Source organism: Medicago sativa, chromosome 3 (genome assembly GCF_051527215.1).
Source record: "Medicago sativa cultivar Bolivia chromosome 3, Bolivia_mono, whole genome shotgun sequence".
Taxonomy (NCBI): domain Eukaryota; kingdom Viridiplantae; phylum Streptophyta; class Magnoliopsida; order Fabales; family Fabaceae; genus Medicago; species Medicago sativa.
In genome coordinates this window covers 4,828,169-4,936,858 of record NC_140751.1, presented here as the reverse complement: position 1 = coordinate 4,936,858, position 108,690 = coordinate 4,828,169, and the positions used below count along the sequence as shown (strand labels likewise).

The 108,690-nt window shown below is 33.9% G+C and overlaps 7 protein-coding genes, 2 long non-coding RNA genes and 2 pseudogenes across 20 annotated transcripts; 2 read left to right on the top strand and 9 right to left on the bottom strand.

The window, feature by feature from the left end:
* Window positions 1–2,418: 2,418 nt before the first annotated feature.
* On the bottom strand, window positions 2,419–8,086 carry LOC146935104 (uncharacterized). Of its 6 annotated transcripts, none has more exons than XR_015030121.1 (12): window positions 7,657–8,086; window positions 7,419–7,555; window positions 7,159–7,253; window positions 6,960–7,060; window positions 6,687–6,772; window positions 5,467–5,920; window positions 5,314–5,363; window positions 5,121–5,204; window positions 4,863–5,015; window positions 4,659–4,775; window positions 3,517–4,507; window positions 2,419–2,817 (listed from the first exon to the last, which is right to left on the bottom strand). It is a non-coding gene; the product is annotated as an uncharacterized LOC146935104 (long non-coding RNA). The 6 variants fall into 6 exon arrangements; XR_015030123.1 differs by having other exon boundaries at window positions 4,700–4,775; XR_015030120.1 differs by having other exon boundaries at window positions 3,517–4,775; window positions 5,467–5,524; window positions 5,738–5,920.
* A 4,568-nt stretch (window positions 8,087–12,654) lies between these two features.
* On the bottom strand, window positions 12,655–76,981 carry PDF2 (prefoldin 2). 3 transcript variants are annotated; one of them, XM_085750278.1, is made up of 3 exons: window positions 17,347–17,448; window positions 15,115–15,200; window positions 12,655–13,424 (listed from the first exon to the last, which is right to left on the bottom strand). In XM_085750278.1, the coding sequence occupies exons 2-3, from the start codon at window positions 15,135–15,137 to the stop codon at window positions 12,977–12,979; spliced, it is 471 nt and encodes a 156-aa protein (XP_085606404.1). In that variant the 5' UTR covers window positions 15,138–15,200; window positions 17,347–17,448; the 3' UTR covers window positions 12,655–12,976. The 3 variants fall into 3 exon arrangements, with proteins under 3 accessions (XP_085606404.1, XP_085606406.1, XP_085606405.1); XM_085750280.1 differs by lacking the exons at window positions 15,115–15,200; window positions 17,347–17,448 and adding an exon at window positions 76,878–76,981; XM_085750279.1 differs by lacking the exon at window positions 15,115–15,200.
* LOC146935103 (phospholipid-transporting ATPase 1-like) lies at window positions 20,401–27,458 on the bottom strand. The gene is made up of 7 exons (XM_085750270.1): window positions 25,399–27,458; window positions 24,654–24,960; window positions 23,759–24,425; window positions 23,521–23,644; window positions 23,171–23,390; window positions 21,506–21,964; window positions 20,401–20,854 (listed from the first exon to the last, which is right to left on the bottom strand). Exons 1-7 carry the CDS (start codon window positions 27,038–27,040, stop codon window positions 20,632–20,634), a joined length of 3,642 nt encoding a protein of 1,213 aa, XP_085606396.1. The 5' UTR covers window positions 27,041–27,458; the 3' UTR covers window positions 20,401–20,631.
* On the top strand, window positions 63,187–64,330 carry LOC146935102 (putative disease resistance RPP13-like protein 1). Its single transcript, XM_085750277.1, has one exon. The coding sequence runs from the start codon at window positions 63,209–63,211 to the stop codon at window positions 64,328–64,330; it is 1,122 nt and encodes a 373-aa protein (XP_085606403.1). The 5' UTR covers window positions 63,187–63,208.
* Window positions 63,187–68,270, top strand: LOC146935101 (putative disease resistance RPP13-like protein 1). The gene is made up of 2 exons (XM_085750271.1): window positions 63,187–66,980; window positions 67,073–68,270. The coding sequence occupies exon 1, from the start codon at window positions 64,735–64,737 to the stop codon at window positions 66,970–66,972; it is 2,238 nt and encodes a 745-aa protein (XP_085606397.1). The 5' UTR covers window positions 63,187–64,734; the 3' UTR covers window positions 66,973–66,980; window positions 67,073–68,270.
* Window positions 67,474–76,981, bottom strand: LOC146935099 (mitochondrial metalloendopeptidase OMA1-like). 4 transcript variants are annotated; one of them, XM_085750272.1, is made up of 6 exons: window positions 76,878–76,981; window positions 73,682–73,846; window positions 72,925–73,055; window positions 71,209–72,830; window positions 70,713–70,861; window positions 67,474–68,107 (listed from the first exon to the last, which is right to left on the bottom strand). In XM_085750272.1, the coding sequence occupies exons 4-6, from the start codon at window positions 72,385–72,387 to the stop codon at window positions 67,858–67,860; spliced, it is 1,578 nt and encodes a 525-aa protein (XP_085606398.1). In that variant the 5' UTR covers window positions 72,388–72,830; window positions 72,925–73,055; window positions 73,682–73,846; window positions 76,878–76,981; the 3' UTR covers window positions 67,474–67,857. The 4 variants fall into 4 exon arrangements, with proteins under 4 accessions (XP_085606398.1, XP_085606401.1, XP_085606399.1 ...); XM_085750275.1 differs by having other exon boundaries at window positions 73,682–73,757; XM_085750273.1 differs by lacking the exon at window positions 72,925–73,055.
* Window positions 76,982–80,061: 3,080 nt separating this feature from the next.
* Window positions 80,062–80,820, bottom strand: LOC146935098 (uncharacterized). Its single transcript, XR_015033071.1, has 2 exons — window positions 80,685–80,820; window positions 80,062–80,597 (listed from the first exon to the last, which is right to left on the bottom strand). It is a non-coding gene; the product is annotated as an uncharacterized LOC146935098 (long non-coding RNA).
* A 1,250-nt stretch (window positions 80,821–82,070) lies between these two features.
* Window positions 82,071–83,722, bottom strand: LOC146935097 (inactive poly [ADP-ribose] polymerase RCD1-like). Its single transcript, XM_085757591.1, has 4 exons — window positions 83,661–83,722; window positions 82,716–82,969; window positions 82,542–82,637; window positions 82,071–82,339 (listed from the first exon to the last, which is right to left on the bottom strand). The coding sequence occupies exons 2-4, from the start codon at window positions 82,950–82,952 to the stop codon at window positions 82,229–82,231; spliced, it is 444 nt and encodes a 147-aa protein (XP_085613717.1). The 5' UTR covers window positions 82,953–82,969; window positions 83,661–83,722; the 3' UTR covers window positions 82,071–82,228.
* A 3,108-nt stretch (window positions 83,723–86,830) lies between these two features.
* On the bottom strand, window positions 86,831–87,616 carry LOC146935096 (uncharacterized). The gene has a single exon (XM_085757813.1). The coding sequence runs from the start codon at window positions 87,614–87,616 to the stop codon at window positions 86,831–86,833; it is 786 nt and encodes a 261-aa protein (XP_085613939.1).
* Window positions 87,617–88,225: 609 nt separating this feature from the next.
* On the bottom strand, window positions 88,226–90,087 carry LOC146935095 (uncharacterized; annotated as a pseudogene).
* A 13,303-nt stretch (window positions 90,088–103,390) lies between these two features.
* Window positions 103,391–105,585, bottom strand: LOC146935094 (F-box protein PP2-B11-like; annotated as a pseudogene). The gene is made up of 3 exons (XR_015033070.1): window positions 105,267–105,585; window positions 104,941–105,083; window positions 103,391–103,928 (listed from the first exon to the last, which is right to left on the bottom strand). The product of XR_015033070.1 is annotated as an F-box protein PP2-B11-like (transcript).
* Between the last annotated feature and the right edge of the window lie 3,105 nt (window positions 105,586–108,690).

The following is a 108,690-nucleotide window of genomic DNA, read 5'->3' as shown; positions in this document are numbered from 1 at the left end:
AGTGACCTATCCATATATAGTATACATTCTTAATGCCAAAATGCTCATATTTCATGGCATATTTTCAATTGACATCTTCTCCATACTCACTGCATGTCAGAAAATAACTTTAGTTTTTTTTTTTTTTTGCTAAACAAACATTTAATTGATGATTAAAGGTGATTTATAATGTAAATAATGTTCAAATACTAATCTAAGTATACTGGTGAGTATAATATAGATATCCTGTTAGTTCCCGAAGTTAAGAGTTTCATTGTTGGCATTCCTCTCAAGCTTGGCAAATGAAAAAACTCATCAATTTGCTCAATCTGATAAATCAACATTTTTGGGTTTTGTTGTCAATAAAATCATACCTAATGTGAATGAATAAAAAAATTATCTTCTATTGCTTGATAAATAACTGAACAGGGGACATCCTTGAATGAAATGTATGGTGGTGAGACTGGAGTATACCCTATGAAAGCCAAGACTTCTACAACAAATGCAGTGGAGATTTACAATGATATTGAGACATATGAAAGTAAAGTAGAGCTAGCATAGCCAACGTAGCTAAACTTTTTCAAATTAGCATTGTATTTTATTTTATTATAAGTTATTTAAATAGAAAATTCTACTGATTAGTCTCCAAATGAAATTGATCAATATTCAATTTTAAAATTACCTTGTAGAACTTGAGAAGCATTTAGGGAGACTAAGAAGCAGTTGAGAAAATTACTACAACATAGGAGGTGAAATCGAACCAAAATGAGATAAATGGAAAGCTTTCATAATGTTTCAACAGAAGCCCTTAAATTACAAAATTTGAACAGAAATAACAGCAGCATGAAGAGAAGACGTCCATGTGTTTATATTTTCAACGTAAACATAAATAACACCTATAACTCCAACATGAATGAAAGGAAAACAAAATAGAGAGAACAGTTACATGGGAAAGAGAGGAGATTTACCTTTAACATGTGGCAGTTTTCCTTTCAATATTAACACATGGCTTGTCCCTGCCAAACAAAAAAAAAACATAAGCGTAATAGAAATCATGGACCGTCGAAGAGGGGAAAATTTGTTGATTTATAGAGAAGCATGAAGAAATGTAGAAGGGAAACCATTATTAGTGCATGTTAAGGGAAAAAACCATAAAAAGAAAACCAATAGTTTATTTTTAACGTGTGGATCAATTTGAATGGAATGGAAGTTTTTTTTACCTTCTTTTTTTGAGGGGACAAATGAATGAATGAAAGGGTTATGGGTAACTTTTAGTGGGATAGTGGGATAAGAGAGTCACATTTTTTTATTAGAGTAGTTGGTTAAGAGTTTTTTATAAAAATAACTGATCCAATCCAGTAGTGGTCGTGGCATGTACGTGCATAAGTTTTTTACCTGCGAACATGTACTTCATGCTTAGTGACAAAGATTACCGATGGGGTGAAATTAATTCACCAAAAACTTGCGTGGCTTAGTGGTAAATACTCTAAAACTCTAAAGGGCGATCATTTGCAACCTGGTTCAACTCCTTGCAAGTAATTTTTTTCATAAAGATTTTTAAAGCTAATCAAAAATGGCGGGATTAGGGTTAATCAAAGATGGGATTAGGGTTAATCAGCACTGTTTAACATTTATATATACTAGACCATCGACCCGTGCTAACGCACGGGTCATATCGAAGGTAATATTTGACGGTAATAGGTAACAAAATATATAGTTTAGAGGAATGTCATGATTGTCATATAGTATGAAGGTAATATTTGACGGTAATAGGTAACAAAATATATAGTTTAGAGGAATGTCATGATTGTCATATAGTATTTCACAATATTAAGAAGCATAGACGTTAATACTGTACCATAACATAATATTTCCATGACATCATCCTTGGTACCGTAACGTAACATAATATTTCCTAGACTTTCCACCTGTGCTGCCGCACGGGTCATATAAATTGTAAATGTAGTAGGTCAAAGCAAAAGTTTAATAGCTCAATTACAACTTTTAAATTTAATATCATCAATTTTTTGTACAAATAGTCAATATTATGTGAATATGCTTTCAACGTTGTTTATTATAAATTATGAAAAACATCTCTATAAATCTCATTAAGTTACATATCTTCTTATTGGTAGAATTCACACCTCAATTTTCCACTGACCATTAATTAGCACCAATTGAATTAAAATAAGCTATATTTTGACTTTTTGATGCAATCATCAGATCGTGGAGGACATGTAAGAGCTATGACAATTAAAATTTTAAATTTGTACCAAAACAAAGTAGATTGTTTGCAAGTAGATATGTAAAGATAATGGATAGAAAACTTCAAACATGTTGCTCTTCTGTACATATATACATCACTTTTGGAAGAAACTATAATCTCAAGTTGAGATACTCAACTGTGTCATAAAAAAGTCGAGGAAGACAATAATCAAGTTTGTAGTACCATGTGACATATCAATAAGATACATAACCTTCATAAAAAGAATATATGTCACTAAATTAGTGATTAATGATGAGTGTATCTCTAAAATATCCTAAATTAGTCGACAGAGCCATATATAAAAAACAGCACCATACAATTGCAACAACCCCTAAAAACTGGAAAAGCAGGACAGAAAATCAGTAAAACTGAACACCTTAGCAGTATCCAAAACCGCACCAAAACATCACAGCCGCACAATGCTGTCATAACAGATCTAAACAGCTGCACAGAAGGCCCAAAAGCAGTCCCACCACCAAGCTAATCATTATATAATAAGGATATTTTAGAAGGATGGCTCACTTGGATCAAAATTTGAGTTAAATAGTTCAACTTCAGTCCATTATGTTGTCCTGAAATTCCAAATAAAGATTAGTATGTATCCCATCAGTTGTATGACAAATGGACACGACAAATCAATGATTAGACAATAGAAATGACCATTTACTTGTTGACTTTGGGGTAAATCAACATTTAGAATAAGTATGTTTTATTTTAACATTGTGGTTGGAATATTCAGTGATCACCTGAACAAAAAATTTTAAATCCAAAAGCAAGAGGAGGCAGTAAGTAAATAACTTGTATCTTTCTTACAAACATGAGCAATTGTATATGAAAATAACAATGGCTAGACATGAAGAGCATTAAGGAAAAAAGGTTCATGCATTTTAGTGATTGACCATTTTAAGTAGGAACATTTTAGTGATTGAACATTTTAAGAATAAAGGTTCATGCATGCTAGACATGAAGAGCATTAAAGAAAAAAGGTTCATGTAATCAAAATATATATGCATATCAGACATGACATGATGCGGTGATGAAGTCTGTATACACTAAGATTAAGAACTAAAATACTTGGCTTCATTGCAGTGTGTTTGTCTTTTATGACCAAAATCTTCGATGAACTGAGAATTTAAAAATTCATTCTTCTTATTAGGTATGAAGCCATATGACTCTTGTTAAAAATTCTATAAATGAATAAATATCAATATTAAGAGACGGGTTACAATTAATAATATTGGACTAAGGTAACAAATAAGGTTCAGTTTTACCTTTTAATGTCAACAATTGCTTGTAGATGAGTAGTCTTTCTCATTATTCGATTCATCCTCATCTGCAGAATGTACATACTTATCTTGTACACTAAAAGCAAGATTAGCACCAATTCTGTAGTTAAAACCTACTTAACTTATCTCCATTAATCTATCATAAATTTAAGCAGTAGCTACATTTTACTCATTCCTCACATTCTTATCACTAAAGTTTGAGTGTGTTGATACTAAGGACAACATCAACTCTAAACACAAAACACCAATCTATCAGAAAGTTAATAACAGTTATATATAATATTATAAGATGCTCATGTCAAACTATAGAATAGAACTGTATGACACTACTATTGATCTAGGAAAGAAGGCATGTGAAGTAGGGTATGGAAAATCATAATAGAGTTTGTATGGGTGGAGGAGTGAACATACCCTGAACTAAGCAAACAAACAGATCAATGAACAAACAAATTGAAGAAATTTCATAAGCATCTTTGTTAAACCTAAAAAAAGTAATAAATTTCCTTTTCTTTTTAAATCAATAAGGATCAATTTCATAAAATCTATTGTATATTGAATTTATTGTTAAAGAATGGTAGAACTCATTAGCTTCAGCGAAATATATATCAATTCCAATGAGATGAGATTCTTCAAATTATTGGATCATAAACACCATAAAGAAATTAGTGTCATAATCTGTAGTGTAAAAAACCAAATATATTGTATAGCAAAATGATTTCACCAACTCAGTACCAACAACACATAAACTTAAATGAATTTACCACACAAACTGGACTCACACAAACTACTTGAAGTTAAACCAAGTATCAATTCTGCACTCCATATTGAGTTTACTCCATTGCTCATGTTATCTAAATACAAAAGTAGGTTAAAATGAAAGGAATAAAATTAGCGCATGTTTGATCCTGCATCTGTGTTAACTTCAACTTACTATTTTGGGTAGTCCGAAAACATTATCATTGTGGAAACAAAGAACCTACAATAAGTAGCTTGCACATCAGCGTGGATTTCCACCACAATTTTACAAAACACACCACAATATCAATTGAAGGCTTAGTAAAAAAAGAAACTAAGCTCAAATTACCAAACTAAAACACGGTTTCACAAACATAAATAAATGTTCCCACCTGCAACAAAGTAAATTGTGCAGAAAGTGTAGTGGCTAAACCTTGTGTTCTAGCTCCGAAATGTATCGCATCTTGTGCTCATTGGAACGCGCAGCAGATTGTCTGTTAGCCAAAATCCTGAAATAACCCAAAAAATATCCAAGTCAAATTAACCATCCATATTGACATTACTAACTAAAACGTTGAATAATTCAATTACAGCACCTCTTGGCCCGCTTCGGATCAGCCATAACAATCTCAGAAACTTTCTCATTAGCCATAATTTTCTTCAACTCTGAAGCATTCTTCTCAGTCTAAGACATCAAATTCAGACTTAAACTTATCAGATCCTTCTTCCTCCGAAGCATTCTTCTCAGTCTATGACATCAAAATTAGATCAAATCAGTAAAAAGTTAATATAAATCCAAGTAAAATAAGAGCAGTAAAAATTCACAGTAACAGAAAAGTTATAGAAGTAATTACAATTCCCATATTGTATGTAAGCACGCATTGTCTTCTCATACTCCTCCTTCAATTTCTCAGCCTTAGCAATGAATGGAGCCTTATCTTAAAATACACATAAATCACAAAAATGAATTTAAAATCAAAACACGAATTAAGATTTATATTAATTTTATTCAGTGAAACAGAGGTGAAATTATCACAACATCCTAACCTAATTCAACCTTTATATCCATTCCATTTCTTTCTACCAGCTTTCCCAACCTAATTCAAATTCACCGTAAATCACGTTAGAAAACTCAATAACATTCAAAATTTCCTAAAAATCAAATTCAACGGTAAAACTATATCGCTTCACAAAACTCACCACAACAGCAGATTTGTTGCTTGGATTCTCTATCTTAAACCTCTCTCTGAATTCAGACCTAAAAATCACAAAACAAAAATCATCAGAATCAAATCGAACTTCAACGGAACAAATTCATAACGTAAACATTTACCATCGACTCAAACTTTACCGAAGCTAAAAAAAACGTAAAGAAAAAAAATGAAACTCGTCAGAATTAAATTAATCTTCAACCGAACAAATTCGTGAACAGTTAGCACCGATTCGAACAATTTTTAGCACCGAATCTTACATGAAAACGAAGAAAGCACCTTCAGTTCATTCAATTTTGAAGATGAACAATTTTTATGGTCACTCTTCCCTCAGTTCTTGATGGCTAGTGCTGCTGCAAGTTGTTCTCTCACCCATTGTTTGCAGTTAAACTTTGGGGTACTGAGAGAAGGAGGGATCTATTATAATTGCCGTTGATAATTATCTACCAAATTCAATTAGTGAAATTCTTATTATGCATAGAAGTAAACATGATGTTTTGGAATCATCAAAAACAGATTGCAGATTTAACTATAAAAAATATAAGGAAATAATTAATCATAGAATATGATAAAGTAATCTAACATAACAATAAATGCAGTGGCATCAAGTAAGACGTCTTCGATTACAAAGATATCTTCATGTCAAACAACACTTGATTCTAAAACTCTTGCTTCATCATATGGTAGTGGTTTTAAATTTTTTTAACATAGAACACCAAACTCTAGGAAAATTCAAAAAGCAAGTGAGTTGTATTGCTCTCATAGCCTCTTTCTATAGAATTTCAATTTCACTTTGAAACACTGAACTCAAATTATTTGCCATGATTAGAACAAAAACCTTAACAACCACCATAAGTAACAAAAAAAAAAGGGAAATACAGAGTTAAACATATGAACAAACACACCCAAAAAATACATTATCTCATGCTAGAAATTATGATGTTAGAAATTATACATCATCTCAGCTATTAAATCAATCTGCATAATTATTAGTAATCTGAAATATTAATTACTTGTCTCTATTTCAAAGCTTAAGATGCCCATATTACTTGTTATCATTTTTAGCATAAGAAACTATATATAGTTGTTGGTTGGACATGAAATCCCTAGACACGTAAATGTATATATGAGTCTGTAATACAACAAAACTTAAAAATGAATTCCACATTAGTTTCAAGAAACTAAAGGATAGACAAATAAAAAACTTACTTGATAATAGATAAGGAAAGACCCCAAATAAGGAGTGAAAGAACACAACCATTCAAGCATCAACAGAGGACTCGCCGATTGAAGAACTACCAAAAGCAAAACCAACATATTATTAAAATAAAATTAATTGATATTTGAAACGTAAAACTAAAACTAAAACTAAAACTATTCCCCTTTGATCAGCAACAACAAAACTGCTACATTATTTAAAGAACAAAAACTAAAACTGCTTGTTATAACACAATTTAAAGAAGGAAAAGGACCAAAAGAAACCATCAACATATGGGTACAGGACTTTCAGCGCAACTGAAACATCTTGGCCATCTTTAGCTCCTTAATTAAGAATCCTTATTTGGCATAATGCTTTTCCAGAGCTGCAACCAAATGAATGTATGATCATTACAAACCCAATGATACCAGAAAATTGACACACACACACACATGCAAATAAACTATAGGGATTGGAAATTACGATTGTAATTCAGTAGCTTATCAATAAGTTCAACATGGGTCATAAGCATGCGCCTGCAGCAATATCGAACCAGCCCTAGAGAATCCAGTGCATCTCTGCAATCCATCCACCTCATTAGGTTAGTACTACAGTGCTTAAACTAACATTTGCCATGAAATTAACACTAAATTATGACCGAAAACAGGAATTCAAGATTCAATTGAGAGAAAGAGAACATGTTTAAAAAAGATAAGGTGGTAGAATAAATTTTCAAACCGTACTAAATTGAGTGAAAGAAAGATAGAGCTCTAATTCTCACACTCAAATAATTCCAATTTCGCCGAATTCCAATTTCCCCAAAAAAAATCCTTCCGCAACCGTGTTTCACTAAGAATTCTAGCTTCTTCAAGCTCCTTTCCTGTCAAATCGAAAAAATCAATGAAAACAACACCGGCGGTACAAAAACCCTAATCGCGATATCAAAATCGATCAAAACGTAACGAAACTAAAAACGCATACCGAGGGATCGAAGGTCTTGATAAATGAATCGGCCGTCGAGTTCAGCGACTTGGAGGCACGGATCGGCCGTCGTTGAAAAAGGGAGAAGGTTATAAATTTGTGGATGATGATGGCGGAGGAGAAAAGCAAGAAATAAAGGTGTGAAAATAGGAGATTAGGTGTGAGGAGATTAGGGTTGGCGGTGGTGATGATGATAAGAGGAAGAAGAAGAAACCGTGTTTGTTTTGGGAAAGAGAAAACGCGTATGTTGTGGTGTTTTGTTATCAGCTTCTGTTATGAGCAACAAAATAGTAATATGTTTTAATTGTTTATCGGTTTTATTGTTATTATGTTTTTTGGTTAGGGTAAAACGGGAATTTTAGTCATTAGGGTTTAGGAAAAATTAGGGCTTCAAAATTGGCATGGGTTAACTTTTATATATAGATAGATAAAGATTACACGATTTGTCTTTTAACTTAATTTTCATTAATATTTTTCGTCTTTTGTCCTTTTTTCAGTGTAAATATTTTATAAAATGTCAACACTGTTATCTTTTTTTATTAAAAAAATAAAAACCATATAGGTCATCAATAACCCCAAAAATATTATCACAAAACACATAATTTCATAAATAAAAACTTGGAATTTCATCAAAACTTCATCTTTTTCATTTATCTCTCCTGAATCAACCTACCACTCCACTACAGCTTAAAAGAATTTTCACAATTTCTTCAATTTTTCTTATGTTTCGTTTGTTTGGTTACCAATTTGGTTATGGTGTTTTTTTTTTTTTTTGGTTGTGGCTGATTTTGTTGATGAGCAAGAAAATGATGATTAAGGCTACACGGAAAAATCAATTTTTGAGTCTTTGACTTTATGGGATGTTTTCAATGAAATATGAGGTTTTAGGTTTGTCGGATGAAGATTTGTATTTGTTTATGAGTTTGATGTGTTTTTTTTTTTGTGTTTTTGACTTTTTTTAATAAAATAGAAAACAGTGTTGAAATTTTATATCCTCTAAAAAAAGACGTTGACATTTATAAATGATTAAATCAAAAAAAAAATTATAAAGAACCAAAAAAAAATGAACTAGGCAAAATGGAATATATTAATCACACAAGGGTTATACCCAACTTAAGTATTGTGCGGATAAAACACGAGAGTACAAAAAGTTACAAACAGTACCACATCAAACAAAAAAAACCTTCAAAGCACACATGCTAAGTGGCTAAACCAAATACATTATAGGATTAACACATCAATGATTAAGACAAAAGCTAAACTTTGATTTTTAGTTTTCAACCACCAAAAAGATAACATCTTTACTCTATCAAACATTACTCCTCCTTGTGTTGAAAATAACGGCGGTTCTTTTCCTTCCAACTAACTCATACACAAGGAAGCCAAATAATATGAAGTGAAGAAGAGATTTTTTTTTTCCTTCTAAATCCTCCTAGCGTACTAAAATGCAAAATATGGTTAGACAGATGTAGCATTCACCGAATGAATACTCGGCCATTGCCTAACTAAGAACCAAATGCTCTCAAAAAAGTCGCATCTCAAAAACAGATGATCAATGTTTTTCTCTAGACCGTAGCTAGTAACACAAACATTCAAATGTGATTGAATAATTCCTTGTCTTACCATATTGTCTTTTGTAGGAGTCTGATTATGTAGCAAGAATCAAGCGAAAATAGATACTTTCAGCGGAACTACATTGATTGAATAATGTCGTTAAATTCAGCGGGAACTACTTCGTTGATAATATATTTTTTACATTGTAACATTGAATCAAAATATGTTTTATGATAGAACACTATGTCGGAAAAAAAAAAACTAACAACTCAAATTTGGGTGAAGTTTATTGAATATCAAATGTGTACATCAAATATTATTATTTTTAGAGATTATTTCAAGTAGTCGGTCCTAGTTTTCTAGTGAGAGAAACTCCACATTCTCTTTAAGTTTTCTTTCTCCTTCATTCGTAGAGGAGGAGTGGTTTTAGGTCATTTTTTCCTACCTAGAAACATCCTTCTACATCGTTTCCCTTTTCTTTCAATATAAATATATGGTTTTCACATATATCAAGTTTTTTCTTTTGTGTTTTTTGTGATTTCACCGTCTAAGCGTGGTGTTGTGTTGTTCCTCGTCTCGTGTGGCGTTTGATTTGTGTCTTGTTGCGGTGTTCGTTTAGTTCTTATTGAAAGATCGACTTCAGTCAATTACAAATTCAATCAAAGATTTGGGCGTCAAAGTTGCAGATCCGAAAACATGGATATTTCGATGACTTATATTTTCATATTATTTGTAGGCATTTTGTCGTTGTATGCTATTAACTTGGATGATGTACGTTTGTTCGCAATTCACCTTTTACATTTTTAGCGATGTTCGTATTTGATTTACTCGATCAATTTGAATGAATGAATATCGTTTTGTTTTTCTAAAAAAAAAAAACTAATTCAAGTATTAGTTTAATCTCAAATACTCTTTGTAAAAGAAAATAAGATTTAAACGAATGAAATTTTTTTTTTAAAATTTAATGGGTTTTGATATTGACAACAAAACTATCAATGGTTTGGAATGACTAGAAACATAAACGAATTCCCAGTGCGACCATTTGAAGATATGATTGACTCCATTTATACCAAACCTTTTAAGTAAGATGAATTTGGAGCAAGCATAAATTCAGTTGTTCTTATGGCATGGTTAGTTATAGTTTTTTTTCTTAGTTAGATTTTAATAATGTAATATCATTTTTCTATAACTCTTTAACAAACATTTCATTTAAAGAAAGTTTCGAATGAAAAACTCAATTGAATTCTCTTAAAATATCATTCTAAATATTTCGTCATTTTATTATAATATTTTTTTTTTTGCATAATAAATTTTAAAAAAATCTCTAAAATAAGAAGCTATTTAGCTTCTCACAAAAATCATTTTTAAAAGATGTCTTTTCGGAAAGAAAAAAAAAAGTGATTTTTATTACATAAAATCTTTAAAAATGAATACTCCTTCTGTCCCAAATTATATGTCATTTTAGCAAAATGCACATGAATTAAGAAATTCAATTAAAGTGTCAAAGTTTATTTTTTACATTCCAAAAGTACCCTCATTGATATATTCATTGGTTTAACAAAATGAATAAAGTGTCACATACATAGTCCAATGTATTATCCCTCAAAAAAAAAATAGTCCAATGTATTAATGAGTTATAAGTAGTTTCCAAAGTGGTTATCATTGATTTAACAAAATGAATAAATATCCATTAAGTACACCGTATGTGAGCAAATAAACTGAATGAGTTAAATAATTGCTTAATAACAATAGTAAAACAAAGGAATATAAAGGAATAATTAAAAGGACAAAATTGGTAAAATTGTGTAAAATTTTATCGAGCTCATAAAATGACATATAATTTAGAACAAATTTTTTTTGCCAAAATGACATATAAGTTGGAACGGAGAAAGTATTTAAGTTGGTGAATGTCAAAATCTCTTTTTGGTCTTGGAAGAAATTATTTTTGAGTAAATTTAAAAAAAAAAAAAAAAAGGAATGCTATGGACACTCTCTTTAACACTCATTCTCTTATTAGATAAAACTAATGTATGACCCACCACTTTAAGTGGAACCCATTTCCAAAGTGTGAGACCCACCATGATTTAAGCCAATTAGAAAGTGAGTGTTGAAAAGAGAGTTTGCTAGCACTCCTCAAAAAAAAATTAGAAATACAAAGGAAAGATCATTTATTTTAAGCTAAAGTGCACTTTTCACCCCTTAAGTTTCAAAAAGTTGCGATTTTGACCCCCTATAAAAAAATGACAGAAGTGACCCCATGTTTAGGGAAATAAGCTCTTTTAACCCCCTAACATAAGGGAAATATGATATTTTGACCCCTTAACTTTTTAAAATGTTGCGATTATGGCCCCTTTTTTGGGACACGTGGCGTCTTCTCAGCAATTTTGGAACGAAGGGGGCCAAAATTGTAATTTTTTTTAATAGGGGGCTAAAATCGCAACTTTTTGATACTTAAGGGGGGAAAAGTGCGCTTAAGCCTTTATTTTAAATCGAATCTGCTCTTTACCCAAACGGTTTTGCTCATTCCCAAAGTAAATGTCCAAAATACCCCTACATATGTTAACTCACGCTAGTGTAAATGGAAACGTGAGTTAACACACGTTGTGTGAGTACGCCGAAAAAAAACATTGAAACTCAGCGTGAGTTAACTCACGCTGGTTTCCTTTCCCTTAAAATTCACACTGAACCTTATAGTTTGCTGAGAACATATGTCATATGCCATAGGAAAACGGTGCCAACTATTCAAACAAATGTGCTGGCAACATTTTGTGAGTGTTATTCCAACAGCTACACATATTCCTAGCCACACACATGTTTGAATAGTTGAAACATACATGTTTTCCTAGCTACACATATTCATAGCCACACACATATTCCAACAGCTACACAATGGATAAAACAATAACCATCACACATTTTCCTAGCCACACACATGTTTGAATAGTTGAAACATATCCCACCACTACTTTTTAGTGGAATCAATAACCATCACACATTTCCCTAGCCACACAACATGTGAAAAAGTTGAAAGATGGATGAAACAAAACCAGCGTGAGTTAACTCACGCTGAGTTTTAGTGTGTGTTTTTTTTACGTGTCTTAAGTCACGCAGCGTAAGTTAACTCACGCAAATTTAACACTAGCGTGAGTTAACTCATGCAACGTGAGTTAACATGTGTATGGGTATTTTGGACATTTACTTTGGGAATGAGCAAAACCGATTGGGTAAAGAGCAGAATTCTTTTAAATCTATAACAAATATCTTATCATTATCCTTTGTAGATACAATCCTGGAAATTGCTAGTAATAATATCTATCAAGGGTCGAACAAAATAGGGTTGAAATGCATACGTTTGCAAGTAACTCCCACTGTTTAAGCAATAAATATAAGCATTGCAACTTATGGATATACACCCCTGCACAACACACTAAATTTTTCCAACTATTTTTAACATGAAACTCTTAATGTCATAATATTCTTCTAAATTTAGCATTTTGTTTCAAAATATGCTTCAACAACACAATTTAATATCGATAATATCACTCTATGATCTAGTGCATACAAAAATCTACACCAGCATATTTGCATCTTGAACCATTGAAGATAAGTTTACTTCAGCTGAAATCAATTAAAATGAAGATCATATCAAGTTTTAGACTAATACCTCTACAAAAACCATCCATCATACAGCCACAACCAATTACTGTAAAAGAGGGCAGAAAATTTCATGCCATTCGTTTGAGGAAACATAATACGATTAGAAATGTCATTCGCTACCACCCGCAGGGCCCACAAGTACTCCTTGAGCAGAACCTTCCTTCTTACCAGATTCATCGCTCACCTCGGCGTCTGCCTTCCTCATCCGGATTTTATATTTAGTCTCAAACTCAGCAATTTCCCTTTTCTTCTTTTCCAATGTCTCGTTAAGCCTCGCAACAACCTCTTCAAGTCCTTCTTTATTTCGCTGCACAGCAGGCAAGACCTCTTTGATGGTTCTTTCCACAAGCACCCCTCCGATCATTCGATAGCATCGTCTAGATTGGTCCAGCGGCTGAATGGCATTAAGAACCAACGAGTGCTCGCTGACTTCCATTTCAAGTTCCGTTATTTTGGTGTAAATTTGGTTGAGGTCTGACCTCATAGCTGCATACATATTTGCAACTGCTTGTTCATTTACTGGCTCCTTGCGATCTTCGGCCTTACTAGCCATGATTCTACACAAATTTACACCAAGGTAAAGAAAGAAAAGTGAGTAATAAAAAGAATAAACAAAAGTATGCTAGGATAATACTTAAGATTTTCGGACTTTTCTTTCATTTATATCAAGATAAAATTATCTATTCTACGAAGAGATGTATAGAGAAAGATGCAATGACATATACATTTATAATCAGACAAATAACATTAAACGAAGTCTAAAAAGATTGTAAAACTTCACACTTTATACATTCCATATAAAACTCTATACAAGAACCTCAGACCGAAAGAGTTCTTCAAAATATACTTTAGAATGAAAATTGTCTGCTGTTTATAGATTCAGCAATTGCATTTCAATCATAATCAGATTACCATCAAGGACAAAAAATTGAAAGGTAAATGCATCATTCTCCAACAGACCAACACAAACAACAAATAAAGCCATGAAGCAAATACAATTTTAATACCTAGCATACAGAGACACAAGTAAATGACACATAAGAGCTGAACAGATTTTAGACTAAATTAACATTAGCTCCTATATTGATGAAAAAAGGGAGCCAAGGAAATTATGAAATCAAAAACTTTCATGTTATAATCAATATGATCATTTAGTAATCTCAAAATTACTTTCAAGTTAATATCATCATCATAGTTTAGTGATCTCAAAAGAACTATCATCCTGATTTTGGACATGGACGCTAACATTAACATTACAGGTGTAAAAGTAGATTTTACAAATTTAATATGGTACTCGTTACTTCAAAGATCAAAAAAAGGTATTGTAAGTTCTCGATGACCCAATCAGACACCGAACACCAAAGATTTATATAAAACATAATAGTTAATAGCGAAGTGCAGTGCAAGTGGCCAGACACCTTGAAAGCAGGTATACAACATGTGACATGGGTGCAAAAGGACACGGACACATTGATAAACTAAAAAAGGGGCAACCCGGTGCACTAAAGGTCCCGCATACGCAGGGTTCGGGAAGGGGTCCCACCATCTTTGGTGTATTGTACGCAGCCTTACCCTGTTTTTGACACTAGAGGCTGTTTCCAGGACTTGAACCCGTGACCTTCCAGTCAGATGACAACAACTTTACCAGTTGCGCCAAGGTTACCCCTCGGACACATTGATAAACTAAATTCAAAAAATATTGAGGACATGACACAGCTATAATATGGCATTTTAAAAGTTAGCATCAGTTATTTTAGACATGATAAAATGTTATTGTGTATCTAATATTTCGGGATTCTCATCTGTACTAGTATAAAAATTCAAAAAAGTTTAATAAAAAAATCATAAATTACGACTAGATGTATGTGTACTTTCAAACACAACAGGATTCAATAAGATGCGGCTACTGTTTCAAAGTTTAATAGAAGTTTGAGTGAAGAAGTTAGAAGTTACAATTCTACTGGGAGTTTGTCACAGAATTGATGCATTAGAATTCTATAATAAGGGAATGATGTACTCACTTCGGAACCTACTTATGAATAGTCATCTCTTTATAACATTAAGGAATTTATTTAAGGGTATTTTTGAAATAATAGCATTAAATGGATAGATCAATTGACATTTGTCTATATTGAGTCCAACAAATTCATGCATTTTGTTGCTTATATGTGAGTAGGAGTGTATAATTTCATATCTTTTAATCAATACAAAATACTACATCATGCTATGATCTCTAATTGCCCTTACCCTATGACCTCTATCCCACACATCCTTTGATTACTAACATTTGGGCTTCCTTTCTGCTAAGCGAATGCAATGAAAATCTTCATAACCTTGTAAAACTCATACATTAGATAATTCTATGAATATTAAAACAATCAGATCAATATGAACTATATTATGCTGACCACAGGATGGAACAAATTAGAAAAGTGATTTTTCATTCCTAAACTGAGTCCATTTGTTTAAGATAACAAAAAGAAATTTTTTCATATAGCTTACCATTTTGAGCTTTTTTTTTTGTGAACCTGTTATATTTAGCTTATGAGAAAAGCACTAAAACAACAACATTCGAATTTTTGCCATTTTGTTAGAAGAAAACCTACATTTTTATTATAATAATATTTAACATTATTTTTTAATAACACAAGCAATCGGGCCCTTATTTCGTGGCTGAATACGGGTAATAAAGAGGTTACAACAGAGAACATGACATCTTATACAATAGTAGTTGGTAGCTTCTACGGTTAATATTTCATCCCGCTAGACGAATTCATTAAGGAGCATTGTATAGCTACTTTGCTATGCAGCTAAAGAAGTTGGTAATTATAAGCACAACCCTAGCCTTTAAAAATCCAGCTAGACATGGATATATGACACACATGTAAACTTAAAGCCCTCTGTTATGATATCACTTAAAAAAACCCAAGTCAGCAAGTTGGTACTACTGCTCTAGACACAGAAAAACATTTATTTTCATTTTACATATACAATAAAACTATTTTACAATACACACAAGCGCAGTGAGGAGAGGTGCACGTCAACAAATGAGTTTGAGACTATATAGCGGAATGTGTGTACGGAAGAAGTGTGTCAAATATGTGTGAGGTAAACCTCCTCCCTCTGGATCGGGATTCTTCTTTCCCCTGCTTATTCTTCTACCTAGCATCTTATCTCCCACTTCTTCTATAGTCCCTGCGTTGTATTTGGTTTCTATTCTTCCTAATACACTGGGAATTGGTCATTCATCATTGTTGATGTTCCAATAAAACAGTAACACAATTCTCTTATCATTTTAGCGTCATTACACTTTCCAGCTACAGCAGGTGCCAGGGAACATATCCAAAACATAAAACAATTTTATCTTGAACCCACTTTTAACTAAAATCAATTATAACACGAAATCATTTCAATCAAAATCAATTTTTGCCACTGTATAACCAAACAATCACATAACAGGCAACCACAACTTTTCACCAAGAAACTGTGATCAATTAGAACGCCAACAACCAGATAGTTACTCTCGTAATAGTTTTTTTTTTTTTTTTTTCAAAAACCTTTCTAAAGAAGCTCCTAAAAATAAACAGAGAATGTTAACAACACATTCTCGATTACTTTTTCTTACTGCTTATCAACTAAAACTCACCTTAGGTCCAACGAACCATCGAGTTTCGCTCTATTTGGTGGGACCCTGTGAATTTGATCTATAGTCTGTCTATATTGGCTTATTTGAGCTTATCTACTGCATAAGTTTTGTGTGACTATTTGGGAAAACTAATGAAAACAGCTTATGACAATTTCCATAAGCTTTTTTCAACTTACTTTCATAAGTTCTCCAATTTAGGTTATAAAAACAACATATAACATAAATCAAAATAATTTAATGTTATTTCATCTTTTACTAGAAAAATAGCTTATCCAAGTTTATACATAAGCGCTTATCATGATAAGCACTTGTGTTATAAGCTGCAAATAAGATTTTTTATCCAAACAGGCCCCTAGTAACAAACAAAAATAAGGGTTTTACTAGCTACCATTTCAGAAACAAACAAGCACCAATTCAACTTCAAACATACAACACCTTCTATAGTATAGTTCAATCTTAAACTAATCTTCAAATTTTCAAATATATAACATCTTCTATAGAATAGTTCAATCTTAAACTAATCTTCAAAAATCACACAAATAAATAACTCCACAACAAAAAATTGCATTTTTATGAAAATAAATCTAAAAACAACAAAACCTAACATTAAGTTCAATCAACTCAAAATCATATCCAACATTCTAAGATCACTTTTCAAAAGCATAGTTCAATTTAAAGCTGAGCTAAAAAAATCACACAAATCAATAAACCCAACAACAAAAAATCAAAACCTAACAATTAGTTCAATAAACTCAAATTCAAAATCAAACAAAACACAATGAACTAAACCCTAAAATTATTTCAACAACAAATCAGTGTTATAGAAAACTTACAGGTTTGAATAGTGAAGAAGTTCCGAAACGAAGAACAAAACGAAGAAGGGTTTGTCGTTTTACTTCACTGTGTTTTCTGAAAGGAACGATTTTATGAGGTACACTGTTAGCAGCCATTTTACCTTAGATTTATGCGATAAGCAAATTGGGCTTTTACAATTGAATACAAGAAAATTGCTATATGCACTCTCACAATTTACTACCTACACTCGTATAAGTCCTTTTTTGATTTTTTTTTTTTTTAAAGGAAAGAAAATACTATTTTCTTTCAAAATCTGACGGTAATGTTTTAAAAAACGGAAAGAACTTGAATTAGCTGATTGGTTTGATTTTGATTACATTGCAGTAAGATTGAATCAAAATTGAACCTATTGAATTACGGGTCATCTACTATTGATTTAATTGATTTTCACTTTTTACATTTTGTAGTTTAATTGTGGTTGAATCAATTGAACTATGATAAGGAGGTCCTGATTCAAAAATCTTGAAAAGAAAGTGTAGATAAAATTTGAGAGGCGTTTTTGGGATAAAACTAAATTGTAGGGTTCACTAAAAAATATTAGGGTATACTTAAGACTTTTCCCTATATCTGTATTCTTTATGCAATAAATATTAGGGTATACTTGAGACTTTTCCCTATATCTATATCCTTTATGCAATAATTTCATATATTACTATATTATATATAATATATAAAATTATAATATCCCTTTAAAATATATGTTATATATTATCATTTTACATTCTTATTTTTGTGTTGTTTGGTGTTTATCAAATGAGGTACGAGGTACGATCTTTAAAAAAAAAATGAGGTATGTTATTTAAACAACTGTTTTCGGAATGAATTATAAGACAACAAAAATTAAAAAATAAAATAGATATTGACATGAAAATCAAAACTATAATATATTTTTTTTAAGGTCGCAACTATCTTATTTGAAAAAGAAATGTCCAATATGGTCGCAACTATCTTATTTGAAAAAGAAATGTCCAATACCTTAAATGATTGTCATGTACCATACTTATTTTTTCAAATCAAACATGCCAACACCAGTAAACTCAGAAATCAAATTCAAAGTAGGGTTCTATTTTATCTCTTATTGTTTTTAATGTAATAATTGAAAAATAAAGTTAGCCTTTACCAAACTCATGCACCCACATCCATGCCACCCATATGGGTGTTATAAATAAGTCTCACATAATATTATATATTATACTTCACACTTTTTAATTATGTAAATCACTCAACTACATTTTTTAAATATCCATACCATTCTTCCAAAATTCTAAAATGGGTCTCACTAATCTTACAATATACTCTAATTTTTATTTTAAACTAATAAAATATTGATAAAAGCTGAAAAAGGAAGAGAATGGCAACGTTGCCATTCTTGGCATCGTAGTAAACAACTGCCATCACCACAATATCAATTAGTCCAAGCAGGGGCAGGGATCCTCTCCAGTGAGAAGTCCACTGCAGGCTGTCCAGTGCTGATCCACACCGTTCACCTTTTTTTGATAATTGGACCTGCATTTAATAAACATAACATGAGTGGAGGAGATTTCACTGGATGGAAATCTCACAGGAGACAATCTCCTCTCCCTCCAAGCAGTATCCAAACTGACACAAGGTGTACATGCTGGCAAAGACACCACCAATAAGAGAAAATCTTGTGTGGTCCTGGTCCACACAAGTGGTCTTTGGTCACACAAAGAGAAAAAAAAGAAGAGAGAGAAGAGAGAGAAAATGGAGAAGAGAGAAGAGAAGAGAGAGAAGGAAAAAACTTGTGTGTGTGACCAAAACCATAATTCTTGGTCCTGATCCACACAAGTGTTTCTCCCATCAATAATTGGTGTCTATTGCAAAACTAAAGAGCTGTTTGTGAAAGTGAAGTGCTCCATTGTTATCTCTATGTGGCACTTGTAAAATGAAATATAAATTGGCAAATGATGACACTTAGTTAAGGAGTTAAAAATTTAAAGTTCAAATCTCGATAAGAAAGAAAATATTAACATATGAATAATATTAAAAAAATATATTGGAACCATCCTTGTCACTATGGGAAATACTTGTGTGACATTAATGTCACGGTGACATTAAATCTGGGCCACACATTGGATGACATTAGATGTGTTGTGTGGCCCAGATACAATGACAATGACAATGTATGGCCCAGATGCAATGGCACGCCCAGATACAATGACAATGACAATGTATGGCCCAGATGCAATGGCACGGTGACATTAATGTCACCAAAGTGCCACCCTTGTCACTATATACAAGAGTTTATTTGCAATGGGATATATGAAGTCTATGTGTTTATGACATTGTCAATTATGATATTGACATGCTGTTCTAGTCTTCTAGATGTTCAATGTGCATTTGGTCTTCATTGACCATTGAAAATTAGGTACACAGACGGTCTAATCTTTTAATCGATCTTCGTTGACATGCTGTTCTACTATTTACATTTTACCAATATCTACTACTAATCTAGGAAAGTTAATCACCACCAAAATTATTTAATTACCCTCACTAAACTTGGTTTTTTTTTTTAGCAAACACTAAACTTGGTTAGATAACTTAAGTTTATTGGCTTAATAAAGGTCTTTTTTTAATTTAAATTATTCAATACTAATTTTATATTAGTAATTTATTGTTAGATTAATTTTTTGTCTTTCATATCTCGATTTGAACGCAGGATCTTTAACTCCTTATTCTTTAGCCGAAATATATTATGATCTAGCTTGATTAAAGTCGTAAGAGTAAGTATACACATTTTGTCAAAAAAAAATCACTTAATTTTTTTTATCACTTTGGATTACATATTTCTTATAATTTGATATATATGTTCCTGATTTTTTTTTTTAAGGAAAAATATGTTCTTAATTTCGTAGCATTGCCTCTCATGCAAACATAACCTACAGTCTTATAGTTGGAAGAAACTTTCTCCACCCAACGTAACTTTGATTGAGTTTACACATCAAAAAAATACATATATAAATTTTGTGACAAACAAAAGGGTACATCTATCAATGAAATCGACACTTATATTATGCAATGTAATCAACTATTTCCTTTCATTCTATAATCAATGGTAATTTACAACATAACAAACTATGGACACAAAAGAATGAAAACATAAACAAAACTCTAAAGTGTAACAAAAAAACTCTATCCTTCGGATAGTTAACAATGAAATCCGCAACATAGAGAAATACTCTGAATTGTATCCTAAAGTATATGCAACTTTACAAAATTAACAAAATAATAGATTACTTCTCTTATCTTGGTTGATGATATGAGATAGGAAGCATTTCTATTTGTCCATTTTCAGCAACTCTTTGATATTCTCTCATCTTTTCAGCTTCTCTAGAAATTTGAATATCACTAGGAAAATAATATTGATAAATATATTTTACAACCAAACGTGGAAGCAATGCAGTGATCACAATTCCTAGCAACAATGCCCAGAACAGTCCAGTACTTGAAACATGAAAGAAGGCCCTGCAATGTCAAAGTTAGGAAAATGCAAAGATTAGTGTCTATATATAAATTAAAAAAGCAATGTATAATTGCAAAGGTTTTAAATGCATATAAAGTATGGTAGCAAAGGTTATCAAAAAAATTTATTTGAGGGAAAAGGTTATCAAATTTAAGATGCATAGAATGGTAACAATTTATTTATTTATATGTTGACATGGTTTTTCTATGATTTGTATTAAAACAATGATACCAACCACCAAATATTATCTTATAGTTGAGGCTGGTTACATGGATCAAACTGTGTCATTAAAAATAAAAAATGTGGAAAAATCACTTAGAATAGGTTTTTCTAAAAAGGTTTCTTATAAATATTTCTCAAGGACTTGTTTGATTCTGAAAATATTTTCTATTTTTCATTTTCTAAAATGTTTTTTTCTGATTTCAATTTTCTATCTTCAAGGTTAATCTTGTAATCTGGACCGTAGTATTTAAATGAAACTTTTTCTTTGAAATTCTAACTATTTTATAGTAAAAAACATCAATGGTCACATCACTTCGAAGATATACACACAATTGGTCGAACTATGTGATATCTGTTTACTTTAAAGTTGAATTTTCTAGTCTAGCAAATTAAGATAGAAATAGAATAGGGAAAATACAGTGAATACATACCAGTAGCCAGGAAGTTGAGGTATAGCATCAATGATCATGACAGAAATGAATGTAGCAAGAATAGATCCCCAAATGACAGCATGAGTCACCCAATACCATCTAACAACATCCATAGCCAAATGTAAATTGACCAAAATAACCACTGCAAGAGTCCAAAGGTCTCCTATGCTTGCTATATCAATAGTGCTTTTCCAATATGCAAAGAGTGGAGGCCAAAATACAACCATGCTTTGCCACAAAGTATCAGCCATTGTTAACAAAAACAATTTCTTGTTGTAGGCTTCATCTCTTTGTCCAGCACTATAAAGTTGAGGATACTTTAGGAGAGTGCTTCTACTAAGATCTTTGTCAAGAATTCCAACAATAATAGTTGGAAGTGCACTGTAGATTATTGAGTACAATGTGGAGCTCCATTCATTTATTGCAGTTGTTGAAGTGAAGGCAGTGTAGAGAACATACCTAAAAAACAAAGGCACGGAACAAATTATTATTATTCATATGTTAAAATCTTGAGGAGAAGATGAAATAGAAAGATATATCAAAAGACAATTATTATTGTACTTGCAGTGAGTACAATATCTGAAACTAGGGTTTAGTCTCTTTTGGTCATGCCTTGAGTAGGGGTGTAACGGTTCGGTTTGGACTGGTTTTTAGTCAAAAAAATGTCCGAACCAATGAAACCTTCATCGGTTCGGTTTGGTTCGGTTTTCACTGTTTTTCAAAAAAGAAACCGAACCAAACTAATCGGTTTGGTTCGGTTTGGATTGGTTCGGTTGATCGGTTTGATAAAAAATACAATTAAAAAAATTCATATTCTCATAAAATATTTCATAGAACTCTGTATAATTGTATTTCATATTTTGTTTTTTCATGTGCTCTATTTTTCAAACAACTTTTTATAAATAACCTTACTCAATATTTCATGCATATGATCCAAAATTCATTCATCCATCATTCTTTAAAAACAATTCATCAAACTCAAATATTTGAATCATCCATGATCCATACATGCATCATTCATCAACAAACACAAAAATTCAAAAAAGAACATCCCAAAATTAAAACATAGTCAAAATAAAGATGAGAGAAAGTGAATTAGTTTTGGACTTTAAATTTTGGGCCTAGCCATATGTTTGTGTGAAGTAGGATAATATTAGTAAAATAAGGAGCGTGGTTATCATCGGATTGGTTCATCGGTTTCACGGATCTCAAAATGAAAAACCATGAACCAAACCAAACTAGATCGGTTTCAATTGGTTCGGATCGGTTTCAAACCGAACCAAACAAGGTCGGATATTTTTTTGGTTTGGTTTGGTTTGGACTATCGGTTTCGTTGGTTTAGTCTGAACCACTTACACCCCTAGCCTTGAGAATGATCTCAAGGGGGTATATAGCTTGTTTTTCCGTGACTTAGCCCCCAAGCAACTTGGGCCCTAAGTCATGTTTAGAGCGTCGATGCTTCTAGAAGCCTTCTGAGGCGGCGCCCTTCGGAGGACGCGCCCAGGGCCATTTGGGCCCTTCTGGAGGGCGGTGTGCCCTTAATTATATATTGACAGTCCAATTATCTATAAAACCCTGATACTGGCACAAACATCAAACACGATATTGACACGTAGACACACAACATATATGATATGATAAACCATTTGTTGGATTGTGACTTACCAAAATAGGACAAGAACAAGGATTGCATTTCTGTAGAAATTGTATAGTATCATGTAACCAAGCCTTTGATAATTCCAGTGACCATGTATCAATAAGAGAGGAACTAAAAACCTAAACTGTCCCATTGCAAAATCTGATGCCATTACAGCTTGCCTACCCTCTTGTCCACTTATACCAACTCCAACATCAGCCATTTGAATCATTGATACATCATTGGCACCTGTAATGTAACACATGGATGTACATCAGTTTTTTCTCTCTAATATACAGTTCAAATCATAAACCTTACTAGTAAAAAATGTATTGGAAGGAATTGACAAGTTTAAACAAATCAAAAGAAGAACTCGTACCATCTCCGATGGCTAGTGTCATGTCAGATGTCCGCTTCTTCACAAGGGAAACAATACCAGCCTTTTGCAGTGGAGCCACTCGACAACAAAGAACGACAGAACATAAACTCGCAAGTTGAAACAACTGAATCAAACAGAAGTAGCCATGATCAGCAAATAAAACATCATCAAGAAATTCAATGTAAATTGTAAATGGTATGTTTAATATTACTCTCTAACAAGATATAATGAAACTAACCTCTTCTTCATGTTCACTGTCGAGTATGTGTACAAGGCTTCCACCATCAATAATCAAAGCTATTTGTGTTGCAACTGCATCAAGTTTTCTAGATCTTTCAAGAGCATCTTTGAGACTTTTTCTACATGACACTTTACTATTACTATTAATAATAATTTGAGTCATGTTTCTTGTCAAAAGTTTTGATGAGAATCCAATAGATATAGCAGTTTCTTGCTTGTCACCAGTCAAAACCCAAACTTTAATCCCTGCTGCTCTCAGCGACTCAATTGCTTCTGGCACACCTTGTTGAAGTTTATCTTCGATAGCAGATGCTCCTAATATGGAAACATTGCTTTCAACATGGTTTGAAATTTTTTTAAGCATTGCAGCCCGACCAAATACCGCAGTGCTTGCTGCTTCATAGGCTGCATGCCATTCTTCAAACTCTGAAGTGCTTAGTTCTTTCATTCCAATAACAAGTGTTCTTAAACCTAGGGAAGAGTAAGAGTGAAGATGAGTTTCTGTGGCTTTTATTACGTCCATGTTGTGTGATTTGTCTATTACACTAAACATGGTTGTGTCTGCTCCTTTGACAAAGAGTTTTACTGAACTGTCAGGGTAGCCTAGTATAACCGACATTCTTTTTCTATCACTGTCAAATTCATGTAAACCCAACACATTGAACCTGCAATGTTCATAATGAGAAAGATTCATTAAAATGTGGATAATCATTGTTTGCACCACATTAAAGATGATTTCATTATCATTATCATGGCTAGACAGACACTACCCTAGACACCCGCGTTACAAATTTTTTTGTGATTATTTCATTATCATTATCAAAGACTAGACCCTAAAAATGCAAACGCTACAATTGCGATTATAGATAGAAAGGTTTTCATAACAAACTTACTTGAGTCTTTGTCCATGAATATCAATGACTATGTGGCCGGAAGTTCGTTCGATAAGCATAAAACCATAGGCAGCAGCGGCATACGCCAATGCTTGTTCATCAGGCGATTCACCTTGGTAATCTAACAGCTTGACATCAGGATCGGGCGTGTCAACAACAATAGGCACAATAGTATTGCAGGTTGCAAGTGCTAGAAAGAAATCATAAATCCTTTTCCCTTCCACATTTTCAACTCCATTTCTTGCCAGTTGCAAAAGCTCTGGATTAACTTTCACCTTCATCTTTGGTTTCAAGATCTTTCCATCAACTGAGAGTAGAAATTAACAGAAAATGAACATGTTATTTCAATTATAGAAAATACAAGCTCCGTTATTTCAACAAATAAAATTTGAAAACTTTTGCAACAATAATCTAAGTGGTTAATCCAGCTTAAATAGGTGCGTAATTACGTACAGTATATCGTTAATGAATATATGAGGTGGAAAAACTTATTAACTACTAATGAAACTTATTAACCATGCGTTATATCCATTAATAGTCTACTAAACGTAATTAACCACCTATTTGAACTGATTTAACCGTTTGAAAATTTTTTGCGAAAGTTGTTTAAATTTTGTTGACGAATAATCCTTTATCTGGTTTGAATTATAAACAATACCAGATGCATTAAAGGCAATGTTAAAAAAAATCTACTAGAACATAATAACACAAATATCAGTAAAAAAGTAGAAGAAATCAATCTCACCTTGCACTGAGTAGTCACCTAGTTCATTCTCCATGCTGGTTTTTGTGGAACTGTAATCGACTCCTCGTATGCTTGCACATTGAAACTCCATCTTATTTTCAGTAAGTGTACCAGTTTTATCTGAGAACACATACTTAATTTGCCCCAAATCTTCATTAATATTCAAAGCTCTGCACTGAAACTTTGTATTGGTAGCCTCATCATACAATCGATCGTCTTCGATCATGAAATAGGCCTGGCCAACACGAACAAGCTCCATAGAAATGTACAAAGCAATAGGAATCATGACTTGATAAACTATAACTGACATAAGGAATGTGAAAAAGATTTCCAATCCCCATCCATAGTACTTATAGTCTTCAACTTCCGGCTTTGAAAAATCAAGTTTCCTATAATAAGGCAACAGATTCAACTCGTCCTTATGGCGCTTCAACCAAACCGCAGCACAAACAGACGTGATTGTACACAATGCAACAAGAAAGAAAGACAGCATAATGATTTCGTAATTCATCCGTGTCTCTAGCCTACTTCTTTTCGATGGAGCTCCTGAATTGTTGAGCATAGCTTTAGTCTCGCGGCCACAATAGACCGCGACACCAAGCGCCCAACTAGTATTCTTAAGCTCACATCCTCTAAGCACAATGTTGGTTGATCCAAGTGATAACTTCTTACCATCGATTTCCATATTCGCCATAAATCCATATATATTCCTATTCGGTTTCTCACACTTAATCAAACCAGTATACCTCGGTTGAACCTTTGAACCTGTCTCCTGTTTCGCATACCTAGTCTTCAAATTACTCTCACCATCAAGATTAATAGTTTGTACATATGCAACACCAGTTGGATCACTAGTTGATAACAAAACAATATCACAAGGAATTGTTTCGTTTGTTTTGATTTTTACAATCTCGCCAACCCGAATATCCTTCCATTTCTTCTCAATGAAACTACCGTCATTCAACAAAATTGTTGCTAACCTGTTATTCTCAACTTTATCTGAATTGTGTCTCCTCCAATCCTCAAAAGCATCTTTCACACCAGTAACAAACAGAACAAAAGTCAACGGTAGAATCGAAACATATCTTCCAAATACCGCAAGTTGAGGAAGCTGATTGAGAATAGCAATGATGAGAAAATATATATAAGCAACTCTATGAAACTGTTCAAACAAATTCCTTGGAATGAAAGTGAGGATTGAGTATTTAGCAGTTCGAATTGAATTTCCGAAAAACTCAAAATTCTCATTGGTTTTCTCAGGATCATTGATATATACCAATCTTGCATCTTCATCTCTAAGTTCTCTTTGTGACATGGTTAACCCTTCAGAATCACCACCACCTTTTGAACCATACCTCACAGTACTTTTTGATCCTGAATGGTTTAAACTACTCATTTCCCTCACAGAATTGTTCCTCTTGCTAGAACCCATTGAATGAATGGACATAGAACTTTTGCTTGATGATGATGAGTTTGAAGGGTTTTTATTCTCAACTTGACCGAATTCAACACCGGAAAATGTTACTGTGTTGCTTGAACTTGACTTTGATTTTGGTAGCTCAGGAAAAACTGGTATTGTAGGAATATATTGATCATTTGGTGTTCGTGGAGATTGTAACAAAAGTGGCCTCTTAGAATCCATATGAAGTTTTATCTGCTCCGACCTCTGCTCCGACCTCAAGTCTGCTACACTGCTTTTCTGAGGTATTGTCTGCTTTGAATGTCTTGTCCTTAGTTATAACGCGTCTGAATTCGAAGATTCTTCAGACATGTTTAGAACATTTTAGGCTTTCTTTTAGCTAAAAAAAACACTTGAAAGAAACAAAAATAATTAAGCAAGAACTAGAAAGTGTTTACAATGAATGAAATGAATGATATGTGAAACAAAGGAACTTGGTTTTGAGCAACAAAGAAAAAAGTTTTATAGAAATTTTTGGAATGATTATTATTAACAAGTTTAAGGTGTGTTAATGATATTGAAGAAGGATTTAAGAAGAAGAAGAACAAAAAACGTGTTGAAGAGAGAGAGTTTTAAAGGTCAAAGGTGGTAAGTCTATGGCGGGCTTTGCAAGAAAACGAAGAATAAGTCTTAACGGGTGGCGACAAATATGTGTGTATGTCTCTAGAAAAGAAAATATTAGTATATATTTTTGGACAAACAACCTTATTTATTTATTCTTCAAAACAAAAAAAATTAATTAATTAATCTTACTATAATGTTTGGGAGTTCAGAGTAGATTCAAAAGATCAAAATGTGGATACACCATAGAAAGCAACTAGGAGTTTAAAATCTTAGCTATGATGTTTTAGCTAAAAAAAAAAGATTAAAGTAAATAAAATAAAATAAAGAGTAAATACTCCCTCCGTCCCTTAATGTAACCTCCCTTTACTTTTTTCACATTTCTTAAGAAAAGCTGTCAGAGTAATTATTATGTCTGTTTTGTGTGTTAATATTACCATATTGTCATTTGTTTGTATATGTATTAAATTTGACTTTTTAAATTTCAAGATAAGTTAGTAGTATTAATTAAGGGTATGTTTAGGAAAAAAAATAATAAATGCATCTAGTAATTTGAAAAGTGGTTTAGATTTAGGGACAAAAATAAAGTCAAATGGGTGGTTAGATATAGAGACGAAGGGAGTATTTAATTTGGTCAATGAAAAAGAAAACGAATTTTATTTTTTTTGGTGGTGGCCGGGGTTTAAATCTCGGACCTTGCATATATTATGCAAAATGTCCATACCAACTGATCTAAACTTACGAGGACAATAAAAAAAATGAATTAATTCAAGTGGTAAGACACTAAACAGAGGTTTGATATCTACTTTTTCTTATAAAGAAAATTTGGATGTGCGGAAAAAAAATGTATCAACTTATTTCTTTGCAAAATATTGATGAGGTTCGTCAAAATTTGGATGTGCGGAAAAAAAATGTATCAACTTATTTCTTTGCAAAATATGCAAAATATTGATGAGGTTCGTCTCTCATGTAGATCTTTTTTTGGTAGTGGCCGGGGTTTGAACCCCGAACCTTGCATATTTTTATGCATTGTCCAACCAACTGAGCTAAGCTCACAAGGACTCTCTCATGTAGATCTATTATCAAATACTCCTCCGATCATATTTATAAAAACAATAAAAAAATAAAATTTAGATCAATTGAATAACTAATGTATTTAGTCACATTTATAGACAAATACATTAATTATTCAATGATTTTAAAAAGTTATTTTTTGTTTATACTCCCTCTGTCTCTATATGTAAGCACCTTTTACAATTTTCACATTTCTTAAGAAAAAATAATAGTGTAATTAATGTTTCTATTTTATGTGTTAATATTACTAAATTGTCCTTTAATTGTGTGTGATGTAAATTTTACTTTTCAGATTTCAAGACAAGTTAGTAGTATTAATTAAGGGTATATTTATGAAAAAATAATAAATGCATCTAGTAATTTGGAAAAGAGTTTACATTTAGAGACAAAAATAAAGTTAAATGGATGTTTAGATATAAAGACAGATAGAGTAAATATGTCCTGAGAGAGTACATTATTTATTTAGTTTCAAATGCATCATCAATGTCACCAACTTAAATTATTACACGGAAATATTATACTAAGAGACAAATTCAGCTAACATTTTTTTTTAAAGAAAACTCGGCTAACATTTTTTAATATTATAAATCATGCATCTTTTATATAGTAAAATATTTTAAAATTTAGATAATAAAAATGTGTTAGAAAATTAAAATCACGAAACTTTTATTTTTGGTTTAATTTTAAACACCTGTCTATTAATTTATTTGTGGAATGGAACAAAAAGTCTTTCCCTCTAGAGGGGGATTCATTCATTATTCAATGTCGATCTCGACTAGAATAAATAAATCATGTTTGTCCCGTTGTTTTGTTCTAGAATGTCTGCTGGGAGCTTTTATTATTCAATTCTTAGATAGGTGTCTGAATTTGACTTGGGAGGTTTCACATATGGAATTATCGATTGACTTAACTAATTAATTTAATTTAATTGAACTGGACCTGCAGGGAATTACATTCATATAAGTAGATAGTTACCCTTTAATGACTTGATGTATAACTAACTAACTAAAATAAATAAATTCTCTAAAAAAAAAAACTAACTAAATTTTTTTACTAGAGATGTAAAAATAACTAACTTGATACTTAGGAACAAATTAATTATTAGTAATGTATTATAACATCAATTTTAAACTTATGGAGATGGGGATTTTGTTAGAGAAAGTTGTTAGGATGACTATACAGGTAAATTTTTAACTTATATTTAAATTTTTCTTAATTTTTTGTTAATTAGTTATATAATCTCATTTTGAATTGATGTTTATCACTCTATGCTAGCTACAGTGTTGAGAACGTAAAAAAAAAAAAAAAACTACAGTATTGAGGGGAAAGAAAACAAAAGCAAACTGACAAACATCATTTGTATTAGTAGGTTGTAGTGGATTAGTTGTTCAAATTAAAGTTATTTAATGGAGTTCGTTTGAGTATAAAGAAGGTAGAATATGTCTAGTTATGATTTTTTGATTTTTTTAATGGGGCACTAATTTCTTTTTATTATATTATGGGATGAAGTTTTCAGTTGTGTTTGACGGTCATTGATATTTTTACTCAAAAAAATAGTGATTAATAATTTTTGAGTAAACTTTGGTACAAAAGGTAGATTATTTCTTGACAGATAAATTATCTTCACAGGCAAAGGGTCATAAATTGAACTCCTAATATCTTGTTTAAATGGCTCAAATTCATTACTATTTGTACCAATCGATGAATTATATTGATAGCTTACAAAAAAAAAAATTTAAAAAAAAACTTAGGAAGCGAAAACTTATTATTCCCTCCTTTCTAAAATGACCGACGGAGTTTGGTCAAAAAAAAAAAATGACCGACGGAGCTAACTAATTTTTTATATTGAAAAATATATAAATTACAACGAGAGAATAATACTTTTACTAATAATCTTTAACATTATTGGTGTATTCATGATTACCATAAATCTAAAATTAAGGATGTTTTTTTTTTTGTGAAACCTAAAATTACAAATGTTGAATCGAAAATATTGAAAGTTGTATTAATGTTATATTGAAAATTAAAAAAAGATTCAGTATTAACTTAGTGGGGTGTGTTAGAAGGTTTGAAGTTCACAAAGAATATAGGTTTCTCTAGAATGGAGCTCCATGTTGATTCTGATATGATAGGTAAGAGTTGAGGGAGGGATGATGGCGTTCACTTCATTGGAGGAATAATCATTTGGCATAATGGGAGGTTATTATTGTTACCAAAAGAAATTACTTAAAAATTATTATTGCCTCATTCTTTTAACTAAAAAAACAAAACTTAATTAGGAAAAAATATTATTGTACCGAAAATTGAAAAAATAATATTACATTCATATCATGACAAATCTTGCTTGTGAAGGAGGTGATAGTTGGACAGTGTATGAGAATTGGACACAAATACCCCTTTAATTAAATGAGATATATTGTTCATGTTATTATTAAGGTTAAATATGTTTTTGGTCCCTATAAATATGTCAACTTTTCGTTTTAGTCCCTCTAAAATTTTCCTTCAACTTTTAGTCCCTATAAAATTTTCAATGTTCATTTTTGGTCCCTCTTTTAAAGTAAACTCATATGTAGAATTCATATTTTTTAATAAAATTTTCTAGAACAATTCAAAGTAATATAAGAATCACTCCCAAAAAATTTAGAATTTTTTAACAAAACATGAATTTAATATGAATTTTTATATTTTTTACGGTTAAAAATTCATATTTAATTTGTGTTTTGTTGAAAAATTCTAATTTCTTTTAGGAATTTTTTTTAGAATATTTTACACATTTGTGCACAATTTCATTAAAAAATACAAAATTAAAAATAGGGACCAAAAGTAGTGATTGAAAATTTTATAGGGACTAAAAGTTGAAGAAATTTTTTAAAGGGACTAAAACGAAAAGTTGCCATATTTATAGGGACCGAAAAAATATTTAACCTTATTATTAATTATCATATATATAATTATAGGTATTGATATATTTGTATTGCACACAGATAATATACTATTATATATGCATATTTTTATAGGGTCATGTTAACTTGTGCCCTTAAATGAGATATATATGCATATTTTTAGGGCACATGTTAAGGAGCTTAAAATGGAAATTAAAAATAAATTTTATATTGAAAGTATAACTTTTACAACTTTTAAGACATTGAATGCACAAGTTTCTAAAAAAATATTCTATATTTGTCTTCTTAAATTATGTCCTAAGGGCAGTAGTTAACATTTCCCATTTTTATATAAATATATATATATATGTATAAAAATTAACAAATGTGACATAAAGATGAAAAACAAGGCTAGTGCATGAGCGAGAAAAGTGCATGTGAAACTCAAAATCAGGGGTAAGATGGTCCTTTTGCTGAATTGCATCAAGCTTGAAAAAATTCTTCGCATTTTTGTGCGGAATGCCTTTTGGACGTGGGGTCCACCCAAATAAGTCTATAATGAAACTTTATCTCCTCTCTGACAGTGAACCAAACAATGGAAGCACAATTTTCCATAAACTTTATTTCCTTGCTGCTTTGTTGGAACATTAGTGTGATGTTGAAAAATAAATTGGAAGATTAAACACCAAGTAATTATACTTTGATCTAATGTTGTGTGAATTGAAAAAATAGAGTGTGTGGGTCCCACATAAAATAGAACTCACACATTAGTAGTGTTTAAACTGCGGTATTTAATTTTAAATACTTGATATTGATAAAAATAATAGTAATTATTATTTTTATTCGTGAATATCACTTCCCATAAATTTAGCTTATGGTGGTTGTGATAAGAATAAGAATTTAATTATATTTCTTATATTTCTTTTATTCAAATCCAATAGTTTGTTTCCTCCACTTTCGTGGATTTGTTTCTTTTGATCCTATCCACAAGTGTTGTTGAACTGATTAATGGATAAACTCCATTTTAATCTTATCCATTAGAGTAACTGTTGTCGTAATTTTTGCTAAAACAGTTACAGAATCTCTATATAAATAGAGGACTTCACTCAGTTCAAAAAACACATCAAAGAGTTTCATTGAGTTGTCTGGAACTCTTTCTCTCTTCTCCCCTTTCTTGACTTGTGTTGACGAGTCTTTCTTCTCTTCATCTCCTTTTTCTGTCCCTTCGGAATTAAGAGTGTTCTTAAGACCATAGTCCTTTTTTCGGTTTAATGTCCCTTCGGAATTAAGAATGGTCTTCAAACCATAGTCCCTTCGAGAATATATGTCCCTTCGGAATAAAGAATACTTTTAAGATCATAGTCCCTATTTAGAATAACAATGTCCCATCGGAATTAAGAATGATCTTAACGGTATATAAAAATTATTTCAATATTTTTCTATTTGAGGAGAAATGGTGGTATTACCATATTTGAGTGGTCGTAGTATCATATTGATAGTTTGGAGAACTTAAAGGTTAGAATGGTGGTAACACCATATTTGAGTGGTCTCAACACCATAATAGAGTGGTAACAGTACCATATTAAAGTGGTTTCAGTATTAAAAGAATGGTTTTGGTATCATATTGGAGGTGTAATTCTCGAACGGTTTTCTACAAGTGCAGTAGTTAACCGCACAGTTGTAGTTGGGATTGTTTTATCCTGGAGGCGGCGTGGTTGATAGTCTGTCTTGCACAATTTTGGGTAGTGCCACGAAACGTCTTAAAGAGAGCGACCTGGTCGTGACTCAACCTAGTAACAACTTCCTTAGATAATAAAATTTGGAAATTCAAATACAACAGTTTGGAAATCCAAATACAACAGTTTGAAAAACAAGGCTGAGGCATGAGCGAGAAAAGTGCATGTGAAACTCAAAATCAGGGGTAAGATGGTCCTTTTGCTGAATTGCATCAAGCTTGAAAAATTTCTTCGCAGTTTTGTGTGGAATGCCTTTTGGACGTGGGGTCCACCCAAATAAGTCTATAATGATACTTTATCTCCTCTCTGACAGTGAACCAAACAATGGAAGCACAATTTTCCATAAACTTTATTTCCTTGCTGCTTTCTATCCACTCTCTTTCCTTGGAACGAAATATTACCTTAATATCGATGTAGTTGTTTTCTCTTGAGCTTACCCTTGTTTTCTACCAAAAGAAAATTGAAAGGGATAATTCATTTTGGGATAAACTTTTTTCTTACAAATTAATCAAGTTATTTTGAAATGGAATAAGTATTAATTAAAATGATATTAATGATAATTTTACTATTATCCTAAGGAATTAAATTATATATGACAATGTTAAATTAACTATTACTACTAATCTAGCATACATGTGAACTACCGGTTGTTAACTCTCCCTCCTGATTGTAGGTTTGGAGTAGTCATTTTACTCTTGTATAAGTCAGTATTGTTTTTTAAAAAAAAACTTTATAATAACATGTTCACATTTAGTTAAAATTGCGGTTCCCTAGACTCTTCCAAATATCTAACCAAAAAAATGAGGTTGTGGGCAATATGGGTGCTTGTAAGATTGGGGCTTCGAAGTGGGATCTTGACTAGAGTAGAGTTTTTTTTTTTTTTTGGGAGGATAGTTTGGTGGAGGACTTGAATGTTGTTTTAGATGAGGTTGTTTAGTCGATTGGAGAGGACGCGTGGAAATGAAAGCATTGTTCAGATGGGGACTATTCAGTTCATGCTGCTTATGTGACATTGTCGTGTCCAAATATAGTTGTGGTTGACATGTATCATGAGGTTGCTTATGTCCTTCACATATTTTGAAAGAGTTGGGCTTCTACCTAAGTTCATGGCTTTTCCTGGCAACTTCTTCTCGATATGATCCCTATTAGGAAAAATCTTTTCAAGCGGAGGGTCATAACCGACACAATTGGTATACATGGTGCCTTTGTGGGGATCTTGCTGAGTCAGTCGGTCATTTGTTTGTCACTTGTGGGTTTACTTCTAGGGTGCGAAATAGATTAGTTAGATGATTAGGGAATAAGTGGGTTTTACCTCAGAATGTGACCCAATTATTTCATGTTTTTGTGTCTTTAGGAGTTGGGAGGAAGTGTAACTAGGTTTATTATTGGTTTGGCATACGACTGTGTGGTCTATCTAAAAAACCTGTAATGAATTTATTTTTTCCAGTAGAGTTTTTCAGGTTGAGTATTTTATGGATATGATTATTTTCCTTGCTTGGAAGTGGTTCTTTGGTAAATTCCCTACGCATCGCTACTCTCTCTATGAATGGGAGGTGGATTCAAATATTTGTTGGACCCATTAGTGTACACCCTCTAGTCACTATTATAAGCAAAAATCATTATTTTAGATTCATTCATTAAATGATGTATGTGGTTTATACCAAAGACCATATACATCATTAACTGAATGAATCTAAAATGTTGATTTTTGTTTATAATAACAACTGTAGGGCGTACAGTGTTGTTAGCAGAGATGGATCTGATTTGTATCTTTGGGGGTTTGGGCGGTTCCCAGGTTTCCAAGTCTCTATTGTGGTGTGCGGTACTTTTGGCTTTTGCTTTCTTTTAGAGTTATTCTGTTTATGTGTTGTTTCCTTGTTTTGTGTGTGTTTTGGGTTTTTTGTTGTGTTTGGGGGCGTTATTGTTATTATTGTTCTTGGTGTTTATTGGGGGTATTGTTTTAATTTAGAATTTTCAACCTAAAGACGGGCTTCCTTTGTAATCTTTTATTTCACATATGTTAATATAATATTTGCCACAAAATCCAACCACACCTTTTCCAGATGTAGATGCCTTTGATGGTGGTGCGACAAGGAGCATCCCTTCACATCATTTCACTTGCAGCTTTCCAGTGGCACTGGTTTTAGGAGGGTGCATCAGCTTGCGGTGGTGGCTCACAGTGGTCCATTGCAGTTTGTTGTGATTTATTGTGGTGTCGTAGATCTAGTTCTGTTCATCTTTGGTGTAGATTCAGTGTTTTTGTCCAAATAGTAGTGGTGTTTTTTGTGTTTAAGGTGTTATTGGGTGGTGCCTCTTGGAGGGGCTTCTGTATAGTGCTTGTAGTTAGTTTTTCGTAGTGTTTTTTTTTCTCTGTTTTGGATCACAAGGACGATGGGTTTTTTTTGTTTTTTTTTGTTGTGTTCTTGTCGTGTGGTTCTTTTTTATTTTTGATGTGTGGCGTGTTTCTGCTACTGGTAGTAGGTAGCATGCATGGTTTTCTTGTTCTATTGGATTTCATTGGCGTGATCTCTTGGTTTTATATCTTGCTTGGTATTTTTCTAGTGGTGGTTGATGTGGGGGTTGTTGGTGTTGGTATTAATAAGTGGGGGTTGACGACCCTGATTTGGGAGTTGAAATGTTAAAGGTGATGTTTTATGTGGTGGTGAGTTTGTTTTTATGGTGATGATGATGACTTCCTTGTGTGTTGTTTTGTTTTTAGGGGTTTTTTGTTTTATGTCTTAATAGTGTTTTGGGGGTGGTGGTGAGCTCCTGGTGTTTTTGTTGTTGGCTAGCTTTTGTTGCGGTTGGGTTGCTTTTGTGTTTGGGTGCCTCGAGTGTGGATGGTCTTTGTGTTGAGCCTTTTCCTTTCTGACATGTTTTTGGTTTGCATCACCGTTCATCATGTCAAATGCCTTACAAATTTGTGTTATTGATTCTGGTGAGCCGATTACTTTTGCTTCAAGATCAGGAGTTTGTGTCTAGTTGCAAATTTGTTTAGCTGGTTATGGTGTCTTCTCAGGTGGATCGGGGTTGAGGGGTACCTTTCTAATTTGTTTCTGGAGGCTAGTGGGTTGATGGTCAGATTAGGCAAGTGTACCAAATCTTTTACCAAGTAATAAAGTGATATGTAAAGTATCGTATCCACAGGGATTTTCGATTGGTCCAAACAATTCGCATTACTTATTTCAAGTTGACGGTATAAAATAAAAAAGATAAGGGTTAGAAATTGCAATTTTTATATGTTTGCAACAGAGCATGTTACCTATTTTGTGTTGTAGAAAAGTAAGCAGTGATTAGGACTATTTGAATCCCTCTATTTACTTTGTTGGATAATAAATAACATTCATGTCGCGTTTAGTTATCATAAGTAGACTATACAAGTGGTGATGTCATTGGGACGTTCTAACCTAGTCGGTTGTCAAGCTGCATCTGTTGATCGCACAGTGATCCTTATGTGCGGGGTCTATACTATCTCGGTTGATCTAGGTTTATCCCTTCAATGGCTAATTGCACCTGTTGATCGCACAGTGATCGTTACGTACATTAACTTTCTAATTTAAAGGTAATTGAAACATAGACATAAATTGGCGTTCCAAGATTTCCAAAGGCAACGAATGCCAATCTTCCTGTAGGTCGGTCCATCTATGAATCTTTGGACACTCATAGCACACAATATTTCCCCCTAAGTGGTTCTATAAACGGGCAACCCTTTCAATGATACTGGTTTTACTAGGTTTATTCCCCTCGGTGCTTGTCTCCCTAATTACTAAACTAGTTACATCCTAGGTTCATCATATTTTACTCAGTATTAGTAATGTCACCTCTTAAGTACTTACTACTAGAGTCAACTCGCTTTCGGTATCTTTCGTCTAGTTTACTAATCACTTACTTCCTAGACAGACAATTATTACTATAAGGATATAAATACCAAGATATAACAATCCAGATAGTAATAACAATGTTAAGCCCTGTAACGACCTAAGTATCTAATCTAGGGTTGTACCTCGCAAAAAATAAATTAATCATAAATAAAACTTAATAGCGAAGAGAAAATGAACTAAAGTAAAATGACATTAAATTAAATAATTATCCAACAAAACTAAACAAAGGTTCATCTTAGAACCCTAACCTATAAACAACTAGTTACACATGATAACTAAGACAAAAATTCATAAAGATATAAATATACCTTAGAAAAGATAAGAGAAGATAAAACTCCTCCTTGGCTCATAGAATAGCCTTCCTCTTAACTGCTCTAGTTTTGAATGAGAAATTGTGAATGAGGAAGGTTGGTATTTAAAGTGAAAGTTTGGGCTAAAATAATGGGCTTTCAGGGGCGAAAAAGTCACGAAAAGTGACTTTTTAGCAAGTTTTTGTGCACCCCGTGCCTAGGGTTGTGCGCATGGTGCATGTGCATAAGGCATTCATGCGCCTTGCACCTACATGCATGCCCCCAACACTTTAGTTGTTAAGTTTGAGGCGGCTCGCGCCTCCTTTTGTGCGTCAGGAGCTTTAGTGCATTACTTTCCTGTTTTCTTGTATTTTAGGCTTGTTGAGGTGTTTTCTTCATAGTTAAGAAGTCTTGGAGATTCAAAACAGAATATATCCCTTTATAAATTCTTCCGAGGCCTCTTGAATCTCCATTCTTCATCTTTCCAAGATCCAATAATCATTGTAGCTCTTGATTTGCCTGATTTCTTCGTGAATTACTTCAAGAACCCCCTAAAATTGATAGGTTTCGGGAAGAATAGAATTACACTCTCAAATACAGAAAACATTACAAATGTCCTAAAATCATAAGCAATTGATCTACTCCTCCTCTTGTTTGGTGGTAAAACATATCAAAATAGACGGAAAAACATGCTAAGAATAACATAAGATGACCTGTCTTCAAAGACCCATAAGGGTATTGGATGGAGGTGCAATCATTATGAAGAAAAAGCATGTTGCCCGATATTTTGCACATATGACTCGAGCTTTGGCACCAACTAGTGTTTCTTCTAACGCTTAAAGAACACTGAGATCCCCTTGGATGCATTTTCGCGTGCTTTTAGCTGCCGTCAGAAACATGGTTGGGCTTTTTCTTGGCTAAAGCACGTGAAAAGGTATCCAAGGGGATATCAGTGTTTTTTGAGCGTTAGCAGGAACACGACTTGGTGCCAAAGCTCCAGTTAGATGTGCAACATATTGGATAGCGCACTTTTGCTTCATAATGACTACATCTCCATCCAATACCTTTTTGGGCCTTTGATGACATGTCATCTTACATTATTCTTAGCATGTTTTTCAATCTATTTTAGTAGGTTTCACTAACCAGAGGAGTATTAGATCAATTGCCTAAGATTTCGGGACATTTGTAAAGTTTTCTATATTTGAGTTTGAATTTATAATAGAAAACATTACAAGTGTCCCAAAATCGTACTCCTCTAGTTTTCTGGTAAAACTTAATAAAATAGACGGAAAAACATGCTAAGAAAAATGTAAGATGACCTGTCATAAAAGACCCACAAGGGTATTGGATGGAGCTGCAGAAATTATGAAGAAAAAGCATGTTACCCGATATGTTGCACATACGACTCGAGCTTTGGCACCAATTAGTGTTTCTTCTAACGCTTAAAGAACACTGAGATCCCCTTGGATACGTTTTCGCATGCTTTTAGCTGCCATCAGAAACATGATTGGGCTTTGTCTTGGCTAAAGCACGCAAAAACGTATCCAAGGGGATATCGGTGTTCTTTGAGCATTAGCGGGAACACTACTTGGTGCCAAAGCTCCAGTTAGATGTGAAACATATTGGACAACGCACTTTTGCTTCATAATGACTACATCTCCATCCAATACCTTTGTGGGCCTTTGATGACATGTCATCTTACATTATTCGTAGCATGTTTTTCATTCTATTTTAGTATGTTTCACTAACCATATGAGTATTAGATCAATTGCCTATGATTTCGGGACATTTTTAAAGTTTTCTATATTTGACTCTGTAATTATAATAGAAATATTACAAGTATCCCAAAATCATAGGCAATTGATCTGATTCTCCTCTAGTTTTCTGGTAAAACTTACTAAAATAGACGGAAAAACATGCTAAGAATAACCTAAGATGACCTCTCATCAAAGACCCACAAGGGTATTGGATGGAGCTGGAATCATTACGAAGAAAAAGCACGTTACCTGATATGTTGCACATGTGACTCGAGCTCTGGCACCAACTATTGTTTCTTCTAACACTTAAAGAACATTGAGATCCCCTTGGATATGTTTTCGCGTGCTTTTAGCTGCCATCAGAGACATGATTGGGCTTTTTCTTGGCTAAAGCTCGCGAAAAGGTATCCAAGGGGATATTAGTGTTCTTTGAGCGTTAGCGGGAACATTACTTTGTGCCAAAGCTCCAGTTACATGTGCAATATATTGGATAACGCACTTTTGCTTCATAATGACTACATCTCCATCCAATACCTTTGTGGGCCTTTGATGACATGTCATCTTACATTATTCTTAGCATGTTTTTCATTCTATTTTAGTAGGTCACTAACCAGAGGAGTATGAGATCAATTGCCTATGATTTTGGGACAGTTGTAAAGTTTTCTATATTTGAGTCTGTAATTATAATAGAAAACATTACAAGTGTCCCAAAATCGTAGGCAATTAATCTGATACTCCTCTAATTTTCTGGTAAAACTTACTAAAATAGACGGAAAAACATGCTAAGAATAACCTAAGATGACCTGTCATCAAAGACCCACAAGGGTATTGGATGGAGCTGCAGTCATTATGAAGAAAAAGCACGTTACCCGATATGTTGCACATATGACTCGAGCTTTGGCACCAACTAGTGTTTCTTCTAACGTTTAAAGAACACTGAGATCCCCTTCGATACGTTTTTGCGTGCTTTTAGCAGCCATCAGAAACATGATTGGGCTTATTCTTGGCTAAAGAACGCGAAAAGCTATCCAAGGGGATATCGGTGTTCTGTGAGCGTTAGCGGGAACACTACTTGGTGCAAAGCTCCAGTTAGATGTGCAACATATTGGATAGCGTACTTTTGCTTCATAATGACTACATCTCCATCCAATACCTTTGTGGGCCTTTGATGACATGTCATCTTACATTATTCTTAGCATGTTTTTCATTTTATTCTAGTAGGTTTCACTAACTAGAGGGGTATTAGATCAATTGCCTATGATTTCGGGACATTTGTACAGTTTTCCATATTTGAGTCTGTAATTATAATAGAAAACATTACAAGTATCCCAAAATCGTAGGCAATTGATCTGATACTCCCCTAGTGTTCTGGTAAAACTTAATAAAATAGACGGAAAAACATGCTAAGAATAACGTAAGATGACCTGTCATCAAAGACCCACAAGGGTATTGGATGGAGCTGCAGTCATTATGAAGAAAAAGCACGTTACCCGATATGTTGCACATATGACTCGAGCTTTGGCACCAACTAGTGTTTCTTCTAACGCTTAAAGAACACTGAGATCCCCTTGGATACGTTTTTGCGTGCTTTTAGCTACCATCGGAAACATGATTGGGTTTTTTCTTGGCTAAAGCACGCGAAAAGGTATCCAAATGGATATTGGTGTTCTTTGAGCGTTAGCGGGAACAGTACTTTGTGCCAAAGCTCCAGTTACGTGTGCAACATATTGGATAGCGGACTTTTGCTTCATAATGACTACATCTCCATCCAATACCTTTGTGGGCCTTTGATGACATGTCATCTTACAATATTCTTAGCATGTTTTTCATTCTATTCTAGTAGGTTTCACTAACCAGAGGGGTATTAGATCAATTGCCAATGATTTTGGGACATTTGTAAAGTTTTCTATATTTGAGTCTGTAATTATAATAGAAAACATTACTACTATCCCAAAATCGTAGGCTATTGATCTAATACTCCTCTAGTTTTCTGGTAAAACTTAATAAAATAGACGGAAAAACATGCTAAGAATAACGTAAGATGACCTGTCATCAAAGACCCACAAGGGTATTGGCTGGAGCTGCAATCATTAGGAAGAAAAACCATGTTACCCGATATGTTGTACATATGACTCGAGCTTTGGCACCAACTAGGGTTTCTTCTAACGCTTAAAGAACACTGAGATCCCCTTCGATACGTTTTCGCGTGCTTTTAGCAGCCATTAGAAACATGATTGGGCTTATTCTTGGCTAAAGCGCGCGAAAAGGTATCCAAGGGGATATCGGTGTTCTGTGAGCGTTAGCGGGAACACTACTTGGTGCCAAAGCTCCAGTTAGATGTGCAGCATATTGGATAGCGCACTTTTGCTTCATAATGACTGCATCCCCATCCAATACCTTTGAGGGCCTTTGATGACATGTCATCTTACATTATTCTTAGCATGTTTTTCATTCTATTCTAGTAGGTTTCACTAACCAGAGGGGTATTAGATCAATTGCCTATGATTTCGGGACATTTGTTAAGTTTTCCATATTTGAGTCTGTAATTATAATAGAAAATAATACAAGTGTCCCAAAATCGTTGGCAATTGACCTGATACTCCTCTAGTTTTCTGGTAAAACTTAATAAAATAGACGGAAAAACAAGCTAAGAATAATGTAAGATGACCTGTCATCAAAGATCCACAAGGGTATTGGATGGAGTTGCAGTCATTATGAAGAAAAACCATGTTACCCGATATGTTGCACATATGACTCGAGCTTTGGCACCAACTAGTGTTTCTTCTAACGCTTAAAGAACACTGAGATCCCCTTCGATACGTTTTTGCGTGCTTGTAGCAGCCATCTGAAACATGATTGGGCTTATTCTTGGCTAAAGCACACGAAAAGGTATCCAAGGGGATATCGGTGTTCTGTGAGCATTAGCGGGAACACTACTTGGTGCCAAAGCTCTAGTTAGATGTGCAACATATTGGATATCGCACAAAGACCCACAAGGGTATGGGATGGAGTTGCAGTCATTATGAAGAAAAAGCATGTTACCCGATATGTTGCACATATGACTCGAGCTTTGGCACCAACTAGTGTTTCTTCTAACGCTTAAAGAACACTGAGATCCCCTTCCATACGTTTTTGCGTGCTTTTAGCTACCATCAGAAACATGATTGGGCTTTTTCTTGGGTAAAGCACGCGAAAAGGTATCCAAGGGGATATCGGTGTTCTATGAGCGTTAGCTGGAACACTACTTGGTGCCAAAGCTTCTGTTAGATGTGCAACATATTGGATAGCGCACTTTTGCTTCATAATGACTACCTCTCCATCCAATACCTTTGTGGGCCTTTGATGACATGTCATCTTACATTATTCTTAGCATGTTTTTCATTCTATTTTTGTAGGTCACTAACCAGAGGAGTATTAGATCAATTGCCTATGATTTTGGGACATTTGTAAAGTTTTCTATATTTGAGTCTGTAATTATAATAGAAAACATTACAAGTGTCCCAAAATCGTAGGCAATTGATCTAATACTCATCTCGTTTTTTGGTAAAACTTAATAAAATAGACGGAAAACATGCTAAGAATAACCTAAGATGACCTGTCATCAAAGACCCACAAGGGTATTGGATGGAGCTCCAGTCATTAGGAAGAAAAATCATGTTACCCGATATGTTGCACATATGACTCGAGATTTGGCACCAACTAGTGTTTCTTCTAACGCTTAAAGAACACTGAGATCCCCTTCGATACGTTTTTGCGTGCTTTTAGCAGCCATCAGAAACATGATTGGGCTTATTCTTGGCTAAAGCACGTGAAAAGGTATCCAAGGGGATATCGGTGTTCTGTGAGCGTTAGCGGGAACACTACTTGGTGCCAAAGCTCCAGTTAGATGTGCAACATATTGGATAGCACACTTTTGCTTCATAATGACTACATCTCCATCCAATACCTTTGTGGGCCTTTGATGACATGTCATCTTACATTATTCTTAGCATGTTTTTCATTCTATTGAAGTAGGTTTCACTAACCAGAGGTGTATTAGATCAATTGCCTATGATTTCGGGACATTTGTTAAGTTTTACATATTTGAGTCTGTAATTATAATAGAAAACATTACAAGTGTCCCAAAATCGTTGGCAATTGATCTGATACTCCTCTAGTTTTCTTGTAAAACTTAATAAAATAGACGGAAAAAGATGCTAAGAATAATGTAAGATGACCTGTCATCAAAGACCCACAAGGGTATGGGATGGAGTTGCAGTCATTATGAAGAAAAAGCATGTTACCCGATATGTTGCACATATGACTCGAGCTTTGGCACCAACTAGTGTTTCTTCTAACGCTTAAAGAACACTGAGATCCCCTTCCATACGTTTTTGCGTGCTTTTAGCTACCATCAGAAACATGATTGGGCTTATTCTTGGCTAAAGCACGTGAAAAGGTATCCAAGGGGATATCGGTGTTCTGTGAGCGTTAGCGGGAACACTACTTGGTGCCAAAGCTCCAGTTAGATGTGCAACATATTGGATAGCACACTTTTGCTTCATATTGACTACATCTCCATCCAATACCTTTGTGGGCCTTTGATGACATGTCATCTTACATTATTCTTAGCATGTTTTTCATTCTATTCTAGTAGGTTTCACTAACCAGAGGGGTATTAGATCAATTGCCTATGATTTCGAGACATTTGTTAAGTTTTCCATATTTGAGTCTGTAATTATAATAGAAAACAATACAAGTGTCCCAAAATCGTAGGCAATTGATCTGATACTCCTCTTGTTTTCTGGTAAAACTTAATAAAATAGACGGAAAAACATGCTAAGAATAATGTAAGATGACCTGTCATCGAAGACCCAAAAGGGTATTGGATGGAGCAGCAGTCATTATGAAGAAAAAGCATGTTACCCGATATGTTGCACATATGACTCGAGCTTCTGCACCAACTAGTGTTTCTTCTAACGCTTAAAGAACACTGAGATCCCTTTCGATACGTTTTTGCGTGCTTGTAGCAGCCATCTGAAACATGATTGGGCTTATTCTTGGCTAAAGCACGCGAAAAGGTATCCAAGGGGATATCGGTGTTCTGTGAGCGTTAGCGGGAACACTACTTGGTGCCAAAGCACTAGTTAGATGTGCAACATATTGGATAGCGCATTTTTGCTTCATAATGACTATATCTCCATCCAATACCTTTGAGGACCTTTGATGACATGTCGTCTTACATTATTCTTAGCATGTTTTTCATTCTATTCTAGTAGGTTTCACTAACCAGAGGGGTATTAGATCAATTGCCTATGATTTCGGGACATTTGTTAAGTTTTACATATTTGAGTCTGTAATTATAATAGAAAACATTACAAGTGTTCCCAAAATCGTTGGCAATTGATCTGATACTCCTCTAGTTTTTTGGTAAAACTTAATAAAATAGACGGAAAAACAAGCTAAGAATAATGTAAGATGACCTGTCATCAAAGACCCACAAGGGTATTGGATGGAGTTGCAGTCATTATGAAGAAAAAGCATGTTACCCGATATGTTGCACATATGACTCGAGCTTTGGCACCAACTAGTGTTTCTTCTAACGCTTAAAGAACACTGAGATCCCCTTCGATACGTTTTTGCGCGGTTTTAGCAGCCATCAGAAACATGATTGGGCTTATTCTTGGCTAAAGCACGTGAAAAGGTATCCAAGGGGATATCGGTGTTCTGTGAGCGTTAGCGGGAACACTACTTGGTGCCAAAGCTCCAGTTAGATGTGCAACATATTGGATAGCGCACTTTTGCTTCATAATGACTACATCTCCATCCAATACCTTTGTGGGCCTTTGATGACATGTCATCTTACATTATTCTTAGCATGTTTTTCATTCTATTCTAGTAGGTTTCACTAACCAGAGGGGTATTAGATCAATTGCCTATGATTTCTGGACATTTGTTAAGTTTTCCATATTTGAGTCTGTAATTATAATAGAAAACAATACAAGTGTCCCAAAATCGTAGGCAATTGATCTGATACTCCTATTGTTTTTTGGTAAAACTTAATAAAATAGACGGAAAAACATGCTAAGAATAATGTAAGATGACCTGTCATCAAAGACCCAAAAGTGTATTGGATGGAGCTGCAGTCATTATGAAGAAAAAGCATGTTACGCGATATGTTGCACATATAAATCGAGCTTTGGCACCAACTAGTGTTTCTTCTAACGCTTAAAGAACACTGAGATCCCCTTCGATACGTTTTTGCGTGCTTGTAGCAGCCATCTGAAACATGATTGGGCTTATTCTTGGCTAAAGCACGCGAAAAGGTATCCAAGGGGATATCGGTGTTCTGTGAGCGTTAGCGGGAACACTACTTGGTGCCAAAGCTCTAGTTAGATGTGCAACATATTGGATAGCGCACTTTTGCTTCATAATGACTACATCTCCATCCAATACCTTTGAGGGCCTTTGATGACATGTCATCTTACATTATTCTTAACATGTTTTTCATTCTATTCTAGTAGGTTTCACTAACCAGAGGGGTATTAGATCAATTGCCTATGATTTCGGGACATTTGTTAAGTTTTACATATTTGAGTCTGTAATTATAATAGAAAACGTTACAAGTGTCCCAAAATCGTTGGCAATTGATCTGATACTCCTCTAGTTTTCTGGTAAAACTTAATAAAATAGACGGAAAAACATGCTAAGAATAATGTAAGATGACCTGTCATCAAAGACCCACAAGGGTATTGGATGGAGTTGCAGTCATTATGAAGAAAAAGAAAGTTACCCGATATGTTGCACATATGACTCGAGCTTTGGCACCAACTAGTGTTTCTTCTAACGCTTAAAGAACACTGAGATCCCCTTCGATACGTTTTTGCGTGCTTTTAGCTACCATCAGAAACATGATTGGGCTTTTTCTTGGCTAAAGCACGCGAAAAGGTATCCAAGGGGATATCGGTGTTCTATGAGCGTTAGCTGGAACACTACTTGGTGCCAAAGCTTCAGTTAGATGTGCAACATATTGGATAGCGCACTTTTGCTTCATAATGACTACATCTCCATCCAATACCTTTGTGGGCCTTTGATGACATGTCATCTTACATTATTCTTAGCATGTTTTTCATTCTATTTTTGTAGGTCACTAACCAGAGGAGTATTAGATCAATTGCCTATGATTTGGGGACATTTGTAAAGTTTTCTATATTTGAGTCTGTAATTATAATAGAAAACATTACAAGTGTCCCAAAATCGTAGGCAATTGATCTAATTCTCCTCTAGTTTTATGGTAAAACTTAATAAAATAGACGGAAAACATGCTAAGAATAACCTAAGATGACCTGTCATCAAAGACCCACAAGGGTATTGGATGCAGCTCCAGTCATTAGGAAGAAAAAGCATGTTACCCGATATGTTGCACATATGACTCGAGCTTTGGCACCAACTAGTGTTTCTTCTAACGCTTAAAGAACACTGAGATCCCCTTCGATATGTTTTTGCGTGCTTTTAGCAGCCATCAGAAACATGATTGGGCTTATTCTTGGCTAAAGCACGTGAAAAGGTATCCAAGGGGATATCGGTGTTCTGTGAGCGTTAGCGGGAACACTACTTGGTGCCAAAGCTCCAGTTAGATGTGCAACATATTGGATAGCGAACTTTTGCTTCATAATGACTACATCTCCATCCAATACCTTTGTGGGCCTTTGATGAAATGTCATCTTACGTTATTCTTAACATGTTCTTCATTCTATTCTAGTAGGTTTCACTAACCAGAGGGGTATTAGATCAATTGCCTATGATTTCGGGACATTTGTTAAGTTTTCTATATTTGAGTGTGTAATTATAATAGCAAACATTACAAGTGTCCCAAAATCGTTGGCAATTGATCTGATACTCCTCTAGTTTTCTGGTAAAACTTAATAAAATAGACGGAAAAATATGCTAAGAATAATGTAAGATGACCTGTCATCAAAGACCCACAAGGGTATTGGATGGAGTTGCAGTCATTATGAAGAAAAAGCATGTTACCCGATATGTTGTACATATGACTCGAGCTTTGGCACCAACTAGTGTTTCTTCTAACGCTTAAAGAACACTGAGATCCCCTTTGATACGTTTTTGCGTGCTTTTAGCAGCCATCAGAAACATGATTGGGCTTATTCTTGGCTAAAGCACGCGAAAAGGTATCCAAGGGGATATCGGTGTTCTGTGAGAGTTAGCGGGAACACTACTTGGTGCCAAAGCTCCAGTTAGATGTGCAGCATATTGGATATCGCACTTTTGCTTCATAATGACTACATCTCCATCCAATACCTTTGTGGGCCTTTGATGACATGTCATCTTATATTATTCTTAGAATGTTTTTCATTCTATTTTAGTAGGTTTCACTAACCAGAGGAGTATTAGATCAATTGCCTATGATTTCGGGACATTTGTAAAGTTTTCTTTATTTGAGTCTGTAATTATAATAGAAAACATAACAAGTGTCCCAAAATCGTAGGCAATTGATCTGATACTGCTCTCGTTTTCATGTAAAACTTACTAAAATAGACGGAAAAACATGCTAAGAATAACCTAAGATAACCTGTCATCAAAGACCCACAAGGGTATTGGATGGAGTTGCAGTTATTATGAAGAAAAAGCACGTTACCCTTTATGTTTTACATATGACTTGAGCTTTGGCACCAACTAGTGTTTCTTCCAACGCTTAAAGAACACTGAGATCCCCTTGGATACGTTTTTGCGTGCTTTTAGCTGCCATCAGAAACATGATTAGGCTTTTTCTTGGCTAAAGCATGCGAAAAGGTATCCAAGGGGATATCAGTGTTCTATGAGTGTTAGCTGGAACACTACTTGGTGCCAAAGCTCCAGTTAGATGTGCAACATATTGGATAGCGCACTTTTGCTTTATAATGACTACATATCCATCCAATACCTTTGTGGGGCTTTGATGACATGTCATCTTACATTATTCTTAGAATGTTTTTCATTCTATTTTAGTAGGTTTCACTAACCATAGGAGTATTAGATCAATTGCCTATGATTTCGGGACATTTGTAAAGTTTTCTTTATTTGAGTCTGTAATTATAATAGAAAAAATTACAATTGTCCCAAAATCATAAGCAATTGATCTGATACTCCTCTCGTTTTCATGTAAAACTTACTAAAATAGACGGAAAAACATGCTAAGAATAACCTAAGATGACCTGTCATCAAAGACCCACACGGGAATTGGATGGAGCTGTAGTTATTATGAAGAAAAAGCACGTTACCCGATATGTTGCACATATGACTCGAGCTTTGGCACCAACTTGTGTTTCTTCTAACGCTTAAAGAACACTGAGATCCCCTTGGATATGTTTTCATGTGATTTTAGCTGCTATCAGAAACATGATTGGGCTTTTTCTTGGCTAAAGCACACGAAAAGGTATCCAAGGGGATATCAGTGTTCTTTGAGCGTTAGCGGGAACACTACTTGGTGCCAAAGCTCCAGTTAGATGTGCAACATATTGGATAGCGGCATAGCGCACTTTTGCTTCATAATGACTACATCTCCATCCAATACCTTTGTGGGCCTTCGATAACATGTCATCTTACATTATTCTTAGCATGTTTTTCATTCTATTTTAGTAGGTTTCACTAACCAGAGAAGTATTAGATCAATTGCCTACGATTTTGGGACATTTGTAAAGTTTTCTATATTTGAGTCTATAATTATATTCTTCCCAAAAAAATACCAATTTTATGGGGTTTTTGAAGTAATTCACGAAGAAATCAAGCAAATCAGGCAAAGAAAGACCTCCGAAGATTATTAGGCCTGGGGAAGATGAAGAATGAAGATTCAAGAGGCCTCAAAAGACTTTACAAAGGGAGGAATTATATTCCCAAGTTCCAAGATAGCTTAACTATGAAGAAAACACCTCAACAGACGAAGAATATAGAAAAACAGGAAAGTAATACCCTAAATTGCCTGATGCAAAACAGGAGGCGTGAGGCGCCCTGAAGTGATGAACTAAAGCGCATGGCGTATGCCTGTAGGCGCAAGGCGCCTGAAAGTCTTAGTCACATATGCCAGACGCATGCCCTCAGGTGCAAGGCGCCCCGTGACTTGCAAAAAAGAAGTCACTTTTCATGACTTTTTCGCCCATGGAAGCCCATGATTTTAGCCCAACTTAGGTGGAAAATTTTCCTATAAATACTAGCGTTCCTTATTAACAATTTCTCGTTCAGAACTGGAGCAGTTCAAGAGGAACGCTATTATAGGAGCCAAGGAGGAGTTTTATCTTCTCTTATCTTTCCTAAGTTATGTTTTTATCTTTTAGTATTTCTGTCTTAGTTATCATGTGTAACTAGATATTTATAGGTTAGGGTTCTAAGATGAACCTCTGTTTATTTTTGTTGGATAATTATTTAATTTAACATGGTTTTATATTTAGTTTATTTTCTGTTCGCTATTAAGTTTCAGGGGGAGTACCCATTACTCATAATAAAATTGTGTAGAAAAGTTTCAAGAAATGATTAGGAATAGCATAGCAACCAAACTTACAGTTACTAAAGGTTAAAACTAAAGAGTAAAAGCATAAACACCATAAGTAACATGAAGAAATTTAAAAAAAAAAAAATACAATTAAAAAATTACCCTAAATTGACAATAGTAACACAAAAAAAAATGTATGCCTTCCCAAAGTTGCATACTTTGTACGTGCTCTTCTGAGAGATAACTTTGCTCCTGGTAAAATTTTTTAACAATATAAAAAGATCATAACTTTTTTCAAAGGAAAAAGCAATTGGTTTAATCAAAACAAACAAGGAGTGACATTTAAAAAATTGGGGAAGAGAATAAGGGTGACATTCATGGTGATTTAACAATTGTCTCAGTCGTCTCAAGTGAGTTGGTTTCAACCATGTCCCTTGATGTTATAACGTCAAGCTCTTATTAGTGAGCTGACACCTATTGGAAAACAAGGCCTAGTATTCACCATTCTCAACTAGAGAAATTGCATCAACAACATTATTCCCTATTTATTTTAAAAAAATATGACTTCTACTGGAAAAATTAGAGTATAAAATTGATGAAAAACAAAAGCAAAATTAAAATACCAAGAAAAAAACTAACTTAGTGAACCCATCAATTAGAAAATCAATCAAAAATTAACAAGCAAAAACAAACTAAATTACAATATTCAAACTTAAAGTAAAAAAAAATATAAAATAGGAAACAAAGAAAAAACTATGAAACTATACTTGAGTGCAGTAACACACAACAAAAGAAAGACCAAACAATTAAACAATATGTTTTAACTTTGAAATTGTTTATCTAATTAAAGGAGCAAGGAGTCCTATTTATACTAAGTTCTCACCCAAGAAAAAAAAAACTAACCTATTAAGTGAATTGAGTATCTCGCTGACACACCTAAAAAGATAAAAATTAACATCGGAGTTTTTCCTTCTTTGAAATTCAACAAAATATTAAATTTATTGATAAGATACACATCGATACATATTAATTAAGATTGTACGATTTTGCATCTATGATCAATAGAGTTCATAACAATATATAAGCAAGAGATTTTTTTTAAAAACAAATTAGGGTGATATATATATATATATATATATATATTAAATTTAGACATTATATTTTATTGTATTGTTCTTTAAAATTAATCATCAAAATTGCAAGAAAATTCTCTTTTTCACTATAGTTTTCAAGAAGAAAAATTCACTTACATCTTTCAAGATTAATTTGAAATGCAGCCGAATCTTGGATCGCAAATGTTGATTGTTCTCCTATAGGAACAATTCTTTGCTTTCACATTCTAGCACTCAAAAAATAGCTCGGGTTCATAAACCAATAGAAAAAGAACATGTAATCAATGATTTGAAACGCTGACTTGAAATATTGATGAAGAAATGTTCTCATACCCAATTTATTACTGTCACCGTGCTCCTAGAATTTTGGTGTTAAGAAATTGCAAACGGCATAATTTTGTGATTCACCGAGATCTTCAATCCCAAATGCATATTTTCCTCCTCTTGAAATATTTCTTTACTTTCACGTTCTAGAACTCAACAAAATAGTTGATTTCATAAACCAATAGAAAAAACATGAAATCACAGATTTAAAAAATTAACTTGAAATATAGATCGATGAAGAAAGGACCTCATACCTAATTTCTTACTGTCGCCACGTTCCGAAGGATTTGGTGTTAAGAAATTGACAATCGAGTAATTGTGTCATACAACGAGATCGCGAACCCCAAAGGTTGGTTTTCCTTCTCCTGGAATATCTCTTTGTTTTCATACTCTATAACTCGACAACAAGATCAAGCTCATAAATCAATGGAATAAAAATGCAATCGATGACTTAAAACACTGATTTGAAATATAAATTAAGAAATGATCTCCTACCTAATTTATTATTGTCGCCGCACTCATAGGGTTTGGCTAAAGAAATTGTAAATGGTGTAATTTAAATTAGTATATGGTTGATAAATATCAAATAAATCTAATAATTCATTTTAAATTTTAAGGACATTAAGGATTGTGATGTTAGGGATGTATAGAAGAAATAAAGAATGAAAATAAAGTGAAATGATTTAGAAACGAAACCCTAATGAAATGATTTAGAAACGAAACCCTAAAAGACTCAATTCAATAATATTGATTTCGTGAATAAAACTAGGTATGAGTCTTCCTTATATAGCCATTTAACAGCTTGGGCTTTTTCTTCACGGGCTAAACAATCAGCAGCCCAAAATGTATGAATTTTGCTCTTTACCCAACACTTTTTACATGCTCCCAACTGAAAAGACCAAAATACCCCTGTGTGAGTTAAGTCACGCTAGTGTTAAATTTGCGTGGGTTAACTCACGCTGCGTGACTTAACTCACGCTGCGTGCAGTTTTAAGGCCAGACAGAATCTCGTTTCCTCATTTCCAATCTACAATTCTCAAATCTCTCTCAAATCACCCAAATCTAAAATTCCTTCAACTTCAAATCAAACAACACTCCAATAACAAGTAAGTTTTTATAATCAAACACCATTAACCTTTTTATGTTGTTATGTTAGATTCTTTGTCTTAAATATGATTCTTTTTGTTTGAGGATTTTGTTTAAATTTTAATTTTTTTTTGCAAGAAATGATATACTGTTACATGTAAATGACTTATATTGCTTAATTGTTATGATGTTTGCATGTTTATTTTAGATTTTTTTTTTTTATCTTAAATTAGATTTTTTTAGTTTTAGGGTTTTGTTTAAATTTTGATTTTTTTTGCAAGAAATGATACAATGTTACATGTAAATGACTTATATTGCTTAATTGTTTAGATGTTTGCATGTTTATGTTGTAGTTATGAGTTTTAGGATTTATGAATAATTTGAACTCCAAGTGTTTGTTAAAATGTTTGAATGAGTTTTTTATTGATTGTTTAATTTTTTATTGTGTAGGTAGGTTTGAAACAATGACCGATTTGTTCAGTCCGGTACATTAATGTCATGTAAAAAAGTCTCAAGGATCAACTGGATGAAATCAACCAAGGACTCAACCCCGGAGACACAAGGAGGGTGAAATACAATTTTTATGAACGTCCAATGTTGGATGACGGGAGAATAACGTTTAGTCGGCTAGAATTAAAGAACGACGACGATGTGAGGAGTATGTTCTCGATTTTTGGCAGATCAACATGGTTCCGTTGATTGATATGTTTGTCACGTTGCAGAGATCAACTGAAGATATTCTCAACAATTTGATTCCGCCAGAAGATCGTGATTAGGTAGAGAATGCACCTTTCAACTACAACAATTGTCTTACCTCTGAAATTGGATAAGGTCAAAACTGTTAAACAACAACTCTCAAGCATTCACCCGGAAGTTGTATGTTTAGGTAGTGTATTGAAAATTCAAAAGATTAAGAGAACACAACATGTATTATGCACAATCAGCTATAGAAGTTATGATATCGAATTCCTTCATATAAGATGAATGTCACATAATGAACCTCATTCTTTATGTGATGACTCGTCTTATATGAGGGAATTCGATGTGATAACATATATAGTTAATTTTGTAGAATACATATGTTGTGTTCTCTTCATTCTTTTGAGGGGAATGTAATGTAATGTTGACGAAATTAAAACTAAATAAAATTGTGTATTTGTTTATTTGATTTTGTGTAATTGTGTCACTTTATTCGATTTTATAATGCGCAATTTTTATTCGAATTCATGCTGAGTTTATTTAGTCTTTATTCGAATTTAATTATTCAATAAGCAATTTTTATTCGAATTCACGTTGGGTTTATTTAGTCTTTATTCGAATTTAATTATTCAATACACAATTTTTATTCGAATTCACGTTGAGTTTAATTAGTCTTTTTTTCAAATTTACTTATTCTTTAGTACGCAATTTTTATTCGAATTGACGTTGAGTTTAATTAGTCTTTTTTTGAATTTATATATTCTTTAATACACAATTTTTATTCGAATTTATTTATTCAATACGCAATAATAAAATAAATGCAAATATAAACAAAAATAAAGTAACACAATTAATAGATATAAAATCTCATTTTATTAATATAATGATATATTTATAATGAGGTAAAACTAAATCTGAGTTAAAAAAAACCACCAGAAAACGATATAAAAAGAATCTTAGGTTATGAATTCAGCAAATCCTTAATGGGTGGAGTCATCTTCGCCATACCTATAAACAATCGACTTGATAGCACTCAAAATTGAACCTAGAACTTCCGGATACACTTCACCAAGATACTCATACAAGACAATACCAAGATGACCCATCAATTGTTCCTCATGGCACTGCTTCATGACAATAGCAATTCTCGAAATGAGGTCTGCTGCTTGCTGCCTCACCTTTGCACTCTTGTTGTTTAACCTCCACTTGGGTTAAAACAAAAAAAAAACCCACGAAATGACGTCATTTTACCCCACGAAGATTGATCACCTCTTGTCTCCAATTCAAAGAAACCTCTTGAAATTTTCAAATAGGCCACTTCTATGAAAGACCAAGGATGAAAAAAACAACATTGTTGTTGTAGAAGGAAGAGGAGGAGAGAGTGAGGATGAGAGAATGTGAGAAATGGTGAAGGTTGGAAGGGTATTTACTGGGGAAATGGATCCCTAGGTTGTATCTACACATAATGTGAGTCAAAAAAAAAAAAAAACTTGTAAAGGATACCTTTCACCAGCTGACCACCGGCCACAGGTGTGTGACTTAACTCAAGCAGGGGCATTTTGGTCTTTTCAGGTGGGAGCGAGCAAAATTTTAGGGGAAATATTATTTCCTAGGAGCAAATATTATTTCCTAAAATGTTTTGACATCTAACTTTGGAAACACGACAATGCATTAACCAACCTCTACAACTTCTAGAAACACACGCTTCCTGGAGCACAAGCTATGTGAATCATATCTTCAATTAAATCTTCAGTTATCTCATGCATAAATGATAGACGTTTGGCAAGTGCACCAAATACTATCGATCCCACGAGGACTGTTTTTAACTTCAATAATTCAATTTCGTTATATAATTAGGATGTGTAAAGTTTATTTTGTTTTGCCACTAGGCAGAAGATTTGGTTTGATTTTATGAAATCAAATAAAAGAAATTAAAGTTGATTAAGAAAATATGAGAGAAAGATGAGATCAGATCCGTCGAATCCTCCAAGTTCCCCTAATTGGTCTACTGCACCTATTTGTTATGAACCCTCTTCTAGTTTAGGATGATTAACAAATTAGCCCTAATCAATCCCTTGAGTTAGGACCCTCTTCTTAAACTACAGCCCCTAATTCCTTAGGTGGTCTAATAATTCTTGAAGGTTTTACCGAACGTTAACCTATTATCACTAACAAACGATTATCTATTCCTAGACTAACCCTGTTTATTAGAACAATTCAATTAGGTCTAAGTCGAAAGCCATGGTCAGTGGTCATTCGTTCTCACAAAATCAAGTTATATGTGATCAAGATATAAAAAGCATTAAGAACAATTGAATTGAATAAACTAGAATTGAATTCATAAACAAAATAGAGTTTCACAGCAACATGTGTCAATTAGGGTTACAAAGATTCATCTCGGATCTAATCTCTAAGAGATTTAGCTACTCATAATCGAGTTTACAAATAGCATAATCAATGAAATAATTAAAACATACATGAATTGGTAAAAGGTTGAAGAAATCGCCCTTCTAGCCGTCTCCGATGTCTCAAAATCGCACTTTGCTCTCCAAAATCGTAACCCTTGTTCTTCAGATTGAATGCAGTATTTATAGAAGTCATGGGCCTGACCCATCAAAATCGCGCCGCGCCATGTATATAGGCGTGCCGCGATTTCCTCTTTACAGGAAGTGTGTAATTTTGCTTCAAAAATCGCAGCACGGCTTGAAATTGGCGTGGCGCGATTTCCTTCGAACAGACTTCAAATTTTAAGCTTTTTGCACTCCAGAACAGTATAAATTGCATGAGAACTCTATCAAAATGTCACAATAAGTCCCTAATATTACGTAATGACAGGATGTCATCAATAAAACAAATCTTCAAATATTGCAAACAAAGCACGTTACGATGTCGTACTCACATGCCAAGACATCTGGTTCCACATCTTGTTAGAACATCTTGTTTTAACAAAATGCGGCCAACACAATATAAAACCCAACAATCTCCCCCATTGGAAAATTTTGGCTAAAACAACCTTTGCGTAACTCATCTTGCATAAACTACCAAGAACAGGAGGGAACCAAAAACATACCTGCTTTCTTTTTAACTCAAAACTCATATTGAAAGAAAGTAAAACATCTTCAACATTTATTCGAAAGAAAGTCTTCAAAATAAATAATGCACAATAAAACATGGAACTTCACCAAAAACATTAGAGGCAAACGCAGCAGCGGAATAGAGATAGAAGCCAGTCTCACAGAACACATGTTTAGAGAAAAATAAACTCTCACAGGTAAAACTTCATCGGAGAGAAATAAACTCTCACAAGCAAACTACGACTTCGGAGAAAAATAAATTCTCATAGTCATGATGTCTAAACATTAGGGATGACATAAGCATATCAAGCACATATTATCATGGAATCATCATCCTAGTAACCATCCATGCTCCCCCAAAATAGCAGACCAGAAGAAAAAAATACTACTCCCCTTGAGGTGGTACTCCCCCTGAATCATATGTCAAAAACAACACTCTACTAACTACTCACCCTTTTTAGCCATAATTTTTGCAAAACACTCTTCATGCATTCATCAGGAGCAGAAATCCAAGACAGATGAGTAGCAGAAACAAAATAGAATAATTAGTACATAGCTATTTCAAACCATAAGCACATAAGTAGACAAATATCTAGGACTAAGGCCCAAAAAACAGAGAGCTAGCACACAATCATAAAACATCCAGCACAAAACATCCATCGTATCAACCACAAGGGCATAAGAAACCATTGCTCTTGGAAACAACAAATATAAACCAACTGAGATCACAATGTCTAGATCGTGTGGTCCGACAAACATCCTATAGTCAAAAGTCAAATATACTCCCTTTTTTCTTTTGAGTTCATCTTGCCTCACAATTTCAGGGTGTTGACTCATAATACTCTCAGTAATTACACCTATAAAAGCTATTAGAATCGTCACAACGTAAGTCCCATCTTGCTTCATAGTTAAGAAAATATACTCACCAAAAACTAGCTTCTAATAACACCTACCAACATCACTAACTATCTCCATTAAAACACATACTTCCACTTCAGAACACTTGTTTTATAGTGAAAAGACACAATATCTAAAGGGAACATTTACATGGATCCTCGTCCAACAAACTTCTCTTCTGCTAGAGAACACGATGTCTAAGACATCATCCTCAACATTTGGCTCATAGTCATACACACATAGATGGACATTAACCAGTTTCAACCTCAAGGGGAATACTGATGCCATGTCATCTTACGTTATTCTTAACATGTTTTTCAGTTATTTTCAGTAAGATTTAGCAGCAAAAAGGAGGAGTATTAGAACGATTGCCTATGATTTCAGAACTTTTATAATGTTTTCTATATTTGAGTCTGTAATTCTAGTTTTCCTAAAACATAGCAATTTTAGGGGGTTTTTGAAGTAATTCACAAATAAATCATGCAAATCGCCAAATCAAGAACATCAGAAGAATTGTGAGGATTCAAGAAACAAGAATAAAGATTCAAGAGGCCTCAGAAGACTTACAAATGGGAGGAATTTTGTTCCCAAAGTTCTGAGGTAAGTTATTTGAAGACGAAGACCAAAAAAGACAGAAAATCGGAGATTGGGCCTAGGGCATGCATTGGGGTGCACTCTCATGGGCCCTGTGCATGCAAAAAGTCGGGGCACAACTGTCTTTTCCTGCTTCCGTTTTGGGTAAAGCCCGCACTTTTAGCCCAAACCCAGATAGAAACTCTCACTATAAATTCCAGCCTTTCTCCTTGATTTTCTAGGGTATGTTTTTATCTTTAGTAATTTGTTTTTGGTTACCATGTGCAACTAAATCTTTTTAGGTTAGAATTCTAAGATGAACCTCTATATATTTTTGTTGGAAATTTATTTAATATAATATGTCGTTCATTTTATTTATTTATTTTTGTTCGCTATTAAGTTTTATTAGGAAATAGTGTATTTCTGTAATAGGTGCAACCCTAGATTAGGTTCTTAGGTTGTGACATGACCTAATATTGCTATCACTAACTGATGTTTATATCTTGATATTTATATCCCTTTATTGATAACTATCTATTTAGTAAGTAAGTGATTATTAACTAGCCAAAGATACCATAGGAATTGTTGACCCTAGACCTAGGTACTTAGTAGGTTAAACTATTCAGCCGGGTGATGCCTTACCGAACCTAGGAATTAACTTGATAGTAAATAGGGAAACAAGTGCCTTGCTAAAGGAAATAAACTGTAACCTAATAAAACATTCTATTGAAACTCTTAGTAAGGTAAATGTAGATTAGGGCTGCCAGTTTGTAAATCTACTAAGAAAGTGGGAAGAGAGTGTGCTATGAGTGTCCTAATATTCATAGATGGGCAGACCTAAGGAGGCCTTGGCCTTAATTGCCTTGGGAAACAATGGAAATCTAATTTAAGTTTATGTTTCAATTACCTTTGAATTAACAAGACCCCGCAAGTAAGGATCACCGTGAGACATACTAATACTTAATAAATGCGACATACTAATACTTAATATCCAACAACATATATACAGAGGGGATTCGAAGAATCCTAACCTCTGCTTACTTTTTTTGCAACCAAAACAGGTAAACTTGCTCTGCTGCAAACAGATAAAAATTGCAAGTCTTTTAAACCCTTAACTTTTATACCGTCAAACTTATAAAAATAAGTAACGCGAATTATTTGGACGAAAGGACAATCCCTGTGGATATGATACTCTACTTATCACTTTATTACTTGGTAAACGATTGGTACACTTGCCATCAATCCGACCATCAAGTTTTTGGCACCATTGTCGGGGATTGTTGATATTTTTGACTGAACAATTTAAATTACTTATTTTTATTTATCTTTATTTTTCTGTCATTTATTTTTCCGCATTTTATTTTTCTGTTTTCAATAATTCAAAAATACCAAAAAAAATCAAAAATTTAAAAATACCAAAAAATATTTAATCCTAGTTGAGTCTTTTTATTTTAGAGTCTAGTTTCATTTAATTTATTTTAGCCGTTACTAACATAGTTTGAACACCACTGATTGTATATCAAGTGTTCAACCAAACTTATTTATGTGTAATTTGTTAGTTTAGAAGTCTCTTGCTTTCGTACTTGAGCATAAGAAATCTCTTGCTTGAGTATTTGAAGTATCTTGCTTGTGTGCTTGAGCATTTGTAATCAGATTGGACTATATTGAAAATTTTCTTGGAAGTGCAAGGGGGACTAGACTACTTCTGGATTGTGGAATGAACCAGGATAATTGCTTTGTGTCTTTCTATTCTCTCTCTCTCTCTCTCTCTCTCTCTCTCTCTCTCTCTCTATATATATATATATATATATATATATATATATATATATATATATATATCTCCCTCTACCTCTCACTATATATATATATATATATATATATATATATATATATATATATATATATATCTCCCCCTCTACCTCTCTCACTATATATATATATATATATATTTACTTTATCCGCTGCATTAGACTCTGAACATTGCTTCAGACTCTGAATTCTATGAGACTCTGGACTCTGGACTTAGTTTAAAAAGAAGAAAAAGCTAACACAATTCAACCTCCTCCTTCTTGTGTTTTTCTCACCTTCAATATCTTCAATAAAATCTTCAGTAATCTCACGCATAAAACAAATCTACCAAGATTGTGAAACAAAGCACGCTACGATGTCGTACTCACATGTCAGGACATCTGGTCCAAATTCTTGCTGGAACATCTTGTTTTAACAAAATGCGGCCAACACAATATAAAACCCAATGGTTGTTCTCACGGATGTTGCAGGTAGGGCTTGGTTATGGTGTTAAAATATATATAATATTTGCACTAAAAAAAAATCGATCAAAATAAAAACAATTTTTTCATATATTTAAGTGGATAAAAAAAATTATTAAAATTTTATACGAAATACTAACAAATGTGTTAATGATATATGATAAATAATCAAATATAAAATTATTATATTGAAAATTCGTTAAAAAATAGTAATTTTCACTATTTTTGAATAAAATTTTGGTGTTTTTTCAAACCAAAATGTCGTTGGAGCATTTACCTTCGTTTAACAATAACTTATATTTTCGTCCCATGAGCTTAGCACATTAGGGACATTGTATAATATATACAAGGTTTAGAATTCGAACCTCATATTTCTCATTTCTTCCACAATTAAAATATGTGAGCTCAAACCATTAGGTTATATTATTAGGATATAAAATATTCATTGTATAAATTATTATTATATTGTATATTATTTAGAGATATTTGAGGACAAAGTTAAAGATACTTGATCCTCAAGTTAGAGATACTTGAGGCCCAAGACAACATCATTGTATACACATTACATCGTAATGAAATAGACATTATCGTAGTGTTGCCCAAGTTAGATATAATTATCTCTAAGTATCTCTAACTTGGGGATTAAGTATATTGAACATCAAGTATCTTTAACTTTGTCCTCAATTATCTCTAAATAGTATATAATATGATATAATAATAATTTATACAATGAATATTTTATATTCTGATAGATTATTTGATTAAAAAGAATTATATCTTCTATTTTTGTAATTAATTAGCAATAACTTTGTAAATAATATAAATTAGCAATATCTTGTCTACATTAAACTTTTCATCCTCCTTCAAAAAAATTAAACTTTTCATCCACGAGTTAGGGCACATAATTGTTTTGTTCGAAACAAGGCACAAGAGTGCTACTAAAATATGAACAATTATTCCGTCAATGATATAATCACACTCTTTTTTTAATTGAAAGCAGCCTTCACGTGTGCAGTATTTTAATGTTATTTATTACTGGTCGTATTATTTAATAACATGGAATGATTCTATTATTATTATTTTTTTGAGCAAAATGATTCTATTTCTATAGGAAAATGCTTAAATGTACGACAACAATGTTCGTACAAAGCACACAAAAGGTTATAAGCTTTCATTTAATTGCTTTTTTAAATTTGATTTTACACCAAATGACCATGTTAGTTTCACATGTGTTTGTTTATGAGAGAAACGACAAACATCTTTATCTTTCGGTGGTGTTTTTCCAACTCAATCTTTTGCTTGTTTGTGAAAAGGTGAAAATAAGTAGTAGTACCCCAAACCCAATATATTACCACCGGCACTAACATAATATGTCTTCTCTGTATGTTTTATTTATCATGGTTTATCATTTATTTTAAACATTATAAGCTACCAACCATTTACATAGAAAATCATGTGTTGATGAGCTTGTCGTGCGCTTTCATGTGGGAGATTGTGTCGTGCTATATAGCACCGCCCATTTCTATAATATGGGGTTTGTTGCATTCAATTATTGCATGAGAAATGACAACATAGGGGCTGCTAGCCTGGTCTTTGCTTTCTTTTTTTATGGAGTACATTATTAATCGTTGCCAATATGCTCTGATGATATATGTCACATGTCTTTTCTTATAATATAAGACAAAAATATTACATGTAAAACACTCTTAAAACCATATTCAATGAAAGGGTTTTAAATATTTAAGATCGGCCGGTAAAAAATAGAAGAAAGGGACCTAGTCCAAAAAAAGTCATCCTTAAACAAAATCTTCAATAACAAGAGTAAAATTACAATGATACTTTTTATTTTTTTAATATGTGTAAGGTCACGATGAAAATCTGCATTGAGTTCTCTCATTTACAAAGTACTCAACTTTCCATTTTTTTAAAAATAATGTGAGACATCTAACTCACAATTATTACACAATAATTCATCTTCAAGTGTGAGTCCATCAATTCATCATGCTCCCCTCCTCCCCTCAAGTGGAAGTTTTTCCTTCCACATACATTTGATGCACAACAAGACACGCCGCTTGATCTCCATTGTAGAGGATCATCCACATTGGTTAAGAATTACACAAGAGAGACAATTTTCAAAACCTTAATATATTAAGTTTATGAATCCTCTCAATTATAAAATGTTCAACCTCCATTTTTTCAAATAATACAGGACTAGTAACTCCCACATGCTACACAAATGAGACAATTTTACTCAACATCACCATTCAAGGATGGTTCATAATATCTCACAATGTATGGCGATAATATGATTCCTGCTACTCTAGCCTCTGTATACTCACTATTTTATATCTGAATTCGTTGTTGAATGGGAAACATGTTGGCTTGTTCCAAAAGGTGATTATTGGAGGTGAATTAATTTCCATAATTTCAATGCATTGAAACTATAGTGATGATTTGATTATGGTTTACCACACTTGAGGAGAAAATTCCAACAAATCTCCCCTTTCCAACTATTGATCGAAAAATATGGCACGGTTGCACTTGTTCAATAAGTCGAGAATGTGGGGGTGTGTAGGATGTGGAGAAGAGGTAAAGAAAGATACTTTGGGAATAATTTCGTTATAACATGAATAATTTCACTACAATCGGGAACAATTTAAATTTTATTTGATTGTGATATATTCCCAAAAATTTACAAACAAATATAATAAAATAATCATTCAATTAAGCACAATAGAAAAACTAAAAGATAGTCTCGTGAACATAGTTCAGTTGGAAGGACAATGCATTATTATATACAGAGGTTGGGGTTCGTACCCCGGACACCCCACTTAATCCGTCTTAATTCTAAGCTACTAGGCTACCTAATAAAAAAAAAAAAAACAAAAGCGAAAAGACGAACACGTTAGTACTCGTCTTGACTCTAATGGTAATAATAAAGAGAGAAGTAAGATGGGGATAATTTGTTAAACAAACTAAGATTAAGAGAAAATTTATGGTCACTGTCTTTAAGTCAATTCATGTGTATCATTTGAAATTTAGAATTTTTTTACTTTATCATTTTAAATTTTAAATTTTTACGTAGTCATATTTAGAATATCATAACAACCTCATTAAAAAACAGGTAGAATTTTTATACGAAAAATGAATTAAATATAATTTTTATGTTTTTGGTACTTAAAAATTCATATTTTGTTAAAAAATTATAATTTGTTTTGTAAGAGATTATTAAAATATTCTAAACATTTTTGCAAAATCTCATTCAAATATTTGAAGAGTATATATGACAGACTTAAAAACTAAAACTAAAAGTGTGGATGGAAAAGTTTGGATAGATTAAAAGCCGAAGAAATTTTTAAAGGAATTAAAACGTAAAGTCTGAATATTTACGGTGAAAAAAAAACATATTTAATCCAAAAAAAAAATTACTTTTTCTTTTTATAAATTTCAAGGTATGAATGCATTGACTTTTGTAATATGATAAGTTTCCAATACTATCTTTTTATATAATAATACAAACAATTTACAGTAGATGGTGCAACAGTGATAATCATCTATTTCCATTTGAAATGAAATGATAGCCATAGAAAGAAAAATTGAAAAAGATAGAGTTTACTTCCTATATACTGCTTTTCTTGTAAACTTGTTCTCACTTTTCTCAAGCAAAAAAATCATGGCAACTATTGTTGCAGAAGCATTCCTATCAGCTTTTGTAGAGGTGTTGCTAGAAAAGATGATTTCTCATGAGTTCATGAACTTCATTGGATGCAAAAAACTTGATGTTTCCCTTTTGGAAAAGCTAAAAACAACACTGTTGAGTCTTCAATCAATACTAAATGATGCTGAAGAGAAACAGATCAGAAATCATGCTGTCAAACAATGGTTGGAAAACTTGAGAGATGTTATCTTTCAAGCTGATGATTTGTTAGACAAAATCAACACAGAAGCATTAAGATGCAAAGTGAAAGCTGAATATCAAGGGAAAACAGTAAGTGCTAAGGTGAAAAACATGTTTTCTTTTAGTTTCAAACAGTTTTATGGAGTGATAAATTCTGAAATGCAAACAGTGTTTGAAAGATTGGAACATTTTGCACAAAAAGGACACTTACTAGGATTGAAAGAAAATGTTTCTGTTGCATGCAGTGTTTGGCATAGAACTCCTACAAGTTCTGTTGTAGATGAGTCTACTATTTATGGAAGAGATTTTGACAGAAAAAAGCTTAAAGATTTTCTACTGTCAGAAAGAGGTAGTAATAGTAGCAAAGAAATAGGAGTAATTTCCATTGTAGGCATGGGAGGGATTGGTAAAACAACCCTTGCAAAATTGCTTTACAATGATTCAGAAGTGAAAGAGAATTTTGATTTGAGAGGTTGGGCATATATATCAAAAGATTTTGATATTGTCCAAGTCACGAAAACCCTTGTCGAATCATTTACTTCAGAAACAATTGATACAAATACACCCCATGCTGAATTTGTCCACTCAAAAAGAACTGATACAAATGATTTGAATACTCTACAAGTGCGATTGCAGCGAATTATAAGGCATAAGAAATTTTTGCTTGTATTGGATGACATATGGGATCGGCACTATATTGATTGGAACAATCTAAAGGACATCTTTAATGCCGGGAAAATAGGAAGTAAACTCATCGTCACAACACGAGATGAGAGTGTTGCGGTAGCAGTGCAAACATTTCTTCCGATTCACTATTTGACTCCTCTAGGTAGTGTTGGTCTTTACTTGCCAAACATGCATTCGGAGCATGTAATTTTCGACAACGGTCCAACCTAGAATTGATTGGCAAGGAAATCTCTAAGAAATGTGATGGATTACCATTAGCTGCAGTAGCACTTGGGGGTCTTCTTCGCACTAAATCATCGGAGGATGACTGGAATAATGTTTTGAAAAGTAATGTTTGGAGTTTGGAAAATGTTGAGGTGCAACCAGCGCTGTTATTGAGCTATCATTATCTTCCAGCTCCCTTAAAACGATGTTTTGCTTATTGTTCAATATTTCCAAAGAACTCCAAGTTGAAAAAAAAGACAGTGGTCGAGTTGTGGATTGCAGAAGGCTTGGTACATCAGTCCAGAAGTCATAAAAGCTGGGAAAAAGTTGGAGAGGAATACTTTGATGAACTAGTGTCAAGGTCACTAATACATCGGCAACTTGTTGATGACGGGAAAGAAAGATTTGAAATGCACGACCTCATTAATGATTTAGCTACAATGGTTTCATATCCATATTGTATGATGTTGGATGAAGGGGAGCTACATGAAAGAGTACGCCATTTGTCATTCAATAGAGGGAAATATGACTCATACAATAAATTTGATAAATTGTATGGACTAAAAGATTTACGTACCTTCCTGGCCTTACCGTTACAAGTATCACCGGGAACGCAGTCTTATTGTTCCTTATCAGACAAGGTAGTGCACGACATTTTGCCAAGAATGAAACAGTTACGTGTTTTGTCTATGCCAAGCTACTGGAACATCACTAAGTTGCCTGAATCTATTGGGAATTCGATATACCTGCGATACTTGAATCTCTCTTACACTGGGATTGAAAGGTTGCCTTCTGCAACATGCAAGCTTTACAATCTGCAAACCTTGTTGTTGTTCTACTGTGGGAATCTCACTGAATTGCCTAAGGACATGGGAAAATTGGTGAATCTACGCCACCTTGACATAAGAGGCACTGTATTGAAGGAGATGCCAGTACAAATAGCAAAACTAACAAATCTTCAAATTTTGTCTAACTTCGTTGTCAGCAAACAACATGATGGATTAAAGATTGCAGAGCTGGGAAAATTTCCTGATCTACATGGGAGTCTTTACGTCTCAAATCTACAAAATGTTACTGAGCCCTCTGATGCTTTTCATGCAAATTTGAAGACAAAAGAAAAAATTGATCAGTTGGTACTACAATGGGATCCACAAGGCACTACTACTCAAGGTTCACAAATTCAAAGTTTTGTACTAGAACAACTGCGACCCTCGACAAATTTGAAGGATCTCGGTGTTCATGGATATGGTGGAACCAACTTTCCAAAATGGTTGGGTGATTCTTCCTTTAGAAACATGGTGTCTGTGAACATTAGTTATTGTTATCATTGCTCGCTACTGCCACCCCTTGGAACATTACATTGTCTGAAAGTACTACGCATTAGTATGATGGGATCTATAAGGAGTGTAGGTGTTGAATTCTCGGGAAGTGATTGTCCTTCATTTCAACCATTTCCTTCCTTAGAGACTCTAGAATTTAAGGATATGCCAGAATGGGAGGAATGGAACTTGATTGGAGGTACAACTATACAGTTTCCTAGTCTAAAATGTCTATTACTGGAAAGATGTCCAAAACTCAAAGGAAACATACCAAGCATACTTCCATCCTTGACCGAACTTCATTTAAGAGAGTGTGATCTACTATTGAAGGCAAGGCATTCAGATGATAATAGTAACATTATTTCGAGACCATCAAATGTATTCGGCCAGTTGATGTTTCCTTTCAATTCTCTGCGAAAGTTAACATTAGACCGGATTCCCTCTCTGATGTCCTTCCCACGAGACGGTTTACCAAAAACCTTACAATCTCTATCTCTTCATTATTGTGAGAATCTGAAGTTCCTCCCTCATGAAACTTTGCACAATTACACATCACTTGAGCAATTGTCAATTGAATACAGTTGTAGTTCAATGACATCCTTTACCTTGGGCTCTCTCCCTGTACTAGAAAGTCTATATATTAAGGGTTGCGAAAATCTCAAATCAATTTTCGTTGCAAAAGATGCAGCAGAGAATCTCTCATTTATTCAAAGAATCGAAATACGATGTTGTGATGAACTAGATTCATTTGCTCCAGGTGGATTGTTCACTCCTAACCTCATTTGTTTCCGCGTGTATGGGTGTAACAAGCTTCATTCATTTCCAGAACCAATCAACACCCTTGCTAGCCTTCAAGAATTGAGAGTGTTTAACCTGCCAAATCTGCAACATTTTGCCTCAGTGGGATTACCTATCAATTTAAGGAAACTTTCTGTTGCGGGAATTGTATGGAATACAAGGTGGAGTTTGGAAAGTATCAATCTTTCTGTGTTGGAAATTGGAGGTTGTGACATTGTGAATAAGTTGATGAGAATGGAAGGGTCATTGCTACCTTCTTCTCTCATGTCCTTACACATCTATCAACTTGATTATATAGAGTCCTTGGATGGGAAGTGGCTCGACCGTCTCACCTCTCTCCAAAACCTTGAGATTTCAGATGCACCTAAGCTCAAGTCATTGCCAGAAGAAGAGCTGCCTTCCTCTCTTACCGTGCTGAGTATATCTGATTGTCCATTGCTGGAAGCAACTTTGCGGACGAAGCACGGGAAAGAGTGGCAAAAGATAGCTAACATTCCCTGCATACTTATCAACTACAAAATGATCACATGAGTGTATAGGTAACTCACAAAAATACTACTATCTTTTGTGTGTACTTTTTTTATCGCTAAAGTTATCAATTTCAACTATAACACAAGCGATAATTATTCAGGAAGGAGCTTTTAAAATTATTTTGTGAAGGATATAGGTCACCAACCACTAAGGTATTTTGTTGGTTAATCTGTTATTGCTTAGTAATCTGTGTTCTATTTTATTTTATAAGATTTTGAGAGTTAAATCAAGAAAGTTAAGCTCAACAAGCTAGCTGACCAAACTCAGTAGCCAGCACGGATGTGTTTGTTCATTCATGTCGTCTCTGGCTCATGTTACAATTGATCCTTCTTCACATCTAATCAAATTTGAAAAGAAAGTAGCAAACACGGTATCGAAATTTTTATGTTTTGTATGCATGGTAGCAGCCTATATTATGAGTTTAGTAATTGAATATTGATATTTTTAAGAAGTTTTATGTAGATGTTTAATTGCATTTAACTATAGTGTAAGGTTATAATATCACTTTTAAAAATTACTTGCATATAAATGATGAGATATAATAAATGTCATTGTAACTGATTTTTACATTGCCAGTGACTCAGTGCATAGTAATTAAATTCAATCTGTACACAGAAACCAAATTATCTGTCACCTTCAGCTAATCCATGCAATGTATTCACTTGCAGAATTCCACCTAATCCATTGCTTCTTCTGCACTTGATGATTATGCCGAGAGTAACAGATTTCAAGAGTGGCTACCATACTCTGAATCTCAGGCAACAGATCCAGTTAATTTGGAAACATGCAGTCTCCAACACAATGTAGGAGGAATGTGATTCTTTTTACATGCTCATTGTGACCTTAACTTTTTCAAAATACTTTCACAAAACAATTATGGCAGTCCTAAAGAAATCCTTCAACACCATGTCCTTCTCTTACATTCTTATATATAGTAAGAGCTTCATCCATCACCTGAGCTTGAGCCAGTAATTCTGCTCGTTTTCTTCCAGATGGATGAGTGGCAAAATAATCTAAAAGCTTAGAATCGCCGGATATTTTTCCCAACTTCTCGTAGACTTTAGGTGCCACACGTGGATCATAGCCGGCGGATGCAACTAATAGAAGACCAATGTAATCAGCTTCAATTTCCATCCTGGAAAATTGTGGAAAAAATTGGGTTAATTCACAGAAATTTGTAATAAAAAATAGAAACAAAATATACTACCATCATTCACCACATTTGTGTATAGTTAAAATTACAGTAGTTTTGTTTATACTTGGGTGAATGATGATAATATAATTATGTATATTTAAAATGATCATGCTTAAAAGTAGCCATGTCAGGACATGTTGGTTAGATAGTCAAAATGGAATGTGAAAACTTGATGTTGATGCATCCACAAAGAAGTTAAAATGAAGCACAACAAGAATATTGAAAAAGAGATTAAAAGAAAACCTTTGGAATAATCCACAGTCCAACAAGAAACAGATTTAAATGAAAAATCTTATATAACATGTGTGTGTATCTCACAAGCTCCGAAATCAGACTCATTGTGGTCATAAAATGTACAAATGTAAAATTGGCTCTAATACCATTGAAACTACGCTAACATACGACATGTTTCTTATTCTATAATATCCTAGAGAGTAGGCATCATAACTCCAAGAACATTTAAGTATTCATATGCAAATGAATTACATTGGTCTATCTCATACACGTAAATTTTGTTTAGTTATTATTACTAACTGTAATTCACTTCATTGAATTACATGTTTTCTTTCTAAGAGAGTACCACAGAATTTTGTTCCTTAGATGAAAGGTTTTATCATGATACCTTACTACTAAGCAAGGAATTAATGCAAATATGGATGTAATTTGTGAGTAGGCAATTATGGATAGCAGAAAGATTACTGCAGAATTTATGCATCAGGTAAAGCAGTGTAACTCAAAGGGATCAACAACAATGATAAGTTTTTATGGAGAGGGCATTACGTGTGCTTGGTTATGCCATTTGGGCTAACGAATGCTTCTACAACTTTCCAATATATGATAAATCAAAATTGCAATTCGTATTTAGAGGTTGGTCATGGTATTTTTTTTATGGTATTCTTGTATAAATTAAGGATTGAAAACAGGTAGTATAAATTTCTGCCAAGTGCTGAAAGAGAAATGTTCGGTGACCAACACAAAAAATGTACATATGAGCAGAAAGTACATTTTAGTCGTTGCTTGTAGAGTCAGTGTAATGGATTAAAGATGGAAAACCATGGCAGAAAGCCAAAATATTGCCATGGCCGATATTAGACAACAATGCATATAATTTACAAAAAAACTCGCAGGCATGGGAATGTCACCTACAAATGAAGTTTCTTCTTAGAGGGTTCATCTAGTATCCCATGTGTCTCAGCTTAAAAAGGGCGCTGTGACTTATACTGTCGAGGCTGAATAACAAGAAACAATCATGGCTAGCAGGGACGTCATAAAGATCGATGGGCTAGCAGGGAGATCATAAAGGTCGGTGGCAAAGAGCGAAAATACTTATTTCAGTAGAAAAACTTGGTTGTTGAAGATGCTACTTTGGATTTTACCAAAATCTATGTTACGATCCCACAACAATTTACGATTTCGACTCTCTTTTTCGTTTCTAAATAAAATCTTGATTTAGACTAACATCATCACATTATCTGTGTACAAAGTAGCAGCTATCTGCTCTTATATCTGTTTATCACTCTCATTTGCTAAAGCCGTCTAGTTTGCGTTTGTGTTTAGTATTTAGTATTGCATTCTGTTTACGCATGAACTCTTGAAGTTGTTCATGTTCAAGCATTTGATAATGTCTTTCTAATCTATCAAATGCCCCTTATGAAAGATCACATAATGAATGCCCTGTTTTATCGATCAGTCTTCACAGTTCAAATCATTTGAAACCATTTTAATCAATAGTATCTTAATCCATTGTGATTCAACCAATTTCAACTGTACACTTCAACTTTGAAAGCTGCAATTCATATACATATATTTTCTCTTAAAGTGTGGTTTTGGCTTAACTCAGCCGTACAAAATCGGGTTGTACGGTGATATAGATGTCTCCTACTTATAACTACTTTTGTCAGGCCATATTTCACCCAACGTGGGGACTATTACCACCCCATTCTCACGCCAAGGGATAGACATCTAGAGCGTGAGGCCGAAATAATAAAAGGCCAAAATGCAACCTTTTTTTTTTCTTTTGGCGAATTCGTCAACTCACAACAGAATCGCAAGTCATACCAAGTCCATACAAGGCATCCGAGGATGTGCAGAAAACAAGTCTGCTCTCGAGTCAACTCGTTTTGGGAGGTCAGAGGTGTAAACACGGACGAATCTACAAGTTGACTTACGAGTTTGACAAGTATGCTAATACTTCAAATTGATGAAAAATTGTGTTTGATTTCGTCTTATGGCAGGAATAGAAGAATTCATTGTGAAAGCCAAAAACAACATTGCTACATGACTAAACATATAGGGCAGCATGTTGCATATGAACAAAACATAACAGAACAATCTATTCTAATACCTCTAGTTCCACTAATTCAAGTAAAATTTATAAATCTTTTCCCTAATTTCATGTTTTTCACTTCTCTTAATATTTGATGCGTACTCCTATTCTAACCTGTCTAACAAACATTACCTATGTATCAATGAAATGAGTCTACTATTATTAAAGAACAAAACAAAAATTCAATTGGTTATAAAGAGACAACGGAGGAATGATTACCTTCTGGAGAAAGGAAGCCGTAAGAGAAGTGATGACATAGTGTTGACAATATCAGGTGTGACGAATTGATAAAGTATGAAGTTTAGAATTAAAACCCACATATTCTTTGTCATCCCCTCAGCACTGTGTCTGGCCACAGCATGTCCAACCTAATTACCAAGCAGGAAAGTGTTAGACTGTATGTCTCCTAAACATGTTAAACTGCAAAAACAATTGCCTTGTTTGCAAAAATAGCTTAAGTAAGCACTTTTAGCATAAGCCTATATCATATAAGCGCTTAAGTATAAGCTATTTCTATAACAAAAGATAAAATAAAGTCAATTTGTTTGCATATAAGCTATAAACATTTATCATAAATAGAAAAAAACTTTCAGACATGTAATATATTGTGTTCCATAATATCTCTTTTAACAGTCTCAGAAGTGCTTAGCAGGTATATAAGTTCAAATAAGTTAATCCAAACAAGCCTAATAAGTTAAACGAATCAAACAAATACCTCATGTCCAATAATAGTTGCTATCTCTGCATCACTTCTAAAATGTTCGAGCAAACCCGTAAACACAACTATCTTCCCACCAGGTAAGCAAAAGGCATTAACCATAGGATCATTCACCACCAAAATCTCCCAATTCAATCCATCCAAATGTGACGTATTAGGTTGCGACCCTCGCTCCTGACCCTTTTTCCTACTCTTCTGAACCCATTTATCATCAAGAATCTCATCTTCCCGATGCCAATTCCCTTCAACTTTCCCTCCACTTTCAGTCAATGCACTAATTGTCTCCTTCCCCTTTTCTTCACCAAACACAGTATTTTCTGAAGCATAATCTATATCACTCCACACATTCTCCTTACTCAACCCTCTCTTCAAAGCTTCAACAATATCATTCGCTATCATCCTCACTCTTACACTTTCAGGGTGCATTGCAGGCAACAATTTCCCCTTAAAACCTGCCTTCATCTTCTCAAACTCTCTCTCCCCAATCTTCTTCTCCATCTCTTTCGGAATCAAAATCAAATGTGTTCTCTTCGTATAAGGAACAGTTTCCATATTCCCAAAATACACAGTTATAAAAACACCAGAACCAACCACTATACCAATCATAACATGCCTAGGATTCTGAAACCAATTCTTTGGCCCTCTTGGCTTAAAATGCCGCACATTTTGAGGATCCACATAGTATAATCTCCTAAAATTCGTATTAACTTCAAAACCCCTGTTGTCTAATCTCTTGAAATTCTTCGAAAACGACGAAAACCTATTAAAGCTAACACCTTTACAACCCAACCCAATATTCTTATTAATCTCAAAAGCCCTTTTATCTAATATCTTAGAAATCAAAGTAAATGAAGAAAACCCATTAAAGTTACAACCTTGAGAACCAACCCTAATATTCTTATTATTTTCACAACACATTTTTCCTAATCTCTTAGAAATTGAAGAAAATGAAGAAAACACATTAAAGCTAGCATCTTTGGAACCCAAATTCAAATACCCAGATTGCAAAATTCTGTTACTAGGTTGAAAAATTGAAGAAAACGAAGAAAACCCATTAAAGTTAGCACTTTTGTTACCCATATTCAAATACCCAGATTGCAACGTTCTGTTACTAGGTAGAAAAATTGGATTTTGAAAACCATCAAGAACAAGCTTTCCTCTTCTATACCAAGCCATGATTGAAAGAACCCGGAAACTAAATTGATGAAAAAATTGAAATTTTGTGGTTTTGATGAGTGGAAATTTGTGGGTATGCTTTGGATTGAAGCATGAAAGGAAGATGAATAGTGGGAGAAAATGGAAGGATGTAGAAAGAGTGTTCACGGGTGACGCACACACGTGGGTGTGTGATTCGTGAAGAAGGAAATTGAAAAAAATTCTTACTTGTGAAAGGGGAAAGGCGAAGAACAATCGATTGACATTTTCTGGTCTAAGTAATTTGGAAATAAGTTCCGTGGAACTCAATTAGAAAAATTGATTCATCTTGTTATTGGGTTATCTTACACTGAGATATGTTTTAAGATGATGAGATTGAAGGAAATAGGACTTAGCAGCATTAGACTGAATGCAACAGAATTTGATCTACCTATCCTTGTCGGCTTTGATTACCAATTTTACTCCTGCCAATACAGAATTATCAAAAATGTAATACAAAACATGAGGCCAATGACTAGTATTCTACCATGAAATGGAATATAAAAAATGACGACAAACCTGCAACAAAGCATAAGATAATAGAATTCCGAATATTGACAAGGTCAAGCGAATAAGTTATAACTTATGATAGCTCAATCTCAAGGCTCAATTTATTTATTTTTTACCCTATTTTTTTCTGGATACGCCGCCTGGTCAACAGAATAAATAAATAGACTTATATCAATATCTATTTATGCATAATGGCAATTGCAGTTACACTATGATTCTTCAAATCATGTTTTTTTCTGGATAAATATAGCTGATGCATGACATATATGGACACAAAGTGATTATAAAGAAACCTCTAAAACTTCAGTATTGTGGTTGCATACCACTTTTTTTTTTTTTTTTAAACTAAATCATTGGGCACGACATGAACGAGGCGCCATTTAGTCATGCATAGGAAGCAACACAAAAATGAGGGTTCCTAAATAATAACCCTGAATAACATAGAAAAGTCCGGTGCACATCCAAATAACTCAATCTTCCTAATAAATAAATAACCCTAATAACTCAATCTTCCTCAATGGCAAATCGTTTGAAAAATTCTTAAGGTTCAAAAGTTAAAAATTGGGGTTTTTTATTTGAAGAATACATTGAGCAAAACAATAATAGATGATTAACCCTTGAAAGTAGAATTCATATAAGGTGGTTCTGTCAAAAAATAATTGAATCTAAACAAATTTAAAAGATAATGAAGGAACCCATTAGAGAGAAGGAATAACATGAAAAGGGAAGAAGAAAAACGAATAGAGGGAGTCACAGATGGTCTTACCACAGAGGATTGGTCTGGTGATAAGGAGCTCCAAATGCGTCTTGTTTTCTCAAATCTCATCGCGTAGTTGCCGGATCTGGCATCAAAAGGTGATGGATAGTGGTGATGTGAGAGATTGAGCGGCTCTGTTTCTTTTTTGTTAGAGAAAATACAATGTAAAGTCCTCTGTTATGATATCAGTTAAAAAACCCAAGTCAACAAGTTGGTACTGTTCTAGACACAACATTTATTTTCATTTTACATATACAATAAACCTATTTTACAATACACACAAGGGCAGTGAGGAGAGGTGCACGTCAACGAACGAGTTTGAGACTATAAAGCCGAATGTGTGTACGGAAGAAGTGTGTGGAATGTGTGTGAGGTAAACCTCCTCCCTCTGAATCTGGAATCTTCTTTCCCCTGCTCATTCTTATACCTAGAATCTTATCTCCTTCTTCCCCTACACTCTCTACGTTGTAGTTGGTTTCTTTTCCTCCTAATTAATAAATTGGGAGTTGATCATTCATCATTGCTGATGGACGATGTTAGATATAGGACTCCTAAGGGCATAAGTTATAAAATATTAGTTGTTTATTTAATATATTAATTAGTAACTGTTACATAGTAACTGTTATCTGCAGAACTTCTATGTAACTGTTATAGTGAGTTACTATTATAAATAAAGATGCAGAGGAAAAGGGTGGGGATTGGGTATTTTGTATGTGGGTTGGTTTGGGAGAGACTAGGCTCTCTAACTCCTAGAGGTTGGTTACCTTTCTGCAGTTACTTTCCTGTATCAATAATAATAGATCATTCCCTTATTATTATGCTATAATCTCCCAAATACCATAGAATTATCATCGGTATTTATTCACATCTGAACCAGTATCTAACACTGGTATCAGAGCACACTATTGATGAAGGGGCTCTTAAAGGATAACATACGTACAAATATTCTGAAGCACACTATTTTTCAATTAGATCAAACAGGAATTCCATCTCAAGGTCATTGGAGCAGCCTATATCTAATTGCTGATAAGTTTATCCAAGTGAAAGGTGAAGGAGTTACTAAGTACAACAAAGTGGTTTTATCTATATTGTTGAAGACACGCGTAATTCTTTTTATGAGCAGGAGGAACATGGAAGTGGAAAGGGAATTGTCACTGCCATCTACTCTTAATATTGAGATCTCTTCAATGGTGGTGATGGCTTTGATTGATGATGTATTAGGCCCTTGGCATGTGAAATACATTAGTTGTCGGTTGCCAACCAATTACAATGGGAGTGGAATTGTGTGGATGACTCGATCACTTGAAATGGGCTTGTCCGGCTCCCATCAATGGGATCCTGGAGGAAATGACTCGGTTTTCGAACACTACAGCACAATGAGAGTTTTTGGGGAATTCATTTATCAGGAAATTCAATGTCTCATCGCCATTGTCCTAGTTGTCGCCTTACTTTGTGCTGTAGCAACAGTTGTCTTGCTGAAATTGTTCATGTTCAATTGCTTGGGTGACTTGCAAGCTACTTGTGTCAAGGCTACTCTAGTAGTTAGGAATGACAAAATGTACTCAAACCAATTCTCTCATCTCAGCCTTGAGGACACGGCTGTTTTTCTAGTGGTCAGCAGTACTTTGTCGCTCTACTTCAAGTTATGGGACCCTGGTGGACACTTATGTTATCCTTCACCTTGAGGACAAGGTGAATCTTTAGGGGGGAGTATTGTTAGATATAGGACTCCTAAGGGCATAAGTTATAAAATATTAGTTGTTTATTTAATATATTAATTAGTAACTGTTACATAGTAACTGTTATCTGCAGAACTTCTATGTAACTGTTATAGTGAGTTACTATTATAAATAAAGATGCAGAGGAAAAGGGTGGGGATTGGGTATTTTGTATGTGGGTTGGTTTGGGAGAGACTAGGCTCTCTAACTCCTAGAGGTTGGTTACCTTTCTGCAGTTACTTTCCTGTATCAATAATAATAGATCATTCCCTTATTATTATGCTATAATCTCCCAAATACCATAGAATTATCATCGGTATTTATTCACATCTGAACCAGTATCTAACAGACGATTGTTCAAAAAAACAATAACGCAATTCTGCTGTCATTTTAGTGACATTACACCCTCCCGCTATAGCAGGGGCAAGGGAACATGACCAAAAGCTAAAACCATTTTTATCTTAAACTCACCATTAAATAAAATCAATTATACGAAATCATTTCAATCAAAATCAATTTTTGCCCCTATATATAACCAAACACAATCACATAACAGCAACCACAACTTTTCACTGATAATAGTTTTTTTCTTGTTCATTCAAAAGCATATCTAGAGAAGCTCCTGAAAATAAATAGAGATTTTAACAATGAATTTTTAATTACTTGTACTTACTGCTTATCAACTAAAATTCACCTTAGATCCAACAAATCATTAAGTCCCACTCTATTTGGTGGGATCCTATGAATTTGATCTAGGGTCTGTGTTGGATTGCTTGCCTTATTTGAGCTTATCTAGTGCATAAGTTCTGTGTGACTGTTTGGGAAAACTTATGAAAACAGCCAATAACATTTTCCATAAGCTTTTTTCAACTTATTTTCATAAGTTCTCCAATATAGCTTATAAAAACAATGTATAACATATATAAAAATAATATAATGTTATTTTATCTTTTGCTCGAAAAATAGCCTGTCGGGCTTGGCTTGGTTGTTGTTGTTGTTGCTAGAAAAATAACTTATGCAAGCTTATACATAAGCGCTTATCATGATAAGCGGTATAGTTATATGCTGCAGATAAGCTGTTTATCCAAACAGGCAGCTAGAAACAAACAAAAATAAGGGTTTTACTTTACCAGCAAACATTTGTCCTAGAATGATCAGAAACGTACAAGCACCAATTCAACTTCAAATACACAACATCTTCTATGGCATAGTTCAATCTTAAAATAATCTTCAAAAATCACACAAATAAATATACCCCACAACAAAAAATTACATTTTTATGAAAAGAAAAACTCAAATCAGCTCAAACTAAATCATATCCAATGCAATGAACTTAACTCTAAGATCATTTTTCAATAATATAGTTCAATTTAAAGCGGAGATAAAAAATTCACACAAATCAATAAACCCTAACAATGAGTTCAATAAAATCAAATTCAAAATCAAAACAGCAGAATGAGCTAAAATCAGTGTTAAAGAAAACTTACAGGTTTGAAGAGTGAAGAAGTTCGGAAACGAAGAACGAAACGAAGAAGGGTTCGTCGTTTTACTTCACTGTGTTTGTTTCGTTCTGAAATTTATGAATGAGGGTACAATGTTACCTACTAGTGTAACGCCCCGTGCCAAGCACGGGTTACATTTTATTTAAAATTCTTTAACGGGATTTACCCATAAATAAGTTTTTTTAAATATTATATAATTTTTTTAGTTTGATTTTATTTCAGGATTTTGACATTATGTAGTACTTTATTTTCATATTTAAAATTGAAACAATAGATCGGTGTTTATTGGGACCAAAAAAGTCAAATTTTACAAAGATACAACTATTTTTGTGAGTGATAAAATAGTGGACAAAAGTACAACTATACTTAAAATATATAAACACTATAAATATTTAATATATTCTTAAAAATATATCTAATTAATAAGAGGTATGATTACCTCTGTTTTAATCTACCACTATGAATAAAATTATTACTTTTTTTATCTAATCACAATACTCTCTCGGATTTCAATTATAAAAAAATCTCTAACTTCAAAAATTTACTTATATGCAATTAGTTTTCTCAATTTGATAAAAATATATAAAATTATGAAAAGTACCATCTATTGGAACTTGTTTCATGAGGATAAAAAAAATACTTAAAATAAAACTTACATGAATTAAAATGTATATTAGGATAAATAACATCAAATAGAGTCAAAGTAAGTTATAATTGTTTTAATTTAAGATGAAAAATATATAATTATTTATTTTTTATATCTAAGATTGGAGAGAGTCCCTACAAAAATATTGGAGAGAGTATTTTTCTCGGAAGCAAATTATCTACGGTGTGAAAAAATTGAGAAAACAATTTTCTTTAATCTCCTCCCTTCATTTTTTTAATTAGAGATCAAGGGTAAAAAATTAAAACATTCTAACCTAATTTCATTATACTTTAGTGTAAATTATGATTTCGAATTCATTGTTTTTAATTTTTCCAAGCAAACACTTACTCCTTCTTAAAGTTCCTAACCGAAACCCACAAACTAAAACCTCCACCAAACATGGGGAAGAAAGAGGTAGGAGATCTATGTCAACCCACTCAATTACATGCAAGTTCTTCAACTCCTCAATGATGATCGTAGGAGTAAGGTTAAAAAAACTCTTCTAGTATGCTAATGCAGGATAGATCAGGCAACTAAAAATAAAGGTAATTTTCTTTTACCATTTATTAGAAAATGTATTTACTAAAAGGATTGTGAAAAAAAATCTCCTCCATCAAAATAAGCATACATTTTCCTTAGTTCTTTTTTGTCTCTATAATTTAACGGTTGAATTTGATCTTAGTTGATTGAAAATAATTTTGTAACATCACTTTTCAATCTATAAAGAAACAAATAAAATGGTTCAAGTAAATGAATAGATATGTATTTTTTAATAATATTAAATAATCAAGTCGATAGCTATAAATACTTACCTAGGAACAACTTAATGCTTGCTAAAAAAATTGTCAGTAGCCTTTTTAAATTCACCGGAAGATAGAAAAAGAGTACATTCAAACTGATATCTCTTCAAAATTAAATACCATAATGTATTATATATTAAAATTAAAAAAATAAAAACAAATCAAGTTCACCCATTCGAATTCAATTCAATGTTCTTGTAATGTATCTTTGTTCTTGTAATGTATCTTTGTATTCTCCTTCAATATCCAGCACAGTTGGTTTAATTTCTTTCATTCATCAAGGCTCACATAAGTAAAATTTACTTTATTGAATCCTTATTATTTTTAGTGTGGAGGGAGTGTGGAAGCTAGGAAATTCAATTGGGTTAAGTGAGATAAGGTGTGTTTTGGTCGATATAGTTGTTGCTTGGGGGTTTGTATAGTGCAGAATTTTCAATTATCTTTGTTAAGTGAATGGTTTTGGAGGCTAATATGGATCAATGACTTTGCATCTTAAAGTTTTAGCTTCTTAGAATAGGTTGGAGGGAGTTCATGTGAAGAGTAGAGACATTTAGGCGTATGTATGGTAAAAGTACTTCCATTGTGTTAAAATAGGGGCGGAGATGGGGATTAGAAACTGGTTTGATGACAACTTGATGATAGTGGAGCGTAATGAGAAAAATACACATTTTTCCCACGATTCGTGGTTTTAGAGCGGTCCTTTGTGTAATATATTTAGAAGAATTATTGAGTTATCTCAAAATAACTCTATGTCGTTTAAGGAGATACGTAGGTTGGAGTTGGATGGGGTGGAGACGATGTCATAAAAATTTTCTTAGAAGGAGGTGCAGGGGATATATTGTTGTCCTTTGTTGGACATTTTTTTTAAGGCTAGCGTCTTTGATAATTTTCTTTAAAGTTGATCATGGTGAAATGTACATTGACAAAGGGGTATATCATCTGATGATGCAGGTGGAGCATGATGAACATATGGCTTTAAAAAATCTCATTAAGAACAAATTAGACCCTCTAAATGTCTCTCTCTTTCCGTGGAGGCTCTTCAATAACTGAATTCTAACAAATGATAACTTAGCTTGATGGAGTATTTTAAATATGAACTCATTTTTATGTTCTGACGGATGTGAAAAAGAGAAAAATGATCTTTTATATTTTTACTGTGAATTCTTTGGTAGCATATGACATAATATTCTAAAGTGGTTGGATAATTGTTGTGTTCTTCCCATTAATTATTGCGAGGGTACTCTTTTCATTTCGGTGGTTCTCAATTGTTCAAAAAAAAGTTTGTTTTAGTTTTCAGTTGATTTTGTTGACTGACATTTGGATTATTTGGAAAGACAAAGATTCTTACATTTTTGTCACAAGAACCAGCTTATGGTGTTGTTAGATAAATTTACAATTCTCGTTTAGTGGTGGCAAAATGCTAAGAAATCAGGTACGTATTTTGAGTTGAAATATTGGTGGAATAATCCTTCTACTCTTGTTTTGGCCATTCTGCCTCATGATTTGGTTCTTTTGTATATGTGTATCTTGAACTTTGTATTTTTCTTTCTTGGAAACATCTTGTGCTTGAAGGGTTTTTAATATAATTGATTCGACGTCTTCATACAAACAAAATTCACCCCAATCAAGACACCAATTGCATCAATATATAATATATTAAATGTTAAGTAACTTAAAACTAAAATTTTCATGTTGTTAGAAAGGGATGGGAGTTCAAAATTAGTTTGATGATAAAAATATGATTCAATTTTATATATATAAAAACAAACAATCACGTTGCTAGTTATAAATTGTGACCTTGAAACAATTTAACTTTTGCAAACATAATGGCAACTACAACATTTTGAGATTCACCGAAAGATAGAAAAGAGTTCAACTTTTTAACATACTCTCTAAAAAGAGTACATTTAAAGCGATACCTATTTAAAATTGTCAAAGATTATACAAATATTGTTTAAATACCATAATATTGTTTAAAGTGATAGTCACTTACCAACCATGTAGTTGTTGTTGTAAGAATCATTGAAAATCTTAGATGCAGGTGTAAACTAAGACATGTATGTAGGGACCAAAACATATTTAGATATTTTGACTTTTATGCTGATTGTGAAATTCAGTTTGTATTCGTTGTGTGGTGGTCTGTACAAACCACTATTGCAAGCAACATCAAATGAGGAAATTGTGAGCATCACTCCCTCTTGGAGCTACTCCTTGAACTTGTAGATCAATTTCTTCGTACAACGCACTAATTCGGTCACCCTACATAACAAAGATTAAAACATTACACTTTAAACAAAAAAAATAAAAAAACTAAAATGATATGAAAGAAAAAAAATAAACCCTCACGTCCAAGATTGTTTTCTTGGCGAAACATCAGTGATGAAGTCGTGTTTCGTAGACATTTTTCTCTGCAATAGAAAAAATTACAAAAATAACTTAGAATATAGATACCAGAGAAACAGAGAACAGAAAAATAAGAACTATATTTTGTGATTGTTTTGTACTCGTACCCAAAAGCGCTACTATTTATATAGAAAAATAGTATCATAACGGTTAATATCTATTAATTATTAATTTGACCGTTTTAAAATTAATATTATCAACGTCTTTAATATTATAAAATGTTCATTAAACGATTAGATTATATTTCATGTAACCTACAAAAAATTAACTTCATAACATTTGAAATTTAATAATATCTTATTAATATTAAGTAATATAATTTTGTAATGAATAAAAATTAATTATATAACCTTAAAAACTAATTACTACAATTAAATTTTTAATTAGTTGGTTACTGTCATAGTGTAACGGACCAAAATTCAAAATATAATTTATTCAAGTTATTTATTATAATTTTGTAACCTACCAAATTTTTAATGTACCGTATAAACGTTAATCGAATACTAATTATATTAATAATTATTTGATTGTAACGTACCAATTTTTTAATGTAACATATAAATTTTAATCGAAACAATAATTATATTAATAATTATTTGATTGTAACGTACCAATTTTTAAATGTAACATATAAATTTTAATCGAAACAATAATTATATTAATAATTATTTGATTGTAACGTACCAATTTTTAAATGTAACATATAAATTTTAATCGAAACAATAATTATATTAATAATTATTTGATTGTAACCAACTATGTATTTTATGTACAATTTAATGTTAAATAAAAAACGGTTTTTAATAATAATTATAATTATTAAGCTTGTATTAAAAATTAGGAGAATTTTTTGGAACAATTGCCAAGTAGGATTATGATGATGTGGATATCTTTAGAGATGAGGATTTTGAAATAGGCTATTTCTAAAAACTCTACATTGTTAGTATAAAGATTTTACCTTAGTTTTTTATGCGATAAAACAATTGGGGTTTTTTCAAATGGAAAATACTACTTCTCAAGAAAAATAACTTCAAGAATTTTTCAAGAAATAGTTGGCAAATTTTAATTGGATGATTTATTTGTCCACTTCCTATTTTTCAGCCACACCTCCTTGAATTGTGGCAAATAGTGCATTGTGATTGGCTATTCTTTATTCTTGAAGAATTCTTGATGTTATTTTTCTAGAGATATAGCATTGCTCTTTTTTTTGATTAAGTGAAGACTGAAGAGTCATAGTACAGGTTGTGTCAAGACTTCCAACATCTGTATATATATTATGTCGACGAATTCTTTAACTAGGGGACAAGAGTTAGCCCCAAACCCATAAAATATGAAAGTTCATAGTACATATAATCACCAAATATTTCAAAATAAATTGATATGAAGTTTCAATAGCAAACATGCACTAAAGTTCCGTATCAAAACGGTAAATTAGGACAACAATACAAAATTAAAGAAAAAAATATTTATCCAAGGAGAAAACAATATCACAACTTCATGTTGTCCATAGTTAACTCCAACTGAGAAATCTCCGCCTCCTCCTTCAAAAGCTTCACTTCATCTTGTTGTTTGAGCTGTTTGATCGGCCAAGATGGTCCCTATAACAAGCCAGATAAACATTAGGATGAATAATCAAATTACAAGAGGTAGCTCGTATGAATCCATAATGCAAATGTTAAGCATATGATATGCAATTGCAATTTAGAGTGATTTTGATGGGAGGTATAAACACAACACAAGAAAACTTAGCATGCTTCAAAACCAAATTAAAATAAATTTTAGGGTAAATAAATTCGGTACCTTGAATTTAATATTATTTAATGCAGATGTTATTATATCGTCTCCAACAATCAACCTCAGCTGTCGAACGAAATCATCACGGGAAATCTTCTTTGACTACACAAGTACGACATGATACATTAGAGATATTTTATCATTTAAGATATATGTGTTAATTGGACCTACTTTACATACCACAAATTGTTCATAATGACGAATTATTTCAAACATAATATTTGGAGGAGTCATTTTTCTAAGGGCTGCTACAAGCACGCGTAAAGATATCCAAGGGGATCTCGGTGTTCTTTGAGTGTTGGCAGGAACACTAGTTGCTGTCAAAGCTCCGGTCAGGTGTACAACATGTCGGGTAGTGCGCTTCTGCTTCAGAATGATTGCAGCTCCATCTGATATCTTTGTGGGTCTTGCGTCCATTTCTATCTAGTAGATAACTACAAATATACACACACTCAAATATAAAAGCTCAATTGCAACAGTTAAATATAACTATAGAGCATGAGCAACAATAATGGTTGGCAGTCCTTGGATGTTTAAAACATTTGAGAATATTGAACTGGTATAAAGCATCATGTGATCACCATGATAACATAATGTTGACATAATAATGAAGATAAATACTAGGTTAATAAGAGCATTCGTTGTAGAGGAAAACAAATATATAGAAACAAGCATAGGTAAAACATTGCAATAGTACAACCAAAAAATAATTGAATACTCTCTCCTTCCCAAATTATAAGTTTCCATTGGAATTTCACAATAATTAATATATATAATTAATGTTGTATGGAGAAAAGAAAAAATGAGCCATTTTACAAAAATATTCTTCATTACAAAATTGTATCACTATTCTCAACTAGAGAAATTGTATCACCAAACCACAACATTTTACCCAATTTTTTTATTTAAAAAAAAAGACTTCCAAAGGCAAAATCAGAGTATAAAATTGATGAAAAACAAAAACAAAATTGACATACCAAGAATAAAACAAACTTAGTCAACCCATCAATTACAAACTCAATCAAACACAAGCAAGTATATACAAAATAAATTACAATATTCAAACTTATAAGTAAAAAAAAATAAAAAAAAATAAGAAACCAAGAAATGACTATGAAATTATACCTGAGTGCAATAACACACAACAAAAGAAAGACCAAACAATTAAGTAATATGTGTTAACTTTGAAACTGTGTATCTAATTGGAGGTGTAAGGGGTTCTATTTATACTAAATTCTAACCCAAAAACAAAAACAATAGACTAACCCGTTAAATGAATTGAGTATGTCGCTGACACACCTAAACAGATAAACATTAACAACAGATTTGTTTGCTTAGTAAGCACCAGCTAAGTATTCATTGTATTTGTTATCTTTCTCAACAATCCACAAATCCACTTGATTCTTTTGGAATGCACATCAATTATATTTTCGATTTGATTTTCAAATATTTGTTAAATCATAAATATTTTCTACTAATGTGAAATCCAAGTATGGATGTTTGTTAAACTTTCCAAATATGTTACTTAAATATAATATAATATATGTTATGGTAATATTTTTTAAAATAATATTAAAATAAAGGTGACATTGACAATCATTGTTCGTACGATTTTATTATACTACCTTGCGTTTTTTTTTGTTGCATAATATTGTAAATTAATTTTTTATTAACATCCATTAAAATATAACGTCATCTTCAATATTGTTTAACAAATAGCTAGTCTTAATTTTTTTAAAATTTACTACCATAACAATTTATCATTATTTTAAAGTAACTAGAATTTGAAAATTCTAATAAATAACTATACATGAATTTATCATTAAAATAAAAATAATTTATGAATTGACAAAACATTCAAATATCAAATTAAAAATATAACTAAGTGTATTCTAAAAGGATAAAAGAGATATGAATATTGGGGAAGAAGAAAACTAATACAAACAATGTTTCTTATAAACATAATGTCCTAACTTCTTAGTTATGAAGGTAGTAATAGGCCAAACAATGGTTGTTAGGCACCTAACATTGTGTATGTTTGGTATCTAGCAAGTTTGCCAAAATTAGTTAAACGACAATGATTTCGGAAAAAATGTCATGATTTTGACACACTCGTCACATTTGTTATTATATCAAACATGTTGGTGCACCTCCCAAGCCCATCAATGATAGTTAGTACTTTTCCCGACATGATATATGTTGGTGCACCTCCTAAACCCATCAATGATAGTTAATACTTTTCCCGACATGATATATGTTGAGATGTGGCTCAAAAATGAAAATTGAGAAAGTGAAGAATCGTGACACGATTTGGCAACCGTGTCACGATTTCACAATGTCGAGAGCTGTTTTTCAGGGTGTTCAATCGTGACACGATTTTCGGCTTGCTGGGCACGTTTTCAGGATAAGGTTGGTTGTACCTTGGGACGTACGCACCAACCGTGTCATGATTTAGCAAAACGTGACACGATTTTGTCCAGATCTGAACACAATATAAGCATTCTTTGACCCATTTGTTGGGTAAGCTTGGAGAATCTCATGAAAACCAAAGGAGGGAACTTTTAGGGTTTTAGATACTAAAGGTTGAGGGTCTTTGGGTGAGGTTCAAAGCTTCAAGATGTGAATCTTGGAGAACCAAAAGAGGGGGCTCTTGGGAAAAGGGTTGGTGCCTTTTGGGGAAGATTCATGGGGTTGGGAAACACATGAGTGAATAGTCTTTTGTAAGCAACATGGGTGAGTCTTGTGAAACTAAAAGAGAAGATCCTTAGTGAAGTCAAAGGCTAAGGGTTGGTTCTCTTTTGGAGGTTAGATTCTAGTGTTGGGAAACAATTGTAAACACCTTGGGAGAGTGAAAATTCATGAGTGTCTTGTTCATTGGTGAGATTGGGAAAATGGGTAGAAATTAGGGTTGTTCTTTGTGAGCATGTTGAAGCTAATTTCTTGTAACCCATTTGTATCTCTTTGTAAGAACTCATTGATAGTGGATTGGAGTGATCAATCTCTCACCCAGAGTAGGTCAAGTTGGACCGAACTGGGTGAACATTTCTTGGTGTTGTTATCTTTTCTTTGCTCTCTTTATCTTGTTTATTCTTTGGTTGAATTGTGGTTTTGTTATGCACTTGGCTTATAGACTAGGTTTATATTGTTGTTGTTCCTTGTGGTTAATTTTGGTTATTGGTGGTTGTCATTGATACTTGTTCCACGAATCCAAATTTCATTGGTGTGAAGTTTGAGAATTGAGTCCGAATTCACAACAATTGGCACCCACCATGGGGCAAGGGAAGAAGTTTGTCAAGTGTGCACCATGGGTACCAAAGGTTACATCTTGGTGATGGAAGCAAGCATGGTTCAACGGAAGTGTATGGAAGCATTGAAGGTTGAAACGGTGATGTTGGTGAACCTAACATATTCGAAGAAGGTTAAGTGTGAAGAGAGGAGGTCATGATGGTGGTGCATGGCGGTGATGTGTGTGTTCCCAATTGTTAAGTTCAGCTTGGAGAGGCGGTGTGAAGAATACTCGTGATCAACCATTGAGGTGGAGGTTCAAGGTGAAGGCATAATGTGTGTACGCATTTGGAAGTTGAGGTAGAGAATGCTCAACTTGGTGTTGTTATCTTTTCTTTAGTCTCTTTATCTTGTTTATTCTTTGGTTGAATTGTGGTTTTGCTATGCACTTGGCTTATAGACTAGGTCTATATTGTTGTTGTTGCTTGTGGTTAATTTTGGTTATTGGTGGTTGCCATTAATACTTGCTCCATGAATCCAAATTTCATTGGTGTGAAGTTTGAGATTTGAGTCCGAATTCACTACAATATATTTGATGCATCGTAGAGGAAAATCATATTGTATGTGACAACTGAACATAACCCAATGTTTATTTGGATGAATCATGATAAGTTTATGGTATGCTATCTCCATATCCATCCGATCCATCCACTACAATATCCATCCAATCCATCCATCAAACAAAAAATTTTGTTAATGGATTGGTTTGGATCAATCCATTAAAACTAGAGTATTACTTTTCCCACCCTGTGCCTTTCCTCGCGCGCCCTTTTTTTTTTCCAAAATTACCCTCGGGACAATCCGGATTATATAGTCCGGACATGTTCGGATTTAATATTCCGGAATGCTGTATAAAAGACAATTAACTTAAATATTATATCAAAAAATGATTATATATATATATATATATATATATATATATCATTATACCAAAAAAGAGTTGAATTTATATCATTACACATTTCACCTAATGATATACATTTCAATTAAACTAATGATATATATCTAATCTATGGCGTCGAAAGATCAATGAGACTATTATCCACTTCAACCTTCACACTAGGACCATGACCAGCACCAACCCTCTCATTGGGATCAAGATTTTCAATAATGTACAATTCTTCATCATCTTCTATCACCGCTACACTCGTCGCCCGACTTAGCTCATTATAATCTGTCATCTGACTGGCATATCTATCAGGCCAGGTGTCTGCATCCTCTCGATGGTATCGTCTCCATAGAGCGGAAGTGGGAGGAATTGGACAACCATCCTTCAATTTCAATGCCATAAAATGTTTGTCATTCACATATGCCAGACACATCAACGGATCGATACTTGGTAGCGGCGGTGGACCACATAGAGGGAAAAAGGTTTCTGATTTCCCAATGGACAACACAACAACTGTTTGGTTGAATTTCTGTGTGATGAGGAAACCCATATCCGGCATGGTCATCCATTTATCCGGTGGTGCATTCCCAATACCGCCATAGGATAGAGCGTCTGAGACCTCTTTATAACGCCTATCATCATTAATCATCCTCTGATAGCGGGCATTTTCTACACTGATAAGCTCTTTGTAAAGGTTGTACCAGACTATTGTGTGATCATCAATAGTCAAGTTACGTAAGACCGCAACTGCTCGGAACCCACAATGGTCATCACCGGGTACATCTGTAACCTTTTCAATAAAGTCATGCATCCAAATTGGGATTTGGTCTTTATTTGGTATGTGGACTTCAACGTGTGTTGGCTTATTTGGAGTTTTTGGAATTGACTTAGGAGGAGTAGGAGACATGCTGCTTTTCCGTGCACTCTTTCTACTCGTCCCTGTTGACTTTGTCTGTGAACCATGTGTATCTTGCTCCTGGGAAGGGGACTGCCTTGTCGATCAAATGCTTTGCTTATATTTCTTTGGAGCTCCTTTGGTGGTGACCTTATTTGGCGGTGGACGCATAGAGCTGGTCTCTGGTAAAACAAATTGTCGGAATTGTTCTTTCAAATGCACCTTCATGTGGCTATCGGCGTCCTTGAACCAGGCCTACAATGTGTAAAAAACTGTCATTTTGGTAGTTGATGGAAAATAGTCAGAAACATGCATTCTGTTATCACTACTAATACCGTTCGGATTTTATAATCCGAAATACATAAGTTAATCCGGAATATAAAATCCGGAACTTCCTGATACACCCTTTGCATGAGCCTTAAATGCACTTGCATGGGGCGTAAATGCTACCATTCTGGATTATATAATTCGGACCCCATCAATTATGTCCGATTTATATAATACGGATTGCACCAGTACATATTACAGAAACTCAATTCCTGGGCAGAACATAAACTAACACAGTTTTCAAAAAAATACCTGGAGAATATCCCATTCTGGCAATCGAGAGATGTCTGCTTTTTAAATCTTCGGGTCAACCTCGTACTCGAACCTCAACCTTTTCCAGTGGGTGTGAATTTCATCCAAACGGATTGCGGTGCCGTTCTTGATCTTAAAAGCTATCATACACGAACACGGTAATCCGTAAGTGATCAAACTCAAACAACCACATCTTGATTTATCCGTCCCAATTGCAAGTGCTTTGTTGTACTCCACTACGAGATGATGCAAAGCTTCCCTTGAAATGTTCCGGATCAAATTAGACCACAACACCTTTCCTTTGAACCTACGTTCAAGCATTATTATGCTCATATGAAACGAAGCATGTATTGCGGTATGTTGGAACTCTAGCATGTCATGAACGGATTGCCAGTTTGTTCTCAAATCATCCATACTACTCCTCATATACTTTTTCAACCGAGCGTGTGCAGATTCAGCTCTGTTTGTTGTAGTATTCCCAATATGAAGGTTTTTGTCAACCCAAAACCTCACAAACTTCTCCTTAACCGGATCCAAAATTGTCTTTTCAACGTAATCCAAAAACTTAGGAAATTTCTCGCATACAACTTTGAATTTTTTCCAATTATCAATATATTCTTCCTCCGTTTCGGACTCCTAAATATCCGTCCATGCAGCCATCACAGTCTTCACCACCAAAGCAGGCTTGATCGCTTCCCCATTCTTTCCTTTGAAATCCTTCACTCTGCAATCCAATTTACACTTTGATCTCACATTTTGTCCAAAATGATACGAGCACAAAAGAGTAGTAGCTTTAGGGAAAACCTTTTCCACAGCATTGATCAAAGCATTGTCCCGATCAGTGACAACTACTTTGGGATAGAGATCTTTGGAATGCAACATCTCACGACACCTCTCAAAAGCCCAATAGACGTTGTCTTGCCTCTCATACATCATATAAGCAAAAGCAATGGAAGACGATACTTGTTGGTCTTATAGGTGGAATCCAACACAAGCACGGTGGAGAACGTGTTAAACAACTTGATAGAATTTGGATGTGCCTAAAAAACATCACTTACTTCATCAGAATCACGATACTTATTACAATGATACATGTAGCTATTATCAACCAAAGACTTCAAGAGATGTTGCATATCATTCCTCGTACCCCTAATAGACCGCCTATACTTGAGACATGCATTATAAACATGTTTGGTAGTAGTTGAAGTGGTACGGTGCCTCTTCCGTAAGTTGGTAAACATTTACCTCGGAGGAATGTTTGAATCCACCATCTCTTGAAGGTGTACACGTTCATTTGGGTTTAGACGACCAGCGGTTTTATGACATTTCAAAACATCTGTCTTGTCATGGTTGTGTTTACCATCATCAATTTTGAGGCTCCAATCACCACGAGTCAACAAGTAACCTCTCAGCCGAAACGGACACTTGCATTTAACGGAACCAGCTATCTCACACCTACTCTTTCTCTTGTACTCGGTGTATGAACCTCCCCTTTCACATATCAAAGTAACAAAGGCGCTTCTTCCATTGCCACCGTTATCGGATTTACCAATAACAATGGAAAAACCGAGCTTCCTAGCTTTCTCTCGAACCCACTCCAACAAATCATTTCGTGTTGCAAACTTGTGTGTAGTGGTAAAATGTTCTCACTGATCAATACAAACAACAACAACAACTGGAGGTGGTACAATAGGAGGAATAGGAGGAGGAGCATCCTATACTTTCGCATCGCCTAAAGAAATTTCAAGTTCAGGTGGTGGTGGTGGGGGATTCTCGGATTTGGCATTCCCGGAATCATGCACATCTTCAAGTAAAAGAAGCGGCAACACAGTAGGAGGTTCAATCTCAGGTGGATCATCATTTGGGACATCAACCGAAACAACCATATCTGAAAACAGTGCCAGGCATAGTCAGAAAATGAACACAGTTTCTGTACTGGTGCAGTCTGTAATTCGAAATCCGGAATGCATGAATGTGGTCCAGATTTAATATTTCGGAACGGTACAGTACAGATCATATGACGTGATCAAAAGGAAATCGCCTAAAAAACAAATGGGTGAAGATTTATATACACATTACCTTTGCATTCAGACGAAAATGATGATGTTAACCCCCCTTGATGGCCAGATTGCTGCTCCAAACCATGTTTTCGCCCAAAATGGTGTTTTCTTAGAGGTGTAGGGAGTGTTTGTGATAAAGGGGTTGTACTTCAGCTAGGTTCTGGGGAACTATATATAACCTAGCTGTCCGGATTTCATTTTCCGGAAAAAAAACAACTACTTTTCCCGCTCAGTTCAAATACTACGGGGTTCGGAATTGGTATTCCGGAATGTAACCATTGTGTTCGGATTATATTTTCCGTGTAGCCTTTCACCCTGATCAAGTCCCAGTTTCACAAGTGACAAGAAGCACGATGATTTTCTAATAATTTCGGATTATACAATCTGAACAGTGTCCGGATTGTATAATCCGAACAAAGGGTATTTTCGTCAAAATCACAGGGCGCGCGAGAAGACATTAGGGTGGGAAAAGTAATACTCTAAAAACTATGGATGCATTTGATCCATCCACCTTATTTTAAAAATCCAATGGATCACCTCTTTAAAATAAAAAAGTCCAATGGATAACTTCAAAAAATATTAATTTTTTTATTTAAATAATTATATTTTTGATTATCACCTTATTTTTTTAACTAAACTATTTTTTTTAATTAAATTATCTCTCTCGCACTTTTTTTAATTTCATAAAATAAAATACCAAAACGAATAATTTTTTATGCAAAATAACTTATTACGATCTTTTTTAAAAAAACAGCTTAATTATGCAAAACAATTTGTTATGATCTTGTTTTGAAAAATAACTTATTAATACAAAACAACTTATTACGATCTCTTTTGAAAAAACAGCTTATTTATGCAAAACAGCTTATTATGATCTCTTTTAAAAAAACAGCTTATTCGAAACAACTTATTTATACAAAACAACTTATTAGGATCTTTTTTTTAAAAAACAACTTATACGAAACAGCTTATTTATGCAAAACAGCTTATTAAGATCTCATTTTAATAAACAACTTATTCAAAAGAGCTTAGGTTATACAAAACAACCTATTAACGCAAACTAGCTTATTCAAAAGAGCTTATTTATACAAAACAGCTTATTACGATCTCATTTTCAAAAACAGCTTATTCAAAACAGCTTATTTATGTAAAACAGCTTTTTATGATCTCTTTTAAAAAAAATAGCTTATTCGAAACAACTTATTTATACAAAACAACTTATTAGGCTCTCTTTTTTAAAAAACAACTTATACGAAACAACTTATTACGATCTCATTTTAAAAAACAACTTATTCAAAAGAGCTTGGTTATGCAAAACAGCTTATTTATACAAAACAACTTATTTATGCAAAATAACTTATTCAAAAGAGCTTATTTATGCAAAACAACTTATCACGATCTCATTTTCAAACACAGCTTATTCAAAAGAGCTTATTTATGCAAAACAACTTAATAAAAACACCATTTCAAACTTTTTTGGTGCACATCTAATTAGATGGACCATCTTTTGGTGCACATCTAATTATTAGCATGCTATATATTAATCAATTCAAGTAGTTCACCATTTCAAACTTTTTTGAAATCTTTTCAGTTGTTGAAATTTTTTGAAAAATATCAAAACCAAGAGTACTAAAAAATATTTATTAATAAAAACACTTATCATATTACACACATACGGAATTTCTAGTACTTTCTTAAGTATTGTTATTCACTACTTCATTGCTTACATACTATATCTTATTATTAATAAGTGTTTTGTTGATATCAGAACATATAAATATCTTTGAGAGTTACAAATATAAAGTTTTAGGAAATTAATGTATACAAGATATTATTTGAAAGATTATTAAAATTGTTATTCTTTTGAAATTACTAATGTTAGTAATTATTTTGTTAGATTAGTTTTTCTCTTTCGTTCGAGTTTGAACCCATACCTCAAACTTTTTAACCATAGCTCAAACCAATATAACTTGATTCACAAATTATTCACGAAGAAAAACATAAATTGAAACATTTTAATTTACCAAAAGCAAAAATTATTTTGAAAGTCATCATAGTGAGATCAATTTATTGATAACTTACACAACAATACATATTAATTAAGATTGTACGCACATTTACGATCATTAGGGTTCATAACAATATACATGCAAGAGATTTTTTTAAAAAATTAGGGAAGTATGTATATATATTAAATTTAGACAACATATTTGATTTTATTGTTCTTGAAAATTAATCATTGAAATTTACGTTTCAAAAAATTCTCTTCTTCACTACAATTTTCAAGAAGAAAAATCCACTTTCATCTTTCAAGATTAACCTGTAATGCAACTAAATCTCAGACCCCAAAGGTTGATTGTTCTCCTCTTGGAATATTTCTTTGCTTTCTCATTCTATCACCCAACAAAGAGCTCGAGTTCATAAACCAATAGAAAAAGAACATGTAATCAACGATTTGAAATGATGACTTAAAATATTGATGAAGAAATGATCACATACCTAATTTATTACCGTCATCGTGCTCCTAGAGTTTTGATGTTAAGAAATTGCAAACGACGTAATTGTGTGATTCATCGAGATCTTCGACCCCAAAGGTTGATTTTCCTCCACTTGGAATACTTCTTTACTTTCACATTCTAGAACTCGACAAAAGATTTAATTTCATAAGCCAATAGAAAAAACATGAAATCAAATATTTAAAAAATTAACTTGAAATATAGATGAAGAAAGGACCACACGCCTAATTTATTACCATCACCACGTTTCTAAGGCTTTGGTGTTAAGAGATTGACAATCGTGTAATTGCATCATACAATGAGATCCCGGACCCTAAAGGTTGATTTTCCTTCTCCTGGAATATTTCTTTATTTTTATACTCTATAACTCGACAACAAGATCAAGTTCATAAACCAATGGAATAAACATGCAATCAATGATTTAAAACACTGATTTAAAATATAAATTAAGAAATGATCTCCTACCTAATTTATTGATGTCGCCGTGCTCCTAGGGTTAGGTTTAAGAAATTGTAAATAATGTAATTTAAATTAGTATATAGTTGATAAATATCAAATAACTCTATTAGTTCATTTTAAATTTCAAGGACATGAAGGATTGTGATGTTAAGAATGTATATAAGAAATAAAGAATGAAAATAAAATGAAATGATTTAGCAACGATTCATCCCTTTAGCTACTGTTGGATTATATGATTATCTATTTTGTAGAAAAAACTTTTTGTCCCTACTGACCTCCATAATGCTTTATACATCCATATTTAAAATCAATTTATATATATATATATATATATATATATGGGTTAAATATATTTTTGGTCCATATAAATATTAAAAATTTTGTTTTTAATCCCTAAAAAATAAAATCACAGTTCATAAAAATTGACAAATAAATTGACGAAATATTTTTCATGGAAATGAGATTTTATTTTATAGGGACTAAAAACGATATTTTGAATATTTATATATGGACGAGAAAGATGTTTAACCCTACATTTATTAATAATAATAATCCTACGACTCCTTTATTTCAAATATGAAAATAAATCAAATTAAAATCAATGATATATAGAAAAATATGTTAACCTTTTCTATATCATTTTAAATTTCTTGTCTTCTGTTTTGGCAAAATTAAACATCGACCATGTTAGTCAAAATTCTTTTATGCAACGGTTCTAGTAGCTGTTTTGTGGCTGTCTGAAAGAATAACCAATAATCAAAACTTACATGGGACTTTGCAAACCAATGTCAGATTAAAAATCACTTAATATGCACAACAAAGTCACCGAGTTGTCTGCATTAAAGAAGCGGAAACAAATGGTTAACTCATTTGAATAAGTGTTTGCCTTTAAATATATGTTACTTGGATGTGTAAAGACAGACACTAAATTATCTTTCTGCCACAACTAATCCATAAATTTTATTCTGCACTTGATGATCATGATATCTTGCAAAGTTATTCGACCTTTTATAAAGAATCGTGTTCATTATAAGATTTGATTAGTTCACTTCATAAGGTATTTTGAAAGATTTCAAACCCATTATGAAATTTGTGCAGTTTAAACAATTCAGCGAAGATACTAAAGTATTCACATAATTTCTAGTTAAATCCTAATTCTGAACTTAGAAAATCAAATCACAAATCATCATACAAACAAACAAATAATTGAAAATAACTACAATTTCTCAAGTTTCAGGTTCAGTACAAAGCCCAAAATAAAAAACATAAAAAGTGATATGCTCAAGTGACATTGCACCGCATTTAAATCCTAGATTTAAGACTAAGGTGATATCAAACTCTGAGCACATATTTCTTGTAACACCCATATCAGACGTATCTAGAAAGTCTAGCACGTGCGTTAATATTAGTACTGGATACATTAAGTTTACAACATTAAAACTTCGAATGAATAATCTTATACAACAAATGCATTTGTACAACATAAATACAACTCAGCTTTTCATAAATATACTATATGCAACCTTGATTGTCCATACATCTTGCAGCGGTACAAACGAACGCTTGTCGCATCATCCATTCGGCTACTAGCTTGCTAATCCAACCTGTTTATCTGAAACAAATAAGGATTGGGATGAGACATAAGGTCTCAGTGAGTTCCCCTAAATCCTAGGCTATAGGCAACCTCAGGGGAAACCTACAGTCACCTCGTGTCTACAATACAACCTGACGGTTGATTATACGTGTGTGGGGACTTGCATACTTAGACGGTAGTGCATACTAGTGCCGTCATAATCTTGTCTCACTTGTTATAGGCTTCACTTCCTATACGTGTCATGGCGGTCGAGGGGGAATCTAGGACCGCATTGCCAAGAATATGCTCTACGCATCGAGGCCTAAACATAACATATCATGACACTAATCTAAACCGGACGATTAGGGGAAACTTAAGATCGTCATCGGTATCATGTTCTTTACTTGCTCTAATCCATGCCTTGTACTTATCATGTAGCATCTAATGCTCTTGTTCTTGGACATAAACGTGCATGGAGTCATTCTTACATAATCATAAGCATAACATACATAATGGTATCTAAGTTCATTCATTAGGTTAGCGTTGAACAAACATCATTATCTTGATTCATTTTACGGAGAGTCGCGGGTGGAGTAACCCCGGGAACACTCCCATACATGACCGATGTACGTACATCGGACTCCCTCGGTGTCGTGCGGGTCCCTTGCGGCTTAAACCGTTCCCCTTAGGTCGAGAACCTCCCGTATCCCCCTGGCGTGGATAACAAGAGACACGAGCACCTACGTCTTGTTTACTCAGTGACATACGGGTCCCTTACGGCTTGAATCGTTCTCATTACGAGAACCCCTTGTATCCCCCTAATGTGGATAGCAAGAGACATGTCACCTACACTTATTAATCATAGTCTTGTCGTTCGTATAGGTTAGACCTAATCATGCATACATGTTTACCTCGGAACCTTAATCGATCCGATTAGCGGTAAATGTTCATATTTGTACATACTTAGTCCTAGTGGAGAGATTAACTATCCTATCCACAACTTAACATACTTATATATCATTCTTGATCATGTGCGAAGATAGCAACTTCGCGTCTTAACATCTTATAATTCTTGCTAAACTTGCTAGTTCTCGACTACTATGTCGAGGCTCTAGTTTTTCCCTTTCTTAGTGCTTACTACCCGAATAAATCGGCTTAAACTCTCTTGTGCCTATCTTGATGTACATGTTAACCTTACCATGATTCTTGATTCGAAGATTGCTTGATGTTATGTGCATTGATTAGATGTTGTTTCAGGGTTACAAAGTTATAAAACGTTGAAAGAAAAGCATCGGAACGCACCACGGACCCTAGAATGGACCAACAGGCCAAAGCATGCTGGCCCATCCAGAAGGCCACGCTATTAGCGCAGCTGGGGCGTAGCCCTTGCTGAAGAATTTTGCTATCAGCGTATATTTCACTAATAGCGTGGTTCTTCGGGTCTGTGGTACAAATTTTGCTATTTTTGACCCAAAACTCATCCTACTGGTTCCTGCAATGCACCAAAACATCCAGCAACATATATATACATTCTAAAACATCTTTCTTAGCAATATTAACATGTACAAAGCAAGATCAAGGCAAGGGGATAAAATTCTCATAATTCCTAATCTTAACATAATTCATGCTTGACTTGCAAATTAAACACATAATCCCAATGGTTGGTTCTATCTAAGAACTCACATGATATTTGCAGCACCTAACAAGCTTTGATCCATCTTGTTCAAGCTCAAACCCTAACCCAAGAATCCTTGCTCAATCCTTTCTCTTTGTTGTTCCTTGTCCTTGAAGCTTCTATGATTCTTGTTTGGTTACCAATTGCATGATTTGGAAAGCTTTGATGGCCTAGAGAGGGAGAGATGGGGGCGAAATCTTAGAGAGAGGGAGGAGATAATTCTTCTCTCAAAAACCTAGAGAGAGAAAGTCATGAAACAAATGAAGATTTTTGGCCCAAAACCACTTATATACTCCCTTGCGCGCAAATACTTAAATGCCCTTCATCTTGACTCGTGTTTACCTGACACTGATACATAAGTCCATACTTGACTGATATCACATAATATTAGCTTCCCTCGTACTTAACGTTTTTGTCATACTCGCTTTCCATGAATCTTAGTCCTCTGATACATTTATCAGATAAAAATTCCATTAGGTAAGGAGCGGGATGTTACATTCTACCCCTCTTAAAGAAATTTCGTCCTCGAAATTTAGAGTTCGACTACCAATCATCATGACAAAAACTTATCATCCATGGTCTAAGCCATACATATTCTATACATACTTATTCATAGAGTTCATCGTATAATTTTCTCATCTTGTTTCTTAATCCTCATGCAATTGAACATAGCCTTCTTGGTCTTACTATCACTCAAACTTATTGTCTCGGACTCGCATCTTACCTGCTTATCATAAACTATTTCATAACGTTACCTTATCATAATCATGAACACTCAGGATTTGCCTTGCAGTGCTTACTTACAACATAAAACATATTTCATACATATATCTTATCATAAATACATAATCTTACTGTACCTTGAGACACATGCTTCTTACTTGTATTACTCATATAAACGATTCCATGAATCTCTTATCTCTTTTCAGAGCCTTAGGAAATCTTCGATCTCATTACAATCTTATTGCATCTTATCACCCGTACTGAGGGGTAACTTGTATAGCTTGACATGAAAAGGTGAAATCAACTCACCACTTCATCTGATAATCTATTAATTAACATCATGGTTCACATACTCTTGAAACTTACTAGAAATTCCACTTGTACTTACGTCGTATACTCTTAATACAATTCCATGTATCCTACATGATATTGGTTTTACATAAACATTGTCGTTTCCATAACATGTGCATACTTCCAAGTGCCATCTCTTGTTAAATGATAACGATACGTGTTCTAAAATCTTCCTTGAAGAAATTTTTCTTAAATTTTGGTATTTGGGTTCTTGAAACGAATTTATACATGACTAAAAAGATTTTATCATTTCCAAACTGATTGTATAAAGGAACCACCGGACGAGTTTCGATATTTCGAAAAAAAGATTTTACAACTCGCCCAAAATTTGTCCACAACAAGTTGGTCCTGAAGTTTGTATGTCTTAAGTGAGTTTACTTACGACGTATCTTATCAGTTTCGAAAATGTATAATTCCATAAGTTTAAATAAAAACATCGTTCCCAAGTTCCATAATACCAATCTTAGCTTAAAAGTTATAAAATCATGGCTTGACGTGTCTTAACAAGTATCGTTTTCACCCAACAAGTATTACACACATGAGTATGAATCTCTTTACACATCACTCGAAAGTTGCTTCTCTCTTATGATAACATGCTTAACTTCGAAGATAAATTCTTCCCTTGTTCAACCGATATACATACTTGTCATACCACTTACATATCCATAGGAAATCCTTGGACCTCTTAACATTAACTTGTTCCTCTTCTTCGAAACACTAAACTTGAATCTTCAATTACTCTTTTCAAGTATTACTTGAACATCGCTACCTTTTTCGAATACCGGTAATCATACTCTATGCTTCAATCATTACTTGAATCACAAGAGGAAACCTTCTAAACCTAACATGTTTTCCAATATCATCATTCATGCATTCTTGACCAATTCATATATAGCAACTCTTGTACTTTTTCATCTTACTTGGGTGACAACACATACTTAAAACTTTTACCTTAGCCAATGCTTAACTATACAAACATCCATACTTACTTATCACATCGAGAACTCCTCGTTTGTCTTATGATGCATTCTTGTTAAACTTATGTTATCAACCGAATATTCTTCACGAAGATTCTTTAATACAAAAAGTTCCATGTTTCATGTTTAACAATTAGCTCCCATGGCGCTACTCTGATTCCCACCGGTTGGCTTAAACCACTACTCTAACCCGTTAGAGCAAGTGAACTTTACATTCCTGATTACCACTTGAATACTAACTTCTTATACTGTTCTCAAGATTTTTCCATGTTGCACCCAACTCACAACCTTACACTTAGTTTTTACCACTGCCTTGTAGGATTAAAACTCATGATAACTTATCTTATGCTCATAATACTTGACTCGGGGGTAAACCTTATGTTCTTGCTGGTTGCATTTACCACACATATCATATTTGAACTTGTTTTCAAGTAAACTCAAAATCCGTTAACAAACCCATCTAGCACTTGAACATGACTTTCTTGAATATCTAATCCTTGTACCTTCGCATTCTCGCGGACTATATTTTGCTTAATCATACCAATGCTTGCTCATTAAATTTTTTTTTCTTTTAAAGAAAACTTCGTAAACTAGCGCACGGGTCATTGACGTTGATGATTTTTCTACTTATAAATATATTGAGTTTAGGCCCCGGCCGTTGCTCTAAAATCATAGAACGAGTTGATAACACATATGTGCCATCAAACCTAGACTCTAATAAGTCTAGCCCGCTCTACGAGTGTCGAAGCAACCCGGTTCCTAGAAAACCTCGTGAATTTTCAAAATGTCAACTTCAATCACCCATACACGTAAATCTTCCCAAAATTATTTAAACTTAATGATCCAACATCATATCAAGCCCTAGCATATCCGTTAAGCAAAACATAGGTCGAGAGATACGCCATAATTCCATATAATTCGAGAACCATGTGATTTCTTATTACTTCGCACCGTTTTAACTCCTTACTTCATACCTCATGCATAAACATCGGTGACTTTCCTTCTAAATGCCGGAACTACTATACTCTTGATCTTGGCTTGTTCTTGACACATTAACTTCCAAAACTACCTTAAACCGGATTGATTCCGTTAATACTTGTCCATGCATTTTCTTCCTTAGAAATCATAGGATGTGATGTGCATTCGATACTCGATGTTATAGAGAGTGTTTATTATATAAAAGATTGTGAAAACAACCCCCAATAGCTACTACTGACCCTAGAGACGAAATGACAGTTTTCAAAAAGAAAAAAAAAACTAAAAAATTCGCTCCAGGTTCGCTATTAGCGAAATCCTCTGGAGTAATTTCGCTATTAGCGAAATTTTCGCTATTGGCGTATTTTCTTCAACTCAGTTTTCCAAAAATCATATTTTACATAAAATCTTATTTCCTCAAGTAATCTAGTGCACATCATTCATTCCGGTCATCATATAAAAAAAAAATTATTTCATAACTGTTGCATGGCAAGCATTAACACTAATCAATTCAATTCATGGCACATTAGAAACTAATGTCTTGTTCATCATATCACTTAACATAAAACTTCCACATAAAACTGTGTCTTCATCCGCTAACAACGACTTAACTTATTTCTCAGCCAACTCATTCTCTGTTAGAAACTTATTCTCACTGAACATATAAATCTTTACCTTCCGTTCTCATATCTCAATCCCTAAGAGCTTACTAATTCCATCAACACATGTCGACTTATCCTTAACTTGTAGTCTTGTACTTATGTTCCAGAATATGTATTCCATTCTAGCAACGACTCCTACCGAAACTTTCGGTCATGCTTAGATATATATATATATATATATCCAACTTCTCCACTTAAGGATACATGAAGTATCACTAACATCATACTCGAATTTGTCGGAACTTTCTTTCTTAACATGCCTTACATTCCCGGAGGATTCACACTCATGCTTGATTAGTTCACCGGCCACCTTTTGGTACGATCAAACTCTTACTAATACTTATCCAAGTTCTTACTTCTGAGTTCACACTTTCCAGTGCATCTTCGTCACATACTTCGTTCCTCCTGGGTCCTATTCAGCTCTCAGGCATCCATTCCAATCGTCGAATGCTAAATTGAGTTGATCAGGCTCAACTAACAACAACAATTAGAACATTTACCCGGAACCCAATGGTCCCACTACCATAGTTGTAATTTAATGACCCAAGGCACAGTCTGAATCAACCAGGCTCTGATACCAATTGTAACACCCATACCAGACGTATCTAGAAAGTCTAGCACGTGCGTTAATATTAGTACTGGATACATTAAGTTTACAACATTAAAACTTCGAATGAATAATCTTATACAACAAATGCATTTGTACAACATAAATACAACTCAGCTTTTCATAAATATACTATATGCAACCTTGATTGTCCATACATCTTGCAGCGGTACAAACGAACGCTTGTCGCATCATCCATTCGGCTACTAGCTTGCTAATCCAACCTGTTTATCTGAAACAAATAAGGATTGGGATGAGACATAAGGTCTCAGTGAGTTCCCCTAAATCCTAGGCTATAGGCAACCTCAGGGGAAACCTACGGTCACCTCGTGTCTACAATACAACCTGACGATTGATTATACGTGTGTGGGGACTTGCATACTTAGACGGTAGTGCATACTAGTGCCGTCATAATCTTGTCTCACTTGTTATAGGCTTCACTTCCTATACGTGTCATGGCGGTCGAGGGGGAATCTAGGACCGCATTGCCAAGAATATGCTCTACGCATTGAGGCCTAAACATAACATATCATGACACTAATCTAAACCGGACGATTAGGGGAAACTTAAGATCGTCATCGGTATCATGTTCTTTACTTGCTCTAATCCATGCCTTGTACTTATCATGTAGCATCTAATGCTCTTGTTCTTGGACATAAACGTGCATGGAGTCATTCTTACATAATCATAAGCATAACATACATAATGGTATCTAAGTTCATTCATTAGGTTAGCGTTGAACAAACATCATTATCTTGATTCATTTTACGGAGAGTCGCGAGTAACCCCGGGAACACTCCCATACATGACCGATGTACGTACATCGGACTCCCTCGGTGTCGTGCGGGTCCCTTGCGGCTTAAACCGTTCCCCTTAGGTCGAGAACCTCCCGTATCCCCCTGGCGTGGATAACAAGAGACACGAGCACCTACGTCTTGTTTACTTAGTGACATACGGGTCCCTTACGGCTTGAATCGTTCTCATTACGAGAACCCCTTGTATCCCCCTGATGTGGATAGCAAGAGACATGTCACCTACACTTATTAATCATAGTCTTGTCGTTCGTATAGGTTAGACCTAATCATGCATACATGTTTACCTCGGAACCTTAATCGATCCGATTAGCGGTAAATGTTCATATTTGTACATACTTAGTCCTAGTGGAGAGATTAACTATCCTATCCACAACTTAACATACTTATATATCATTCTTGATCATGTGCGAAGATAGCAACTTCGCGTCTTAACATCTTATAATTCTTGCTAAACTTGCTAGTTCTCGACTACTATGTCGAGGCTCTAGTTTTTCCCTTTCTTAGTGCTTACTACCCGAATAAATCGGCTTAAACTCTCTTGTGCCTATCTTGATGTACATGTTAACCTTACCATGATTCTTGATTCGAAGATTGCTTGATGTTATGTGCATTGATTAGATGTTGTTTTGGGGTTACAAAGTTATAAAACGTTGAAAGAAAAGCATCGGAACGCACCACGGACCCTAGAATGGACCAACAGGCCAAAGCATGCTGGCCCATCCAGAAGGCCACGCTATTAGCGCAGCTGGGGCGTAGCCCTTGCTGAAGAATTTCGCTATCAGCGTATATTTCGCTAATAGCGTGGTTCTTCGGGTCTGTGGTACAAATTTTGCTATTTTTGACCCAAAACTCATCCTACTGGTTCCTGCAATGCACCAAAACATCCAGCAACATATATATACATTCTAAAACATCTTTCTTAGCAATATTAACATGTACAAAGCAAGATCAAGGCAAGGGGATAAAATTCTCATAATTCCTAATCTTAACATAATTCATGCTTGACTTGCAAATTAAACACATAATCCCAATGGTGGGTTCTATCTAAGAACTCACATGATATTTGCAGCACCTAACAAGCTTTGATCCATCTTGTTCAAGCTCAAACCCTAACCCAAGAATCCTTGCTCAATCCTTTCTCTTTGTTGTTCCTTGTCCTTGAAGCTTCTATGATTCTTGTTTGGTTACCAATTGCATGATTTGGAAAGCTTTGATGGCCTAGAGAGGGAGAGATGGGGGCGAAATCTTAGAGAGAGGGAGGAGATAATTCTTCTCTCAAAAACCTAGAGAGAGAAAGTCATGAAACAAATGAAGATTTTTGGCCCAAAACCACTTATATACTCCCTTGCGTGCAAATACTTAAATGCCCTTCATCTTGACTCGTGTTTACCTGACACTGATACATAAGTCCATACTTGACTGATATCACATAATATTAGCTTCCCTCGTACTTAACGTTTTTGTCATACTCGCTTTCCATGAATCTTAGTCCTCTGATACATTTATCAGATAAAAATTCCATTAGGTAAGGAGCGGGATGTTACATTTCTCGAGCATAAACACACCTGTATTTAAAATTACTAGACTTAAAAGTGTCATCCCTTATATCACAAACAATCAACTTATTTTCTCAATCTCGATGCTCAAAATATTCAAGTAACACTTGACCATCCTCAAACATATGTAATGCATTGGTCAAGGTCCAAGACTTTTAAGAAACGGTGAACAATTTAGTCGAAGACTCTTTGTTTCCATATTCCTTCATAATCCAAACACCATGATCAGAAATCATGCACAAGCAATCCCTCAACACACCTAAGAGACAAGACCCTGCATAATTCAATGAATATTGCTTAATTTTTCTCCTTAGGCCGAACTTCTATTCCTTCAAGAAAGAAATTTCCCTTCTTATTGCGACTCTCCAATTTCTCGACAACACTCATTTGGACTTCTTTTCCTTCAAGTTTTGAATTGAAGGACTCTCCCATCTCAATCTCCAACCACCCATCGCTTCTCATAGTAGGGCGCTGCAATCCTATTACATTCGGGAATGGCCTTCATCTAGGACCGGGACATTTGCAAACGGTACGACGTTTGTAGGAGTGATTCCTCGAGCATGTTCTTTCTTTGTTGTGTGACGCGTTTGGATCCAAACAGACGGATTTAGTGCTACTATGGCCACCTTCTACATCAATTGATAGGTTCATAGGTTCATTCTCAAATCCATAGTCATGAATCATCTTGAACACAAGATAAGCCGCATACCGAGTATTTTGGGACAAGGAAAAAGTGTTAATCATTCCACGAATTTGAAGCGAGAACACAAGGCAAAGCTTAGCGACTTCAGGAAACCTGTAAATAATTGCAAATACAAGAATACAAGAATTATGAAAAAAGATGAAAGTGATTCATACCATCACACATGGAGAATTATACAAGTGAAGGCTCGTCAACGTTTGGAAATTGTAAACTTCTCAGTTAATATGTTATATTGTCTGTTATCTATTGAGAAACAAGGCATATTGAGTAGGGACCCCACCACTAATATTGAGCTTCAGATTCATGTGTAAGTTAACTTTGGGATTGATTAGTCTAGCGAGAAGTATTAACTTAGAAATTTCTTTTCGGAAGAAAGTGAGAAGCTTGACAATGGAAAATATATTTTAACAAAAATACAATATATGTATCATTAATACTCCACACAATGCAAATAAATATTCATTAGACTATCATAATCCATATAACATTAATAGATCGCTATATATAATATATACTAGAATTCTATTAGAAGACTCATGGACAGGAGCCCCTCCCAAAATATGAGTAGCTCTGCCCATGTTTTCACTCAAACAATATGTAGCCTTCTCATTTTGAGAGAAGCTATATATGGATTTTGAGACATTAATCTATGGCATGATTTAAAAGTTGCAGAAAATTTCCTTGCCAACAGACATATATGTGAAAAAGAATAATTCAAGCCCATAAAAAATTGATTCACAAATTTAGCAAGGTTTAACAAGTAAATAGACCCCTTAAATATACCAACATTTGATTTTAGTCCCCCTAAAATATTTCTTAGTTTTGGTCCCTTCAAAAAATTTCATCTATGAAATTAGTCCCTGCTCTACATTGAGAACAGGGACTGATTTCATGGATGAAATTTTTTGGAGGAACCAAAAACCTAAAAGAATATTTTAGGGGGACTAAAATCAAATATTGATATATTTAGAGGGACCAGTTACTTATTTAACCCAATTTAGTATTCATAAAGGTTTAGAATTGTTGATTATGTTAATGAAGCCATATTGGGTTTTAAGTGATAGGAAATAGTAGTATCATTAAAACAAGGAAGAAAAAAAAAAACCTGGAATCATTCATATGAATCCACTCTTTATCAATGTCATGATCACCGCTATCATCACTGTCACCATCACCGCAATCAATGGTGAGAGATCTAGCAGCAAGCATGTAACATATTTTTCCACTTTTCCTATCCAATTTAAAGCTCTGAATTTCATATATTCAAGGCTTATTAGCATTCCGAAAACATCTTAAATCAATAAGCCTTAATAAAAGAGAAACTAGGGATTAGGAAAATCAATAGTTTTTTGCACAACAATTGATTAAAAATTAATATTTACTAAAATAAACCCTAATATTTGAGAAATTGACGGTTATGAAAAAGAATACCTTTCGACCATGATCGATGATGATTGGGCTATCAGAGAGAGCGAGATAGAGGGCCTTTTTGGTGGGAGTGTTGGCAAGGGAAGGAGAATGTGAGATGATAGAGTTAATGAGACGGGAATCCAAAGGGAGAAAGTGGTTCCAAACAGCGTCGGAATCAGCAGCAGAAAGGAAAGTCTTAGAAACAAGGGAGAGTCTGCAAACATCAACGGGAGTCGTACGAGACAGAATGGCTGAGATGCATCCTTCCGGAAATTCATCAAAAGCTGCCTCCATTCTTCTGCTTTTTTCCGTTATTATCCTTCTTGCCATTCTTTTGATTTTTTTAGTTTTTGGGTTAAATAGTGGTGAAGTGATCTATATATAATAACAATATATATACACGGATTAGGGATTTTGGTTAGTTTTTTTGTTTGCCAATTTTCCCCATAAGTATACCTCCACAAATATTACACACATACGAAAGAAAGATAACTTACCAAGTTACCATCAGTTTTTTTTTTTTTTTTTTTTGAAATAAGCAAGTTAACATCAATTAAGTAAGCAAAAGGCAGCAGTTTCGAAATGGAAAAGAAATCACACAGAAGAAAGGAAATGTAAGTTCACATTCACTTACATCTCATTGTCAACTCAAAACAAGAAGCCCTCAATATACCCCATCTTCTATGGCATAGTTCAATCTTAAAATAATCTTCAAAAATCACACAAATAAATATACCCCACAACAAAAAATTACATCTTTATGAAAAGAAAAACTCAAATCAGCTCAAACTAAATCATATCCAACGCAATGAACATAACTCTAAGATCATTTTTCAATAATATAGTTCAATTTAAAGCGGAGCTAAAAAATTCACACAAATCAATAAACCCTAACAATGAGTTCAATAAAATCAAATTCAAAATCAAAACAGCAGAATGAGCTAAAATCAGTATTAAAGAAAACTTAAAGATTTGAAGAGTGAAGAAGTTCTGAAACGAAGAACGAAACGAAGAAGGGTTCGTCGTTTTACTTCACTGTGTTTGTTTTGTTCTGAAATTTATGAACGAGGGTATGTAATATCCCGCCTGTCAGTATCAGAATATTACCAGTCGATCGTGCCAGAGGATTAAATTTAAGGAAAGTAAGTATGGATAATATTTATTACGCTATGTCAGCAAAATACGGATAAAGTATCAGTATCGTTTAAAATACGCTTGAGGCAGGGGCATATTTGTAATTTCACGTGAGAGGGATATTTAATTGATTTTGAGCAACAAAATATCTCATTTTCAATTATTCTTTCTCTCTCTATGTTGGTAAAGCATATCTCCTCCTTCTCTCCTCTTCTCTCCATCGATCTCTCCCTCTCTTCTCACCTCACCATGTCACCAAATCTTTCTCCTCAAGATCCACAATCAAATTTTGGTTCCTATATTATCCTTCAAGTGATTGGTCACTTGGATGAAGCTTGTTTCCAATTCTTCTCTTCTCTTAAAAGAGTTTCAAGGTTGGGGTTTGATCTTTAGAAGTGGGAGCTTGAGCTTATTTATGTTATGGTTTTTCCCTTGATCAAAGAATGATTATGAAGATGGATTGGATTGTTATCCCTACTCTTCCTCACAAAGGGATTCTCTTGAAATTAGGGTTTGGTTGGATTTGAGTGAAGGTTGTGTTGGAAGTTGAGTTTTGTACATGTTATGGACTAAGCAAGATTAAGGGAAGCAACATGAAGTTTGGTTGGAGATGATTTTACCACTCCTCCTTAAGTAAAGAATTTCATGAGGTTAGGGTATGTTTATGCTATGGTTTCATTATTGATTCAAGTATGGTTTCTTCATGATTAAGTAAAGAACATGATGCTTTGTATTGCAAGGAAACAACAAGACTGAAGTGGTTTGAACAAATGGAGCAAAAAGGATCAAGCTAGGGTTTTAGAAGATGGAAAGTGGTGATTGATGCTTGTAAGCTTGGGAATCAAATGCAAACATATTAGGTGAGTTCCTTAGATAGCTTACTATCCATGGTTTATGTGTTTTATCCATGTAAGGAAACAATATGAATTCTAGGGTTTAAAGCGTAAGTTAGTTGCCCCTTTTATTGCCATGCTTGCTATACTTGTACGCACTTGTTCCATGACTGTTTTACAGGTTTCTAATGATCCTAAGGGTCATATAGCACTTGGAGATGCTTGGTTTGAGGTTTTTAAGTCAAAAATATCAATTTTGAAGTTGCTGGACTGTCACAGCTCGCCACGGCGAGTAAACTGCTCGCAAGGCGAGCTAGAAGGTCGAACAGGGGGTCCTGCTCGCCCCCAACTCGCCATGGCGAGTAAGAGCTCGCCTCCCCAGTGATTCTACTCGCCTAGGCGAGCAACACAGTGGGGAAACCCATTGTTTTGTTCGCCTTAGGCCGTTCCGGTGTTTCGCGAGCCGATTTCTTGTGCAGTCTTTTTATATGATAAACCCCTCATTCCAAGGTCCCATATGTTAATCCTTTAAAGAAAACTTCCTTATAAATGAAGCAAGTGTTTGGCAAGTATAATAAAGCATGGTAAACGAGAGATGATACGATAAGAATCGGGTAGCAAGCAAATCATTAAGCAAGGGAAAACTAGAACCTCGACATAGTCGTCGAGAACTAGCAAGTTAGTATGAATTCCTAAAATAATAAGATGAGAATTATATCTTCGCCCATGAACAAGAATAAGTTAGTAAGCATGTTAGTTGTGGTTTGATTAGATATCTCTCCACCATGCTTATGATGAACAAGTATAAGATTACCGCTACTTGGACCGACTCAAGGGTCCGAAGTAGTAAGCAAGCATGAATAGGTTTAATCTTTCGCGATGTTAAGACTATGATTATCATAAGTAGGTGGCATGTCTCTTGCTATCCACATCAGGGGAATACAAGAGTTTCTCGATCTAAGGGGAACGATTCAAGCCGTAAGGGACCCGCATGTCACTGAAATTAACAAGACGTAGGTGCTCGTGTCTCTTGTTAACCACGCCAAGGGGGATACAGGAGGTTCTCGACCTAAGGGGAACGGTTCAAGCCGCAAGGGACCCGCACGACACCGAGGGAGTCCGATGTACGTACATCGGTCATGTATGGGATTGTTCTCGGGGTTACTCCACCCGGGACTATCCGTAAAATGAACCAAGATAATAATGTTTGTTCAAAGCTAACATAATGAATAATTAACTTAGACGCGATTATGTATTATATGATTATGATCATGAATGAACTTATGTATGATATGTTAAGTGCAAATTATGACTAGAACAATAAAGAATATGATGCCGATGACGTTCTTAGGTTTCCCTAATCGTCCGGCTTAGGATGGTGTCATGAATATGTTACTTGAAGACCTCGATGCGGTTACCGTATCTTGGCATAGTGGTCTTAGGTTCCCTTGACCGCCATGACACATAAAATTATAGTA

Excerpts from the sequence above, each read along its gene's own strand:
- PDF2 (XM_085750278.1), bottom strand. The coding sequence starts at position 15,137 with ATGTGTGGGATAGAGGTCATAGG. Across the intron at positions 13,425-15,114 it reads TGTGGGATAGAGGTCATAGG|AATCATGGCTAGTAAGGCCG; the intron begins GTAAGGGCAATT and ends AAATTTGTGTAG.
- LOC146935103 (XM_085750270.1), bottom strand. The coding sequence starts at position 27,040 with ATGGATTCTAAGAGGCCACTTTTGTTACAATCTCCACGAACACCAAAT. Across the intron at positions 24,426-24,653 it reads ATTCATGGACAAAGACTCAA|GTTCAATGTGTTGGGTTTAC; the intron begins GTAAGTTTGTTA and ends TGAACATTGCAG. Across the intron at positions 20,855-21,505 it reads CCTCAACTTCCTGGCTACTG|GGCCTTCTTTCATGTTTCAA; the intron begins GTATGTATTCAC and ends TTGACATTGCAG.
- LOC146935102 (XM_085750277.1), top strand. The coding sequence starts at position 63,209 with ATGGCAACTATTGTTGCAGAAGCATTCCTATCAGCTTTTGTAGAGGTG.
- LOC146935101 (XM_085750271.1), top strand. The coding sequence starts at position 64,735 with ATGCACGACCTCATTAATGATTTAGCTACAATGGTTTCATATCCATAT.
- LOC146935099 (XM_085750272.1), bottom strand. The coding sequence starts at position 72,387 with ATGGCTTGGTATAGAAGAGGAAAGCTTGTTCTTGATGGTTTTCAAAAT. Across the intron at positions 70,862-71,208 it reads CAACTATTATTGGACATGAG|GTTGGACATGCTGTGGCCAG; the intron begins GTATTTGTTTGA and ends CTTGGTAATTAG. Across the intron at positions 68,108-70,712 it reads CGGCTTCCTTTCTCCAGAAG|GATGGAAATTGAAGCTGATT; the intron begins GTAATCATTCCT and ends ACAATTTTCCAG.
- LOC146935097 (XM_085757591.1), bottom strand. The coding sequence starts at position 82,952 with ATGGACGCAAGACCCACAAAGATATCAGATGGAGCTGCAATCATTCTG. Across the intron at positions 82,638-82,715 it reads GTCATTATGAACAATTTGTG|TCAAAGAAGATTTCCCGTGA; the intron begins GTATGTAAAGTA and ends GTACTTGTGTAG. Across the intron at positions 82,340-82,541 it reads TAAATAATATTAAATTCAAG|GGACCATCTTGGCCGATCAA; the intron begins GTACCGAATTTA and ends GGCTTGTTATAG.
- LOC146935096 (XM_085757813.1), bottom strand. The coding sequence starts at position 87,616 with ATGTCTCCTACTCCTCCTAAGTCAATTCCAAAAACTCCAAATAAGCCA.